Source organism: Myxocyprinus asiaticus, chromosome 3 (assembly GCF_019703515.2).
Source record: "Myxocyprinus asiaticus isolate MX2 ecotype Aquarium Trade chromosome 3, UBuf_Myxa_2, whole genome shotgun sequence".
Lineage (NCBI taxonomy): Eukaryota > Metazoa > Chordata > Actinopteri > Cypriniformes > Catostomidae > Myxocyprinus > Myxocyprinus asiaticus.
The window spans coordinates 61,596,658-61,740,836 of NC_059346.1; the positions used below are offsets into that span (position 1 = coordinate 61,596,658).

General features: G+C 40.9%; 1 pseudogene; it reads right to left on the reverse strand.

Annotated features, from left to right (window-relative positions):
- Window positions 1–35,197: 35,197 nt before the first annotated feature.
- LOC127426432 (regulator of G-protein signaling 3-like) lies at window positions 35,198–92,525 on the reverse strand (annotated as a pseudogene).
- Between the last annotated feature and the right edge of the window lie 51,654 nt (window positions 92,526–144,179).

The following is a 144,179-nucleotide window of genomic DNA, read 5'->3' on the forward strand; positions in this document are numbered from 1 at the left end:
GAATGGGTTGGGGCACCCCTTAAAAAGAAGGAAGGTTATTACTTTTCTTAAACGTAAGAAATATGATATAGTGTTTCTTCAAGAAACACATCTTTCCCCGCAGGAAGCTGAAAAATTTGGGAAGATATGGGTGGACGTTTTCTTTAGTGCTGGCACAAGTAAGAGCAAGGGAGTCATTATATTGGTAAATAAACATCTACAATTCAAATGTCTCAAACAGACTAAAGATAAATTTGGAAGAGTAATTATTGTTTTAGTTGAAATTCAAGGGCAAAGGTTGATTTTGGCTAATATTTACTCACCAAACACTGATGATCAGGGCTTTTTTATAGAGCTTGAAGGGATGTTGCAAACTGGTGGCACCCCTCATGATATAATATTAGGAGGAGACTTTAATCTTTTGATGGACTCAATCCTTGATCATAATGAAGCAAAAGTGTGTAAGCTCCCTAGAGCAACACCGACGCTTCACAGGATGTGTAAAAATCTTGGTCTTTCGGATATTTGGAGACTTTTGAACCTGTCCGGTAGGGACTATACATTTTTTTCATCAGTCCATAAGATTTATTCTAGAATAGATTTTTTTAATATCCAAATCCCTCATTTCGTCTGTTGTTGATTGCTCAACTGGAAACATTTTAGTCTCAGATCATGCCCTGGTGAGTTTAGAGGTGATGCCACATATAGAGAAAAATAAATCATATAGTGGGCGCCTTAATGTATCCCTTCTGCAAAATCCTGATTTCTAACAAATATTAAAGACTGAAATCAATATTTATATGGAAACCAACTGGTCCTCAGTATCCTCTGTGGGCATGGCTTGGGAGGCACTTAAAGCAGTTCTTAGGGGCCGGATCATACAGTATGCCTCATTCATCAAAAACTCCAAAGCACGAGAACTTGTGGAGTTGGAAGGAAATATTAAAAGTGCAGAGGCAGAGCTGAAGTGCCGTATGTCAGCTGATGGCCTCAGAGAATTGACCCGATTGAAATATAGATATAATACTATTTTGTCGCGGAAAGAGGAGTTTTGGTTATTCAGGGCAAGACAGTCATACTTTGAGTCAGGTGACAAAGCAGGGAAGCTTTTGGATAGATATATAAAGCAGAGAGAGTCTTTTTCTACCATTCCCTCAGTGAAATCTGCTGGTGGTGAAATATTTACCTCAGCCATTGATATTAATAATGCCTTTAAAGAGTTCTATATTGATCTTTATAGTTCCATGTCTTCGTCTACTGATGAAGACATTAGAAACTTTGTGGAACCATTAGATCTTCCTAAACTGACGATTGAGCTAAAAAACTCTCTTAACCTTGGAGGAGTTTGACGAGGTAATTAAGTCCCTACCTACTAGCAAGGCTCCTGGGCCAGATGGTTTTGCCGCAGAATGTTTTAGATCTTATGCTACAGAACTATCTCCACTTCTGTTAGAAGTTTATACTGAATCATTAAAGAACAGAAAACTTCCTCCAACCATGACACAAGCCCGGATCAGTCTGATTCTTAAAAAGGACAAATATCCAAACGAGTGTAAAAGTTACCGTCCAATTTCCCTGATCCAACTAGATGTAAAAATATTGTCAAAAATTTTGGCTAATCGATTAAGTAAAGTTATGACATCACTTATACATATAGATCAGGTGGGGTTTATTCGGAGTCGCAGCTCTTCTGATAACATCAGGCGTCTCATCAATATCATGTGGTCAGTAGCGAATGATCAATCTCCAATCGCTGCCATCTCACTTGATGCCGAAAAGGCGTTTGATATGGTAGAATGGGATTATCTTTTTAAGATTTTGGAAATATACAGGTTCGGGAGTACATTTATTGGTTGGATTAAGTTACTTTATAGACACCCTGTAGCAGCGGTACAAACAAAAGGATTAATCTCAGATAATTTAATTTGAATAGGGGCACTCGGCAGGGTTGCCCTCTTTCCCCATTATTGTTCTGTCTTGCCCTGGAACCATTAGCAGCTGCGATAAGAAAGGAGAATGATTTTCCAGAGGTGGTGGCGGGAGGTGTGCCGCATAAGCTTCTGCTTTACGCAGATGACATTTTATTATTTATCTCTGAACCTACTAGATCTTTGCCTTGCCTCCACAGAATTATTAATTCCTTTCCAAGTTCTCAGGATACAAAGTCAGTTGGGCTAAATCCGAAGCTTTGGCTCTGACAGCGTACTGTCCAGTAACGGCTTTTCAGCCGGGCGCCTTCCAGTGGCCCAAACAGGGCATTAAGTATTTGGGGATTTTATTCCCAGCAAATTTGTCTGATTTAGTTAGTGTTAATTTTGACCCTTTAATAAAAAACGTTTTCGAGCAATATCAGCAGGTGGGCTTCATTACATTTATCGATGATTGGGAAGGTTAATGTTATTAAAATTAATTGTATTCCAAAATTTAACTACTTGCTACAATCTCTCCATGTAGATATCCCCCTCTCTTATTTCAAGGAATTTGATAGCATAGCGAAGTCTTTCATTTGGAATGGTAAATGTCCCAGATTGCATTTTAATGAGTTACATAGGCCGATAGACAAAGGAGGGCTAGGCCTTCCCAAGATTTTGTTTTATTACTATGCGTTCAGTCTCAGACATTTGGCTCATTGGTCACATCCACCTGAGAGAGCCCCTCCCTGGTTTGTTATTGAACAGGCAGTTCTTGCCCCTATTTCACCATTACAAAGCATCTCTAGCAAACTAATCGGAAAAGTTAAGTTACACCCCGTTATTTCACATTTACACTCGGTATGGACTAAAGTGTCCAGATTGTTTAAATTGGACACATTTAAATGCTGCCTTGAGCATATGGCAGAACCCAAGACTGTATATTGGAAAGTCTCCTTTCTGTTGACCGGAATGGATTGTGAGGGGGGTTGCTACACTCGGTGAACTATATGAAAGTGGTGTGTTGAGATCGTTTGAAAACTTGGTCCAACATTTTGGGATCCCCAGACCTCAGTTTTATAGGTATTTACAACTGCGCCACCTGCTTTGCACTATTTTTGGGAGTAGCACACATCCCCCTAAGGAGGCAGATGCTTTGGGAGAGGTGATTGCGGCTTTTGGAAAAGGTCATGAGGCATCAGTGTACTACTCCCTGTTAATTCAGAGTATGGGGGACGTAGCCTTAACTTCTCTCAAGAGAGTATGGGAGAAAGATTTCAACTTGGCATTAGAGGAAGGAGTGTGGGCTAAGATTCTTAAAAACGTTAAGTCTGCTTCTAGTGATGCAAGGGTGCATCTTATACAATTCAAAATTTTGCATAGATTTTATTGGACCCCCTCTAGACTGTATAGGCTTGGTCTTAAAGACACACCCACCTGCTGGAGATGCCAATCGGAGGATGGAGACATGGCCCATGTTTTTTGGTGGTGTGTTGATATCCAGAAATTCTGGTCGAAGGTTCAGAATTTTATGTGCGATGTGGTGGGCACTCGAGTTTCGTTTTGCCCCAGATTTTGTGTTCTGGGCGATGGGGCGGTCATCAATGTGGGGAATGGCCATATAGGGAACTGGGTTCTGACATGTGTGATGATTGCCAGGCAGATTATTTTGAGGGGTTGGAGGTCAGCTGGTGTGCCCCCATATCCGGAGTGGTGCACAGAGGTGGGGAGGGTGGCAGTTTATGAGGAGGTGTCATCTAGAAGACGGGGTGGCTTGGATAAGTTTGTTCGGAAATGGGGCAGGTATTTGGAGTTTTTGGAGGGCTCTCGGGTGGGGTGTGGAGAGAGTAATGTATTATAGTTTGTATGATTATTATGTGTGTGTAAGTATGTATGTATGTATATGTATTTATGTTTGTATATGTATGTATGTATATGACCACATGGTTGTTGTTTTTTTTGGGGGGGCGGGGTCGGGTCGGGGGGGTTGTGGGGTTTAAATGTTGATTTTATATATATATATATATATATATGTATATATATATACATGTTTACATTTCTTTGTAAAAAAAAAAAAAAAAAAAATGATGATTGATATCAAAGACTGTTTAGCCAAACACCAAAAAAAAAAAAAAAATGAAGTGACTTGGCACCTCTCTGTAACATTTAGATGAAAGTGTTAGGAGTTAAATAACAACAACAGCAGGTTTTAAGCAGACTATCGTAAATTTACCAACCCCTAATTCACTCTTAAGAGCACTTTCACACCACACTGGCTTATGTTTGGCAAGTTTTGAGAAGTAAATTGTCAAACAGAACCAATCTTTGAAGTAATGATTCAAGTTATTACTTTGGATTCTTATGCATACACACTGTGACAGAAATGGCACATAGGATGCCTCACATGGGGCACCAATTATTATGTAGGGCTTTACTGGTTGTTTAGATCAGTGTTACTATCAGAAATAATTAATTATTTCTTTAGTTATTAATTAATATTTAAATTAATTAATTGAATCTAACTCATTAAAACCTCTCAAAGATAATTGTTAATTGTTAACATCGATGAAACATTAATTAAAATTAACACTAGCTTATTGATCATTCAAATTCAACAATCATCAAAGATAATTATCAATTATCAAAAATCAACAGAATATTAATAAGGATTAACATTGACGGGGCACCACCCTGGAATCAGAGACTAATAACCAGATAGTATAACAGTCTCAATATTAGATTGTTTTCTTAGGAAAATCGACATCCGAAGAATATTGATTTTCGGGAAAAAAACAATGAATGAAGGCTTGAATCTGAGCACTGACATCCTGTCAGCATGACACAGGCGTATGCAAAACAAACCAAAACACTTCTTTTTGTAATATAAACAAAGTTTATTTATGCAGTAATATCAATTAATAATTAATACAATGCAGTCAATAAACTTCCGACTTACAACTACAAACTAAACAGTGATATGATTAGATATTGAAATCAAAATAATCTTATAACACATGAGGGTGTGTGTGTTTGTGAGGGGTCACGTGTGTGTGTGTGTGTGTGTGTGTGTGTGTGTGTGGTTAGTACGAGAGAGAGAGAGAGAGAATAAAGTGATGGCCCTAAAGCCGATTTCGTGATTGTGGGAGAGAAAGCAGCTGTTAGTTTATCACTCAGAGACGCATGGACGGCTCGTAAACAGTCCCGCGTTCTTTGATTCTTTAATGGATAAACTCAGTTTGCCGGTCTCACCCACGATGGCGGAAATGCACAACAGCCCACTGTGGTTGGACCACAATACAACAAATCTCATTCGTGATAATTAATACCCTGGGTATTAATAATGAGCGGACATGGCAGTCCGTAAACTGTACAAGCAAAAACCTTGAAACACAAGAATAACACACTATAATATTCTATCTCTGCCCAGACGTAAACCTCTTACTTGAATCGTATGAGGACGTAAAATGTGTGTTCATCCGTCCTTTAACTCCGACCCGGTTCCTTGAGGCTCGGGTGATGACGGGAGGCCATTTCCTCGCTCTGTTGGCAGGCAAGACTGCTGATTCTCAGCGGGCTGGCGGAGAACTCAGAAATGTCGACTTGATTGAAGATGGAAGAGAAATCTTTAATCTCTTCACTTCTGCAGGCAAACGGATGAAGATGCGGATTGCTCGGCGGTCTCCTTCGGATCCATTAGATTGTTTGGTTGAACACAGAGTAATCTCACCTCATCCAGCGAGATGGAGATTGTATGGCCACAGTTTCAAGTCGGACGTTACTTCCTTGTGCCACGAAGCTGCACCTGAGAGCAGCGATGAGCTGCGTCTACACCCGGCAAGCAAAGTTGCTGGAAGCAAATCCCGGAAGCATTTCAGAGGTATTTCTACTCCTGATGATGTCATGGTTTGAGGGACGTTCTGTTGTGTGCCTCATCCAATAGGAGTTGAGAGTTCAATCCTTTAGTGAGCAAGGCTTCATGGGACTTGTAGTCTGTTTTGGACTCCCTTTGTTTGATTTTGGCGCGATTGTTTTCAGTAAGATTTACGACTTGGTATGTGGGGGCTTGAGTTAGGTTTTTACGACTGTGTTAGGCCTGCCTTTGTCTTCTATCTGAATACATGAGGCCCAACAAAGCTAACCATCAATTATCAAATTCAATATAATATGAATTCTTATCAAAGATAATCATTAATTATTAAAATCAGTAGAACATTGATTAGAATTAACACCAGCTTATTGATCCTTCAAATTCAACAATCATCAAAGATAATTATCAATGATCAAAATCAATAGAGTATTAATAAGGATTAATATCACCGGGGCACCACCCTGGAATCAGGGACTAATAACCAGACAGTATAACAGTCTCAATATTAGATCGTTCTCTTAGGAAAATCGACATACGGAGAACATCAACATTCACAAGGAAACAATGAAGGCTTGAATCTGAGCACTGACATCTCCTGCCAGCCTTTGACACAGGTGTATGCAAAACAAACCAAAACACTTCTCTTTGAAATATAACAAAGTTTGTTGATGCAGTAATATCAATTAATAATCAATACAATGCAGTCAATAAACTTCCGACTTACAACTACAAACTAAACAATGACATGATTAGATATGGTAACCAAAATAAGACTATAACACATGAGAGGACGGTATGTGTGTGTGTGAATGTGTGTGTGTGGGTGTGTGTGTGTAAGGAGTGACGTGCACAAAATGGTGGACATGACTCTCGTGGAGAGTACGTCACGCAAGATTTCCGGCCAGAGAATATGGGTGGAGAGAAGCCGATTAATGGTGTCTGCTCATTTACCGCGTGTCTCCACTTGTTTGATAACTTAGGGACAAAGCTGAGCTTTATCTACTAAGTTATCTACTAGCCAAATGTGTGTGCGGGAATGATTATGAGGGGTCGCGCGTGTGTGTGGTTAGTATGAGAGAGAGAGAGAGAATAAAGTGGCGGCACCGAAGCCAGTTTCGCGATCGTGGGAGAGAAAGCAGCTGTTAGTTTATCATTCAGAGATGCTGTGGACGGCTCGTAAACCGTCCTGTGGTCTTTGATTCTTTAATGGATAAACTCAGTGTGCCGGTCTCACCCGCGTTGGCGGAAATACACAGCAGTCCAATGTGGTTGGATTACAACACAGCAGATCTCATTCATGATAACAGTACATTACAGTAATACCTTGAGTATTATTAGCAGCAATGAGCATACTCGGCGGTCCATAAACTGTACAAACAATAACCTTGATACACAAGAATAACACACTATAATATTCTATCTCCGCCCAGACGTAAACCTCTTATTTGAATCGTATGAGGACGCAGACGAATGCGTGTTCATCCATCCTTTAACTCTGACTCGGTTCCTCGAGGCTTGGGTGATGATGGGAAGCCGTTTCCTCGCTCTGTCGGCAGGCGGTACAGCTGCTGATTCTCGGCGGGCTGGCGGAGAAACCAGCGACGTCGACTCGGTGGAAGAGGGAAGAGAAATCTTCTTTCTTCCCTTCTGCAGGCAAACGGATGAAGATGCGGATTGCTCGGCGGTCTCCTTCGGATCCGTTAGAGTGTTCGGTGGAACACGGAGAAATCTCAACTCATCCAGCGAGATCAAGTTTCAAGTTGTACATTACTTCCTTGTGCAATGAGGCTACACCTGAGAGCAGCGCTGAGCTGCATCCACGCACAGCATGCAAAGTTGCTGGAAGTGATGCCCAGAAGGATCTCAGTGGTATTTCTACTCCCGATGACGTCATGGTTGAGGGGCGTTCTGTCGTGCGCCTCATCCAATAGGAGTTGAGAGTTCGATCCTTTGGAATTTCACACATAGGTGCAAAGTGAGCAAGGCTTCATGGGATTTATAGTCTGTTTATAGTTCCCTTTGTTTGATTTTGGCATGGTTTTTATCAGTAAGATTTATGACTGTGTGTGTAGGCCTCAGTCAGGCTTTACAACTGTGTTAGGCCTGCCTTTGTCTTATATCTGAATACATGAGGCCCAACACATAGCAGTGTAACACAGAATTTTTGGTATGTTTTATCTGCTGCTTCAAAGATTAAAGGATTTTCTGTGGCTTCCCACTTTTTCTTTTCCGCTCTTTTCATCATTGGTCCTAGATCTTTTGCCTGACTTCCCTTACTCACATATAAGGTAACATGTGGAACTGAATTTGGTACTTGAAACCATTGTTCAATAAAGTTGCATTTCTCAATTTGTTGTGCTGCTCCTTCTGGCCCTACAATTATATATTGTGAACTCAATGGCACTTCTTGTCCTTTTGTGTCATTCAACCATTTCTTTTCAAGCTCTGGGTCCCTTCCTGAATCATATATTATGGTACAATGGAATTCAGTTTTTGGCATGCTTGGTTCACAGAGGTTGTTCTTTAATGTATTTTCCCCATTTGTTTACTGTATTTTCTACATCCTTTCCTACATCTCCTAGCCAATATATGTTTGCTTGTGGCTCTTGAGGTTCTGGAAACTTTGTGACAGTCATTTGTTTGATGCCTCTTATGGTATATGTCTGTGTATTTGCCTTCTGGAGAGCATCATATCTGCAAATTCATTTTACATATAGCATCCCTCCCTAACAGGTTGACAGGTGTTTGTTCTGATATTAGAATGGGAATTTTTATTTCTGCATCGTTTACTTTTATGCTGACTGGAGCTGTCATTGGAATTAGCTGCGTGAGTCCAGAAAACCCTACTGTCATTACATATTTTCCAGACTTGGGGAGGTGAGAAGCATAATTTTGACTTATACACGTAAATGTAGCTCCAGTATCTAGCATAACTGGTATTGTTTTGCCCTCTATTTTAACCTGCAGCACAGGTTCTTGATCAGTATCAGATGATATCATTGGAAGCTGACTCCTCCCCGTAGGATTCTCTGGGCAGCCCTAGTAGCCCTTTTATGGCCCATGCCATGGATTGAGTGGACCTGGTGCTTGAGCTTGGTATTCTTGCTGCCACGGGGCATTGTTTGGACATGGTGGTTGATTATTTGGCCATGGATTAGTAGAGCAATCTCTTTTGGTGTGTCCAGGCTGATTGCATCCCCAACATACTCCTGATGGGCCATAATTTTTAGGGCCACTGTTCCTATCAGCATTATCATCTTTTATGTCTATGTTCCCTTTTATTTATACTGTTCCTGATAAAGCAGGCATTTGTTTTGCAGGTTGGCCAAGAGGTGGTGCATAGGGAGGTGGTCTTTCTGTTTTTTCACTTTTATCATCTACTGGTCTTTTTGCCTGTCTCTCAGCTTTTATTAATTTGATCCCATGATTTTTAAACAACTGCAGTACTTCTTGTTCTTTTTCTCTCTTATCTTCCCTTTTTTGCTTTTGTTTTTGGCTTTGTGATTTTTGATCAATGCTTCCATTTCTCTACACATAGCCACATCAAATGTTCCCTCTGCTGGCCATTTTGTGTTTAAGCTCTTTTTTCTTATTGTGTCTTTACATATTGGATACATTGAGCACATCTGTTTTACTGGTTTTGATGTCATTGTTGCTTAACTTTTATTATCACAGTGTATATTATATTTCAGTGTATCTCTCTAACCCCAGCTCATATCTATTCTTAACTAGTCTTCACCAGGCTGGTCAGACGAGGATCACTAAAAGTATCCGATCCCTGACTCCCCCTGGGCTTTTGCTGGGTTGAGGACTTGTCACAGTTCCTAAAGTATTTTATTGGTCTTTCTCAGATATTTCAGAATAGCATTTATTTGTTTTCTGTTTAATGGTTTTACAGGCACTTCCTCTGCCCCTAACCAATGTGAATTGTTCTGCATCCAGATAATGTCTCCTCCTAGGCTAATTATGTCAAAACGCCAAAGCTTATCTTCAGCAAACCAGCGACCTGTGGCAACTATTCCTCCTGCCCAATGCATAAACGTGAGAGATGGGGTTAATTCTACATGACACCCTCCCCATGAAACTACAGAAACATTTAATTCACTTCTATCACAATATTCTAAATGAAAAGGTTCAAGGAAGTCAATCAGGGCTTCCCTTTCCTCTTGGTTAAAAATTCCCCTTCCTCTCCTTCCTCTCTTTCTCCCTTTCCCTCTTCTATTTCTATAAGAATCACTCATTATTTACAGTGGTTAAATGCTGTTATTTCTTTTCGATTTAACACCCATATACTTCCACCCACAGCCTCCGCTCTGGATCTCTGCTTAACACAATTGCTACTTCCAAATTTCCTACAGTTCTATTTGTTGTGTAACTTGGTGTTATTTCTCCACTACTGTCTTTATGGAATAGAGTCTTACTTTTCCACTGCACTGGTCGTATGTCTGATCTTATAATAAGGTAGCCATTTCTTGGAATTTTTGCCCCTCCTGCTCCCTTTGGCCATCGGCTTCTTGAATTCCTTCTGACATAAGGCACATACACTGGGTCAATGGGTATTTTTGCTGATGATGCTAATTGCCCCAATTGAGAAGGACTCAACATATAAAGATCATTCACTTGGACCAATGGTTCAAAGGTAAAATGTTTGTCCACTATAGATGTCCAGTCTACAGATGGCCATTCCTGTTCTATTTCCTTTAAATTTGTGATTGTAGTTAATTTGTTCAGAAACTCTTTTTTCTTTTGTTCTGTCAATTCCATTTTTTGGCCTTTCAGATTCTTTCCAGAAATTATTACTAATTAACTGTGTTTCCATTAATAGTCTTTCTAATTCTATTTCTTTTCTTATTTCTGTTAGTCTTCGTATTCTCTCAAATTCAGTAACGGCCTCTGTCCACATTAGTTTGCTATTTTAGGAGGAACACAGAGGAAAAAGCCTTCTCTGTGTCTCTGTGTTTCTGTCTGCTCAGTGCCCTGTATTTTCACTCTCTCTGTCTGCCTCACTCAACCCCCTCCCTTTTTCGCTCTCTGTCTGCTGAATTACTGGTCTCCCCAGCACGCAATGCAGCCTTGCAATGTTCTGTCTCACTGCATGAGAGAGGAAGAGAGAGAGAAAAAATGGATGCTTTTTCTTACTATAATTTTTTTAATTTTTTTATTTTATTAACAACTGCGTTAACTGCGTAAGATTCTTGTCTGAATCACCCTAACTAAAATTTGAATGGTGTCCAGATAAGCAACAAAGCCAATGTCTTAGAAGACACATACAGAATAGACTCATGAATAGTTAACATATTGTTACATGGTTGCTAGGGTAACCCCATCTGGTTGCTAGGCAGTTACCAAGGTGATACTCAAAAGGTTCCTTGCTACCCTGAGTCAAATGAAAAAAACCAGAAGTCTCTACAATGTTCTGATTCAGAGATATGTGATGTTACTTGGTTGCTAGGGTAACCCCATCTGGTTGCTAGGCATTTACTATAGTAGATTTAATTGAGGAAGTTATGATGTTCAATTTAATCTTAATGTTTCTCCATGGGTTTCACCCACCACCACCGACCAATTTTTCCTTAGCATTATCAATAATTTTTTACAATCAAATACATAAAAGATATTTCTTAATTCTTAAAATCAGAACTTCTAGCACAAATAACATTTTCCATTATATCACTTTCAAAAGAAGAAAACTTCTATTTTATTAGATTTAAGAACATCTGAGCAAGACTGTTTACAACGTTTGCTTAGTTCTTCCTCCTTATTGGAGGCTGGAACTTTATTTTCCATTTTATCTGGAATGATTGGTCACAGATCAAACCCAAGGAAAAAGTATCACAATGTTGGCAAGACTGCCACACATAAAAATCAGAAAACCAGGTATTAAGAGCACAACTTCAGCAGATTGGAACTGCAGAGAACATGAAATGGTCCAAATCATTTTAAAATTTCTTTTCCTTTAAATTTTAGTTTCAAAGGCAGCTTCTCGGTGTACCTATGATCAACCAATGCCTACACTGTGTATATAAAACAAAAAATAAAATAAAAATAAACATCTAAACTAAAAGAATCTGCTGTCTATCTTTTCTAAATTCGGGGCACCCCTGTCTGAGTGAAGTCACCAAGAAAGATGAGTTTTCCCATTCAAAGTCTGCAAACAATCATTTGCAGTATGGAGTATAACCCCTCCCACTCACTCTGCTTACAGAGCAACGTCTCACTCAGTCTCTCCATCAGACAGTCCCTAACAAAATAATAAACCCTACCTATCTTATTTTTGTTGGTTGATCAAGTTTACACCAATAAAGCTGCAACTCACAAGTAAATCTGCTCTCCAGACATACTCAAACACATAGAAAATAAAAAACAAAACATATAATCATGGGTTCTTACATTTAAATATCAAGACTTTTCAGTGTTTAATTTAATATTGTTCAAAATGTTATTCTCTCATATACTGGACCAGACAGAATGTAAAACAGACACATGAATGTGAAGTTTTCACATTTAAGGTTTACTTTTCATACTCAAGTTACAAAATAGAATCTGGTTTTGGGAAAAAAAATTCTTATTAGTCAGTTTCACCTTTTTTCCTCTTTCCCATTTCTTTAAGATTTTATTAATCCATTTTTTACACAGTGGATTTCTAGATGTTAGTATTTCCACTGGAGTGTTATAATTATACCTTATTGTAATGTGACTCCACTTATCTTCAATACAACTTTTGTTTAAAATCCAATTATTTAGTTTACTTTAGTTTAAAGTAATAAACTGGACTTAAACATTATTGTTTGTCCAGATAATGTGATACGAACTTTAACTTTAAGCACAGATATACCACTTGCTCTTTCTCAGTTTAGTTAATCTTATATTATGCTTCCTTCATGGCATGAACAGAACAGCCCAAGGCTGAATCTTATCCAGCTAGCTAAGAGTTAACTTTTGGCTTTCATCCACACTTTTACAAACAATCGCACAAACACAGAAACTTTCACACTTTTACAAACATAAGGCCTTTGTAAACACAGAGCTCTCAAAAAAAAAATAAAAATAAAAATAAAAATAAAAAATTACAATAAAATTCTAAAACAAAACTATGACTTCTGCCCCTCCCTTTGCTCTCCTTCTCTCAGTCACACACTCTCAATCCTGTACTCATTTACTCCCACTGTGGAAGAGAGAAACACGTGCTTTTTCTTAACTTTAATTTAGTTTCTTTATTAATAATTGTATTTCTTATTTGGATCACACCAACTACAATTTGGATGATGTCCAAATAGTCAGCAAAGCCTATATCTTGGAACGTTTTAGTTCTTGTGTTGGGCCTCATGTATTCAGATAGAAGACAAAGGCAGGCCTAACACAGTCGTAAAACCTAACTCAGGCCCCCACATACCAAGTCGTAAATCTTACTGATAAAAACCGCGCCAAAATCAAACAAAGGGAGTCCAAAACAGACTACAATCCCATGAAGCCTTGCTCACTAAAGGATTGAACTCTCAACTCCTATTGGATGAGGCACACAACAGAATGTCCCTCAAACCATGACATCATCAGGAGTAGAAATACCTCTGAAATGATTCCGGGATTTGCTTCCAGCAACTTTGCTTGCCGGGTGTAGACGCAGCTCATCGCTGCTCTCAGGTGCAGCTTCGTGGCACAAGGAAGTAACGTCCGACTTGAAACTGTGGCCATACAATCTCCATCTCGCTGGACGAGTTGAGATTACTCTGTGTTCAACCGAACACTCTAACGGATCCGAAGGAGACCGCCGAGCAATCCGCATCTTCATTCGTTTGCCTGCAGAAGTGAAGAGATTAAAGATTTCTCTTCCATCTTCAATCAAGTTGACATTTCTGAGTTCTCCGCCAGTCTACCGAGAATCAGCAGCCGTGCCCGCCAACAGAGCGAGGAAACGGCCTCCCGTCATCACCCGAGCCTCAAGGAACCGGATCGGAGTTAAAGGACGGATGAACACACATTCTACATCCTCATATGATTCAAGTAAGAAGTTTACGTTTGGGCAGAGATAGAATATAATAGTGTATTATTCTTGTGTTTCAAGGTTTTTGCTTGTACAGTTTACGGACCGCCATGTCCGCTCATTATTAATACTCAGGGTATTAATTATCATGAATGAGATTTGTTGTATTGTGGTCCAACCACAGTGGGCTGTTGTGCATTTCCGCCATCGCGGGTGAGACCGGCAAACTGAGTTTATCCATTAAAGAATCAAAGAACGCGGGACTGTTTACGAGCCGTCCACGCATCTCTGAGTGATAAACTAACAGCTGCTTTCTCTACCACGATCACGAAATAGGCTTTGCAAGAGATGGGGTTACCCTAGCAACCAAGGAGACTTGATAAGTATCACCCTAATAACTGCATAGCAACCAGATGGGGTTACCCTAGCAACCAAGTTACAAATCACATATCTCTGCAGCAGAACATCGTAGAGACTTCCGGGTAGACTTATTTCATTCAGGATGGCAAGGAGGCTTGATAAGTATCACCTTAGTAACTGCAAAGCAACCAGATAGGGTTACCCTAGCAACCAAGTAACAAATCAAATATCTCTGCACCAGAACATCGTAGAGATTTCAGGGTTGGCTTATTTCACTCAGGATGGCAAGGAGACTTGATAAGTATCACCCTAATAACTGCATAGCAACCAGATGGGGTTACCCTAGCAACCAAGTAACAAATCACATATCTCTGCACCAGAACATGGTAGAGATTTCAGGGTTAACTTATTTCACTCAGGATGGCAAGGAGCCTTGTTAAGTATCACCCTGGTAACTGCCTAGCAACCAGATGAGGTTAACCTAGCAACCAAGTAACAAATCACATACAGTATATCTGCACCAGAATATTGTAGAGACTTCTGGTTTTGTTCATTTGACTCAGGCTAGCAAGGAGCATTGTCATTGTCACCTTGGTAACTGCCTAGCAACCAGATATGGTTACTCTAGCAACCAAGTAACAAATCACATATCACTGCACCAGAACATTGTAGAGACTTCGGGTTTTGTTCATTTGACTCAGACTAGCAAGGAGCATTGTCATTGTCACCTTGGTAACTGCCTAGCAACCAGATATGGTTACTCTAGCAACCAAGTAACAAATCACATATCTCTGAACCAGAACATCGTAGAGACCTTGGGGTTCTTTCATCCTCACTGGTGTCACTGCATTCAGCGTTATATACACAGAATTCAAAACACCCCTCTTCTGGGTGACCTACCAGAGCTGCTCACTTCCGTGCTGCCTAGAAGTGCAGTATCCATAGGATTTGCATGCCCTTGCATGACCTACCAGAGCTGCTCATCCCTGCACTGCCTAGAGGTGCAGTATCCGTAGGATTTGTGCGCTTCAACTTATTTACAAGAAATATTTACATCTGCATGCATAGATTTTGAAACCTGGAACCCAATTCTCTATTTCATACAATTAGTCATTTAATTCAGTTTGAGACTGGAAAGGCCTTTTTAGAGTTACCACCTGGGCCAAACCTCACAACACACTTCACAAAAACACCAGTTAAGCAAAAATTGCTTACCTTAGTTTTTTGGCCCCAGTGAGTTTGTGTAGTCAGTGCAAGTAAGCCCACAGTGGCTCCCCTTGCCTCTGTGCCAGTCCCTTCATGGTCACCAATTTTATATTGTGGAGCATGGAAAACTTTTCTTCCCTCTCTGTAAGAAAACTCATGGAGTCAGGAGTTCCAGGTGTCAAAGGTTAGAGTTTATTGAGCAAACCAACAAACCCGAAATGTCAGCTGAGAACTGACTCTCTTGGTCGAAACCCTCCTTTTTTATACAGTTGTTATCTAGCATTACCTTATGTGTACTCCCTCTTAATATTTTTTGTATCCAATGGATTCTGTTTCTCACCATTTTTTCACAGAGCCTCTGACCTCTTATTTAATGGTGGGAACCTGGCTTTCAATCCAAGAAAAATAACATTTTAAATTCATTTATCATAAAAGTATACATTCTGAGTAAATAATACATCAAAATCTGAGAATAATATAGTTACTTTTGATTATTGGTTGCGTAAATTTTTAACTTTGCTGTGCTTCCCAGAGTTTTGTATCATTGTATCATTGTCTTTGCTACAGCTGAGTGCACAGTGTGTTTCTTGCAACATAAGCACTTTTAGTTACCTCATATGCCCTCTCATGGGTCACACAAAGTCCACACATCTAGTAACCTCATATGCCCTCTCCTGGATCACACAAAGTCCAGGCTATTCTATATTAGTGCTTTGCTACTTTTGATATATAAAAATCTACTATAGTAAATGCCTAGCAACCAGATGGGGTTACCCTAGCAACCAAGTAACATCACATATCTCTGAATCAGAACATTGTAGAGACTTCTGGTTTTTTTCATTTGACTCAGGGTAGCAAGGAACCTTTTGAGTATCACCTTGGTAACTGCCTAGCAACCAGATGGGGTTACCCTAGCAACCATGTAACAAATCATATATCTCTGCACCAGAACATCGTAGAGGCTTCTGGTTTCATTAATTTGACTCAGGGTAGCAAAGAACCTTTTGAGTATCACCTTGGTAACTGCCTAGCAACCAGATGAGGCTACCCTAGCAAACAAGTAACAAATCACATATCTCTGCACCAGAACATCGTAAAGACTTCTGGTTTCAATCACTGGACTCAGGGTAGCAAGGAGCTTTGTGAGTATCACCTTGTTAACTGCCTAGCAACCAGATGGGGTTATACTAGCAACAAAGTAACAAATCACATATCTCTGATCCAGAACATTGTGGACACTTTGGGTTTCTTTCATTTAACTCAGGGTAGCAAGGAGACTTTTCAGTATCACCTTGGTAACTGCCTAGCAACCAGATGGGGTTATCCAAGCAACCAAGTAACAAATCACATATCTCTGCACCAGAACATTGTAGAGACTTCTGGTTCCATTCACTGGACTCAGGATAGCAAGGAGCTTTGTGAGTATCACCTTGGTAACTGCCTAGCAACCAGATGAGGTTACCCTAGCATCCAAGTAACAAATCATATATCTCTGATCTAGAACATCGTAGACACTTTGGGTTTCTTTCATTTAACTCAGGGAAGCAAGGAGCCTTTTGAGTAACACCTTGGTAACTGCCTAGCAACCAGATAAGGTTACCCTAGCAACCAAGTAACAAATCACATATCTCTGCACCAGCACATCGTAGAGACTTATGGTTTCGTTAATTTGACTTAGGCTAGCAAGGAGCCTTTTGAGTATCACCTTGGAAACTGCCTAGCAACCAGATGAGGTTACCCTAGCAACCAAGTAACAAATCACATATCTCTGCACCAGCACATCGTAGAGACTTATGGTTTCGTTCATTTGATTTATGCTAGCAAGGAGCCATTTGAGTATCACCTTGGTAACTGCCTAGCAACCAGATGAGGTTACCCTAGCAACCAAGTAACAAATCATATATCTCTGCACCAGCACATCGTAGAGACTTCTGGTTTCGTTCATTTGACTTAGGCTAGCAAGGAGCTTTTTGATTATCACCTTGCTAACTGCCTATTAACCAGATAAGGTTACCCTAACAACCAAGTAACAAATCACATTTCACTGATCCACAACTTCGGAGAGACTTTGGGTTTCTTTCATTTAACGCAGGGTAGCAAGGAGCCTTTTGAGTATCACCATGGTAACTGCCTAGCAACCAAATGTGGTTACACTAGCAACCAAATAACAAATCAAATATCTCTGAACCAGAACATTGTAAAGACTTTGGGTTTCTTTCATTTGATTCAGGGTAGCAAGGAGATTTATGAGTATCACCTTGGTAACTGCTTAGCAACCAGATGGGTTTACCCTAGCAACCAAATAACAAATCATATATCTCTGCACCAGAAAATCGTATAGACTTCTGGCATCATTCATTTGACTCAGGGTAGCAAGGAGCCTTTTGAGTATCACCTTGATAACTGCCTAGCAACTAGATGTGGTTACACTAGCAACTAAGTATCAAATCACATATTTCTGCACCAGAAATTCGTAGATTCTTCAGGTTTTGTTCATTGGACTCATGATAGCCAGGAGCCTTTTAAGTGTCACATTGGTAATTTCCTAGCAACCAGATGGGATTACACTAGCAACCAAGCAACAAATCACATTATTTTTGCATCAGAAAATCATAGAGACTTTGGGTTTCTTTCATTTGACTCAGGGTAGCAAGGAGACTTTTGATTATCACCTTGGTAACTGCCTAGCAACCAGATGAGGCTACCCTTGCAACCAAGTAACAAATCACATATCTCTGATCCAGAACATCATAGAGACTTTGGGTTTCTTTCATTTAACTCAGGGTAGAAATGAGCCTTTTAGTATCACCTTGGTAACTGCCTAGGAAGCATATGGGGTTACCCTAGCAACCAAGTAACAAATCACATATCTCTGAACCAGAACATGGTAGAGACTTTGGGTTCCTTTCATTTAACTCAGGGTAGCAAGGAGATTTTTGAGCATCACATTGGTAACTGCCTAGCAACCAGATAAGATTATTCTAGTGACCAAGTAACAAATCACATATCTCTGATCCAGAACATCGTAGACACTTTGAGTTTCTTTCATTTAACTCATGGTAGCAAGGAGCCTTTTTAGTATCACCTTGGTAAGTGCCTATCAACCAGATTGGGTTACCCTTGTGTGGCAGCGGGGGCGTGGTCAAGCATCTCTCCGGAGAGAGAGAAAGCGGTAAGGGTGCTTACACCTGAGCTAAATTATGTCTAACACCTGTCTAACACCTGAGCACAGGGAGAGAGGCATAAATAGAGCCATACAGCACTTAGTCGGGGAGAGAGAGACTGGACACGACAGAGCCGAGCCAGAGCAAAGATTTTTTAGTAATGAAAGTTTAATTGTGAAGCAGTGTATGATAGTTGTTTAACTTAGTGCTTAAAGGAAAACTGTAAATTTGTGTTACATAGAGGGAAAAATAAATCCTCACCTTAACAAGGAAAGCTGCTTTTCACCTCCTCTTTTACATTGGTGCCGAAACCCGGGAATTGAAGTTTGGGATGAAGATGGATGGATGTCGTCCCGTAGAGTCCTCCCAGTTGGCGGAGATCCTCCAAGCCCTCGCCAGCCTACATCAGAGCCACCAACAAACGCTGCTTGAGCTCCGACAAGATCAAGACCGCCGGTTTGTCGAGCTCCTGCATGCTCAAGCCGAGGACCGGCAGGCGATCCAGAGCCTCCTCAGCCAGGAGGCGTCCTCAGCTGCGACCCCGGACACTCCCACGCCATTACCCCCGCCAGCATTACAGAAAATGGGGGCGGCGGACGACCCTGAGGCCTTCCTGGATTTGTTTGAGTGGACCGGCGAGATCTGGGGCTGGCCGCTCGGCCAATGGGCAGCCCGACTGATCCCACTATTGTCCGGGGAAGCCCAGCTCGCGGCTCAACAACTGCCAGCGTCGAGCCTCCTGGCCTACGGAGATTTAAAAAGAGCCATCTTGCAATGGGTTGGTCGCACTCCGGAGGAAAGTCGTCAACTCTTCCGGAGCTTGACGTTGGAGAGCTCCGACCGCCCGTTTGCCTTTGCCCAGCGGCTCCGTGACGCCTGCAGAAGATGGCTGCTAACAGGGGATCGCGACGTCCAGGGAATTATCAACCAGGTGGTACTGGAACTGTTCACAGATCGACTGCCAAAAGGGACGGCGGAGTGGGTCCAGTGCCACCGCCCGGCGTCATTGGAGGAAGCTATCCGACTTGCGGAGGACCACATGGTGGCGATCCCGAGGGCGGAAGAGCCCTCCTACATTTTCTCTCCTCCCTCTGTTTCTTCCCCCTCCCCTCTCTCCTCTCGTTCTGCTCTCTCTCCAGGTCCCGTTCCTGCCCCACGCAGACGAGGAGGACCTCAGCCCCTGAGACCAGTTCCCCGGGTGTGGGAGGCGAAACCTACTCCAATGCCCCGCCGCTCACAAGTGCGGGCGTAGTGCCTGGGCCGGCCTGCTGGAAGTGCGGAGACCCGAGCCACTTCCGAGATCAGTGCCCTCTGATGGAGCTGGGGACGGTGGTGCAGGTCTCTGACCTCCCACAGGCTGCCCCCGACCGGGCCGGAGCGTACCAGATACCGGTAAGTGTCAAGGGGGGTACTCACCAAGTGTTGGTGGACACTGGTTGTAATCAAACCACTATCCACCAACGCCTGGTTCAACCCGAGGCATTGGTCACAACTAAAACGGTGAAGGTGAAATGTGTACACGAGGATATTCACAAGTATCCGGTGGTGACCCTGACAATTAAATTTCGGGGGAAAAAGCATAGAGTGGAGGCCGCGGTTAGTTCCCGCCTCACCCATCCGCTGATTTTGGGGACTGATTGGCCTGATTTTAGAGTTTTATTAAAGGGAATTTGCGTGGATGGGTCCTGTACGAAAATAGGGAGATGTGTGATGTGCGAGGCTCTGGCAGGGGAGGCGGAGCCGGGGCCATCCTCGACAGCTCCACGTCATGATGACGAGAGAGGGGGAGAGGCTGCAGCCCCTCCCCTTCTCAGGGAATTCCCTGACGGGGATTTCCCTTTGGAGCAGTCGTGAGACGAAACCCTCAAACACGCCTTTGACCAAGTGAGAGTCATCGATGGTCAACGACTCCAACCTGACATCGCCCTTTCATACCCCTATTTTGCAATTATAAATGAGCGGTTGTATCGAGTGACACAGGACACTCGTACCAAAGAGGTTACAACCCAACTTTTGATTCCAAGGAGCCGTCGGGAAATGGTATTCCAGGCGGCTCATTACAATCCCATGGCGGGTCACCTAGGAGAAAGGAAAACACTGAACCATCTAATAGCCCATTTCTATTGGCCGGGCATTGGCGGCGATGTCCGCAGGTGGTGTGCGGCATGCCACGAATGCCAGCTGGTTAACCCACCGGCCACCCCAAAAGCACCATTGCGCCCTCTCCCTCTGATTGAGGTTCCCTTTGAGGGAATTGGAATGGACCTCGTCGGGCCATTAGAACGGTCAGCACGCGGACATCGCTTTGTATTGGTCCTAGTGGACTATGCAATGCGATATCCGGAAGCAGTGCCTCTTCGCAACATCTCAGCACGCAGTGTTGCGGAGGCACTCTTCAAAATAATCTCCCGGGTGGGGATTCCGAAAGAAATCCTCACCGATCAGGGCACAACATTTATGTCACGGACACTACATGAGCTGTACGAGTTGTTAAATATTAAATCGATTCGCACCAGTGTATACCATCCTCAAACGGATGGCCTGGTGCAACGATTTAATAAAACCCTCAAAAACATGATTCATAAGTTCGTGCACAATGATTCTAGAAATTGGGATAAATGGCTCGACCCCCTGTTATTTGCAGTATGAGAGGTCCCGCAAGCCTCCACTGGCTTCTCCCCATTCGAGCTGCTGTATGGGTGACGCCCACGCGGTGTGCTTGATGTATTGCGAGAGGCCTGGGAGGAAGGACCTTCAAACAGTAAAAATGAAATTCAGTACGTTCTTGATCTTCGGGCAAAACTCCACACTTTGGGGCAACTAACACAGGAGAATTTGCTCCAAGCTCAAGAACGACAGCACCGACTGTATGACAGGGGAACTCAGCTAAGGGAATTTGCACCGGGAGATAAAGTACTTGTATTGCTTCCCACATCGAGCTCTAAATTACTCGCCAAGTGGCAAGGACCCTTTGAGGTCACACGACGAGTGGGGGATCTCGATTATGAGGTTAAACGAACCGATAGAGGGGACGCATGTCAAATATACCACCTCAATCTCCTGAAATTGTGGAGGGAGGTGGTTCCCGTGACGTTGGCTACGGTAGTTCCCGAGAAGGCAGAGCTCGGACCGGAGGTGAGTTCAAAACATAAACAGTTCACCCCAGTAATTTGCGGAGACCACCTCTCACCGAGCCAACTCGCGGAGGTTGCTAGGTTGCAACAGGAGTTTGCAGATGTGTACTCCCCTCTACCGGGACATACAAACCTCATCCATCACAACATCAAGACTGAGCCGGGGGTGGTGGTACGTAGCCGCCCCTATCGACTACCCGAACACAAAAAGAAAATTGTTCGGGAAGAATTGGATGCGATGCTTGATATGGGGGTAATAGAAGAATCCCACAGCGATTGGTCCAGCCCAGTTGTTCTAGTGCCTAAGAGCGGCGGGTCTGTGCGATTCTGTGTGGATTATAGGAAAGTCAACGCGGTGTCTAAATTTGATGCATATCCAATGCCTCGTGTTGATGAGTTGCTCGATCAGTCGGGCACTGCTCGTTTTTATTCAACATTGGATTTGACGAAGGGTTATTGGCAGATCCCCTTGACACCAATTTCCCCTGAGAAAACCACCTTCTCCACACCGTTTGGATTACACCAATTTGTGACACTTCCGTTCGGTTTGTTTGGAGCCCCGGCTACGTTTCAGCGTCTCATGGACCGAATCCTCAGACTGCATTCAGCTTACGCCGCTGCCTATTTAGATGACATCATCATTTATAGCAATGATTGGCAGCGGCATATGCAACATCTGAGGGCGGTTCTGAGATCGCTGCGCCGAGCGGGACTCACACCGAATCCGAAGAAGTGCGCGATTGGATGGGTGGAGGTACGGTATCTGGGGTTCCACTTGGGCCACGGGCAGGTGCGTCCCCAAATTGACAAGACAGCGGCGATTGCGACCTGCCCGAGACCCAAGACCAAAAAGGGGGTGAGACAGTTCCTGGGGCTGGCTGGCTATTATAGAAGGTTTGTACCTAATTATTCGGACGTCACCAGCCCGCTGACTGATCTCACTAAAAAGGGAGCTCCAGATCCGGTCCAGTGGATGGAGCAGTGTCAACGGGCGTTCACGCAAGTTAAAGCTGCACTTTGCAGGGGGCCGCTTTTACATTCACCTGACTTCTCTCTCCCTTTTATTTTACAGACAGATGCTTCAGACAGGGGGCTGGGGGCCGTACTCTCGCAGGTGGTGGAGGGGGAGGAGCGCCCGGTGCTGTACATTAGCCGTAAGCTCTCGTTAAGGGAAACTAAGTACAGCACCATGGAAAAGGAGTGTCTCGCCATCAAGTGGGCGGTCCTCACTCTCCGATACTACCTGCTGGGGCGAGCCTTCACCCTCTGCTCAGATCACGCCCCACTCCAGTGGCTCCACCGCATGAAAGATACTAACGCCCGGATCACCCGTTGGTATCTGGCTCTTCAGCCGTTTAAGTTCAAGGTGGTCCACAGACCGGGGGCGCATATGGCTGTTGCCGACTTCCTTTCCAGGAATGGGGGGGGAGTGGTAGGCAGGCCGGATGCCGCCCCAGCCTGAGTCGGGCGGTGGGGATATGTGGCAGCAGGGGCATGGTCAAGCATCTCTCCGGAGAGAGAGAAAGTGGTAAGGGCACTTACACCTGAGCTAAATTATGTCTAAAACCTGTCTCTAATTTCAGTGAGCATGGGGAGAGCGGCATAAATAGAGCCATACAGCACTTAGTCGGGGAGAGAGAGACTGGACACGACAGAGCCGAGCCAGAGCAAAGATTTTTTAGTAATGAAAGTTTAATTGTGAAGCAGTGTATGATAGTTGTTTAACTTAGTGCTTAAAGGAAAACTGTAAATTTGTGTTACAAAGAGGGAAAAATAAATCCTCACCTTAACAAGGAAAGCTGCTTCTCGCCTCCTTTTTTACACCTTGCAACCAAGCAACAAATCACATATTTTTGTACCAGAAAATCATAGAGACTTTGGGTTTCTTTCATTTAACTCAGAGTAGCAAGGAGCCTTTTGAGTAGTACCTTGGAAACTGCCTAGCAACCAGATGAGGTTACCCTAGCAACCAAGTAACAAATCACATATCTCTTCACCAGTACAACGTAGAGACTTCTGTTTTCGTTCATTTGACTTAGGCTAGCAAGGAGCCTTTTGATTATCACCTTGCTAACTGCCTAGCAACCAGATAAGGTTACCCTAGCAACCAAGTAACAAATCACATATCACTGCACAAGAACATCGTAGAGACTTCTGGTTTCATTCATTTGACTCAGGGTAGCAAGGAGACTTCTGAGTATCACCTTGGTAACTGCCTAGCAACCAGATAAGGTTACCCTTGCAAACAAGTAACAAATTACATATCTCTGATCCACAACATCATAGAGATTTTGGGTTTCTTTCATTTGACTCAGGGTAGCAAGGAGAATTTTGAGTATCACCTCGGTAACTGCTTAGCAACCAGATGAGGTAACCCTCGCAACCAAGTAACAAATCACATATCTCTGCACCAGAACATTGTAGAGACTTCTGGTTCCATTCACTGGACTCAGGATAGCAAGGAGCTTTGTGAGTATCACCTTGGTAACTGCCTAGCAACCAGAAGACGTTACCATAGCAACAAAGTAACAAATTACATACCTCTGATCCAGAACATCGTAGACACTATGGGTTTCATTCATTTGACTCAGGGTAGCAAGGAGAATTTTCAGTATCACTTTGGTAACTGCCTAGCAACCAGATGGGGTTACCCTAGCAACCAATTTGACATTCAGAAAAACAAGCAAGGGGTAGGGTTGCATAGGACTTCTTGCAGCTGGCTGTCTATCTGTATGATGTTTCTTCTGTCTGTCTGACATTAAGACCTTCAAACTTCCAACTCTTCAAACTATTTTAAACTTTCAGACAAGGCTTTGTCAAGCCAACATAAAGTTTGTATCTAGTTATTATTATTCTTCCAAGACTAAATTTCTGACTCTAACTCCTCCTAGAGCTTTTAATCTACATACACCAAACTCGGCACAGACCTTCAGACTTATCCCGAATAGTGTGCTATATCTTTTCAAACTGAAGGGAATTACAGTATTCCAGTATCGGACTTCCGAAAAGTCCTCATGTCACTTTGACTTCCATTCAAGGTATGAACATTTTTTTCCTGTAATAACTCCTTTAGAGGATTCAAGCTACATCCTATAACTCCACCACTCATACTTTCTATCTATCAATCCATCACTTTCTTTGTCTATTTTTACATCACTCTTTTTATTCTTTCTTTCACTCTATCACTTTAACACCCTAGCAACTGCATACAACCTAGCAACCATTTAGTGCACCCTTGCAACCAAGTAGTAAAACACATCTATCTATCTATCTATCTATCTATCTAATCTATCAGACTAGGTTTTTTCAAGCCAACCTAAAGCTTGTCCACAAACTTTTCAATCTGGTTACATTTTGTGATAATGCAGTAATGTAACATGTTAAATTTTAATTTTGTGTGATCTGATTACAGTTACTTACTTAAATAAAATGAAATTACTTGGATTACACATTTATTGCTAAGAGAATATTAATTGAGCAGAAGCATTTCAAATGAAGTTCCTACGTAAGTACTTCTATTTGCGCTGCTGTGTCAGCTAAAGAGCATGCGCTCTAATGAACCACCGTAGAGACAAATATCCAAAATTATGTAAACACTTCTTGCAGAAAATAAATATTAAATAAATATAAACACTTCTTTAAAAAAAAGAAGAAGACCGAATTAATGCATTTACATTACATTTATTTATTTAGCAGAGGCTTTTATCTAAAACGACTTACAAAATTAGGAAACATTCTCAGCAGCCTGCGGAGCACATCTTTTGGCTTTATATTCTTTTGCGTGCTTCATTTGAGGAGTTAAAACACATTGCTTGTACTACGAATGATTATTGTCATGAGACACAATTTGCAGGTTACATTTTTCTGCTGTGTTGGCTTTTTTGAACCTACACCACAGATCATCTGTCATCTGTTTCAATAATAAGCTCTTCTTAATTTTCTTGACTTGTTTGGGAGTTGTGCCATTCTGTGGGGATGTTTTTTCAGGGTTTTTCCTGAGTCAAAAATAATTGAGTAGCGCGAGTGATCCCGCTCTGCGCTGTAGTATAAATATCGGAATGCCTGCTGGACTCATGCACACGTGCTCCAGAGATGAAACACAAATGCGTGTGTCAGATGGAAGCATATTAAGTGATTATGAAGCACCAAAACTTGATGAATGTCACAAAACTAGCTTTTGTGGCCGCCGCATTTTTTTTTTTAATGCCATAAAACTCTGTTCATGTATCTTAAATTCTCTCAGGCTCATGAGAAGCCCTGCCCACTGATAGATAAGCACACTCTGCACACATGGATATTTACATTATGCGATATACACGATATAGCAAAATCTCTGTTGATTGACACTTTATATCGTTGTCACAAAAACCCACCAATTCACTATCTCAAAAAATTAGAATATGGTGACATGCCAATCAGCTAATCAACTCAGAACACCTGCAAAGGTTTCTTGAGCCTTCAAAATGGTCTCTCAGTTTGGTTCACTAGGCTACACAATCATGGGGAAGACTGCTGATCTGACAGTTTGTCCAGAAGACAATCATTGACACCCTTCACAAGGAGGGTAAGCCACAAACATTCATTGCCAAAGAAGCTGGCTGTTCATAGAGTGTTGTATCCAAGCACGTTAACAAAGTTGAGTGGAAAGAAAAAGTGTGGAAGAAAAAGATGCACAACCAACCGAGAGAACCGCAGCCTTATGAGGATTGTCAAGCAAAATCGATTCAAGAATTTGGGTGAACTTCACAAGGAATGGACTGAGGCTGGGGTCAAGGCATCAAGAGCCACCACACACAGATGTGTCAAGGAATTTGGCTACAGTTGTCGTATTCCTCTTGTTAAGCCACTCCTGAACCACAGACAACGTCAGAGGCGTCTTACCTGGGCTAAGGAGAAGAAGAACTGGACTGTTGCCCAGTGTTCCAAAGTCCTCTTTTCAGATGAGAGCAAGTTTTGTATTTAATTTGGAAACCAAGGTCCTAGAGTCTGGAGGAAGGGTGAAGAAGCTCATAGCCCAAGTTGCTTGAAGTCCAGTGTTAAATTTCCACAGTCTGTGATGATTTGGGGTGCAATGTCATCTGCTGGTGTTGGTCCATTGTGTTTTTTGAAAGCCAAAGTCACTGCACCCGTTTACCAAGACATTTTGGAGCACTTCATGCTTCCTTCTGCTGACCAGCTTTTTAAAGATGCTGATTTCATTTTCCAGCAGGATTTGGCACCTGCCCACACTGCCAAAAGCACCAAAAGTTGGTTAAATGACCATGGTGTTGGTGTGCTTGACTGGCCAGCAAACTCACCAGACCTGAGTATTGTCAAGAGGAAAATGAGAAACAAGACCAAAAAATGCAGATGAGCTGAAGGCCACTGTCAAAGAAACCTGGGCTTCCATACCACCTCGGCAGTGCCACAAACTGATCACCAAGTATTGAGTACATATACAGTAAATGAACATACTTTCCAGAAGGCCAACAATTCACTAAAAATGTTTTTTTTATTGGTCTTATAATGTATTCTAATTTTTTGAGTAGTGAATTTGTGGGTTTTTGTTAAATGTGAGCCAAAATCATCACAATTAAAAGAACCAAAGACTTAAACTACTTCAGTCTGTGTGCATTGAATTTATTTAATACACGAGTTTCACAATTTGAGTTGAATTACTGAAATAAATGAACTTTTCCACGACATTCTAATTTATTGAGATGCACCTGTATATCGTCATATTGCCCAGCCCCAGCGTCACCTGTAGTTCAAAATAAAATCGTCTGTTTAGCATGGTTATCATGTTACATGCTATGATAGCTAAGCATGTTAACTGGTTAGCATGCTAACTGTAGGGTAGTCTATCTTTTAAGTCTATTGGATCACAATGCTATCCATAGGAAAAATTATCTTAGCCTGCTGATTGGTAAGCATGCTAATCGGTTAGCATGCCTTAAAACACTTTTGTTTGCTCACTCTAAACTTGTCATGTCTTTTTGGCAATGTTGAGATGTGTTAACAGAGTGGCTCAGTAGTTAAAATATTGGATTATGGTTCAAATGTTTGCAAGTTCAAATCCAGTAAAGGATGGTTTTAAAATATGTACTTCTGTTGACCTCTGAGTCTTCATGTTGTGCATGCTACTACTATGTAGGCTGTACTAAATTGCACAATTCCTGTTAGAATTCAAAACCACAGCTCAAACAATGAGATTTTCTCAGCGATTGTTTTTGCTCTCAGCCTGGAATGTCTCTTTGGCACTGTTGAAATGAGCCAACTGAGTGGCCTAGTGGTTAATGCATTGGGATATGGTTGTAGGGCTTTACTGGTTGTTTAGATCAGTGTTACTATCAGAAATAATTAATGATTATTTCTGTAGTTATTAATTAATATTTTAATTAATTAATTGGATCTAACTCGTTAAAACCTCATATGGGGCTCCAGTAAATGTAGTGTGCTACGTTTAGGAGCAAGTTTGTTTATTAGCAATAATTAATAATTATCAAAGATAATTACTAATTATTAAAATCAATAGAACATTGATGAGAATCAATGTTAGCTTTTTTTAATCCTTTAAAATCAACAATTATCAAAGATAATCGTTAATTGTTAACATCGATGAAACATTAATTAAAATTAACACTAGCTTATTGATCATTCAAATTCAACAATCATCAAAGATAATAGTCAATTATCAAAAATCAATAGAATATTAATAAGGATTAACATTGACGGGGCACCACCCTGGAATTAAGGACTAATAACCAAATAGTAAAACAGTCTCAATATTAGATTGTTTTCTTAGGAAAATCGGCATCCGAAGAATATCGATTTTCGGGAAAAAACAATGAATGAAGGTTTGAATCCGAGCACTGACATCCCGTCAGCATGACACAGGCATATGCAAAACAAACCAAAACACTTCTCTTTGTAATATAAACAAAGTTTATTTATGCAGTAATATCAATTAATAATTAATACAATGCAGTCAATAAACTTCCGACTTACAACTACAAACTAAACAGTGATATGATTAGCTATGGAATCAAAATAATCTTATAACACATAAGGTGTGTGTGTGTGACAGTGTGTGTGTGATTAGTAAGAGAGAGAGAGAGAGAGAGAGAGAGAGATGATTAAGTGACAGCCCTAAAGCTGATTTCGAGATAGCGGGAGAGAAAGCAGCTGTGTTCATCACTCAGAGACGCAGTTTTACGAGCGGGGCTCATAAAAGTCCTGCGTTATTTGACTCTTTAATGGATGAACTCAGTTTCTGTCTCACCCGCGATGGCGAAATAGCACAATCCAATTTGGTTGGACCACAATACAGCAAAACAAATTTGTGATAATTAATACCCTGAGTATTAATAATGAGCGGACATGGCGGTCCATAAACTGTACAAGCAAAAACCTTGAAACACAAGAATAACACGCTATAATATTCTATCTCTGCCCAGACGTAAACCTTTTACTTGTATTGCATGATGACACAGGTAGAATGTGTTTAACTCCGTCCTTTAACTTTGAACCGGTTCCTTGAGGCTCGTGTGATGACGGGAGGCCGTTTCCTCGCTCTGTCGGCGGGCGGTACGGCTGTTGATTGTCGGCGGGCGGTACGGCTGTTGATTCTCGGCGGGCTGGCGGAGAACTCAGAAATGTCGACTTGATTGAAGATGGAAGAGAAATCTTTAATCTCTTCACTTCTGTAGGCAAACGGATGAAGATGCGAATTGCTCGGCGGTCTCCTTTGGATCCGTTAGAGTGTTTGGTTGAACACAGAGTAATCTCAACTCGTCCAGCGAGATGGAGATTGTATGGCTACAGTTTCAAGTCGGACATTACTTCCTTGTGCCACGAGGTTGCACCGGAGAGCAGCAAAAAAAGCTACGTCTATATTCGATGAACAAAGTCGCTGGAAGCAAATTCTGGACGCATTTCAGAATTATTTCAACTCCTGATGATGTCATGTTTGAGGGACGTTCTGTTGTGTGCCTCATCCAATAGGAGTTGAGAGCTCGATCCTTTAGTGAACAAGGCTTCATGGATCTGTAGTCTGTTTTGGACTCCCTTTGTTTGATTTTGGCGTGATTTTTATCAGTAAAATGTATGACTTAGAAGGTGGGGCCTTGAGTTATGTTTTTAAGACTGTGTTAGGCCTGCCTTTGTCTTCTATCTGAATACATGAGGCCCAACATGGTTCAAGAGGTTGTAAGCTCAGGTCCAGCCAAGAACAGTTGAGCAGTTGTTTTCTAAAAAATCTGTGACTATTTGTATAGGGCTCACTGAACAGTTGATGGGTTTTTCCCAATCAAATTTAGATTTTGATCTTTGTTGAAAATTCACATGAATATGAAGTTGAAAATGATGACTGTAATGCTTGGCTGTGATTCCACTAAGATTGGTATGCCCTTTGTTGACTGTCATTGTTGTGGATGTGTAGCGCAGTGGGTTGTGCACTGACCTGTGGACAGGAAAGGTGTAGGTTTAAATCCAATACAGTTGACTTGTATTGCTGTGTGTGTTTTTTCGGTGTGTCATATGTGTTCTTTGGGTTGTGCTTAGTGTTGTGCAGTCCTTGCTATTTCTTTGCTTGGCCTCATAATTGCTGCTTGCAGCTATATTTTTTTATTGTTTTCAGTCAATATTAAAGTACTGAAAGAACATTGTGTCATGTTTGTATTTTTTGCAGTATTGACAGGTTTTTAAGAAAATAACTTGAAAGTTAACTTTCTGATTACTTTCCCCATTAAGTAATCAGTAAAGTAATATTATTGCAATTTTAGAGAAGTAATTAGTAATCTATAGTGAATTATTTTTTGAGAAATATGCCCAACACTGGTTGGCAGAGGGAACTATGACTCCAAGCTTTCAGTAGTGACTGGCAGGGAAGGCAATGTTTCCTTAGCAACTCGCTGAAGAGTGCACTTAATTGCTGCTATTTGCAGTGTTAATATTTTAAAAGAAGCAAAGCCTGAAATTAAAGCTCATACACAACACAAGCTCATTATGGGATTTGTGTGATCCTCAGTTCTTATTGAGAAATCCTGGGAAAATTTTACATATTACAAAGAGAAATTACAAAGAGTTTCATGGGGCCAAACTCACAAGTATTGTATTTATACTGTATATACAGTATAATATATATAGCACATCAGTGCCAAAACAGCGCTGACCCATCGAGGCATGGACTCTACAAAACCCCTGAAGGTGTCTCCTGTAGTATCTGGCACCAAGATATTAGCAGCAGATCCTTCATGTCCTGTAAGTTGTGAGGTTGAGCCGCCATGGATTGGACTTGTTGGTCCAGCACATCCCACAGATGCTCAATCAGATTGAGATCTGGGGAATTTGGAGGGCAGGGCGACACCTTGAACTCTTCATCATGTTCCTCAAACCATTCCTGAGCAAACAATGTGGGCAGGGCACATTGTCCTGCTGAAAAAGACCACTGCCATCAGGGAATACCATTGCCATGAAGGGGTGTACCTGGTCTGCAGTGATGTTGAGGTAGGTGGTATGTGTAAAATTGACGTCCATATGAATGGCCGGACCCAGGGTTTCCCAGCAAATCATTGCCCAGAGCATCACACTCCCTCCGCCTGCTTGTCATCTTCCCACAGTGTATCCTGGTGCCATAAATTCCCCAGGTAAACGGCGCACACTGTCCACGTGATGTAAAAGAAAATGGGACTCATCGGACCAGGCGACCTTCTTTCACTGCTCTATGGTCCAGTTCCGGCACTCACGTGCCCATTTTAGGTGCTTTTGAAGGTGGACAGGGGTCATCACAGGCACTCTGACCAGTATGTGGCTATACAGCCCCATATGCAGCAGGGTGTGATGCACTGTGTGTTGTGACACATTCCTCCTGTAACCATCATTAAAATCTTCTGTGACTTTTGCCACAGTAGACCTTCTGTCAGTTCAGATCAGACGGTATAGCCTTCGTTGCCCTCTCGCATCGATGAGCCTTTGCCGCCTAACACCCTGTCGCCGGTTTGTGGTTTGTCCCTCCTCGGACCACTGTATGACAAGCCTAGCCGTTTCAGTGATGCTCTCACCCAGTTGTCTGGCCCAATTTAGCCCTTGTCAAAGTCGCTTAGGTCTTTACTCCTGCCCATTTCTCCTGCATTCAACACGTTGACCACGAGAACTGACTGTTTGCTTACCATCTAATCTATCCAGACCTTGACATGTGGCCTTGTTAGGAGATGATCAACATTATTTGCTTCACCTGTGAAAGGTCATAATGTTTTGGATCATCAGTGTATATATAAGGGTTGGAGTTAGACACATGCTTTCAGGTCTCACGCTCTTGTTTAATTAGCTATTTTTTAATTAATTTATTATTTATTGATTTTCATAATGTGCAAAAACCACCACTGGGAAAAATCACACACCTCCTGATGGCCAATTCGACCATTATTTGGAGAGTAAATTATGATTGGATTATCTAAAATGTCCTGAAAATAGAAATTTAATTTAAGCAAAATATAATTTCTCGCTTTCTCGCATGCTGGTTTATTCTGGTGTCCAGAGCCCCTCCCCCAGATTTACATCCCTCTAAACATCATGTTTGCAGGCAAACTGTGATTGGTTGTTTTCTCATGTCAACCACATGGCTTCTTTTTGAGGAAAACACTTTATTATTTAAATCTGATCATACAACGATTGAAAAATGAAAACTAAAGTAATTTTCTCCATGATTCTATTTAGTTTTAGTTCATTTTGTAGTGCATATTTATTGTTTCAGTTTAGTTTTTAGTTTCTTTGAAAACTCCCATTTTTATTTTTATTTTTATTTTAGTTAACTAAATATTTATTTAAATTTTTTTCACTGCTAGTTTTCATCTTAGTAATCATTTTTGTTAATGATAATAACCTACAGACATAGGATAAACAGAAATGGAAGCTCTATAGCACCCCTCTCTCTAGCACCACACCACTAAGCACTGTTTAATCCTCATTGTGTGGCAGCAGCGAACAGGATCTGGGACAGCACGCTCACAGCTGCAGTGTTCTCAGTGGTGATTTTAATGATATTCTCATTGCTGTAATGCAGTAATTTTTACAGTAAATTTTTTTATTTAAAGGGGTCATGACATGAGGAATAAAATTTCTACTTTTAACCCATCGCACCCTTGGCCCGCCCACTGGCGCTCAATCAGAAAGGTGGCCTACCATTCCTCTACACCAAAGGGGACTTCCACAGGACACCTTCTTGTGCCCATCTGGACAATTTTAAAATGATTTTCTACATAAACATGCAATAGATGAACTGCTTTGAATGTTACGATGCATCTCATGGTGCTTTTAAAAGACTCAATGTCAAGTTATAACTCTTAAAAGGAGACCCCCATTTTACAACTTGCTGTAAACATGCTAAACATGATGGTCATCTTTAACCATTCTGATGTGTTTTGGGCGATGTGCTCCGTATTTTAAGAGTGGTACAAACTCAACTTCCAAGAATGTGTCTGTTCTGCTCCATTGCATTGCTCGCATTGGCTGAGAGAACCGCGTCCTGTACATAGTGAACAAATGGTGGAAGATGACATGTCGTGCCTGTGAAGACCAGTGTCTCTGCTTTGGTCTCTGATGAAGCATCCCAACATCAGGAAATAGTGACTGAATTTAACAAAGTTCCTAGGGCTGCACGATAATGATGAAAATGATCATCACGGTTATTTTGCTCTAAATTTTAATCACAATTATTAATCACAATTATTCTGTCATTTGAAAAAAAAATACTTTTATTACAGGGCTGCACAATTTGAAAAAAGAAAAAGAAAAAAAAGAAAATCACTGTTTCCACTGCTTCTATATCTATTGTGAAAAAACAAACAAACATAATTGTAAATTAAATTAAACAGCAGCTCATGTTGAACAAGGTGTTAAAAATAAAAATAAATAAACAAAATATAAATTATTACTTTTGACCAAAATTAAGTCATGTTTTTCCTATGCTTTACTGCCAATAGAAAGATTGTAGGCTGTAGGATGTTTGCACGAGTTCTCTTTAAGAGATTTTATTTATTTATTATTATTATCATCATCATTATTATTATATTGCAATATACAATATTAACAAACAACAGTAAAATATTTCTGTAATAATTTAGCATGCAGCATTGATACACGGTCTCAAGCCTTTACTTTTGGCGTAAAACTAAAGGAATAAAGTATGTTGTTCCTGTTGACAACAGCTTTGTGCTCCTTGTTTAATACTGTACATGGTGAAATCTCCTCCCCGCTCCATAAAACCATGGTGCCTTTGGGTTAATTTAGATTTGTTTAGAAACATATAATGGCCAAACAAATTTGGAATTACGCAAATGTGCAACTGAACTGCGGGCAGCGCACATAAGCGAAACGAACTTAAAGCAGTTGTTCTGTTCAAAACACACATAGAAAGAGTATGAGATGGAATTAATTTTATGTGTATCAAGCACTGCTCTGGGATCGCTGAAACACAGGTTAATGACTTTGTGTGTGTTCCGAGTATCTGTAACACACTACAGATCAGAGTGGCGGACATATGATACTCGTAAAAATCGATGTATTTCAGATTGTGCTTGAAAGTAAAACAGTGATTGGTCAGTGGCGAACTTCTCAAGAGAGTGTTAAAAATAGGCTTCAAAATGATAACAGAAGTGATTTGGTCTATCATCCGTAGACATGGACTATAATGAAAATGAACAACAATTTGCAACTTTACCTGGCTTATAATTTCTGTTTGCCAGCTCACAAACCATGATTGTGGTTAAAATACGATTAATTGTACATTTCTGATTGCATCAGCGCAGGATATGTCTGAACGTCATTTTTTTCACTGTGCACTGGATTATGTCTGAGTGTGGATGGTATTATGTGTGTTCCGCACATTATAGTGTGGATTGTCTGTATGTTCGGTTCATTTCAGCGTGTATTATATGTGTTTTCGGTTCATATTTGAATGGATTGCTTGTGAACAAATCACAATATAATTCAAGCTTGGCAAAGGAAGTTCAGCAACTGTTGTTAAAAATGGGGCAGTTTAAAACATTATTGGGCCCGATCGCAAAATCGTAAGTAACCAATTCCATTCATGAATGTTTCATATGTCATGACTGTTTTATATGAATAGTTTATGGTGCTGTTGTGCTTGAGTGAACAGTTTGATACATTCGGAGGCAATATGTTGGATGTGTAAACCTTTAAATTTAATTTTGTATTGTTGTGAAGCTGGTTCATTCTCTTCCAATTGAGATTCAAACATACGTAGCTGTATTCAAGGGGCTGCACGATGTTAGCCAATCATAACAGTGAACATTTTACATTGAATTTTAAAGACGTGATGACATATATAATTAAAAAAAAAAAAAAAAAATTTATGATTTAATTTTTTTTCCTGAGGTCCACTTATAATGTTAGTAAAGTTTTTTTGTGCACCAATACAGTCATCATTTTGTAATAAATGAAAATTTCTCACCCTGTTTTGGTGAAGAGACAATAAATAAATAAATAAATAAATAAATAAATAAAACTTTACTAACATTATAAGTGGACCTCAGGGGGAAAACAGTATGTCATGACCCCTTTAAAATTAAAATAAATTAAAGACAGTACAACAAGAATGATGTATGAATAATGCAACCATGATTTATAAATACTGCACTTTTCCATTTTACATATATTAATTAATCACATTACAGTAATCAGAACAATACAAATTTGAGAATTTGCTTGTCATGAAAATGTCACAATGCAAAAAATTGTAACAGTACTAAAAATAAGCTTTATCCTCATGTAAAAGATAATTTTTTTTTTTCTTTTGATTTTTGGGGTGAAATGTGACAAAGACATGTTCTTGACAGGTTTTGTGAAATTCACCTTGCAATCATGAAAAATTAGGTTTTTAGAAAAAACAAATGGGCAATAATGTATAATTTTACCAGTTGGATGTTTTTATGTCTTTTGCAATGACACTGGCTTTTTTAAATCTCTATTTTTTTAGTGCTTGTTTTTCATTTGTTTACACTGAAAATAATAAAACACATTTAATAAAACTCCTTACAAGCAGTGTATGTCCGAGGCAGAGGTGAACCTTACCCGCTCTGCCTCGATTTATAACAATACATGCCATTTTAGAGCTCTGAGGGTCACATATTTACACAGGTACAGCCACGTTTCATGGTACACCCACAAAACCTTGTTTTGTTTGTTTGTTTTGTTTTTTGTTTAGTTTTTTTTTTCTTTTTTTTTTCTCATCATGTTTTCTTAAGAATCATATATACATCCATTAACCCGGCTGCCTGCTGCCAGGGAAACACAATTAGAATAATGTGTGTACGTCAGCTACCAACATTCTTACATTAATTGTAACTTAAGCAATTTCCACAACTTTTACAATAAAATAAATCAATTCATTCAATTCATTTTCTTTCTCATTAAAAATTAAACATCCATAAGATTAAAAAAAAATAATAATAAAACATATTGCACTTACATCAGGACGGCAGAGGACCTGGATTGAAAGGAAAAGGTGGAATTTGTTCAATGAACAATGCAACCAGTGGGACTCCTAAATAAATAGGTACATTTTTGTAAAGATAAGAAGGTTGTTTTTCTTATTAACAAATATAGAGACAGATCCTAACTGACCTTGTGCCCTATTAATGGAGTGCATGATTTAACCTAAAGTCCAGATAAACAACATTGCAGAAAACAAGCAAAAAAAATAAAGGTTAATCAAGGCTTAAAGCTATATAGCTGAGTGCCATTATGTCCTGAGAATACTGTCTCATCCATTCCTAATGTGGAGCTAAGATGAATTGCTTATTGGTTATACAGAACGCAGTAAAGCATGCTTAGTATAGTCTTTAGAGACCCACTGATGGTCCATTTTTAGCTCAGAGCTTGACATCCCAGCTTTCTACCGCAGGTTTGGTCGATTCCTCTAGAGCATTTCTACATTTATTCATGAATTATTCGTTTTTTATGATGCTTTATATGGGTAGACAGACATGGAGGAAAGGTTCACTGGAAAAAGTGCATGATCGTAGAGAGATGGGATGAGATTTACATTTCTCGTGGTCCAGACATCCAGCTCTGCAGGATTTCCTGCTGCTAGAAATGTTTGAAATGGACAAAAACAGAACATAGGGAAGCCGGTGGTACTGACAGTGCTTGATTGGGTATCAGAGGAAAAGGCAAACCAGTAGCCCACAGTTTTTGTGTTAAATGAGACAACAACCTCATCTATCTTTTCCTGTACACTAGGAAAACAAATGTAATAAACTGAATGCAAATGAGAATAACCAGTATTGTTCAGCGTGGTGGTACCCCACTCGTCCAGTACCATAAGGCTGGGTTGCACCATCTTTTCTTCTCTACTTAATTTGTAAACACTGCCTTGTAAAATCCTTCAGTCCAAGTCTTTCTCACCACATCGATGGACAGAATGGCTGATGAGAATGTAACACTAAGTGAAAGAAGCCTCCCCAATCTAATTTGTAGTCTCTCTTTCTGTATCGTCTTATGAGGAGGAAGATGTCGAAGTGGTGCTGGGCTTCTTTTGGTTCAAAAAGTCCATGTAGAGTTCTGAGCACAAGAATCGAGGGTATGAGTCCTTCTCCATCAGGCCATATATCCTCCTCTGGGCTAGGTCAAAACAAGAGCGATTGATGTTCTGCAAGTTCTCTTTAGTGTGTTCCCTGGTGTAGGAATCCAAGTTCACCTGGAGGACAAACAGAACAGAATAATTCATTACTTCCAAACCCATCATAATTTTTTTTCTGTTTTTAGGCCAGCATAGTTTTCTTGCCTCATGTTAGGTCTAGGTTACAGACAGCTTAGTCTAAGCCTCAGATCCACAGTCCATTCACCAAATGTCTGATGCCTACTACACACGGTCCAAAATGGCCTTTTTACTGTTTTACTGATTCCAGCAGTAACTGTGCACTTACTGCTCTGAACCGCTAAGTGGCTCAGTTATCACACTATTTCAGTAGGCAAAAGCTAAAGGCGTCAAAGCTAATTTTTGCAAGAAGCAGTTTGCAACCAAAGCGGCCAGAGTTCAAATCTGCCTTTTTCCGATACCTTTTTCCGATCTCCGATTAAATTAAAGATTTTCCAACAAAGTCCATCAAACCCTGAAAATCACACAATATTTTTTGTCTTTAATATTTCAAGTAACTTTTACAATAATATATATATATATTTATCAAGTCTAAATCAATATCAAATATATTTATGTTATCAAATGTATATTCTATGCGGTATAGACATCACTTATCTGCTGGGTACATTTAACATTTAACTAAAAGTTATGTGAAGACTAGGCCCTCTATTATCTTGGACCATAATCTCTATGGAAGTAAACTCTACTGCACGACCAACAACCATATATTACAGCAAATGAATATTATCTCATATTGTCCCTTCATAGCACCGGCCCTGACCCCCATTCCTAAATTTAAATGCATGTCACACACAATAATGACAAAATAAATACATTTACATTTAATTATGCTCATGACCGGTGCTTCAATTGTTAGACAACAACTACTGACTTTTTGGTTCAATTGTAACACTGACTAACGCCACCATCTCCATTGTTGTTGTTTTTTTTTTCAGAAGGGTTAAAAAAAATCAAATGATTATGATTTTCAAGAAGATAAGATTAACAAATATGAAGTAAATGGTTTCAATTTATTAAGAGGCAGATATTCGAGCAAACAGGTCTGTGGATGATGCAGTCAACATGGGATTGCATCATATCCTGCAACATCTGGACAGACCAGGTACATATGCAAGGATCCTTTTTGTGGACATCAGTTCAGCTTTCAACACCATCATCCCAGCTATACTCCAGAATAAATTACACCAACTCTCTGTTCCCATGTCTATCTGTCAGTGGATTACCAGCTTTCTGACGGACAGGCAGCAGCTTGTGAGACATGGGAAACTCACTTCCAGCACCTGTACAATCAGCACTGGTGCCCCCCAGGGATGTGTGCTCTCCCCACTACTCTTCTCCCTCTACACTAATGACTGCATCGCCAAGGACCCCTCTGTCAAGCTCCTGAAGTTTGCAGACGCCACCCCTGTCATCGGCCTCATCCGAGATGATGAAGAGTCTGCATACAGAAGGGAGGTTGAACAGCTTGCTGTCTGAAGCAGTCAAAACAACCTTGAGCTGAACACGCTCAAAACGGTGGAGATGATTGTGGACTTTAGGAGGAACACCCAAACACTGACCCCCCTCACCATTCTAAACAGCACTGTGGCAGCAGTGGAGTCATTCAGGTTCCTGGGCACTACCATCTCACAGGACCTGAAGTGGGAGACACACATTGACTCCACTGGGAAAAAGGCCCAGCAGAGATTGTACTTCCTTCGCCAGCTGAGGAAGTTCAACCTGCCATAGGCGCTGCTGATACAGTTCTACTCAGCAGTCATTGAGTCTGTCCTCTGCATTTCAATAACTGTCTGGTTTGGTTCAGTTACGAAATCAGACATCAGAAGACTACAAAGGATAGTTTGGACTGCTGAGAGGATTATTGGTTGCCCCCTGCAACCCCCCTTCAAGAACTATACAATTCCAGAGTGAGGAAAAAGACTGGAATCACTCTGGACCCCACTCACCCTGCCCATTACCTTTTTGAACTGTTGCCTTCTGGCCGACGCTTCAGAGCTCTGAGTACCAGAACCGTCAGGCACAGGAACAGTTTTTTCCCTCAGGCTATCCATCTCCTGAACAGTTAAATTGCCCCATTGAGCAATAACTATGTGCAATACACAGTTTCGTCTTTTTTTATATTTATCCAACCTCTTCTGCCTTTTCATTACTCTTAAAAAAAACAAAAACAAAAACAAAAAACATTTGCATATGTACATAACAGATTTGTATTTTGCACTGTACATAACAGATAACAGATTTGTATTAGATTTGCACTACGTATGTGTATGCGTGTATGTATGTGTGTGTGTGTGTGTGTATGTACGTATGTGTATAATTATTTTTTATTATTATCTATGTCTTGCTGCTGTTTTTGTATTGTTTTTGTATTGTTGTACACTGGAAGCTCCTGTCACCAAGTCAAATTCCTTGTTATTGTAAGCATACTTGGCAAAAAGCTGATTCTGATTCTGATTCTAGCATTTCTTCGCAAGTATATAGCTTTCAATTAATTAATTGCATTGTTTGTCTTCCATTCACAACTAAAAATGTACAAATAATAATAATAATTATAATACTGACAATGTTAATAATATTAACATTTCTCCCTTCACACTTAAAGGTGCAAAAAAATAAATAAAAAAATAAAAAAATTGGGCCACCTAGCAATGATTTTGCGAACAGTTTTACAGTGGTAGTTTAAATCAGTCCTTCTTTTGGATGGACAGAAATTCTGATTACAAAGTTTGCACATGTTTTCCGCTATTTTTCTGTACAACTGTTCAATAGGCTTGCCACGGTATACTGCGTTACCGGTTATACTCGGTACATAAAACGACACCGGTGTGAAATTTTATACCGGTAAAATAGGTAAACATTATGAAAGAAACTTACTTAATGACAACTGTTCCTATATCAATAGCCAAACGAATAGAATAAACTCGTTTGAGTTTGTGACTTGATAAATAAACCTAAATGAACACATTGAAAGCCAGATGTTATTCTTCTTACAGAAGACGTTATTTTTAATTGACAGCAATAACTGTACGAGGTGGGACGCGGTTTGCCCCATATTTTAGCGACTCGCATCCAAACTGCACTCGAACGTGTTGCCAGTTTAGAGGAATTGATATGAAACACAGGCTGTGTATCGTTTCGAAGGCTGCGTGCTAGGTAGGACGCGTCCTTTGAAGGCTGCGGTATACCAAGCATCCTCATTTAAACAAGTCTCGTTTAAACAAGCCTTCGTAGGACAAACGGAAACGGAACGTAACATGGTTGCTATGACAGCACGCCACTCTTTAACAAGCGCGAGCGCTTTGTGTGAGAAGGTAACAAAGTCCCTCTGGAAGGGAATGTATGAGGTAAAATTTAGTGGAGTTATAATGATGTAAAGACAAAAGAAAATAGATTTTACAGGTATAGTTTTAGTCTAATACTTTATTTTAATTATATATTAATATAATTATACATATTATATACTCTGCACCCATCTACTGAGGTACTTAAACTTGGGAATTAACATTACTTGCGTTTGAACATCATATTTACGGGCAAATTGGCGTAATATTGTTTTTTAGACATTTCCGTTGAAACAAAGAATTGTGGGTTGTGAGTGCCCACGAAGGATACACTTTATGCATCCTCCGAATTCCCATGAAAGAAGGTCGTATTCGAAGGCTTCATTCGAAGTGTCCTACTCGCTTTTCTGAAACGAGACAGCCTCGATGACGTATGCGGCCGACCAATGCGACCTCCGGAGGACGCATACTTCCAAACGAGACACAGCCACAGACACCTTCCGCGTGAGTTGGAGATGCAGCCAGCTGCAGACTCGCACAAGGTTCTATACAACTATCCAACTATTGGTGATTTGTTTGAGATAACACGGACGTTACATGACCGAAGCGGCTGCGGGGAAAGATCACGTAAGATCAAATCCATTCTGAGCACGTCTTCTGTCATGTTTCCATCAAAAGTAGGAGAATTTCGTCAAATATTTAGTCAAAATATAGCATTCGAGTGCATTATAATTGTTTCCCATCAATGTGATTTCAAAACACCAGTAAATCCATATTCAAGACGGAAGATACACTCAAATAACTGAGGAAAAACTGCAGCACTTTTAAAAAACTGTAATATGAGAAATCAATACCTTCAGGTAAAGCGTTTTCTATATATATATATATATATATATATATATATATATATATATATATATGTCAATAAATAAACATTATTAACACGTACAAAGACAGTGGCCCTAAAAGCCCAAATTTATTTTTAGTGATAGGCTACTATTTTAGCACGTTAGTCAAATAAACGGTCAAATAAACAAAAATACTGGCTCCATTGATTCGTTCTTTTGAGAAAGTTAGTGTTTATTAGGAGGAAACGTGGATATATTTTTTTTTCTTTCTCTCTGGTCGCAGCCTTTTTCATTATAAGTGTTGGGGCTGTTCACAACGAACGTGTGTTTGCGTCAGTCAGTGCTGTTTTTCAATTGTTTTCAAAATGTAATTATGCACTAGTTGGACCTCTTTGACACCTGACAGCTTGTCCTGCATTCTGCTTGTTGCATCTTGCGTTGTTATAGCTCAAGGGTACGTTCGTCGCGAAGACCATTATCGGAATGAATGAATGCATGATTCTCATAACAGAGTGACATCTCCCGTGGAAAGCCAGCGTTACCCGCTGCTGGCAAACATGGCAAAAAATATATGTGCATTTGCGCAACAAGCACCGCGTCAGAAACGGCGGGGATTAAGTGATCCACAGTTGAATCTGACTGCACTTTATTTTTTCAGTTTCATTTTCATTTAGTTAAAATAAATAAATACAGTTCAAAGATTGATATCAAGCTGCCTTGTATTATTGTGTAGGCTACTTAGCAACGAAAATTACACCATAGCACCTGAGTGTCTAACCAACGGTATTACCGGTATATCCGGTTTTGAACGCGGAGACCACACCGGTATGAAAATTATGACATCGTGGCAAATCTACTGTTCACAAAGACGGTCATTATTGGAATACATTTTTCACTATTTTTGTGGTATAATTTATTTGAGATAAAAAACCCTGAATGGGATGTAAAAACAAAACAAACTGTGATTGGTCGCTTAACACATCAATCAGGCAGTCTCTACTTTTCTAGGTAGACAGTTCTTGGTCAGAATAAGATGCAGTCTGGACCAGACTATATGTTGCAAATCAAACGTCTGGCTACGTGAGACAGATCAGGCTGAAAGAGAACTTGATTTTGACTTCTGGAAAGTGTTGCTAGTTCCTGCTGCTCATTTCATTTTAAATTTCCAAGATGCTTTCCAAGTTTGGCATTGCACCTCATATCATCCACAGCTTTCTCAATCTCTTTCTGGGAGTCTTTGACAAGCTTTTCACATTCATCACACAATGCTTCTTTTAAACGTTAAAGAATGCAATGCTAGCCTTCTGGCTGTGTTTACAGAGTATTTTTAGAATGTTTTTTTAAGTGTTGACAGCTTTATTTTTTCCTTTTTTTTTTCTTTTTTTTTTTTTTTTACAGTGTCTCCATCCACAAGAAGTGAAGGGAGACTTTTCTTTCTCCATTATATTCAGCAAGTGGTAATCAACAACCTTAATTTTGAGAGAATGTAGGATGACGATTTCAGTAGTTATTTATGCAATATGCAAGGTTGTAGTAAATAACAGAGTTCATGCTCACCTCCTTAAAGGACTGGATGGTGATGTATTCTGAAAAAATTTTCTTAGCTTTTGATGCCATCTTGGACTGTGATTTAATCTTCTTGTAATCCTCGCAGGCCAACTAGAATTCCAGATTTTCTTCACTGAACTCTGTGCGTAAGAAAACTCTGAACACCGCCAGCCCATCTGATGAAGCGTAGAGAAAGTAAAGAGGCAGGAAAAGGGGAGATGTTATTAATAAACAAAGAGAACCATGGCAACGGCTGCCTCCACGGAAGAGGCAGCGGTGAGCACCGAATGTCACCACTACCACATTAACATGAGAACACAACTCTGACCAGTGATTTTGTTACATTTCCTCTCTTGTGAGAATTCCATGCCCCGGGCTTGATAAAACTACATTTTCATTATTTAATCAGCATTTCTTATTTTATGTGCATACTCATACCATGACTCTACCTAAAATACTAACCCTCACATACTTTGTGTCAGGTCCCCAAGCTTTTGCAAGTTGCTTTAATAAAACATTTGCCAAGCACATAAATGTAAGCACTGCAGCCAAATGATAACATCTGTATTGATTTTAAGTAATTACATCTTCTTGTTTTCTAGTAAAAATATAATAAAAAAAAGGAAAAAAAAGAAAAATGCAGTAACAAAACAAGATAAATTCACCTGAAAAGAAACATTGCATAAGATGTGTTCAGAGAATATACCTTGTATAATAATAAAAAAAAGGCTTAAACAAATCTGCCAGTGCCACAAGACACATATTCAAGATACATTCATTTTTTTATTTGTAATTTTCTTTTTTTACAGTGACTGCTTAACAGTAGCTTCCTTACTATAGTAGCACTGCAAACTGACATTTTGTTTTATTTAGTTTGTTATGTCTCAAAGAAAAGGTGCCCAGAATTAAAATAGAAGGAAGTGCAGCCCCCTCCCTCCACAGGCAAGCACCTTTCCGTTTCCATAAGACTCTGCTAATAACAGACTGTAGGGAAACAATTCCTGCAGAAGAAGATTCACCAAGTCTCAGCACTGTACAGGCCCTTATTGTGTCACAAGCACTCAGCATTGCCCATCAACATCACAAACGAGTGAATGAGATTAAAAATTGCACAGGCAAGTCACTAGACGCCATAATGGTGGCCAACTATAGAATATTCACAATGGCTTTTGTCGGCACACTTTAATCTCGAGTCTCTACTCCATATGGACACAGTACTCAGTTCGTCAGGGATTACTGTGAAAGCCATTGACTGCCTTCAACAGACCATTCATTCACTCATTCAGAGCAGCACTGACTAACGGCAGGAAGTCAAGAGAAAGCATGCATGCCTAACACAATGCAACACTGCAGCCACAAACCAAAGGACTCCTACCAATAAAACTGTCATGTTCTTTAAATTCTTCAGATACAGGCACGTGCACACATAGACATCAATGGGGGCTTGAGCACCTGCCCTTTTTCTTCCTTGAAAGTGCCCTTTTTTCTGGGGTGCTTTTTTAAATGTATTTATTTATTTTTTAATAAATGAATATATATATTCCTGTTTGCGCACAGCTTTCCTGTCAAACAAATATATTTATTGAATAAAAAATCAAAATATCAGGTCAGGAGATGAGACTTTGTTGAGTTCTGATGCCCGCCCTCCCTCCGTGCAGCAGTGCAGCAGTGCAGCACACATCGGCACATCAGACGCACAGACATGCAGGCAGCAGCCCCTCCCAGCTCCTATCCCAGTTGTGTTTTTCTTGGCTTGTGTGGAGGTGAGTGGTGATGAACAAAAGACTAAGCTACCAGTGCCTCGACTTTACAGCTAATTAGCCAAAAGCCAAATATAGTTAACTTGTGTCTTGCTAACATGCATGACTCATGAGCTACTGACTAATGTAATAAGTAAGCTAAAGTTTAGCTAAGGCAATATATCATGGCCATACAGGCTAATGTACTGTACTTAATGGAGACACTACAGGTGAATACAGTCAAATTTGTGTCTAATAACGTCATCACAATCGCCACATTGATATGCAAATTAGGCGCTAACTAATTAAAATGCGCTAATTTGCATACATTTGACAAGGCACTGCAGGTGAATAGGATAAACAAAATAAATAAAGCATATCACCAGGGAATGGAAGGAATGGAAGTAACAGATTTTATTTCAAAGTTCAAGACCTTTTTTTGTAATAATTCCAGTTAAGTTTCTGGATTTTTGTATTTTGTCATTATTTTGCAGTGTTTTTTTCCTGTAAAATTAACAAAATAGCAGCAACAGCCTTTTTCAGTTTAGTGTGAAGATTTTTGTTGATTTTGAAGTGTTATGTATTCCAATAACACCAAAAGAATTAAAACGATTTATTGCCTTGTGCAAAATAAACAAATTATTAATGAAACTATATCCCTCTCCTTGGTGCAGTCATTTATTCTAAATATATACTTGAAACTAGTAGCATAGAAAACATGCACATTGTGGTATAGTTTCCTTTGCTGTTGCCTGCTCTTGTGATAAACCTAGTGAATACTTCTCTGTGTGAACTGATTATTTTTTAGAAATCTGTTGAGTATGAAACAATTGCGTGAGTGTGAGGGAATTAAAATAAACTGGTAAGGAAGTCAGAGTTGTGTTAATATATTTAAATAATTATGAGAAGTGCCCTTTTTTCCACTTGAGCCCCTGCCCCCCAAAATGTCTGTGCACCTCCCTGTTCAAATATAAAAAAGTTTAACATCAAATCAAATCCATTACAAGTTTATTATGTGCATAAATACATTTGAGATATAGAAGAATAATTGTATGACAGAATAGAATATTTCTTACATTTGTGGGTGAGCAGCTTGTCTAAAGATTCAGTCCACTTCATGGCTTCTTCTGGCATGGGCCTGCAAATAAAAGCGGAGCGGTTTTTCAGCAAGCCCATCTCTGTCAGGTTTCTCATTGTGTGACCCATCATGCGGAACGTGTGCTCATCAGTCTGTGTGTGTGTGTGTGTGTGTGTGTGTGTGTGTGTCTGACTATGTCTCTCTTGGATGGCTTCTTTTATACTCCCCATAGGAGGGGTGGGGGTGGGGGGACTCCACCAATAGGTGTCACAGTAAGGATCCGCCCACAGCTTCTCTGAAAAACTCATTCTTGCCTTTATAGTCAATCTAAACTCAACATGTACAGTCTGCTGATTTAACACTTTAACGCTGCCTAAAAAGAAAACTTCAGAATAAGCATTATCTGTCATTTCAACATCGAGTCAACTATTCAGTGTCAATTAGAGCATTGCATGTGTTTATAAGTCAGAACATATAATGCAACTTTAATGTACTCAAATGAACATAAACATTTATGATCTTTATTATGAGCGCTTTCATGGTTTTAAAAAATTACACCTGATTATTACAGCCTACTTAAAACTTTTATATGCATTATCTACCATAACTCATGAAAATTAACAACCTCATATTTTTTAGCAGTGGACAGTGTAATTCTCTCAGAACACAGATCAGGAAATATAATATTATATATTTTTGTGACTCAAATTCATGCATGAAAGAGTTAAAAATGCATTAATGTTTTTGGTCATCACACATCACTTCATATTGGCTATTACAGGACTACCATGAGTTATAAACTTCGCTCAGGGTTTATGAACTGAAGCTCACACATTGAAAGAAAAAAAAATCATATAAAGATATTCAGTCCTCTCCTCTCCCATTCTGTCTATATATATTTTCTGTCCTTTCTCAGTCCGCTCTGTTTCTTTCATCCCACACACTTGAGCAGGGAGCCACCAGCTTGATCACGATCTAGGAAGCATGCAGACACCACACACACACACACACACACACACACACACACACACACACACACACACACACACACTTACTTGACAGACTTCATGAATTTGTCAAGTTTGCCGGCTGGGGTGCTTCCGGGAGACTCATTCCTCCTCCTCAAAAAAGCGAGCCGGTTCTTCATGTCTTTGGCCCTACAAAAGCAGGCACAAACAAGCACACAAGGAGAAGAAAAGAGGAAGAAAGCTTTAGTCCTGCAGATCACAACAAAACAAATCAACTACAGTCATGAGCAACACATCCCCATTAATTCAAATAATGAATGGTCAAACCAGAAACCCAAATTCTGTTTACATTTTCTCCTTAATCAGCAGTTATCAAATATGTGCTTTATAAAGTTCCCGGCTGAGCTGTTTTGAACAAACTCTGTGTATCTCTCTTCCACTCTCCTCTTCCTCACCAGTCCTGTGTCTGAGTGAGTGAGTGTTTGAGTAAAGGGAGTGATGTGTCTCTCTCTGCCAGCACTCCACTCTTTAGATAATACCAGAGGTAATAACCCAGAGCCGAGGGGCCCCGGGGACCGCTGTCGAGCATAGCTGCATCTCAAAATTTCCAACCTCCAAAAATCTGACCGTTTGCCCCTGGATCCATGATCTGCACTGAGCTCTATTAAAGAGTGAAATTTCCTGATGCCCGTCCTTACTCTGCCTGACCTCACGTGCCTCTTCCATAGGAGCAGACCTTGCACGACACCCATTTCCACCCGCTGATTTCCACTGTGGTTCTGCAGCTCCTCTGTCCTCATCAGCTCCATCTGGCCTCTCATACAGCATGCACATACTCATGACAGCACCATAAAAAGAGGCTGGATCCCATTTTTGGCACTCCCAGGCCACCATTCCTAAATAAATATATCCATTGCCCCACCCCCTCTCATAAAGGCCATGTGCGGGTCAGATGCTATAGATTTGCATGGAGTGCTTAATAAAGCAATGAGCCAGAAGCAGTGCTTTACAGTGATTTTACCACAGTGTTGTTAGCAGTGCTGGGTAGTAATGGATTACATGTAATCTGTATTATGTAATCAACATTTAGCACTTGTTATTGGATTACATTACATTTTATAATGTATGCAGTCAGATTATAGTTACAGTTTTATGGATTACATGATTACATTCATCTTGATTACATCACCAATCAGCCAATGGCAATAACTAGTGCGTAATTTACTAATTATGCTACTACATTTTAAGAGTGGTCTGTATTTTATATATTTTATGTAACATCTAACAAACATCTAACAATAAGCTTTTGTAGTAACCACTGGTAAATAATCAGACCACATTATTTAGCCCTATGTAAAGATTTACAGAAAGCACAGTCAAGCCCCAACAGGAAATCTGTGACTATTTATGACGTATTATGTTGTCCTGATGCAACTAGGAATTCCTCCACACAGCTGTAACAGCTTTGTCACATCTGACAAAACGGTGCCTAAATTGGCCAAAAAAACAACACCAGGCTCTTCTCTTTCTTGGTAAAATGACATCAAAAGCTGCCATTGAACCATCAGGTCAGAGAATTCAAGATTAATTTGTGAAATTATTTTATTTAAAACATTGGTAATCCCTCATGTTCCAAAGCCAAAGCTGTTAGTGTCAAGAGCCTCTATCAGCTCAGCAGGAAGGGCAATGGTATGATGAAATATTAGTCAGACATGATATGTAATCCACAAGACAGGGCACGACCACGTTAGAAACTTGAAAATGGTTTTTCAGACTATTAGCCTAATGTTCCAAATAGAAGTCGACTGATATATCAGTTTTACTGACATATCAGCACCGCCTGTTGCTTTTTGGATCTATCGGTTGTCGATAGTTCAATAGTTGCCGATAGTTTTCCGTTGCTTGAGGGTTCGACAGTTAAAACGCCTTGGTCCTTCAGTAGAACAGTGGCCTCCAGAGGTTGAAATAAAAATTTTAAAAAAATCACTGACTCCACATTGAATTTTTTTCTGCCATGTGACTGCTATTATGACAAGGAGGGCGTGGCCAGGCTGTAAGGATGGACGCCTGGCGCTGAATTACCCCAATCAGCTGTTCCTTTCGGCTGCCAGCTGGTGCACTGCTCCAGCGCATCGAATCAAGCACTCCCTCGGCGTTACAATCCTCCGTCAGTGGCGAGAGCTCACTGATAGCACATCTTCCTCCAGCTCCCGGGTTTTGGCACCAGTGTGGCAGATTTCTGCCTTCCCTACGAAGGAGGAAGCGGGAACCAGGTGAACAGTTCACAGAAGACTTTAATTAGACACGGTTTCACTTGGACAAAACATAAAACTGCTTTTCAGCACACTATGCTGCATGCATCTTTCTCTCTAACTGGCATCTCTAGCTCCTCTTTATCCCTCTCCCGGCTGATTGGGGTAATTCAGCGCCAAACATCCATCCTTACGGCCCAGTCACGCTCTCCTCATCACAGCTATGCACCGAGCTGAACACTTTAAGCTGAATTGAAAAAAAAAAATCATACCACTGGTCAAGTCAGTGTTGTTGTGTCTCATGCAGGGGGTCAGGAATTAGCTGATTAGCCGGTCCCTGTTAGCCCCTGCTGGTAGATGCAGGACCTACACCCTCCGGTTTTTATTAATTTATTTATTATTTTTTTGCAGGCTGCTAAAAGCAAGAAATTCAATTGTTTTTCCCCATCTCATACTGTTGATGTCACAGCTCATGCACAAGCCTGAAAGCACCAGCCAAGCTGGAAGGCCGGGCTAATGGCGGGCTAGGTGCACGCTTTTCCTCAACGATGCTCGTATATCTCCGATTTTTTATTTGATCTTCGTTAAGTCTCCGGTACAATCGCTCGTAAATCTTTTGTTAAGTCTTTGGTAATTAATTTAATAACTCACCAAATGCGGAAGGCAATTCAGCTTTTGAAACCTCCAAAAATTATCATTCCTCCGGCTGGGGGCATGGACAAGATGGCAGCGGAGGCAGCTTCTGAGATTATAGACATGGATTTGGAGAGTGGGAAATCTGAGAGACAGCGTGATTCTTCTCATATTACTCTGATGAAATCCAAGATAGTGAAGAAAATGAAAGTTGATGAGGAGATCTCCAATGTGGTTTTGTTACAAGCCATTACTTCTCTTACAGCACGTTTTGATACTCTTACAACACGTATTGATTCTCAAGACAGAAGGTTGGAAGATCTGATGGATCAGATGTGAAAGAACAGTATTATGGTGGCGGAAATCTCCAAGGCGGTTGAATTTAATGCAGATGAGATAAAAGATTGCAAAAGAGAAAATGCAGAGTTGAACAAGGTAATTGAACATCTTAATAAAACCGATTTGGAGAGCAGAATGACGGAAGTGAAGCGTTTCAAGAGGAGATGGAACCTGCACATCAATGGGCTGAAGAAGAGTTTGAACAAGGATCGTAGGGAGGTTGCTGGGCTTGTCGGTGAAGTAGCTCCACATCTGGTTTACAAGCTGGAGGACATTATTGACTCTGTGCATCGCATCGGAAAAAAGAATCCAGAAAGCAGAGACAAATGACTGTACAGTTTACAATGAGGAAATACCGGGATGAGATCTGGAAAACGACAAAGAACTCTCCAGTGTGCACAGAACGTGGAGTAAAATTTGTGGAAGACTTGACAAAGGAGGATCGAATTGCGCGAGTTGCCTTGTGGCCTCTAATTGAAAAAGCTCGAAAGGAAGGAAAGAAAGCTTACTATAGAGGTACACACGGTTACATTGAAGGGAAACATATTAATATCACATAAACGATTGTTCCAGTTTGCTCATGCAAGTGTATCTGTACGAGATATGTTAAGTTAGAGATACATCGGGCATTGAGGTATGTGGTTGGTTCTTTTTATAAGCATTGAAACACGAAAAGGCTGTGTACTTAGTGATTGTTTTTTCTGTTTTTTGTTCTTTCTATAACAAGTTCTTTTTGTGTGTGTTGATGTTATGTTTTCTGTTAAAATAAATGTCAGGGGTATACAAAACATGGTTAAGAGACAAGCTATGTTTTTATTTTGTAAAAATCAGGGTTCTAATTTAATTTTTTTTACAAGAGACGCTCTCCACCGGGAACGATGTTACTTTTTGGTCTAACCAATGAGGGGAGAAAATTTTATTCAGTCATGGCAGCACTCATTCGGCAGGTGTCGCAATTTTGTTTAACAAAGCTCTTGGGAAAATAATTATTTCTCGAGTTTATCTGAACGGCCATTGGGTGGCACTGGTGTTAAATATTGAAGATGTCTTTTTTATTTTAGTTAACATATATGGTTATAATAGTTTGAAGCTTAACCAACACATGTTTTCAGAACTTTCTTCGTTGATTTTAGAAATGAAGACGTTATATCCGACCGAAAACGTTATTGTGTGAGGGGATTTGAATGTTGTTCCAGACGAGGCTAATTATCGATATCCATGTAAGTTTACCTCTCAACGACCTAATGCACTGATCTCACAATTTTGTGCTAAATTTTATTTATCAGATGTATGTAGACATTTCAACACCTCTTGTAAACAGTATTCATGGAGGAAATCTAATGGATCCAGCAAATCTAGAATCGACTATTGGCTGGTTTCAGACCACCTGACTGCGTCTGTTAGGGACTGTAGTTATTTCGGCCTCTCCACTCATGGATCACTGTAGTGTAGCAGTTTCTTTTAAACCGCTAGTGGAGATGTTAAGAAATAAAGATTATTGGAAATGTAATGCTGATTTATTGACTAATGATGTTTTTTGTAACAAAATAAAGGAATTAATTCAGAAAATGACAAATGATACAACGTTTGTCTCTCATATAAATAGATGGGAATATCTTGAATTTAAAATTAGGGAACTTTCTATCAAGTATAGTAAATTACTAGCAAAGATAAGGAAACAGAAAGAATGTTCTCTTATTCAACAGATAAACAGGTATTGTAGCAAAGAGGTATTAAGTGAAGATGAGAAAAATCACATTATTATATTACAAACAATGTTAGATAACATTTATATTAAGAAGGCGGAAGGAGCATATATTAGGTCAAGAGCAAAATGGATTGAAGAGGGAGAAAAAAGTACCTCTTTTTTCTATAGACTTGAAAAAACAAGGCAAGCTAAAAATGCTATATTGTCCGTGATGATTGATGATGTAGAAATTATGGACCCAAAATCCATAGGTAGAGAAATCGTTTTTATACATATTTGTACATATCTAATTTTTCACAAGTAGACTGTAATTTTTTGAAAGAATACAACCGCTTATTCCTCACACTGATGTGGACTTTAGAGATCTTTGTGATGAGGTCTTGCGAATAGAAGAACTGGATATGGTTATGAAAAATCTTAAATTAAATAAATCGCCGGGTCCTGATGGACTAACCTAAAATTTTTACAGATTCTTTTGGAACGAATTAAAAGACCTATTGTTTAAGGCTTTCGTAGAGTCTATTGAAGCAGACTCTTTGATGCATGTTAAAACCATATAGTGAATTAATTTGAAATGCATAATTAATGTTGTGGAATTATTATGTATCTATTTTTGCTGTGCTGCTCACGCTGAATTAAAGCTGCACTACGTAACTTTGTGCTCTCTAGCGACATCTGTGGTTGAAACTTAAAATTGCAAGCAATTTGCGGAAGAATACATTATGGCAGTCATGTTCTGGCACTGCTTATGGTGGATGAATTTCCCAATTTGAGCTTACCTTGTAATATAACAATTACAAGAAGTCAGTTTCAGAACTCATACCTGTACATATTAAACATGTCACAGTAACTTCACCGGACAACGTAGATACATCGTGATCGGTTAACACACGAGTAATGTTCGATTCATAAAAGCATGACAAGCAATATAAGCTTCAACAACCCTACCAGAAAACATATCCAAGCATTATAGCAGGTAAACAACTTCACCAAACAGTTAAGAGATAAACATCCATCTAGACTGCAACGATGCTGTCCTGAACTGTGTGAGTGTTACTGAACTGATTTGAACAGTGTAGTTAGTTTCTCCAGCCGGTACTTCTTTCCTGTGTGTGCGGACATGATGCAAGGATGAACGTCACAAGCCAGAATTTCGTGCCAAATCGAACAAGACAGCTAAGTTAATTGGGGTAAAGTAAGGACATTGTTTTAAACACTGATTGTTGATGTATCAAAAAATCTTACATAGCTTACATTGCAGCTTTAAAGTGAAAGTGCAATGTTGATGGACATCATGAAGATGAGTTGACACAAAAAAAGTAGATATTGTACTGATTAAGCATATAATTGTAGTCTAGTGTGTTTTTATTTTAATTAAAAAAATGTAATGACAAAAACAAAATGTAATTATTTAAATTATTTAGCTTAAGCAGGCATACAGTTTTATCATTTAAAACTACAGTTTACTATAAGTCATATCCTTAAACAAATAAAACTGCCATTTTATATACTATTACATTGAGAGCAGGTCTAAAGGGTTAACAGCAATACCCATATACAGCTGAATATGCTGCCAAATGTAAACAAATGCACAGGACAGCACATGTGGTCAGTAAATTCAAAACTTATCTCAGTCTTATATTGAAAGACACTTGTATTAAAGTGCTCTATTGCCCTCAACTTTTTTTATAAGAATTAATTAACAAAGAAAAAAACGTGGGATGCTGTACCTGGCTGTTAGTGAAGATGGTGAGTTAAAGTACATCATGATAGCGCCGCGGATGGCCTCGGTGTGGAGCGCTCCTATAGTTTTGTAGTTTTTGTTTGTTTGTCCTGTGTTTAGTAATCTTTCACTGGTCAGTTTTACCAGAGACGAACTGCTGAATATTAAACAGCTTATACCAGACAGTCTTTTCCCGGTTTTTGAATATTCAGACGTTTTGCTGGACATTTTAGTCGGAGGCACAGCTGTGTTGTTTAAACACGCTAGGAGACACAGGCGAGGGAGACGAGCCGGTGTGCTGGTCAAACTCCGTTGGCGCGGCTTTCAAACAGCCCTGCCGAGCATTCATCTTGCGAATCTCTGCTCTCTTCCTAACAAAACGGACAAACTACATCTCCTCACCCACACAAACAAGGACTTTTCAACCTCTGCTGCCTTGTGCTTCACAGAAACCTGGTTGAGTGAAGCCATTCCGGACAGCTCGTTACATCTGCCGGGCTTTCAGCTGTTCAGAGCGGATCGCATCGCGGAGTTAACGGGGAACATGAGAGGCGGTGGAACATGCTTTTACATCAATGAAAGTTGGCGTACAGATGTAACAACGTTAAAGAGGATGTGCTGTCCAACTTTGGAAGCGCTCTTTATTAACTGTAAGCCTTCCTACTCGCCGCGGGAGTTTTCCTCATTTATTCTGATGAGTGTGTATAGCGCCTTGTGTCATGTCCGGAGCATGGTGTCTGGACCCTGACTTGCTGTATGGTTCAGTTTCGATCTGTGTCGGGATCCGCACACTCATGCTCTATGTTCTGTTTGTTTTGGTCAAATCATGTTTAGGTTTCTCCCTCATGAGTTTCAGGTGCTGCTGGCACGCGGAATCAGTGTTTCCATGGGAACCCTGATTGTTTCATTGGGAACGCTGATCATGCCAACTTCAGCTGGCGAGCAGCACCTGTCCCTTGTCTGTTCCTGCCTATTTTAATCCCCTCGTGTGTCATGTTCATGGCTGGATTGTTGAATGTGGTTTAGTGAATGTAATAGTGTTTAGTGTTGATGTTTGTTAGTGTGTGTAAGCAACTAACCTTGCTCTTCTCTGCCTAGTTGGTCCCGTCTCGTGTATCTGTTTGGTTGCCCGTCTCTGCCCACATGTCGGGTGTGTGGTTACCTTCCAGCTTGCTGTACGCTTGTTCTCTGTGCTCACAAATCTTCAGTGGAGGATTCCTTGTAACTGTAGCCGGTGCCGGGATCTCCAGTCTTCGCCAGCACAGTTAACATCATCATTTATTGTATATAAATCCTTTTGAACTGTTCCTCTGCTCTTGGGTCTCTGTCTCGCTCGTGACAGTGCGTCCTTTTTGTGAGGAAAGTACTTAACGCTTCAATGTTTTGGCTGGTGTTTGAACAAAGAGATATCGCTTTTCAATGGTTGTGCATAATTACTTTTTTCTGACTATATTATTAAGCTATATTATTAAGTGTGTTCGAGCCAAATCGAGTGATCAAACCATCCTCTGTTGTACAAAATAACATTCAGGCTCATCGTCCTCTCCTTTCCACTAAATAATGATGTTTAAAAATGAGGAGTTTATTGTGTTGGCTGTCACTACATGAAATAATTCTATAAGACTGCATTAGATAACACCAGCATCATGGAAATAAGATTTCATGACAATCAAGCTTGTAACACTTATCAATAGCTTACTTCTGGTATTTTTGCTGTGAAATTGTGACGGACAGCTTTGTTTCAGCTCAAGCACTGCTTCGGCTTGCGGTATAAAACAGGCATTATCCTTGCGTCTTTACGTCATGTCCGTTAACACAGAAAAGAAGAAACGGCTGTTGCGTGTTCCTGCTGGGGAAACTAAGCTGTTCACTCAGTCACACAGTTCAGGACAGCATTGCAGTAGTCTGGATTTAACTGTTTGGTGAAGGTCTTTATTTTCTATAATGCTTGGATATGTATTCTGGTAGGGTTGTTGAAGCTTATATTGCTTGTCATGCTTTTATGAATCAAACATTACTCGAGTGTATCATGATGTATCTATGTTTTCCAGTGAAGTTACTGTATTACATGTTTACTAATATTCATAACTTCTGAGTATTTTATAACATTGCTGTAGTTTCCAGATTCCATAAGTGTGTGTTAGCCACTGATTTCTCATTTATTTTACCCCAGTTGCAGAAATGCACAAGTTATCACTTTCCATTGTCCTTTTAGCAAACCACTGTAGGTAGAAATTACGTAGGTTACTCCATGGTAGTTCCCCCTTGAAATGTATAATCATCTGAAGTTGTTTATAATGTTCCGATTTCATGGCAAAGTAATGAACATATTTATTTGTTTAGTGTGTAACATCTTTACTGCTAAAAAAATGATTAATGAAATGTATTATTGTAATTGTTTAATTTTCGTGTTTAATAAAGTATATTTCATCCCCATCATTATTGAATTCTAGTTTTATTGTGTGCAGTGCATAGACGTACTATTGTAGTATTGTGGTTTACTTGCATTATCAGCTGAGGCTGTACAATATAATATAAAAATAATAAAGTCTTCCATTAAACTCATATTAGCCATATCATATTTAAGAGTTTCACCTCTTAAATTGGTAAGAGTTGTGTAATCTCTTACTTGAATAATCATATTGAAATATACTGGTAACTGGTGGTGGTCCACTCTCCTCTATTTAAAAGCACTTTGAGTATAGTCTCAGAAAGTGTAAAATTAATTTATTAAAAATAGTAAATGTGAGTGTTATTTATCTCTATCAAAGCAAATAATATTTCGGTTTTAAATGTTTAATCGAATAACATAATACCAACATGAAAATTGTGTTCCGTGGACGAAAGAAAGTCATATGAGTTTGAGATGACATAAGAGAGAGTAAACGATAAGAGAATTATAATTTTTGGGTCAACTATTATTTTACTAGTTATCGCATCGGCAAAATTCACTATCGGTCGACCCCTAATTCAAAATGCTACACACACACACACACACACACACATACAAACTTGTTTTTATATCATTGTGGGGACTCTCCATAAACTTCCATGCATTTTATGGATTTTGTATAGATTTATTGATAATTTCTATCTCCTAACCCTACCCCCCACAGAAATCTTTTTGCATTTTTACATTTTCAAAAAAACATAGATTAGTATGTTTACTAAGCCATTTCCCTCATGGGGACCGCTGGCTGGGCCCCACAATGTAGGTGATCTCAGGTTTTACTATCCTTGTGGGGACATTTGGTCCCCACAATGTAGCATAAACATGTACACGTACACACACACACACACACACACATGCGCAAACACATACACAATTACTTAGCTATGCTAATGATGATATACCATAGACTTGTATTGTTTTTTTGTTTTTCTTTTTTATAAAAAAGTTATTATTACTACAGAGTAATCTTACCCATAAAAGTAAATCTTTTTTATTTTAAGAAAAAAAGAAAATCATTATATTTATTAATTATTTTTCCCCCCTAAAGTCAGATTTAGCCCCTTAATCTTTTTTTGTCAGATTAAGCCCCCCCACCCCACCCCAAGTGTAGCTTAGTTACACACACACGTTGGTGCGGCTATCCTTATGAGGACTCTCCATAGACATAATGATTTTTATACTGCACGAACTGTAGATTCTATCCTCTAACACTACCCCTAAACCTAACCCTCATAAAAAAAAATTAAAAAATCTGCAGTTTTACATTTTCAAAAAAACACTGTTTAGTATGTTTTTTAAGCGATTTGAATTATGGGGACACTAAAAATGTCCTCATGAACCACATTTATAGCATAATACCCTTGTAATTACCAGTTTGTAACCTAAAAAAAATGCTCAAATCTGGTTTATATTTAGCTCTCTGTTATATGCCAAAGGCTTTTACACATAAACACGCTTTTATTTTATTTATTTTTTTATTTTTTTATTCTCTCACAAGCCAAGAGAAGATAAAAGACCTCAGAATTCAAACTCCGAAGAGAGGCCTGCTCAGATAAGAGCAACTTAAATTGTCTGTTTGTTTAACAGATAAATTAATTTATCAAGAGATACATTACTCAGATTTCAAAAGGTGCTGAAATTGTGGTAATATGAATTCCGTATTTTGCATGGATTTCCTATTGAAAGCCCCCTTGCGAAAGCAAGAGAGAGGAAACAAATACATCACAAAAATGAACACTAAAGTTCTCTGGGCACAAAATAAAGCACTTTTTCAAGGAATAAATTACAGCCAATAGGAATGTATCACACTGCTTTTATTTTTTACTTCCAGTGGGAGATTTGGCCCAAGCAAGCTGCTGGATCGTACGCACAGGAGGAAAGATTCTCGTCAGTTTATTGGCCCTGGAAAATATATGTGAATGCAATGGAAGTTTATGGTACTGGTCTGGTTTCACTGTGATCTCACTGCATTGCTTAGGTGGAAATTAGTGATGGCTTAATATAGAAAATTGAAAATACTGGATGAAATGCACATAAATAAATAAATAAATAAAAACATACATACATACATACATACATACATATACATAAATAAATATCTCAAAGTTTTACAAGTCTATAAGTGATGCAGATAATAAAACAAGGCTGAGTGTTTCCTTCTGTATCCACCTACTGGATATATTAGGGCTATATGTTTGTATCCACCAATATATACTCTGTGTAATATATATACACTATATTGCCAAAAGTATTCGCTCACCCATCCAAATAATTGAATTCAGGTGTTCCAATCACTTCCATGGCCACAGGTGTATAAAATGAAGCACCTAGGCATGCAGACTGCTTCTACAAACATTTGTGAAAGAATGGGCCGCTCTCAGGAGCTCAGTGAATTCCAGCGTGGTAACGTGATAGGATGCCACCCGTGCAACAAGTACAGTCATGAAATTTCCTCGCTACTAAATATTCCACAGTCAACTGTCAGTGGTATAACAAAGTGGAAGCGATTGGGAATGACAGCAACTCAGCCACGAAGTGGTAGGCCACGTAAAATGACAGAGCGGGGTCAGCGGATGCTGAGGCGCATAGTGCGCAGAGGTCGCCAACTTTCTGCAGAGTCAATCGCTACAGACCTCCAAAGTTCATGTGGCCTTCAGATTAGCTCAAGAACAGTGCGTAGAGAGCTTCATGGAATGGGTTTCCATGGCCGAGCAGCTGCATCCAAGCCATACATCACCAAGTGCAATGCAAAGCGTCAGATGCAGTGGTGTAAAGCACGCCGCCACTGGACTCTAGAACAGTGGAGACGCATTCTCTGGAGTGATGAATCACGCTTCTCCATCTGGCAATCTGATGGACGAGTCTGGGTTTGGCGGTTGCCAGGAGAACGGTACTTGTCTGACTGCATTGTGCCAACTGTGAAGTTTGGTGGAGGGGGGATTATGGTGTGGGGTTGTTTTTCAGGAGCTGGGCTTGGCCCCTTAGTTCCAGTGAAAGGAACTCTGAATGCTTCAGCATACCAAGAAATTTTGGACATGTCCATGCTCCCAACTTTGTGGGAACAGTTTGGGGATGGCCCCTTCCTGTTCCAACATGACTGCGCACCAGTGCACAAAGCAAGGTCCATAAAGACATGGATGAGCGAGTTTGGTGTGGAAGAACTTGACTGGCCTGCACAGAGTCCTGACCTCAACCCGATAGAGCACCTTTGGGATGAATTAGAGTGAAGACTGTGAGCCAGGCCTTCTTGTCCAACATCAGTGTCTGACCTCACAAATGTGCTTCTGGAAGAATGGTCAAAAATTCCCATAAACACACTCCTAAACCTTGTGGAAAGCCTTCCCAGAAGAGTTGAAGCTGTTATAGCTGCAAAGGGTGGGCCGACGTCATATTAAACCCTATGGATTAAGAATGGGATGTCACTTAAGTTCATATGCGTCTAAAGGCAGATGAGCGAATACTTTTGGCAATATAGTGTATATACATATATATCCTGTTGGAATTCCGACGGCCTGCAGGCGGGCCCACAGATGTTAAGTATAAAACTATGCGATGTATGCAACTGCTGTGTGTACGTTGGTACACAAGCCACATATCTTTGGAAAGCTAAGATTCTTGTGATTCTGTTGATGTAAACCATTTCAAGATACAATCACAACAGCAGTTACAATCAACGTCTTTGTCAGACCACCAACATATAAACAAACAATAACAAAATTGAGGCAACTCACTTATGAAGCCTCATAATAGTCCACTGATCCATAACATCCCGACAAAATGGTCTTGTTACATTGGCAAAGGTCCAAACGATCCAATCAAGTAAAATGTTTAGTCCAAAACACATTATTACATCAATAAATACCCACGGACTCTTGTTGCATCATTTCAAAGTATCCAGCAGATGTGACTAATCTTTCATGTATTCTCCATCATAACTTCAGTTCAGATGTAAACATTTCCTATATCCGGTATCAAAACGGTTGCTGCACTCTGACCTTTCGATTGACACCTCATTTGACCCAATAAGAGCTTCCATGTCCTTTCCATAGCCTTCAATAGCCAACGAGAGTCCGCATCAAAAAGAAGCGCCTGCCTTTTCCTTGGTGTAAAGATCGAGCCAATTGTAATCGACTGGCACATCATATAGCTAATGAAATTCTGAAAACAATGATATGCAGCTTTAGTAGGAAGTTTCAAAGCTACAACAAAGAAGTCCGTGCGTAAAGATGGATAACCGTTGCCAAGTGTTTTGTGCATTCGTGCGTAAAAGGTGAAAAGTGTAGTTTTGTGACTGTTGACGCTTCTGGAATGTGAATTATGGCAAAACGGACGAGGAAAGCAAAATATTCGCTCCAAGATGTGCTGGAAGAATGTACTCGGTGTGAAAGCGACGATCTGGGGATGAAGTTTCAGAAGTAAACAATGATGAATCATATATTGACTCCGAGGCAGATGCGATGTTTCTGGAGGGAGGAGACATTACTCTCGACAAGTAAGTGTTTTCTTATATTATATAACATATATTACAGTATATTCTGCATAAATAAGCTTTAGTTTGAATTATGAATACACATTTTGTAGATTACCTTTTGTTGTGTTTCCCCAGTGAGTCTGTTGAACTGTACAGTAGGTTGTATTGTACTGTATTGACATTCAGACTGACTATCAACCGACAGCCTGAATGTCAATACAGTACAATACAACCTACTGTACATTTTATATATACTATATATAAAAAATTTTATAGTTTAATGTGTATTCTATATTGTGTGTATTGTATACTGTACATTGTATGTTATTATTTGTATATTGTGTTGTGTGTAATTATGTTTGTATTAGATTTTAAATTGTGTTGTGTAAATCTGAAGTTTATTGTAAATTGGTATCTCATCACTGTCACGACTTCTATGTTGCTCGGAACTGCACCCAAGAATTTCACACACTATTGCACTTGTGTATATGGTTGTGTGACAATAAAAGTGATTTGAACTGTTTGCGGGAGGTGTTTGTATTTGTTTTTGCGTGTGCGTTTGTGTGTGAAGTTTTATTACCCCTTTGTTTCACTGTTTGTGTTCATATAGCTATATTGGCATGGTATAAAGATTTTTTACATTGCCAAAGCATACAGTATTTACAGTAAATATACATACATGCATACATGTTTACACGAAAAGAAAAACTATATATATAAGATGAATATAAGAATATATGTTGTGTTTGTTTGTGTGTGTCCTGAGGTGTTACTGCTGACCTCTGGGGGAGGTGTGTGTGACTCTTTGTTTCATTGTGTGAACTGCTGAGATGTGAGGTGCAGATCAGCATTGAGCATTGAAGGACATCCCAGTTCCACCAGCGGTAAAGGAGTACAACCAGTATGTACTATATATTCAACTATGTTTTATGCTCTTTGAAATGTAATAATATGTGTGGTTGATATATTTATGTTTTGGTATATTTTTCTCAATGTTGTTTTCTTTCTGTCCATCCAGGTGCATGGGTGGAGTGGACCTTTCTGATGCCCTGATAGGGTACTATAAAGTCATCCACAAGACCCAGAAGTGATACAAGACGTTCTTTTATCATTTCATGGACATGGCAATTGTGAACGCCATCCTCCTCCACAAAGACATTGCAAAAGGTAAAAGAGAGTTACCTATGCACCAGAAGGCATTCAGAGAGACCCTTGCCGAGGAGCTGGTAGAGTTATGGTCTCACTCTACAGCCAGACCCGTATCTCCTGCTCCACGCAGAGCACATAACAGGTCAGTGCATATCAGTGGACTCAGCACCGCTGGTCGACTGAAGTGCAGGCAGTGCCATGCAAAGACACCCAGTGAAGTGCTCCTCCTGTGATGTGCCTTTGTGCTTTGTCCCCAAACGTGACTGCTACAATGACTGGCATGTTGCCAAAAACCTGTAAAAGGTATAATTGTATGTAAATATTTTGTGTAAAAAAAGTATGTAAATAGTTTCGTGTGTATTTTTTATATAAACTGCTTTTCCACCATAGCACTTGTTTTGACTTTTATATGCACAAAGTTTAGTTTCAATAAGGGAAAAAAAACACTCTAATGTGTTTATGCTTCAGTTACTCTGTGTCAGAAATACTAATAGTGGATCTGGATATGGGATGTGACAGCTCTAAGTGTCACCTTTCATTAGATCCCAAAATTATGACTGTACATTAAAAAATTCCAAAGTAGTAGCCTTTTTATCCTAGGTATGGTTACCAAGGGACCCATGGTTACCAAGGGTCCTTTGGAGTATCCAGAAGGCACTTTTGGAAAACGCCTGGACATACCCTTAGAAAAACATGTGTAAAATTTTCATTTTCTGTAGTATTGTTATAAAATTTGAACTTGGACTAGGTAAGGCTTGCAGCTAATAGCTCCCAGTTATTGTCATCTGCAGGCACCTGTATGCAAAAACAATTCAGGCAGGGAAAAAACCTTCTATTTCAGTGTGTTCAAACTTCTATTACTCAAAACCAGTAGCACTTACAGTGATTCTGACTGCTGGGGAAAAAACTTCAGAGTGTCACCTTTCAAAAGAGATCAAAACCATGCATGTACTCTAAATTGTTCAAGAACAGCTTTAAATTAACTTTGGGTATGCCTTGAATAGGCGTTTTAGGCTAATTTTACAGGATTGGGAAAAGGATATACAGGTGCATCTCAATAAATTAGAATGTCGTGGAAAAGTTCATTTATTTCAGTAATTCAACTCAAATTGTGAAACTCGTGTATTAAATAAATTCAATGCACACAGACTGAAGTAGTTTAAGTCTTTGGTTCTTTTAATTGTGACGATTTTGGCTCACATTTAACAAAAACCCACCAATTCACTATCTCAAAAAATTAGAATACATCATAAGACCAATAAAAAAAAACATTTTTAGTGAATTGTTGGCCTTCTGGAAAGTGTTAATTTACTGTATATGTACTCAATACTTGGTAGGGGCTCCTTTTGCTTTAATTACTGCCTCAATTTGGCGTGGCATGGAGGTGATCAGTTTGTGGCACTGCTGAGGTGGTATGGAAGCCCAGGTTTCTTTGACAGTGGCCTTCAGCTCATCTGCATTTTTTGGTCTCTTGTTTCTCATTTTCCTCTTGACAATACCCCATAGATTCTCTATGGGGTTCAGGTCTGGTGAGTTTGCTGGCCAGTCAAGCACACCAACACCATGGTCATTTAACCAACTTTTGGTGCTTTTGGCAGTGTGGGCAGGTGCCAAATCCTGCTGGAAAATGAAATCAGCATCTTTAAAAAGCTGGTCAGCAGAAGGAAGCATGAAGTGCTCCAAAATGTCTTGGTAAACGGGTGCAGTGACTTTGGTTTTCAAAAAACACAATGGACCAACACCAGCAGATGACATTGCACCCCAAATCATCACAGACTGTGGAAACTTAACACTGGACTTCAAGCAACTTGGGCTATGAGCTTCTCCACCCTTCCTCCAGACTGTAGGACCTTGGGTTCCAAATGAAATACAAAACTTGCTCTCATCTGAAAAGAGGACTTTGGAACACTGGGCAACAGTCCAGTTCTTCTTCTCCTTAGCCCAGGTAAGAAGCCTCTGACGTTGTCTGTGGTTCAGGAGTGGCTTAACAAGAGGAATATGACAACTGTAGCCAAATTCCTTGACATGTCTGTGTGTGGTGGCTCTTGATGCCTTGACCCCAGCCTCAGTCCATTCCTTGTGAAATTCACCCAAATTCTTGAATCGATTTTGCTTGACAATCATAAGGCTGCGGGTTTCTCGGTTGGTTGTGCATCTTTTTCTTCCACACTTTTTCCTTCCACTCAACTTTCTGTTAACATGCTTGGATACAGCACTCTGTGAACAGCCAGCTTCTTTGGCAATGAATGTTTGTGGCTTACCCTCCTTGTGCAGGGTGTCAATGATTGTCTTCTGGACAACTGTCAGATCAGCAGTCTTCCCCATGATTGTGTAGCCTAGTGAACCAAACTGAGAGACCATTTTGAAGGCTCAGGAAACCTTTGCAGGTGTTTTGAGTTGATTAGCTGATTGGCATGTCACCATATTCTAATTTTTTGAGATAGTGAATTGGTGGGTTTTTGTTAAATGTGAGCCAAAATCGTCACAATTAAAAGAATCAAAGACTTAAACTACTTCAGTCTGTGTGCATTGAATTTATTTAATACACGAGTTTCACAATTTGAGTTGAATTACTGAAATAAATGAACTTTTCCATGACATTCTAATTTATTGAGATGCACCTGTATATACCAGGGATGTCCTAATACCATTTTTTGAGAACGAGTATGAGTACAGATACTTTCTTTCTGATACTTGCCAATAACGAGTCAAATACCTGTTTTATTTTTTTCTGAACTCCATATCAACAGATAATTTCAACTTTATCATCCAAATGGTGTTTAAATAAATGAATTCATTTAAAACGTTAGTCAATTTAAAATATAACAATTAATTTTCAACAATGTATTATTTTTTTATCAAATTAAGTGCTTATATATAGAACCTCAGCACAATACAAAATACAACATCGGAGTTATGTTTTTTCAAATAAATTGCTGCATAACAGAGCATCACAGATGTGAGATATTGCTTAAATATAATACAATTACCATTTATTTATTATTATTATTAGTAGTAGTAGTAATTGTCACAGTGAGAAAACTCAGAGGCAGAGGGTTGGACTCAGTCGCGGGTTTTATTGATGAAGGGAATGGGTGAGAGGTGAAACAAACAGGTGAGGTTATCCAAACACTGGTATGGCACAAACAGCAGGTGAGTAAACTTCAAACAGGGTATTGTGACAATGAACAGATGATCAGAACACTCACAACAGTCTTTTAGTCTTTGTAGGACATGTTGCAACACACAGGAACAGAATATGTCGCTGGAGGAATACACAGAGGAAGAAACATGCAGTAATCTTGGGAACAGGAAACAAACGACAAGTATTTCAACAGGCAAGTATAGAAGGGCTAGGGAGTCTGTAGTCTTTGTGAGAACATTGATGAGAACAGACAATGAATGAGAATTAAACACTGCTCACAATGCAGTCCATGATTGGCGTTCTGATGACGTGCAGGTGAGGGTAATTAAAACTCAGGGGAGAGTGAGCACAGTGCCAGCAGTGAGGGAGAGGGAGAGAGGATGCCCGGTGGATCCGTGACAGTACCCCCCCTTCAGGGACCGCTCCTGAGGGCCGGAGCCTCCGATGTCGGGGCCGACCTCGTCCACGCAGAGCTGGGTGAGTGGGATTCTCCGCGTGAAAGGTGGTGAGCAAGGTCGGATCCAGGATGTCATCTCAGGTAACCCAGGACCTCTCCTCAGGAACATACCTTTCCCAGTCCACCAGGTACTCAAGATGTCCTCTCCGACGTCAGGAGTCTAGGATGGCTCGAACCTCGTAAACCGAACCATCCTCCAGGAGAAGAGACTGAGGGGGTTCTTCAGTCGCACCGGGCTCTGGGGAAGGAGACAGAGAAGGATAATGAGGTTTGAGGAGGGAGACATGGAAGGTGGGGTTAATTCTGTAGTGAGGGGGCAGTTGTAATTTGACTGCATTTACTTGGAGTATAGTGAAAGGACCAATGTATCTGGGACTTAGTTTTCGACAGGGCAGCCGGAGCCTGATGTCCCAGGTGGAGAGCCAGACCTTCTGCCCAGGATGGTATGCAGACATCTCAGATCTCCTTGCCTCGGCCTGGCTCTTCTGGCGCCGGACTGCCCGTTGGAGATGAACATGAGCTGAGTCCCAGACCCTCTTGCTCTCCTCGAACCAGTGGCTCACAGCTGGAAAGTCAGAAGGGTCTCCTGACCATGGAAACGGGAGGTTGGAAGCCGAGTACGCACGGGGTGAGTCCGGTGGCTGGTTGACGAAGGGAGTTCTGGGCATACTCGGCCCAGGGTAGGAACCAGTTCCAGCTGTCCTTGTGGTTGTGGCAGTAGGTCCGCAGGAAGCGGCCAATTTCTTGGATCTTCCGCTCCGTCTGCCCGTTAGACTGTGGATGATATCCAGAGGTTAAACTTACTGACACACCCAGGAGGGAGAAGAAGGACCTCTATACCTGCGAGATGAATTGGGGACTGCGGTCAGACACTATGTCTTCTGGGAGGCCGTAGTTCCGTAAGACATTGTGGAATAAAGCTTCCACAGTTTCCAGCGCCATGGGGAGGCCCTTCATGGGAACTAGATGACATACCTTGGAGAATCTATCAACAACGACTAGGACACAGGTGAAAGAATCTGATGCTGGTAAGTCAGTTATAAAATCCACCCCCAGGTGTGACCAGGGGCGCTGAGGAACGGGCAGAGGAAGGAGCTTACCAGATGGAAGATGGTGTGGAGATTTTGAGATGGCACATTCTGGGCAGCCTTGGATGTATCGCTGTACTTCCTGGGACATATGGGCCACCAGTATCGATTTTGGAGAAGTGAGAGGGTTTGATGGTAGCCAGAATGACCAGAGCCCAGTAAGGAATGGACGGAAGTGATGAGGGAGGTCCAAAGGCATGAGGGGATGTATTTGCGTCCCTTGAGGGATCCCGAGTTCTTCACGGGTGGCCTCTTCAATTTGGTCGTCCAGGACCCACTGGATAGGACTGATGATTAATCCGGGAGGTAGAATGGACTCAGGTGTTCCCGTGGGAGGTTCCACAGCGTGTAGTCGGGATAAAGCATCCGCCTTGGTGTTTTTGGACCCTGCACGATAAGAGACAGAGAAGTTAAACCGTGTGAAGAACAGGGCCCACCGGGCCTGGCGGGGGTTCGATCGTTTCACTTCTCTCAGGTACTCGAGGTTACAATGATCAATGATGACTAGAAAAGGATGATGAGATCTCTCCAGCCAGTGGCGCCACTCCTCCAGTGCCAGCTTGATGGCGAGCAGCTCCCGGTTGCCAATGTCATAGTTCTGCTCTGTCGGGGTTAGCTTTCGTGAGAACAAGGCACATGGGTGAAGTTTGGGAGGATCCCCCTGCCGTTGGGATAGTACAGCTCCAACGCCTGAGGTGGAGGCGTCAACTTCCACGAGGAATGGTCTCTCTGGGTCGGGATGAACTAAGATGGGAGCTATTGTGAAAGCTTCCTTAAGGTGATGAAAATCCTCTGAGGCAGGTTGGTTCCAGGACAGGGACTTAGGCTTGGATTTGAGAAGAGATGTTAAGGGTGCAGACATGAAACTATAATTACGAATGAAGCATTGATAAAAGTTTGCAAAACCTAGGAATCTCTGTAGCTCCTTTATTGTGGTGGGTTTGGGCCAGGAGTGAACTGCACTAACCTTCCCCTGGTCCATTTCCACTCCTCTAGGACTAATGATGTATCCAAGGAACTGAATTGATCGTCAATGAAATTCGCACTTTTCCCAATTCAGATACAGTTGGTGTTCTCTAAGCTTTTCCAGTACGGACACTACATATTGATGATGGTCGGTCTCATTCCGGGAGTAGATGAGGATGTCGTCAATGTAGACAATGACGAATCAGTGGAGATACTCCCAGAACACCTCGTTCATAAAGCTCTGGAATACTGAGGGGGCGTTGGCCAGGCCATATGGCATGACCCGGTATTCATTGTGGCCAGTTGGGGTTACGAAGGCCGTCTTCCACTCGTCCCCCCTCTGGATACGAACGAAGTTGTAGGTCGAGCTTAGAGAACACGGTGGCTCCTCTCAGGAGTTCTAGTGGTGCCGGGACCAGGGGAAGGGGTTACCGGAACTTCACGGTGACTGCGTTGAGGGCACGGTAGTCGATGCATGGCCGTAAGCTTCCGTCCTTTTTGGCCACAAAGAAGAAGCTGGAAGCGGCAAGGGAGGTGGAAGGGCAGATGTAACCTTGTTTGAGTGCCTCATCGATGTACTCCACCATGGCCTTCTGTTCCGGAAGTGAGAGTGGATAGATCCGTCCCCTGGGCAATGGTGCTCCTGGCATCAGGTCAATGGCACAGTCCCATGGTCGATGAGGTGTTAAGGTGGCTGCTCGTTGTGTACTGAAGACATCTTGGTATGCACAATATTCCTGGGGCACGTCTATCTGAAGCTCACACGCAGGACTCTCTATAGAGGTGGCACACACAGGCACTGGAGGAAACACTCTCCACCCCACGTCAAAACCTCTCCAGTAGTCCAAGAGAGCGGAGTGTTGTTGTAACCATGGATGCCCCAGGATGACATTGGTGGTGGAGCCCTCCAGAATGAGAAAGGAGATGTCCTCAAAGTGGGTACAACTCACTCGAAGCGTCACAAGCAGGGTTCGATGAGTGATGAGTCCCTTTGCCAGAGGTTTTCCGATTATTGAATGGACGAGGATCGGGCAGATATTTGGTAATAGTCTGACTCACCGTAAGTCGTAAGGGGCGAACAGGACATTCAGCGATCACATGCCCACTGGCTCCACAATACAAACATGTTCACGTAATCTTCTTGACGCTTGAGTGGGGACAGTCTGAATGAATCGAGGTTCTTCAACTGATTCTGGTGGGCATGGATAACGGTGTGCAGGCGGGGATTACAGGGCAGTCTGTTCATGATGCAGGTCTTCATCTGCTGGGAGACACATATGGAGAGTTGGATAAAGCTTTCGAGGCTGATGGAATAGGCGTGTGACGCAAGCTGCAGCCGCAAGAAAGCTTCCAGTCCCTGTCTGTAGGTTGTCAGAAGAGCCGGTTCATTCCAGCCACTCGTGGCCACTAGTGTAGTGTACGGAACTGCAGGGCATAATCAGTTATCGATCTCTTTCCTTGTTTAAGGCAATACAGTTGTTCACTCACCGATGAATTGGTAATCCAAAGACTTCCTTGAAGTGCTTGAAAAAGGCATCCAGTGACTGAGTGACTGGACCATCCTGATGCCACAAGGTGTTTGCCCACTGCAGGGCACGTCCTGAGAGTTGAGAGATGACTAAGCGATATTGGCTCTATCCGTCGCAAAGGAAGGAGTAGAGGAACTGGTGTTCAAGGCTCCCAGTGGTGTGATGAATCGATGAAGCTCGTTGACCAGCTCCTCTAAGATGGTGCTCGTTAGTGGTGGTGATCGGTGGGAAGCCCCCGCTGAGTCCATATTGGTGGTCTGTTCTTCTGTCATGGTGAGAAAACTCAGAGGCAGAGGGTTGGACTCAATCGCGGGTTTTATTGATGAAGGGAATGGGTGAGAGGTGAAACAAACTGGTGAGGTTACCCAAACACTGGTATGGCACAAACAGCAGGTGAGTAAACTTCAAACAGGGTATTGTGACAATGAACAGATGATCAGAACACTCACAACAGTCTTTTGGTCTTTGTAGGAAATGTTGCAACACAGAGGAACAGCATACGTCGCTGGAGGAATACACAGAGGAAGAAACACGCAGTAATCTCAGGAAAAGGAAACAAACGACAAGGTAATTATTTCAACAGGTAAGTATAGAAGGGCTAGGGAGTCCGTAGTCTTTGTGAGAACATTGATGAGAACAGACAGTGAATGAGAATGCGAGCGGGGTTTAAATGCAGTCCATGATTGACGTTCTGATGATGTGCAGGTGTGGGTAATTAAAACTCAGGGGAGAGTGAGAGCAGTGCCGGCAGTGAGGGAGAGGGAGAGAGAGAGCCCGGTGGATCCGTGACAGTAATACAGTGAATATTACATAACTGTGCAAAGTGATTATATATACTGTATATATATATATATATATATATATATATATATATAAATATATATATATTTGTCATTAAAGTTTTCATTTAAATATACACAAACAGACAGTATTATCATATTTAGTTAAAAGAAATCCAAAGGCCCATGGTAAATGTACATATTTAGAAAAAACAAAATGAACATTTAGCAATTATAGTAATACAAACAAATCATCACAGTGTCCCAGCAGTGCTATGAGTGGAAAAAGTGGTCCCATGACCTCTTGAAGTTAACACCTTCATCACTGACTCTAGCTAACATTTGTTCATATGATATTATTTCTAGCATTGATTCTATCAATTTTTTGAGATCTGGAGAGGATGTACTTTTCCATAATCTGAGGATCATTCGGGCAGCCGTGATAACCCCTACTTTTATCACTGCGAAGTCATATTTTGATATATTGGGCAATTCTGTTTGGTCTCCCAATAGGCATAATCTTGGCGATACAGGTACCGTCGAACCCAGCCACCTCCCTATGTATTCTAGTACTTTTTCCCAAAATGGGTAAACATGTTTACACTCCCAGATTGCATGTACAAATGTTCCTGTTTCTGTCTGACATTTCCAACATAAATTATTTGTCAGCAAGCCCATCCTGTGGAGCTTAGGAGTCAAATAAAACCTATGTATTAACTTATACTGAGTAAATTTCCCCCTAGCCTCCCTTATATATTTCCCGATATTTGATAGTATTTTAACCACTCCTCATCACTCAGATCACACCCTAGGTCCTTCTGCCAAATGGTCCTCAGATTTTTACAAATATATTTTTGTAACCTGCTGAAGGTTTTGTAAAACACAGCTGCCCTGTGTGTAGTGATATATTACTTTAGTTTTTTTTTTCATTTAAATTGAGCTTTTATTTTGAAGGAGCTTTTATTTTGAAGTGTTTCTGTGTGATGACGGTAGCTTTTTAATCCGAAAAAGGGCGCCAAGTGACTCAAAGTGATTTTTAAACTACAAAAGCCTGCTATTTAATTAAATAAGTATGTACTCTGTATGTGCCTCATGCTACAATGTATTTGCGCTCTGTCATCTGCAACAAACAGAATGCTCGATGCTCATGACGGTGTTTTCCCAGTATGAGCCAAGTAGGAGCTTTAAAAGGTCTCCATACATTCACTAGAGCTCTGCTCACATTTGAAGCACACTGCACATGCAAATTAAACTATATATTTATTTCATTAAATTGCAGCTTTTGTGGTTAAATAATCTCACTAGGACATAACGTGATTGGAATATGTGTGCTGATGGTTTACATAATGACATTCGTACTTAAGATGTTATCGGTTTTTGGTATCAGAGCATTTTTACGAGTACATGAGTGTGGTATTGGACCCGATTCCGATACCAGTATCGGTATCGGGACATCCCTAATATATACACACATATACATTATATATATATATATATTGTGCAAATAATGATGGGGTAAAAAAGAAAAAAGACTTTAACCATGTAGGGGCATTTTTTTATATATAAAAATATATATTTTATAATTTCTTTTCAGAATAAATGAAGTGTACGCATCTATCTTGTTCCACGCTCTAGAAATCAGTCAGTTCCTAGATATCAGAACACTGTTATGAACAATCTGCCTTAAAGGAATAGTTCACAAAAAAATTTATGAAAATCTGGCATGTACGGAAGCAGAGAAAGAACAATGCCATGACTTTCTCATTAAAAATTTCTCGGCGGCCACACAAGTTAAATATGTTAATCTCGCGTTCAGCACTTCATACGCATTAAAGGCTTCTCATCTGCAAAGCATTATTTTCACCGGGCGATTAAAGCTTTGTTTTTGCACAGTTGTTACGGAACCACTCGTGCCAATGATCTGCTCTGCTTTAATTTACTGTATCTCTGGTGTGCACGCTATTGAGAAAGTCAAACTGTAGTCCTTACATTGGCCCTGTCCCAAATTACACACTTGATCACTTTTTATTGAATATTTTTTCTTGAAGAAGTTTTACATTCTTAAAAGTAATCTAACACTAAATCTTTGTTATTGGTGTTTCAAAGAGGATTTTAATGTTATTGTGAGTCTCTAAAATATTAATGCATGATAGAGTATTGTCCTGTACATAGCTGAAGCTTGTAAGATTACTTATATTTATTGATATTGCAACGGTCGGTCTAACGGCGATATATATACCTGCAGAAATGTGGCTGTGTGTATAAATATTGTGATTTTTGCGATCTATGGCGGTGTGTGAGACGTGTTCTCCTTTCAGTACATTTGACTGTGTTCTAAGAACCTGCTTGCAACCATCCAGTGGTCTGAGTAATGTTTATTTGTTCTCTAAATATTTAAAAAGATGGGGTTTTGTTGTTTTTCAGAGGTTATTGATTAAATCATCTAATGCTTTATTGTCAGTGTGTTGCTTAGAATTATTCAATAAAAACAAATATTCAAGAGTTAGGGTAAAGGAACACACTTTAATCTATCTATCAATATCATGACTTTTCAAATAATAATTTGTAAAACTGTTTATGAAGAACATAATGTATAAAAAAACGTCATCTGATTGAAGTCTTGAAGTCTGTCCCATATACACACTTTTATAACTCATGCCTCCTCGTGGACTTGCTGACTAGCGCCCCATTGGTCTTTACTCACTTACATCACCATAGTCTGGACTCAGAGGAGGACCGCAAGGGCTTAGAGTGCCATATGGGACAGGGCCATTATAAGCAGCACTAAGGTGGAACAGAGCAACAATGTGCTATGTGCCAAAATAAAGTTTTTGTTTTATTTAATTCCACATCATCACCCTTACAATACTGTTTCACGATTTTTCAGTAGTAACATTAACTTTGATATTTAACAAAAATATAGTTATAAATTCATATTAAATAATCTATAAGGTAGAATCTATTAGACCTCATTTTTATTACTACAGTGGCAGTTGTGGTTAAAATTTCTAAATATGTTTAATCTATTTTTTTCATAAATACTATAATTTACTATTATTATTATTATTATTATTATTATTATTATTGTTAGAAAGACTAGCAACATTGACCTAACCATGGTAATGAAGAATCATCATGGTCGGACCTGTGCTTATATGTCATTGCTCCATAAATATAAGGGCAAGTTAATACATCATGATGGCACCGTGGATGGCCGCCTCGGTGTGGAGTGCTTCTATTGTTTTGTTATTTTTGTTTGTTTGTCCTGTGTTTAGTAATCTTTTTTTTTCAGTCATTTTTACCAGAGACGAACTGCTGAACATTCAACAGCATACACCAGACAATCTTTTCCCAGATTTTGAATATTTGGACGTTTTGTTTGACATTTTAGTCGGAGGCTAAATGTCATTTAGCTTTTAGCTAAACGTGTTCTTTAAACGCGCTATGAGACGCAGGCGAGGGAGACGAGCAGGCGCGCTGGTCAAACTCCGTCGGCGGGGCTTTCGAACAACACTGCCGAGCATTCATCTAGCGAATCTCCACTCTCTCCCTAACAAAACGGACAAACTACATCTCCTCACCCGCACAAACAAGGACATTTCAAACTCTGCTGCCTTGTGCTTCACAGAAACCTGGCTGAGTGAAGCCATTCCGGACAGTGCGTTACATCTGCCGGGCTTTCAGCTGTTCAGAGCGGATCGCACCACGGAGTTAACGGGGAAAACAAGAGACGGTGGAACATGCTTTTACGTCAATGAAAGTTGGTGTACAGATGTAACAAAGTTAAAGAAGATGTGCTGTCCTAATTTGGAAGTGCTCTTTATTAACTGTAAGCCTTTCTACTCACCGCGGGAGTTTTCCTCATTTATTTTGGTGAGTGTGTATATCGCGCCAAACGCGTGTTTGAATGCCGCGCTGCAACAGCTGGCTGATCAAATCACAGACACGGAACAACAATACCGGACTCAGTTATTATTATTCTTGGGGATTTTAACAAAGCAAACCTCACACGTGAACTGCCCAAATACAAACGGCACATTACATGCCCAACCAGAGACAGGAACATACTGGATCACTGTTACACAACAATAAAGGATGCATATCGCTCTGTTCCTAGAGCAGCTTTGGGACTATCTGATCACTGTCTGGTTCATCTTCTTCCAACCTACAGACAGAAATTAAAATCTGATAAGCCTGTATTAAGGACTGTAAAGAGATGGACCAGCGAAGCAGAGCTGGAACTACAAGCCTGCTTTGACTGCACTATTGGAGTGTTTTTGAGGCTGCAGACACCAATCTGGACAAACTCACAGATACTGTTACATCATGTATCAGTTTTTGTGAGGATATGTGCATTCCTACTAGGACTTATTTAACATTTAACAACGACAAACCATGGTTTACAGCGGAACTCAGGCAGCTTCGTCAGGCCAAAGAGGATGCTTACAGAGTTGGGGATAAAGTCTTGTACAATCAGGCCAGGAACACACTGAATAAGGGAATCAGAGTGGCTAAAAGAAGATACTCTGAGAAGCTGAAAAACAAGTTTTCAGCTAACGACCCTGCATCATTGTGGAGTGGCATGAAACAACGTGCGAATTACAGGACTCCTGCCCCCAACCCTGTGGTGGACCAACAACTGGCTGACGACCTGAATGTGTTCTACTGTAGATTTGAAAGGCCCAATCTCACACCCCACACCCACTCTGACCTTCACTTCACACAAACACCAACACCTCCTGCAACCCCCCTCCTCCCCCCTCCTGCTACTCAACCTGCACTTAAAATCTGTGAAGATGATGTGAGCCACGTCTTTCGACAACAAAGGATAAGGAAAGCACAGGGCCCAGATGGCGTTTTACCTACATGTCTTAGATCCTGTGCTAACCAGCTGGTCCCCATCTTCACACAGATCTTCAATAGATCACTGGAGCAGTGTGAAGTCCCATGCTGCTTCAAACATTCCACTATCATCCCCATCCCAAAGAAACCAAAAATCACAGGACTTAATGACTACAGACCTGTCGTCCTGACGTCTGTGGTCATGAAATAATTTGAGAGACTGGTGTTGGCCCACCTGAAGAACATTACTGGACCCTTTCTAGATCCCCTTCAATTTGCTTATCGAGCAAACAGGTCTGTGGATGATGCAGTCAACATGGGATTGCATCATATCCTGCAACATCTGGACAGACCAGGGACATATGCAAGGATCCTTTTTGTGGACTTCAGTTCAGCTTTCAACACCATCATCCCAGCTATACTCCAGAATAAATTACACCAACTCTCTGTTCCCATGTCTATCTGTCAGTGGATTACCAGCTTTCTGACGGACAGGCAGCAGCTTGTGAGACAGGGGAAACTCACTTCCAGCACCTGTACAATCAGCACTAGTGCCCCCCAGAGATGTGTGCTCTCCCCACTACTCTTCTCCCTCTACACCAGTGACTGCATCACCAAGGACCCCTCTGTCAAGCTCCTGAAGTTTGCAGATGACACCACTGTCATCGGCCTCATCCGAGATGACGATGAGTCTGCATACAGAAGGGAGGTTAAACAGCTGGCTGTCTGGTGCAGTCAAAACAACCTTGAGCTGAACACGCTCAAAACGGTGGAGATGATTGTGCACCCCAACACTGACCCCCCTCACCATTCTAAACAGCACTGTGGCAGCAGTGGAGTCATTCAGGTTCCTGGGCACTACCATCTCACAGGACATGAAGTGGGAGACCCACATTGACTCCATTGTGAAAAAGGCCCAGCAGAGGTTGTACTTCCTTCGCCAGCTGAGGAAATTCAACCTGCCACAGGCGCTGCTGATACAGTTCTACTCAGCAGTCATTGAGTCTGTCCTCTGCACTTCAGTAACTGTCTGATTTGGTTCAGCTACGAAATCAGACATCAGAAGACTACAAAGGACAGTTCGGAAAACATTTGCACTGTACATAACAGATTTGTATTTACACTGTACATAACAGATTGTATTAGATTTGCACTACCCATGTGTATGTATGTATGTGTGTGTCTGTACGTATGTGTATAATTATATTTTATTTTTTATTATTATCTATGTCTTGCTGCTATTTTTGTATTGTTTTTGTATTGTTGTACACTGGAAGCTCCTGTCACCAAGACAAATTCCTTGTATGTGTAAGCATACTTGGCAATAAAGCTGATTCTGATTCTAAAGGGCTTTAAACTCTGGACCTCAATGACTTGTGGACAAATTATGAACAAAATGTATCTCTTTTGTAATATGTTCTGTTTGAATGATTTTTGAAATTAGGAAACAAATTGGATAATAAATATAATGGGCTCATGTAAATAAGCTCATCAAGGGCATTCACTGTTTCCTCAAGCAGCTCTGCATCTTCCTTTAACCCTAAAACAGGCAATGTGCACCACAAGATACATAATCTTTAGTGTCTTATGGGTTGTATGAGAAAGAGATTCTCACCCAAATTGTTATCATTTACCATAGTTGGGTCTGTTTTGAGTATGTGGGTCACATGATTTGGTTCAAATTTTCTGTGATCATTAAGTTAGACTGACCTAAAACCAACATGGCCGCCCATGGTGCAGGACAACTCATTTTTTTGTATTTTTTTTTCTGCATCAAATAAAACAGAAATATTGATGACTTTGACTTTTTTGTACCTTAATAGGACAATGTATCCTGGAAGATACAACTCATAAAATCCAAAATATATAAAATATATCTAAAATTCCTTTGGATATCTGTGACTTAAGTCCAAGTGACATGAAATTATTTTTTGCTAATCATTTTCCACTCTTGCCTGTTTTAGGGTTCACTCAACACAGTGCCGTGGTACAGCTGAAACTGATGCATCACTCCATAGAGTTAATTGATTTAGGCAATGCTATGAGTCATCACTTTAAACATAACACTGAAAACACAGCAAGAGGCGTCGCAACGGTCAAAGGTGTCTATCTAGCACATGTTTGCATAGGCCAACAAATTAAAAAAGCACATTATCAATAGTAGCATCGATATTCCCTGTGGTAAATAACTTCCTTTGCCACACTTGACAACGAATGCCATATGAAACACTTGTAACCTGAGGAATTTTCATTTAATTGTGGGATTTCATATATTAGTAGACTCTCAAACATTATCTATATGTTTCTTTAACTGAATAAATTTGCAAAAAAATTCATGTTAAAGAGTATTATTCAACTGTAAATCAACAGATCGAGTACCACAGATGTCATGTTACCTTTAAGCATAAAATGTCATGCTTACTGTTCCGCACGCTTTTGTTATTAACATTTTTATTGATTCCATACACAAAAACCAATAAACACAACATAAAATATGGAATCAATTATATAAATTAAAACCCCTCCCCCTGAACATCCCACCCCACCCCACCCGACACAAACACGCATTACAATTTTACAAAAAATTAGAAACAAACTAAAAAAACACTTTAAAAAAACAAGCGTGCACATACACATCAAACTAAAAATCAAAAATCAAAAATCCCTCTCCACTGCCCCTCCCCGAGAACCCTCCAAGAATCCAAATACCCACCCCCACTTCCTATTAAACAAATCCCACTTTCTCAACCTTCTGTAAATCGCCGCCTCAAATGCCGCAACCTCACTCATCTCCCCGATCCACTCCCGAAATGAGGGTGCCCCAGCCGTCTTCCACCCCCTGAGGATTATTATACTGGCCACCATAACTCCGGCCAGGACCCAACCTCTCAAGTGACTATCCCCAAAATTAATGACCTCCCCATCACCCAGAATGCATAGTCTGGGGCAAAATGAAAACCGTGTGTCAAAAAAAAAATCACACATAAATCCCTGAATCTTCAACCAGAATTCCTGTATTTTAACACATCCCCAAAAAACATGGGTTATGTCCCCGTCTTCTGATTGGCATCGCCAACAGGTGGGTTTGTCTTTAAGACCAAGTCTATACAATCTAGTGGGGGTCCAATTTAATTGATTCAGAATCTTAAATTGCTTCAGACGCACCCTTGAAACTCTAGATGCAGACTTGACCTTTTTTAGAATCTTAGCCCACACTCCCTCCTCCAATACAAATTTAAATCTCTCTCCCATAATCTCTTGAGAGAAGTTGAAGCTCCATCCCCCACTCTGAATTAACAGGGAGTAATACACTGATGCCTCATGACCTTTTCCAAAAGCAGTTATCACCACTTCTAGAGTATCTGCCCTTTTAGGGGGGTGTATGCTACTCCCAAAAATAATAAAGAACAGGTGGCGCAGCTGTAAGTACCTGAAGAACTGAGATCTAGGAATCCTGAAATGTTGGACCAAATTTTCAAACGATCTCAACCCACCACTCTCATATAGGTCACTGAGTGTATTAACACCCCTCACAATCCACTCCGACCAGCAGAAAGGGGACTCACCAATACGCAACTTTGGGTTTAGCCATATGCTCGAGGCAACATTTAAATAAATGTCTGAATTGAACACTCTGGACACTTTTGACCATAGCACGTGCAGATGCGAGATAACGGGGTGTGACTTAACTTCTCCAATTAGTTTAATAGAAAGGCTTTGTAATAGTAAAATAAGGGCAATAACTTTCTGTTCAATTCCAAACCAAGGAGGGGCTCTCTCAGGTGGAAGTGACCAATGAGCTAAATGTCTGAGACCGAATGCATAATAATAAAACAAAATCTTGGGTAGGCCTAGCCCACCTTTGTCAATCGGTCTATGTAACTTGCTGAAATGTAACCTGGGACGCTTTCCATTCCAAATGAAGGACTTCACTATACTATCAAATTGCTTGAAATAAGAGAGGGGGACATCTACAGGGAGAGATTATAGTAGGTAGTTGAATTTTGGAATACAACTTATTTTAATAACATTAACCTTTACAATCATCGATAAATGTAATGAAGCCCACCTACTCACATCACTCGAAAACCTTTTTATTAAAGGGTCAAAATTAACTAATTAAATCACATAATTTTGCTGGGAATAAAATACCCAAATACTTAATGCCCTGTTTGGGCCATTGAAAGGCGCCCGGTTGAAAAGCCGTCACTGGGCAGTACGCTGTCAGAGCCAAAGCTTCGGATTTAGACCAATTAACTCTAAAATTTAGAAAAGGAATAAATAATTCTGTGGAGGCAAGGCATAGATCTAGTGGGGTCGGAGACAAATAATAAAATATCATCTGCGTGAAGTAAACACTTATGCACCACACCTCCCGCCACCACCCCTAGAAAATCATCCTCCTTTCTTATCGCGGCTGCTAATGGTTCCAGGGCAAGACAGAACAATAATGGGGAAAGAGGGCAACCCTGCCGGGTGCCCCTATTCAGAGTAAAATAATCTGAAATTAATCCATTTGTTTGTACCGCCACTACAGGGTGTCTATAAAGTAATTTAATCCATCCAATAAAAGTATTTCCAAACCCGTATGTTTCCAGCATCTTAAAAAGATAATCCCATTCTACCATATCAAATGCCTTTTCAGCATCAAGTGAGATGGCAGCGACCGGAGTCTGATCATTCGCCACTGACCACATGATATTAATAAGACACCTAATGTTGTCAGAAGAGCTGCGGCCTGAATAAACCCCACCTGATCTATATATATATATATGAGATGTCATAAGTTTACTTAATCGGTTAGCCAGAATTTTTACCAAAATTTTTACATCTAGCTGGATCAGGGAAATTGGACGGTAACTTTTACACTCGCTTGGATCTTTGTCCTTTTTAAGAATCCGACTGATCCGGGCTTGTGTCATAGTTTGTGGAAGCTTTCCATTCTTTAATGATTCTGTATAAACTTCTAACAAAAGTGGAGCCAGTTCTGTAGTATAAGATCTAAAAAATTTTGCCGCAAAGCCATCTTGCCCCAGAGCCTTGCCTGTAGGCAGGGCCTTAATTACCTCATCAAGCTCCTCCAAGGTTATCTCAGATTCATGTAATTATTTTGCTCAGTTGTCAATTTAGGGAGTTCTAATGGTTCCACAAAGTTTCTAATATCTTCATCAGTAGACGAAGACGTGAAACTATAAAGAAAAAAATAGAACTCTTTAAAGGCATTATTAATATCAATGGCCGAGGTAAAAATTTCACCACCAGCAGATTTCACTGAGGGAATGGTAGAATGATGGCGCCGAGTATGGCTGCTGTGTTGCGAGCTCCGACACAACATTGTAGTGTTTTGTTTGTTTTGTTTACAATTCTTATGTTTTTTGTCTTGGATGTTGTCAGCCTTATTGTCTACGACAGACAAACACTTTTGGACATTGGTTCTGCAATTACACACCATAAACCGGACTTCAAATTCCTCAATGCTGACCCACTGTTTACAAACACACCAGCGGAGCCCTTTGTCTGGGCTGCCCGACCGTGGAAAAGCAAAAGGAAAAGGGGAAACAGTTCCGGCGTTCTCATCAGAGTAAGATGTCGCGCAAATCGTCCGCCGCTACCCAGAATTCTACTGGCAAATGTTCAGTCTCTGGACAACAAGCTCTGCGAGCTGAGAGCACGGATCTCTTTCCAATGAGATGAGGGACTGCTGTATTATCTGCCTTACAGAAACTTGGATGTCTGCTGAGATTCCAGACTCAGCCATTGAACCCATGGGGTTCTCCGTGCACCGAGCGGACAGAGCGAAAGACCACTCAGGTAAAAGCAGAGGTGGTGGTGTATGTTTTATGATCAACGAATCCTGGTGTGATCAGAGGAACGTACATTCTATCAAGTCTTTCTGCTCTCCTGATCTGGAATTTCTCATGCTTCTGTGTCAAACATTCTGGCTACCGAGGGAATTCACAGCAGTCATTATCACAGCTGTGTAAATCCCGCCACAAGCCAACACAGACCGCGCACTCAAGGAACTGTATGGGATTAGAAGCAAGCAGGAAACCGCGCACCCTTAGGCCACGTTCATTGTGACCGGGGACTTTAACAAAGCCAATCTCAAATCAGTCGCACCAAAATACCACCAACACATTAGTTTTAACACAAGAGGGGACCGGGTTTTGAACAATTACTACTCTCCCTTCCGGGACGGCAACAAATTCCTCCCCCGCCCACCATTTGGCAAATCGGACCATTCTTCCATTCTGCTTCTGCCCGCTTATTGGCAGAAACTGATACAGGAAGCACCCACCCTCAGAACGATCCAGTGTTGGCCGGACCAATCAGACTCTATGCTACAAGACTGTTTAGATCACATGGACTGGGAGATGTTCCGGTCCGCCTCTGATGACGACATCGAGCTTTACGCTGATAGCATAACGTGTTTCATCAGAAAGTCCATAGAGGACATTGTTCCGATCAAAACAATATGGATCTACCCGAACCAGAAACCTTGGATTAATAGCGATGTTCACGCAGCACTTGATGCGCAGACTTCCGCTTTTAATTCCGGGAATGTGGAGGAGCATAAACAAGCCAGTTATGCCCTCCGAAAAACTATCCGAACAGCAAAACGTCAGTACAGGAACAAGATTGAAGGACAGTTTAACATCACCAACTCTAGAAGCATGTGGCAGGGAATTAACATCATCACGGATTTTAAAGAGAATAAAAACTCCACCGTGAACACAGCTGCCTCTCTCCCGGATGAGCTAAATACTTTTTATGCTTGTTTCGAGGGAAGAAACACTGCCCTCGCGGAGAGAGCTCTCGTAGCTGAAGCTACAGAGGTTAGTTCACTCTCCGTCTCTGTAGCGGATGTAACCCAATCCTTCCGGTCCAGACGGCATTCCGGGCCGTGTCATCAGAGCATGCGCGAACCAACTGGCTGGTGTTTTTACGGATATTTTCAACCGTTCCCTCTCTTTGTCTGTAGTCCCCACGTGCTTTAAAACGTCCACCATTGTGCTTGTTCCAAAGCAATCCAAAATCACTTGCTTAAATGACTGGTGTCCTGTTGCTCTGACCCCCATCATCAGCAAATGCTTTGAGAGACTAATCAGAGATTACATCTGCTCTATGCTGCCTCCATCACTGGGCTGATTGCAGTTTGCTTACCGCAACAACCGCTCCACTGATGATGCCATTGCATCTACAATAAACACTGCTCTCTCCCACCTGGAAAAAAAGAACACTTATGTGAGAATGTTGTTTGTAGACTACAGCTCAGCATTCAACACCATAGTGCCCTCCAAGCTTGATGAGAAACTCCGGGCTCTTGGCTTAAACAGCTTACTGTGCAGCTGGATCCTGGACTTCCTGTCAAGCAGACGCCAGGTGGTTAGAATGGGCAGCAACATCTCCTCATCACTGACCCTCAACACTGGAGCCCCACAGGGCTGTGTTCTCAGCCCACTCCTGTATTTTCTGTACACACGAGACTGTGTGGCAACACACAGCTCCAATGCCATCATTAAGTTTGCTGATGATACGATGGTGGTAGGTCTGATCACTGACAATGATGAAACAGAGAGGAGGTGCGCACTCTGACGCACTGGTGTCAGGAGCACAACCTCTCCCTCAACGTCAGTAAGACAAAGGAGCTTGTGGTGGACTTCAGGAGAAGAGATAGAGAACACAGTCCCATCACCATCAATGGAGCCCCAGTGGAGAGAGTCGGCAGCTTCAAGTTCCTGGGTGTCCACATCACTGAGGAACTCACATGGTCTGTCCACACTGAGGCCATTGTGAAGAAGGCTCATCAGCGCCTCTTCTTCCTAAGATGGCTGAGGAAGTTTGGAATGAACCGCCACATCCTCACACGGTTCTACACCAGCACTGTAGAGAGCATCCTGATTGGCTGCATCTCTGCCTGGTATGGCAATAGTACTGCCCACAACAGCAAAGCCCTGAAAAGGGTAATGCGAACTGCCAGACACATCATCGGAGATGAGCTTCCCTCCCTCCAGGACATATATACCAGGCGGTGTGTGAAAAAAGCTCGGAGGATCATCAGAGACTCCAGCCACCCGGGCCATGGGCTGTTCTCACTGCTACCATCAGGCAGGTGTTATCGCAGCATCAGGACCCGCACCAGCTGACTACATGACAGCTTCTTCCCCCAAGCAATCAGACTTTTGAACTCTTGATCTCCCACGATCAAAATACATCAGCACTGCACTTTATTACTCTTATATCTCACACCGGACTGTCATAAATTATATTCTCTCTTAACAACACACTGGCAACTTACTATCAACCGACAGCCTGAATGTCAATACAGTACAATACAACCTACTGTACATTTTATATATACTATATATATACTATTTTTACTGTATAATGTGTATTCTATATTGTGTGTATTGTATACTGTACATTGTATGTTATTATTTGTATATTGTGTTATGTGTAATTATGTGTATATTAGATTTTAAATTGTGTTGTGTAAATCTGATGTTTATTGTAAATTGGTATATGTCTCATCACTGTCACGACTACTATGTTGCTCAGAACTGCACCCAAGAATTTCACACACTATTGCACTTGTGTATATGGTTGTGTGACAATAAAAGTGATTTGATTTGAGAAAAAGACTCTCTCTGCTTTATATATCTAGCCAAAAGCTTCCTTGCTTTGTCTCCTGACTCAAAGTATGACTGTCTTGCCCTGAATAACCAAAACTCCACTTTCCGTGACAAAATTAATAATTAATAATAATTAAAAATAGTATTATATCTGTATTTCAAACGGGTCAGTTCTCTGAGGCCATTAGATGACATTCAGCGCTTCAACTCTGCCTCTGCACTTTTAATATTCTCTTCCAACTCCACGAGTTCTCGTGCTTTGGATTTTTTGGTGAATGAGGCATACTGTATGATCCGACCCCTAAGAACCGCCTTAAGTGCCTCCCAAGCCACACCCACATAGGATACTGAGGACCAGTTGGTCTCCATATAAACATTGATTTCAGCCTTTAACATTTGTTGGAAATCAGGATTTTGCAAAAGGGATACATTAAAGCGCCAGCTGTATGATTTCTTTTTCTCCGTATGTGGCAACATCTCTAAACTCACCAGGGCGTAATCTGAGACTAAGATGTTTCTAATTGAGCAATCGACAACAGATGAAATGAGGGACTTAGATATATAAAAAAAAATGTATTCTAGAATAAATCTTATGGACTGATGAAAAAAATGTATAGTCCGTACTAGATGGGTTCAAAAGTCTACAGATATCTGCAAGTCCAAGATTTTTTACACATCCTGTGAAGTGTCAATGTTGCTCTAGTGGGCTTACACACTTTTGCTTCACTATGATCAAGGACTGAGTCCATCAAAAAATTAAAGTCTCCTTCCAATATTATATCATGAGGGGTGCCAGCGGCTTGCAACATCCCTTCGAGATCGATAAAAAAAGCCCTGATCATCAACATTAGGTGCGTAAATATTAGCCAAAATCAACCTTTGCCCCTGAATTTCTGCTAAAACAATAATGACTCTTCCTGTTTTATCTTTAATCTGTTTGAGAAATTTTAATTGTAGATGTTTATTTATCAGTATAATGACCCCTCTGCTCTTACTTGAGCCAGCGCTAAAGAAAACATGTCCACCCCATATCTTCTCAATTTTTTCAGCTTCCTGCGGGGAAAGATGTGTTTCTTGAAGAAACACTATATCATATTTTTTACGCTTAAGAAATAACTTTCCTTCTATTTATGGGGTGCCCCAACCCATTCACATTCCACGTGGAGAAAGATAACCCATTCATATTAACATTTGGCATTTGATATAATAGAAAAAATAAATCGTGTGTCAAAAACAAGATTATACAGACCACATTCAAACATTATGGCAACAATCAAACCCCAAACAAAACAAACAGAAAAAAGGAAAACGTGCGCATTAACCCCACGCACGACAGCGCCAACCAGCGTCAATCCCTCTAAACTCAAAGAGTCCATGTATGCATGCGAGAACCCCCGCAACAACTTTGCCGTCGGAATGCTCAAGTCCGGTGATTCTGCACAATTTTTGTGAGGCAAAATTACATAACAGAAAATACTTTGTAAAAACAGACCCCAGCCAATAGGCAGAATAAACAGAAATAACGTGTAGATTAATTCACAGAACTGTCTTGAAGGTGTGTTCCTCCACAAAACAAACTCCAGCTGATATAAAGCCATTCAGTTTCCTCGGACAGACAAACAATTGTTCAGTGAGCCGGCTGTTATGAGTGCAGCAGATGACATAATCATTCCAATGTCCCGCGAAAATACTCTACAAAAACAAACTCCAGCCAACAGGAGGCATAAGCACAAAAATAAAAAATAAAAAAATAACTGTACCGAAGCAGTGTTATTCCACAAAACAAACTCCAGCCACTAGGCGGAACAGCACAAAAAAAAAAAAAAAAAAAAACAGGCATCTCGGTTCCTCGAATGACCAAATGTGTATTATTCACTTGGAGGCTGCATAAAAAAATACACCATGACTTAGTCCGTCAACTTTATAAAAGACATCCTTTGTGTAGGCATGAAGATATTTTGCAGTCATTCTTAGTATCCATTCTCAATCTGGCCGGGAACTTCAGTGTAAAAGCAATCATCCGTCCATGCAAAAGTTTCTTGAAAGAGTCATGCCACAAAACAAACTAGAGCCGCTAGGCGGAGCCAACACAATAAGAAACAAAAATGGCACCCAGCTTCCTCGGACAGCCAGAGTTAATCCACTCTGGAGCTACATGAAAAACCCCAAATGGCTTACTCACCCATTGTTTTTATAAAAGACATTGCTTGCTTTGGACATGTAAATACCCTGCAACCACCCTTCGTTTCTATTCTCAGTTTGGCCGGAAACATCAGTGCAAAAGCGATCTTCCGTTGATGTAAGTGTTTCTTACATTCCTTGAACCGATCGCATTTCTTTCCCGGACTTTCAGCTTCATCATACCACGTTGGTGGAACGACCTTCCCAACTCCATCCGTGAAGCTGACTCACTCTCTGTCTTCAAAATACGACTAAAAACACATCTTTTCCATGAGCACTTAACCAGTCATTAAAAAAAAAAAAAAAAAATTCTGTTGCACTTTATTCTATTTTGAATACTATTATGATGCTAGTGATACTTTGTAATACAGCACTTTTTATATCACTGTCTCCTAAGATGATTCGCTTATGTTTTCCTCTCTTGTAAGTTGCTTTGGATAAAAGCGTCTGCCAAATGAATAAATGTAAATGTAAATTTCTCTTGTCACATTCGCAAAGTCCGGGAACAAGAAAATATTGTGATTCTTCCAAGAAAGCTTTCCTTTGCTCCTCGCCTGGCACAACACGAGATCTTTATCGGATGATCTCAGAAAATTGTTCCTTCGGCTCCTATTTTCCAAATCTTCCAGTTTTTCCAAGACTTTTTCCACGACTATTTTGGTCGCGGGCGGATTAACAGATAATTCCCTTTTGGATGATTCCAGATAATCGATTCATTTCTCAACTTCTGTCACTCTTGTAACCAACTCAGAGAACTTTGTTTCCATCGCCGTAATCGATCGACGTATTACAGCGAGATCCTCCAAGTCAGCAACAACCTTCGTCAGCATCACCGAGATGTTGGACAGTTGACGCTGAATTTCATCTCCCGAAGTGCCGTCCAAATCGAGTCCCTGGCTCGCAGGGATGCCAGAGGTTTCATCTTGAGCACGTAAGTGTCTTTTAATGTTTCCAGAGCCAGAGGATTTGACTTCTTTGCCATGTTTACCTCAAAGAACAAATATGTAACTGGGGTTATCGAATCTCACCAGTTATAACATGAAAATAATAAAAAAAATCAGCAAAGTGCGCAGAGCTAGTGTTTCACACGTCTGCTTCTAGCATGGTGTCACGTCGTCTCTGGTACCGCATGCTTATAATTTGAGAGAAAAACATTTTTTTGAGAGAAAAAAATTTAAAGAGAAAATCATTTTTACAAGAAAAAATAAAATTAGAGAGAAGAAATATTTTAGAAAAAAATATATATTTGTAAGCTCAGGAAGGCACTAAGACACCTAAAAAAAATGTCCACCTAGTAAATTTGTTTTTTCATAGTGCTGTTCGGTGCTTCTGTAGGCATGATTTACTCACCTGTATTTTCACTTTCTTTCGTGAGACAAAAAATGAGATCTTGAGCAGAATGTTATATGTTAATGGTTTTTTTTTTTTTTTTTTTAAATGACATTTATCATGATTTTGTTGCATCGGCCTTATAACATGCAATAACCAATTCTGTTTGGGCGCTCCAGTGGATGGGAGGATTATCAGTTAAAAAAAGATTTACATTTTAGCCTGTTCCTCACACAAAGCTAGTCCTCATGCAAAATCATAAGGACTACTTTTATGATAATTTAAATGGTACTTTTTTGTCCTTTTAGGAGTTTGGCAGTATAAATCACCATCCACTTTTGTTGTATAGAAATCAGCAGCTTGGACATTCTGCCTAAAATCTTTTTGTTTCATAAAAAAATAAAAAAATAAAAATTGGTAATAACACAAGGGTGAGAAAATGCTGACTACATTTTTATGGATGAAATATTCTTTTAATAATCAAAATTTATCCCACATCAGGACTTCAGTGGGCATTTATGTGTATCTGCGTGTGTACACAGGAAACACATTCCCTCTGGCCTTCAGTGCCACAGTGTTGAGATTCTACACTGCTCCGCTACACTGCTAGATTTATGGCCATGTGGCGTCAGTCAGCTTCCCCTTGATCAGACGAAAAAGCCATGCCAGTGAAAATACGTTACCTGTATGAGTTATGAGCTTAAATATCTGCTACATACAAATTACCAATATGGGGAAAGTTCATGTCGTTTTGTCTTGGAACTTCCGTTCTAGTGGTTCTGTTTAGATATCTATGGTGTTGATGTCAAAGTGTAATTAGCTAGCGAAGTGGATTTACAGGTTATAGAGTTGTCAAAAGCTATCATGAGCATTTTAAAGTGTTTAGGGGATGTCATAAGAACTGGAAACAGAGCAGGGAGATTTTAAAACAAGAGTACTTCATTCATAAATACACAAGATTCTTCCTTTGTGCTGTGGATGAACTGATGTGCCTCTGTGCTCATGAAACTCCAAGAGACAACACAAAGTCATTTAAAATATCTCGTACAACACCTCTGACCATCTTCTCATACCATTCACCCATCGTGTTATAGTTGAGCAGATTTTTTGAGCATTTAACCAGGAGTGGGGGAGGGGAGCAACTATATTTACAGTGCATCCGGAAGTATTCACAGCGCTTCACTTTTTCCACATTTTGTTATGTTACAGCCTTATTCCATAATGGATTACATTCATTATTTTCCTCAAAATTCTACAAACAATACCCCATAGTGACAACGTGAAAGAAGTTTGTTTGAAATCTTTGCAAATTTATAAAAGAAAAAAAAAAAAGAAAAAAAAAAAGAAAAACAAAAAACATGTACATAAGTATTCACAGCCTTTGCTCAATACTTTGTTGAAGCACCTTTGACACCAATTACAGCCTTAAGTCTTTTTGAGTATGATGCTACAAGCTTGCCACACCTATTTTTGGGCAGTTTCTCCCATTCTTCTTTGCAGGACCTCTCAAGCTCCATCAGGTTGGATGGGGAGCGTTGGTGCACAGCCATTTTCAGATCTCTCCAGAGATGTTCAATCGGGTTCAAGTCTGGGCTCTGGCTGGGCCACTCAAGGACATTCACAGAATTGTCCCGTAGCCACTCCTTTGATATCTTGGCTGTGTGCTTAGGGTCATTGTCCTGTTGGAAGATGAACCTTCACCCCAGTCAGAGGTCCAGAGCGCTCTGGAGCAGGTTTTCATCAAGGATGTCTCTGTACATTGCTGCATTCATCTTTCCCTTGATCCTGACTAGTCTCCCAGTTCCTGCCGCTGAAAAACATCCCCACAGCATGATGCTGCCACCACCATGCTTCACTGTAGGGATGGTATTGGCCAGGTGATGAGCGGTGCCTGGTTTCCTCCAGACATGATGCTTGCCATTCAGGCCAAAGAGTTCAATCTTTGTTTCACATGGTCTGAGAGTCCTTCAGGTGCCTTTTGGCAAACTCCAGGCGGGCTGTCATGTGCCTTTTACTGAGGAGTGGCGTCCGTCTGGCCACTCTACCATACAGGCCTGATTGGTGGAGTGCTGCAGAGATGGCTGTTCTTCTGGAAGGTTCTCCTCTCTCCACAGAGAAACACTGGAGCTCTGTTAGAGTGACCATTGGGTTCTTGGTCACCTCCCTGACTAAGGCCCTTCTCCCCCGATCGCTCAGTTTGGCTGGGCGGCCAGCTCTAGGAAGAGTCCTGGTGGTTCCAAACTTCTTCCATTTATGGATGATGGAGGCCACTGTGCTCATTGGGACCTTCAATGCTGCAGAAATTTTTCTGTACCCTTCCCCAGATCTGTGCCTCGATACAATCCTGTCTTGGAGGTCTACAGACAATTCCTTGGACTTCATGGCTTGGTTTGTGCTCTGACATGCACTGTTAACTGTGGGACCTTATATAGACAGGTGTGTGCCTTTCCAAATCATGTCCAATCAACTGAATTTACCACAGGTGGACTCCAATCAAGTTGTAGAAACATCTCAAGGATGATCAGTGGAAACAGGATGCACCTGAGCTCAATTTTGAGTGTCATGGCACTTTATGTACATAAGTACATAATACTTATGTACATGTGATTTTTTTTCGTTTTTTATTTTTAATAAATTTGCAAAGATTGCAACTTCTTTCACGTTGTCATTATGGGGTATTGTTTGTAGAATTTTGAGGAAAATAATGAATTTAATCCATTTTGGAATAAGGCTATAACATAACAAAATGTGGAAAAAGTGAAGCGCTGTGAATACTTTCTGGATGTACTGTATACACACACACACACACATATACACACCCACCCATGTACACATGTGAAAATGTATGTTTTATTTTATATTCTATTTACAACTATTTTAATCACATTTAAGTCTCTAAAAAATGTAGGGTGACAAATTACTTTCATGTTGATGTTCATGTTGAACTTGCATGTGTAATACTAGCTGTCACTGTTGGAAATTTCATATCAACTACACATTTTAACACAAATTATTAACAAGTTGAAACCTAAAAATTAAGCAGAATTACATGTATAACAATGAAATGCTTGCATTATGAAAAAGTGCAGTATGTCATAGCTGTCAGAATGTGATCTGCCAGGTCCAATTTACCTCTGTGAGTGTTGAAAAACACCTCACTAGCATTTTCACGTAAAGTGGTGCTGTAGACTCACACCATCAACACTTGGTGAAAAATACTTTCTGTGCTCCCACACATAATTCATTTTGATTGACTCTTCTCAGTAGCTTCAATACAAACAGGAAGTTAGATGACAAAATTTGGAAGAGCGGAGCATGGAAAATAGGCGGGGCTGAATAAAGTGAATAGAGACCACTAATGGGAATGTTGTGAATCACAATGACTTAAAGATATATGCAAAAGGCAAATCATAAAACCCTACAAATATAGATGGGAGTAAACAATTAAAGTTGTGAAGAAACAATGAAATGCATTGTATTGCAGCTTAAATAACTACAGCTTCAACAATGCATCCATATGAGGCTCTGGTTGCTATGTCCATAACCACTTTTGGGAACTCCAGTGGCTCTGTTATGGAAATCTTTTGTTGCAGCAAATCTCCTTTGAGTGGGCAACAGTCAAACATCCATTGCACCCTCATGACCCCTCATTTAGAGAAAAACATTCTGCTACTTATCGAGCAGAAACAGCTGTTCTGCGCCTTTTATCACCAGGCTTTGCCAATCTTCTCTGCCCGGCTCATATTAAGGCCCATTATAGAGTTCAGTGCTATTCTTTGTTGAGAAACCAGGATGCTTGCAGTGGGAAAGACATTTTGAAACGTGATGGCTAATGTGATGACATGCATGAGACTTAACAATGGGACTCATTGTTTTTGTTTAGTTTATGTGTCTTTCAGTGTGTTTGTAGTAGTCTGTTAATTTACTCCTGTTAAGGAACGTCATCCTCTTGTGTAAATGCATTAAGTGAGGCCATTGCAATCTCAGTTTCATGAATTTTACAACTAAAATTTAAGAATCAAAGAATTCATAGCATGTAAACGTCTAACTAAATCTCAACACATGTTGTGTGAAAATGAACTTTCTGGAACTTCAACAATAGAGCTGAAACGAATAAAACAATTTAGACAAAAATTTTCGGTGTCGAATAGTCCTTTGGTCTCATTTAACATAACATGAGATCACATTAAACTCTAATGATGATGCGCGAGAGCAGCACTGCAGTTCACGCCTGACTGAGGAGAGGAAGAATTACACAGCTCACAGTCCAGATGCACTCTTAACTTTCCAAACAGCTGCAGGTGATATAGATCGCAAAGTATGAGGGAATTATACAAAAATACCAAATAAGTAAATACAGAAGCACCCTCGTTGTGGAATAAGCGGAGCCAGAGCTCTTTAAAGGAGGTTACATCTTAAATGCAGTTATATTTAATGCGTTATAGCTTTCTTAAAGTTCAAATAATACGGAAGCAGGTCATGTAAATAACTACAAACTCCGAAACTGGCATTTCTCTGTGTGGTCAGCACCTCTTCTATGAGTTGCACGAAGTGTCCGATCTAAGGGGGGGAGATTGAAACTGCACCCGGCTGAGGCACACTCTGTCACGGGGACGCTCATCCTTCAAGCGAGCACTTGCTGCAGCTAGATTATAACGTGACTTATTGAATCATAATTTATGTGTCACTGTGCATTTCTTATCGTGAAGAAAATTGGCAATACGCAGCTTTATTAATAAGAGAGAGCTTGTTTTTTTGTGAGTTAAAGATGGATTAAAGTGAACAGAAAGGTGAGAGAGGGTAGTCCTTCGCCCCATTATACACTGCAACAAAACACATGTTTTGGCTTGTTTTCCAATATAAATATCTAAAACTCTTTTAAAACAATGTACATTTTCTTTAGCAGTTATACTGCAGAAGAAAAAATTGTTATCTGAGAATGTTGAATATAATATTAAAAATACAAATATATAAAAATATCTAAAAATACTTTAAAAAAAAAAAAAGATGCATTCACCTGAGAAGCAGTATATACGATATTTAGACTTGCTTTTAGAGAATAGATCTTGAACAGAAGTATATTTTCTCTTTACTGCACTCGCAGAAGTATAACCAAGTGAAAAAATACACTTATATACAAAATACACTTATATTTAAGATACATTCTCTTAAAGCAAGTCTAAATATCTTCTATGTTGCTTCTCAAGTAAATGTATCTTGTTTTAAGGATTTTTAGACTATTTAAAAAAAAGTATTTTTTTCCCCTTTATTTCAGTGAATGTAATTTAGAGGTATTTTTAAAAGATAATTTGGTCCTCTTTATTGTTAGTAAGCACGTTTAATAAAACCTTTTAAGTGGGGGCACAAGCTGAATAATCAGTTAAGGGCTAATGATTAATCATTGCAATAATCGCAGAATAGTCGAATAATCAGTCTAATAATCGTTAGATTAATCGATTATCAAAATAATCGTTAGTTGCAGGGTTTATTTTCATTAGATTCTCGTTTCTTTCTTTTTTTCTTTATCTAAATCAACATGAATTAAAGTCAGTATAACAAATACTACCATCATGTATAGATACTTTTCCATTTAAATAACATGTTTTCATAAGAATCACCCTGGTTCTGTTTAAGTTTCAGAAGTTTTACATTTCACACAACCTAAACACTAGAAGCACTTTGCTGAATCCATCAAGAGAACATTAAACAACTAAAATCTCTTTAGGGAAGAACATCATGGAAGGAAACATTACATATTCAAGAATTCTGCCAGATTTAAACCATCACTACTTGGACAAAACAACAGCTTCAACAACAACAGCACAAAGCAACGCCAAAACTTCAAAGCATCAATGTCTCACGTGCAGCTTTCTCAAACACGTACAAACAACAGGAGATCTGAACTCCAGGAACCCTCAACTTTTTCCCTCTAATTCTAAACTTGTGCTGTCTATTTTTATGTCTCTCTTTTCCATTTCTCACATGAAAACTCTCAGAGCAGCAAAGGAGAACACTCGTAGGAGTGTTTGGTGCCTACCTTTCCAGATACTTCTCAGAGAAATCCACCATTGTGTGTAACGTGTGTGTGTTGAGGGTTTTTTAGAGCAGTGCACTTAACACATCATTGTCAAGCAAGCACATTCCTCCAACTACAGGGAGAGCCTCCATGTCTTTATATAGCACAAAGATGCAAGAAGGTGGAACTAATGTTAGCCAATCACAGGGGAGGTCTGCACTACTGTAGCCTGTTGTATTGTGTGTCAGTGTGTCAGCACACTTACTGTTCCACATCCAGTCGTATTACATCTTGTATAAAAAAATTATTGATTGTAAAAAGAAAATGTTCCCATTATATACTCAATGTGGTTAATTCCTTGGATATTACTGTTGCATGCTCCATTCTGGAATATCAATATTATTTATTTACATAGCAAATGCCTCTTTAAGCAAATCAATCAACCTGCCTGCCTGTGACAGACAGTGATGTTATATTGAGTTACTTAGCCCTCTCTTGAATACTTTTCTCATTATTTTGCATATTCTGTGCTGAAATATATTCTGTTCATATTTCTAGATTTATGTCATGTAGAAAGTGTAAATCTGGTGGGCTACAGCAAGTCTACAGCATTTGAGCAATGGAAATTTTAACTTAAAACCACTCATTAAAGGCTTTGTTCTAAAACATTCTCCTCCACATCACGTACAGATAGATTATGTGGTATAAAATCACCCTATATGAGCTAATTTAATCATAATATAAATGGATCATAACACCATGAGGGGGGCCCCGAATAGTGACATTGGCGGGGTGTCTGTCTGTCTGGCTATCTACTGCAAGTTTGAGTTGAGTTTATTTCCATCTTTGCATCACAGCTTACATAAAACTGAATTAAAGATGAAGATAATACATAAAAACAAATAATAACAAGAAAAAATTGTTGGGCCTCATGTATTCAGATAGAAGACAAAGGCAGGCCTAACAGTAGTAAAAGCCTGACTGAGGCCCACAGTCATAAATCTTACTGATAAAAACCGCACCAAAATCAAACAAAGGGAGTCCAAAACAGACTACAAATCCCATGAAGCCTTGCTCACTAAAGGATCGAACTCTCAACTCCTGAGATTACTCTGTGTTCCACCGAACACTCTAACGGATCTGATGGAGACCGCCGAGCAATATGCATCTTCATCTGTTTGCCTGCAGAAGTAAAGAGAAAAGATTTCTCTTCCATCTTCAATCAAGTCGACATTGCTGATTTCTCCACCAGCCCGCTGAGAATCAGCAGCCGTACCGCCCGCCGACAGAGCGAGGAAACGGCCTCCTGTCATCACCTGAGCCTCGAGGAACCGAGTCGGAGTTAAAGGACGGATGAACACACATTCGTCTGCGTCCTCATACGATTCAAGTCAGAGGTTTACGTCTGGGCAGAGATAGAATATTATAGTGTGTTATTCTTGTGTATCAAGGTTATTGCTTGTACAGTTTATGGACCGCCGAGCCTGCTCATTGCTGCTAATAATACTCAAGGTATTACTGTAATGTACTGTTATCACGAATGAGTGTTGTAGTCCAACCACATTGGACTGTTGTGTATTTCCACCATCGCGGGTGAGACCGGCACACTGAGTTTATCCATTAAAGAATCAAAGACCGCGGGACGGTTTACGATCCGTCCACAGCCTCTCTGAGTGATAAATGAACAGCTGCTTTCTCTTCCACGATCGCGAAACCGGCTTTGGTGCCACCACTTTATTCTCTCTCTCTCGTACTAACCACGCACGCACGCACGCGCGCGCAACCCCGCGACCCCTCACAAACATTCTCGCACACACTTTTGACTAGTAGATAACTTCGTGATAAAGCTCAGCTTTGTCCCTAAGTTATCGTACAAGCGGAGACACGTGGTAAACGGGCAGACACCATTAGCTGGCTTCTCTCCGCCCACATTCACGGCCATATTCTCTGGCCGGAAATCTCACGTGACGTACTCTCCATGTGAGGCACGTACACCATTTTGTGCGCGTTACACCTTACACACACACACACACACACGTTCACACACACATACACACACACACCTACCTTCCTCTCATGTGTCATAGGCTTATTTTGGTTACCATATCTAATCATGTCACTGTTTAGTTTGTAGTTGTAAGTCGGAAGTTTATTGACTGCATTGTATTGATTATTAATTGATATTACTGCATAAATAAACTTTATTATATTTAAAAGAGAAGTGTTTTGGTTTGTTTTGCATACACCTGTGTCAAATGCTGACATGGGATGTCAGTGCTCTGATTCAAGCCTTCATTGTTTTTTTTTTTCAAGGTCGATATTCTTCGGATGTCGATTTTCCTAAGAGAACAATCTAATAATGAGAGTTATACTGTCTGGTTATTAGTCCCTGATTCCAGGGTGGTGCCCCCGGCGATATTAATCCATTAATATTCTATTGATTTTTGATAATTGATAATTATCTTTGATGATTGTTGAATTTGAAGGATCAATAAGCTAGTGTTAATTTTAATCAATGTTCCATCGATGTTAATAATTAATTATTATCTTTGATAATTGTTGATTTAACGGATTAAAAAAAACTAACATTGATTCTCATCAATGTTCTATTGATTTTAATATTTAATAATTATCTTTGATAATTATTAATTATTGCTAATAACCAAACCCGCTCCTGAACGTGGCGCACTACATTTAATGGTGCGCTGTGTGAGGTTTTTATGAGTTAGATTCTATTATTTAATTTAAATATTAATTAATAACTAAAGAAATAATTATTAATTAATTCTGATAGTAACACTGATCTAAACAACCAATAGAACCTACATAATAATTGGTGCCCCGTGTGAGGAATCCTATGTGTCAGTTTGTCAGTGTGTATGCATAAGAATCCAAAGTAATAACTTGAATCATTACTTCAAAGTTCGGTTCTGTTTGACAATTGACTTCTCACAACTTGCCAAGCATAAACCAGTGTGGTGTGAAAGTGCTCTTAAGAGTGAATTAGGGTTTGGTAAGTTTATGATAGTCTGCTCAAAGCCTGCTGTTGTTGTTATTTAACTCATAATGCTTTCACCTAGATGTTACAGAGAGGTGCCAAGTCACCTCATTGACGTCCACCAAAGAGAGAACGCAGTGAAATTTGCACATTACACAACAGTAGCCCGTAAGCCACAGTTCGAAGCCTCTCACCTGTGCGTTCGTGTCAGCATTATAGCAACTGTAACACAACAAGCTATCAGAACCACTGTGTCACAAGAATTTTTACTGCCCCAGTAGAATGAGTCACCAATCGCCCCGCGTGACTGGAGCTGAAGCTTCACAGAGGTCCGATGACCCAGCACTGCAAGATGTGGTCGCTGCTGTCCTCTGTCTCTCCGTAGAGGAGAGAGATAACCTTAACGGCTACAATATTAGTCATTGTGATGAAGCATTGCAGGAACTAGTTGATTATGTCAACAACCCGGTCAGGAAGCCAAAGAGCACAATCCCGGACCTAGTGGGCAAAATGTTCCTTCTTCATCACCGCAGAACCCAACTGCAAACCGCAGAGCACCAGGCCCAGCTCGCCCAGCTGCAGAGCAGCTACCAAGCGGTGCAGAGGGAAAATCTCAGCCTGCACCAAGAAGTTAGGTGCACCCAAGCTGAGAAAGTCCAGGCACAGGAAGATAGGCCCCCTCTTTAGCGCTACGCATAGAAATGTGCCCCTGAGAAACCCAGGGACACACGCTAGGAGCTGAGCTTCCCCTAGTGGTACAGTCTCTGACTTCGTCCTCCAAGACACCTTTCAAGCTCCTCCAGCGGCCCGCTGGTTGGATGCAGGTGCCCCTCCTTACAGTTGCCCCCCTCAGTCAGTTTTCAGTCACACCACCTTGCATTTCAAACTGACTGATTCCACACCATGGAGGGGGGACAATTATTTTCAAGCCCAGAGTGGTGTAATTGGCTCGAAGATCCCATTAGCCAGGGAGCTGTACGCAACCCGGGGTCCACCCCCACGCGTCCACAAAGGGGAGGAAGTCGTCCTCATCGCTATAGTGGTCCGAGAGACTATGGTGTTTCGGATGTCTCGGATGACCCGTGGTCATACCGACACCAAGGCTTGCGCATCCAACAACTCGAGTCCCTCGCAGGGGACATAGAGCGCTTTGACCCAAGTAATTGAGATTCAAACATCGACAGTTATCTCAGAGAAATTGAGCACTGCCTGGTTGACTTGCCTTATGCTTCGTTGCGTGAAAAACTCAAGCTCATATGGAAGACCATGGTAAGGAATGTCCACGTGTTCATGGAAACGCTACCGACTGGTACCCGAAACCGCTACTCAGCTCTGTGTAAAGCCCTACACGAGGAGTATTCGCTGTATATCGACAAAGCTGCCATAGGAGCTTTCGCCATCACCCAGAAGAGGCACGAGCCTCTGCGTGAGTATTACAGACACCTGAGAACCACGTACTTCCAAGGAAGTAACGCACCAGGTCTGGAAGAGGAACGAGCTTTCAAGTCTCTCTTCCTTCACAACCTCCACGAGTGCATGCGATATGATGTCACGATGCACTGCAGAAAGTGCAACCCCACCATGCAGGAAATCAGAAGGTACGTGCAACTGGCATGGGAGACATGCATGCGCCTTGCCCAAGGGCATGAAGGCGATGCCAGAGTCCTGGGGATCCAAGCCTCAGAATGTGCAGACCTAGCACTTGAAGGCAACGAAATGCCTCGCGTTAAGGTGAATGCTAGAACAGGACCCCAGAGGCACCGATCACCCCGCCAGCAGGGTACGCAACAGAACCAGGGGGGTGGTGACCAGACACACCCCCAGGGTCATGGCAGGCCTAAACGACAAAACGTTCGCCGGCCGAAAGGAAAGGCGCAGTTCCAACGAAAACCCAAACAAGAAGGTGGGTGGGTAGAAAAGGTTTCAAACCCCCTCAGAGAACAAGATTTCAGAAAGGAATTGGAGGATATAAGGAGATGCTTGACTGAGTTAGTAACTAAGCTTGACGTGCTCCGTATTTCACCAGGTCTGATGAACTCCTCAAAGGAAAACGGCACTGAAACCCTGTCAGTATGACTAGACAGTGTACCCCCTCCCTTTAATGCCAAAGTTTACTTTGTAGGTTGGGGAAAGGAGAACAGGGTCCAAGTTGCTCCCCAAAAAAGTCACTCCTAACACGCCACACCCTGCTTTTCTGACCTTCTTGGGCGATCTGTACCGTAAGAGCAACTCCTGACACATGGGTGCATCAGCTCCCACGCACTACTCGACACTGGTTCCGAAATAAGTCTAATGGGTTCCAACACTTTCGCAGAGGTGGCTAGAGCAAAGCTCTCCCTTGGAAAACCGTTACAGACGAACTGCAGCATAAGCATCACAAGCTACACGCAAGATAAGTAGTCTATCACAAAATGGGTGTGGATCGACATTACCTTTCAAAGGATGACGCTAGTACACCCTGTTTACATATGCCCCATTAATACGGAACCACTGTTAATTGGCCAGGACCTACTGAACTGATTGGCTCCACTCATTGACTGCTGTCGTGGACACATGTGGGCTCAGGTTGACATACCGAGACCACTTGGTCCAGAAAACAGTTCGCCAGCTTCAGATGGACATGTCGCCATCATCCAAAAATCCAGCAGAGACGATGACTCCAACAAGAACAATTACAGGGCCTGAGTAAAACCCTTCAGGGTACTATAGTCACTGTAAATTTGCACTCCGCTCTTATCAATAACACTTTGCACCCTTTAGGGACTTTGTCAGAGAAGACAACTTATGTGCGTATCGTTAGAGATCTAATGCAGGACCTCATCAGGGAAATTAGCTCCACAGTCAACAGTCTGAGTGGTGGAAGGATTCCAGCTTACCTGGTCTCCCTAGACCTTGTCGAACAAATCCTTAGATCTGCTACTATCTCCATGATGAGGACCCCTCGCTCTACCTTATCCCTAACCTAAAATGTGTACCAAGACAAAGGACATTCAATGGGTTTGTCCAAACGCAACCCCTTTGTTAGAGAGGTGACTAACTACCTCTGTGGTGTAGGTGCTACTGGTTGTTTAAATCAGTTTTACTATCAGAAATAATCAATAATTAATTGTTATTAATTATGAAATAATTAAATAACAATTAAATAATTAAATAATAATTAAATAGAATTTAACTCATTAAATTCTATTCTCGGGGCACCACTCTTTGAAAAGAGAAAAATGATAGCAAGTTACTGATTGAGTCTCACAAAACAAAATCTACCCTGTAGGTTGAGTATCTTAATTGTTAATCAAAATAATCAAAAAGGGGAAAAACTAGTTAAATTATTGCTATATAAACCTAATAGTAATCTAGTTAGTTTCTAACACCAATAAAATAACAGTACTCTGAGGTAACTTGAGAGTTCTTCACGTGGCAGAGGTTGGCTTCAACACAATATTCAAACAAAAACAAACAGAAGTACTTATTATAATATAATCAAGCAGCAGTGAACACAGCCAATACTATCCAAATATAATCCAAAAATAAATCAAGGAAATCCTAAACTAACAGTGGAGCTATATGCTAGTGTGTGTGTGTGTGTGTGTGTGTGTGTGTGTGTGTGTGTGTGTGTGTGTGTGTCCAGATGTGGTAACAAAGGAATCAAAATGGAGGATCAGGTTCAAAATGGAGTGTTAAATCCAAAATGGAGCTGATTCCACGTGAGGGTGGAAATGAGCAGACACACAAAGGAACTGACGAAACAGGCGGGAGAATTTGGTTCACCAGCCAGTGAACACAGCCAATATTATCCGAATATAATCCAAAAATAAATCAAAGAAATCCTAAACTAACAGTGGAGCTATATGCTAGTGCGTGTGTGTATATGAGTGTGTGTGTGTGTGTGTGTGTGTGTGTGTGTCCAGATGTGGTAACAAGAAATCAAAATGGAGGGTTATATCCAAATTGGAGCTGATACCACGTGAGGGTGGAAATGAGCGGACACACAAAGGAACTGACGAAACAGACAGGATAATTTGGTTCACCAGCCTGAGTCGAACACAAACCGTGGCGCCGCTCACTCAATGAATATCAGTGAGAGAGAGAGAGAATGAGAGCGAGAGAGAGAGGAAAAGTGCATGCATTTTAATTAAGGGTAACCGCTCGTAGCAGCGGGACTGAATTACTAGTTCAGATCACTCAACAAAACAAACGTAACCCCAAAAGAACTAAAAACAAATCTCCCAACTCGAAACAGCAAGCAGAGTTTAACATACAAATATACTCAAAACATCAGCATTTAGAATCAAAAATACGATTTAGTTTCACAAGAAAAATCACAGTTTCTAAACTAAATCTGCCCAGATATCAAGCCTTACTTGGGAAATCCTGTGTGATTTCAGTAGGGTTGTCCGTTGGAATTCCTGTTGCACTGAGCGGTCAGGAGAAATGGTCTGGATGGTCCCTTGTCTTACGCTCGTCAGCGAAAAGACGCGTCTCTGCTTTATTCTTCGATCCAGCGATGGAGAAGAATGCAGAAAGTAGTCAACGTTGAATGAAAAAGAGGGAGAAGGGAAACTGGTCGCCTTTCCGTTTTTTCAAAATAAATTCACTGTTGCTTTACAGTGAAACTGAACCGGTTGTTATAAGTATACTATAAGACTTGAACAAAGCTAAGTTAATCTTACTCTACCGTGGCCAAATGGTGAGGTTAGAAAAACGTGGTCTCTTTGTTCTCAGTCCAAAACGGAGGGAAAACTCCTTCAGTACGTGCACAGTACAGATGTCCCTTAACAGCCAGGCAGAGCTTAGCACAGAGAGTGCGAACTTCATCTGTTCGCTGGTTTTATTGACAAGATGACGTCATTGGTCGTAGGCCGCTTTCGACCAATGGCATTTGAGACTGGGTCCATGGGCGGGACTTCGCATCCAGTTGTAAATTTGTGAAAGATCCTGGGAAACTGAGTTCAATGTCTCTCCTTTGATTATAGAACAAAGGGCCATGCGGTCTCTGCTGCCATTTTGAGTGGGCCAAGGCCCTACAGTGGCCTAAGTGCCGAATCCCCTAAACAAAAGTGTCAAGGTAGCATGTCTGTCAAAGATGAAGGAACAGAGACAAGGGTAGAGTGAGCAGGCAATCGCTGACTCGTTAACACACTCGTTAACAGGAGTCCCTCCTTCTCGTACAACCGCGTTACACACCAGTCTGAGCCCATCCCACAGGTTAATCCTAATCACTTCCAAGGGTAAGCCTTTTAACCTTTAACCCTCCTATCCTTTCCTCTAACATTTTGGTCCTAGTAACCATTGTCAGGTCCTACTTTGATTTTGTGTTATGACCAAAGAACAACAAAGGATTGTGTTACGGTTAATGCTGTGCCTACCAATAACTTGAAATGTTTATGTGTGATGAATGTAGTTTTAGATTTAGCTAGAAGTTCTATGCCCGGATGTGCCTCAATCTCTGTCCAGACGATAAAGCCTCTGTGAACTGTAATTAACTGTATGGACTGTGCAACCGTTTTCTTTCCTATCATGAATACATGGATGGCGTAACCCACAGGTTACTGTGAACCGGCAAGAACTGTTCGGCCCTTCAGTTGCTCTAAAGATGCTGGACAACAACCAACTCTTCAGACCAAAGGGGGGAATGTTGGGCCTCATGTATTCAGATAGAAAACAAAGGCAGGCCTAACAGTCGTAAAAGCCTGTTTGAGGCCCACAGTCATAAATATTACAGAATTACACATAAACAATTTTCCATTTTTGGAAACAAATGTGCCTTGTCTGGGTAGCTGAGCTTCAGGGGCCCCTTGTGGTTGTAAGGATTCAGAAGGGCCATCCTCTGGAGCATTGCTCTCATCAGAGGAGGATTCAACATAATCTGGGTCCTCCACAACATCATCGATTTCAGAAGCATTATCTGACTCTGACACATCCTCCTCAAATTCACTGTCGGTGAGGCACATATCCCGTCAATCATACCAAAAAATAGCCACGAGAGAAACCTAGCAGTGTAGAAGTTTTAGAATGATTCCGAATGTCCTGTCCTTCCCTTTTTATTTGCTTGCTCCACCCTTATGCCAGACAAGGTAGAAATTCAAAATTTTTCCTGGGGATTTACAGGTGTATACCACAGATTCTCGCAGACGCACCTTACCCCCTCTGTGGAAACATTGCAAAATGTAATTTTGTGTGTGTGTTTGTGTATGATAGAGAAAGAGAGAGAAAGTGTGTGTGTGTGTGTGTGTGTGTGTGTGAGTGAGAGAGAGAGAGCATGAATATGTGTGTCTGTGTGCACACATGCGAGAGTGAGAGGTATACGCGTCCTCCCCCTCAAAGTTCGTGGGAGGACGTGTATGTCTAGAGCATGGTCATAGAGTAACAACCCCCCCCCCCCCCCCCATTTAATAGTGCCCATAAAATTAAAAAGAAAATAAAAACAGAAAAGATCAGATACCATTAGAAATGTATTTTTATTCTACTACACTTCACACTTTTCAGTCCTCCTGCTGTGTCCAGGTGTAGCCTACTTCCCTAAAATTAAGATACATTTTTTTATGACAAACTCTCCTTGAGCTGACGTGTTGTCCTATTCACATTATATTTAGTATGGATAATAGGTGAATAGAGACTTCAACTTTCACTTGTGTTCTTCATTGTATTTTCTGACTTTTCTGCCACAGGTAACACACTGAGGTTGCACTACAAATATGTAACTGTTGTACAATTTCCATGGTCTATTTCATCCATCATATTAGTTTAAATACCTCTAATAAGTAGCATATTTGATTTTGTCTCAATATAGTCAACATTTTCAGTTAGAAATGGTTTTGCGTAGTAACGTGAGTCTGATAAAACATTTGTTCTATTTAATAATTTGCAGAGTTGGGGAACGTACTCTTATTTATGTTTCTGGATAAGAGCGGCAAAGTACGTGTGGCGATCTCTTTCCCGCGCACACATACAGCCCACGCGTGCAGGCGAGAGAGAGAGAAAGTACTTTGAAAGAGTGCGTGCTGCTGCTCTCAGCCAGAATAATCACACGTAAGGACATAAACGTGTGAAAACTGATGTGCAGTATCAAATACACAGAATGTATGATAGTACTAACTGTAGAGAGCACATCATTATGAAGACAAAGACAAATCCCGGACATTTAGAGGCAGTTTTGAAATCCCGGCTGGTTGCTTTTTTCAGGTCTGAAATAAGAGGACATGTCCGGTAAAAAGAGGATGTATGGTCACCCTATGTTACGTTATTTTTTTTGTCGCTGCATCACAAATGCCATGGACTCAGCTGGACTCTGAAAAAAACCCAGAGTCCTAAAGGCTCGAGTCCAAACTCGAGTACCCCAACTCTATTTTCTTGTTTCTGGTATCTTTACCTATTTCAACGAAAGACTGATAATCTTGTACAGATGTTCTTACTGAGGGACAGTGGGCCCCAACCTCTGGAGGAGTCTGAGTTAATCTTGTCTGAGCAAACATAGTTGAACTCTCTCTGTGAGGTGTTTTTTTTTCCATATGTAAGTGTAACAGGGTTCAAATGGGAAAGGAGGAGGCGGGAACCAGCTGAACAAAGTAATATTTAAAAAAGAACTTAAACAAAAAGACACAAATACACACACGGCAGCTGCGTGTGGCTCTCTCTCTCTCTCTCCCTCTCTCTCTCTCTCTCTCTCTCTCTCGAACTGCCGCAACCTGCTGCACTTATCCCTCTCCTCGGCTGATTGCACGCCCGGCCCCCAATCGGGTTATAGTCACGGCCCGGCCCCGCCCTCCTCCTCGTCACACTAAGTCATGTAATCATGGGGTCTAAAACTTCAAGCTCCAAAATAAAGTCAAAATAAAAGCAATCCTCCAGTGGTGTAATCCATGTCTTTTGAAGTGATACAATAGCTTCTTCCATGACCTTTAATTATTACATTGTGATTACTTGCTGGTTTCAACACGGGATCCGAACCTGGCTGACACAACGCGCTTCTAAAATGTCTGGGAAGAGATGCCGCTTGTCAGTGAGTTAGCATAATGTGGCTGATCATAGGGTACTGGAACTCTCTGAAAAAAACATGCCGACTTCCTGTGTACAGGGGCGCTGTACCCATGGGGGAGTTTAGGATGATTCTAAGGGTCCTGGACAGACATGGGGCCCGGCAGAACCACTTAATCTTTTCCTGCAAGATTTTGTGATGAATGGCCTCTTCACACAGGTAAGCTAGAATGAAGAATGCTCTTGCTTGGTGATAAAATATTATCTAGTGTGTGGGCTCCTCCTACGTTCAGTGGTTTATCCCAAAGCATTTACAGTGTGTCTCGACTCACGCTCATCCTTTGGCTTGTGTGGACGCGTCATACATCAAGCTTGACTGGATCGTGCGGAGCAGATTACGATAAACAGTGCGGCGCAGACCACAAAACCTTTGAGAATCATTAGAATTAAACTGAGAGTTTTCTACTTAAAAGCACTATGGAGAATGTCAAACAAAAGGCCAAACAGCCCCGACATTCTAACCAGCGCTGACGAGAAAAAGATGACAAAATATAATGGGCCCTATTTTAAGAGCATTACCGCTAAGCGCAGTTCTATGCAATAAGTCATCCATGCAAAGTTAATGGGCATGGTCATGAAGTCTTGGTATTTTCATGCAAGCATGCGCTAAAGCCTAGAGTACACTACATGACTCAAGCTCGTCTCCTTTGATGTTTTGTATCAACAACGGGTCTGCGACAAGAAGTCTCAGATCTCACATAGAAAGATCTTGTTGTATGTGCACTCCTGCAACAGGCAAAGAGTCCCAGATGCTGCAAAAGTTCTCAAACCTGCTTGATATCTAGACGTCTTGTCGTCAGGTGTGCGCACTCTCCCGTCAAGCGAGAGATGACAATAAGCCAAAGCCAATGAAATATGAAAGAGGAGGGCAAGGTATTAGGAAGCAGAAGACAACAAATTATTTAAAATAAAATAAAACTTCACCAACATCTCCCTACCCACTATCTTTATTATTTTCAACTGTTTATCTTAAATGTTTCCTTTTGCAAACAGCAAAATGGGCACAAGCCATTATTTCATGTTTGTTGAAAGACGAGATCAAGATTTGGGTAGCAGGAGACAAAAAAATTATTAGAAAATAAAATAAAACCTCACTCACATCTCCCTACCCACTGTCTTTATTATTTTCAGCTGTTTTTATTATTTCTTTTTCTTTGCAAATTTGCGTAAAAATGGCAGCGAGCCATTCTTTCATGTTTGTTGAAAGAGGAGAGCAAGGTATTGGGTAGCAATAGACAAAAATAATAAGAAAAATATAGGCGCAAGCGGCGATTGTCAGGGGCCAAGCACATATGGCGAGATGACCAAAATAATCAGATTTGACAGAAAAGATCCTGTGGATGCTGTGGACACAGCTATTTGGGTGTGATATTATAGAGATAGAACAGTATCAAAACATCTCACAAATGCACACGACAATCCACAAATGCAGGCAACAGACCACAAATGCAGACGACAATGCACAAATGTACAAAACAATCTACAAATGCACGCAGCAGATCCACACACGCACAAGGCAACCCACCAATACACTTAACAGATCCATATGCACTCAATCCACAAATGCATGCAACAGATCCACTCATCTGCTCAATTAACAAATGTATGCAACAGATCCACACACACACAGCAATCCACAAATGCACAAAACAGAGCCACACATTTAGTCAATTCACAAATGCTCACATCAGAATGCAAAATTATAAGCTATCCAGTGATTTCATTGCTCACTGTACAGTCCACAAATGCACACATAAATGCTGAGACTTTTTCTATTGGTATTCTGCCTTAAAGATGCCCATGAATGTGCTTTTGCATTTGTGTATAGTTTTGAGACTCTTGTTCCACAGCCTTGAACCACAAATATGAGCAAGCTGATCTCCAATGTATGTGGATCGGCCTTCTTCTTCTTCCTTTTTAACAGTGGATCACAAAATAAAATGGCTCATTACTGCCACCTGCTGTTAGCTTAGACCAGAGACATCAGTATGGATCGTCACAGAGGGATAAAGTGTGGGTGAGTTTAGTAATTCTTTGTTTTATTTTAATTTCAAAACATATTCAATTTTACATATCTACTGCTTTGATTTAATTATTTGAATTTGCACTTGCATAGCATCCTTGCATTCTTTTCTCAAGTATTATTACGAGGGAGGAGTTAAGAAAAAGACAATGAAAAAATAAGGATACACAGTTATTAAATAACAAATTAAATATTAATTAATAATACATTTAATAATGATCGCCAATATTCATCATAAGTATAAAAATTTATGCTGTCTGGGTAATTATTAATATTTTCTTTGGACAAAATACAGCTGCAGGTTAGACTATTTTACCGACACTGCTGTTGCATATCCAGCAAACTTAAAAAGAAACGTTGGTTGTTTGTTCCTATTCTAATTATTATTCACTAGTTAATTATTTTGACTGATGCTGAAGCTGTACATAAATGGAGTTGTAACATGGGATCTGTTAATTTTCTCAGTGCTAGTCAGGTGGTACCAATAATCACAGTCGTTTGTGATTACTGGATATTTATATTATTATTTTATAGAGGTTACAGGGGAATATTTATATTTGTATCTACAGTAAAACTCATTTTAATTCATAAATTTCATCATAAATATTGTCAAGAATACAACTGTCTTCAGTCAGTTAAAAAAAACGTCCTTAGAATTAAATGCAGCCAATGGAGGATTCTGCTTTTAAATCAAGTTAACATACCCTGGAACGCACATTTATTTAGCATCAAAGGAATGTTGAAGACAATCGAGATTAGCTTGCTCATATTTGTGAATCAAGGCTGTGGATCAAGATTGTCAAAACTATCTAAAAATGCAAAAGCACATTCATGAGCATCCTCGAGGCAGAATACCAATGGAAAAACTCCCAGCATTTTTGTGTGCATTTGTGGACTGTACCGTGAGCAAAGAAATCATTGTATAGCTATGTGCATTTGTGAATTGAGCAGAGGCATGGATCTGTTGTGTGCATTTGTGAATTGCTGTGTGCATGTGTGGATCTGTTACATGCATTTTTGTATTGTGCGTGCATGTGGATCTGTTAAGGGCATTTGTGAATTTCTGAGTGTGTAGATCCGTTGAGTGCATTTGTGGATTGAGCATACATGTGGATCTGTTGCATGTATTTCTGAACTGCCTTGTGTGTGTGTGTGTGGATCTGTTGCATGCGTTTGTGGATTGCTGTGTGCATGTGTGTGGATCTGTTATGTGCATTTATAGACTGCCTTGTGCGTGTTTGGATCTGTTGCATGCATTTGTGGATCTGTTGCGTGCATTTGAGGATTGTGGTGTGCATTTGTGAGATGTTTTGATACTGTTTTATCTCCATATGACATTGGATTTTTTTTAAGTTATAGCACCCCCTAGTACCGAAAATGAACGAAGCTTGGCACGTTACTTCAGAGTGTTCTCTTGTCCATGTGTCCAAAGTTTTGTTAAGCTTGAAAAATGCGCTCACAAGATAAAGGCTAATTAGTCATTAAAGGCCAGGCCACAAAACACATTTGTTTATATCTTCGGAACGACTTGACATATCAAAATTCTTTGAACAACTTTTTGTCAAGAGGGTCTGTAGATGATGTATACCAACGTTCGTGCGAATCGGACAAACAGCCTAGGACGAGTTTGAAAAAGTAGGTTTTCAAAATAAATCGAAGTCGTAGAAAACATTTGATGCGGAAATGGAAATTCATGTGACCGTATGATTTGGGGGGCACTGATGGATTCAGTAAAGCTTTAGAATTTTATTCTAACCTATACGGTTTCAGAGATATTAGCAAAAACACGAATTAGCTAATTTTAGCACCATCGCGTGGCCAATTGTCATGAAATGTTATATACTGCTTCATGTAAACACCCTGCTTGTGTATAGTAAGTTTCATAACCATCATCCATTCCCAATATGAGGTATTAGGTGCTGAAATTTGATTGGCCATAGGCAGCCATATTTGTTGATTTGTCGAATAGAGAAGTCTATGTTAGCACTTGAACCAAAGAAGATGCATATTTAATTTGAACTTTGTCACTCAGATGGCTGCAAATTATGTTGTAGCACCCCCTAGTGGCAGAACTGTACGAAACTTTGCATACATCTTCAAAATGTCCTGCTGACTAAGTATACCATGTTTGGTTACGTTTGGAGTTTGTGTTGAGTAGATATTGATCAATTACTCAAATTCGAAGAAATTGTATCGTTAATATCTTCGGAACGATGTATCGAAATTATTTTAAACAAATTTTGTCAGGAGGGTCTGTAGATGATGTATACAAAATTTCGTACCAATTCGATAATCGGCCTAGGAGGAATTCGAAAAAGTTGTTTTTTCTAAAAGTTCAAAATGGCAGAAATGTTTTATAGTTGGAAATAAAATAGATGGAGATATAAGTTTTGTAGGGCTTGACTCTATGGAAGCCCAGGAGTGCCATTTACAAAAGAATGAAGGAATAAATGATCAGTCTATTAATTTGAAAATAAAAATGTGAATAAATAAACCAATTTATAAATGGACAAATAAATAAACACATTTAAACGTTTTTATTTAATTCATGTTTTAAAATGTACTTATATTTAGCAATAAAATAGCACATTAATAAGCCATTTTAAATGCACCTTTTAAATGGTGTTTTAAAAAGCATTTGGCAATTGCTTTTCTTCCATTTGCCAGTTGCTTTTCTTCATCCATTTGCCAATTACTTTTCTTTATTGTTTGACTTTTCCTTTTCTTTTACCATTTGTCAATCCATACCAGGTGTGCCAATAAAAATGAATGAAGGACTAAATTATCAATCTATTAATTTGAAAATAAAAACTTGAATAAAGAAGTCCATTTATAAATGGACAAATAAAAAGACACATTTAAATGTGTTTATTTATTTCATGTTTACACAACACAATTTACACATCTAATATACATGTAATTACACACAACACAATATACAAATAATAATATACAATGTACAGTATACAATACACACAATATAGAATGCAAATACACCCAATATAGAATACACATTATACAATAAAAATAGTATTTATAGTATATATAAAATATACAGTAGGTTGTATTATACTGTATTGACATTCAGGTTGTAGGTTGATAGTCAGATGCCAGTGTGTTGTTAAGAGAGAATATAATTTATGACAGTCCAGTGTGAGATAATAAAATTAATAAAGTGCAGTGCTGATGTATGTTGATCGTGAGAGATCAAGAGTTCAAAAGTCTGATTGCTTGGGGGAAAAAGCTGTCATGAAGTCGGCTGGTGCGGATCCTGATGCTGCGATACCGCCTGCCTGACGGTAGCAGTGAGAGCAGCCCATGGCTCGGGTGGCTGGAGTCTTTGATGATCCTCCGAGCTTTTTTCACACGCCGCCTGGTATATATATCCTGGAGGGAGGAAAGGTCACTTCTGATGATGTGTCTGGCAGTTCGCACCACCCTTTGCAGGGCATTGCGGTTGAGGGCGGTGCTGTTGCCGTACCAGGCAGTGATGCAGCCAGTCAGGATGCTCTCTACAGTGCTGGTGTATAACTGTGTGAGGATGTGGCGGTTCCTTCCAAACTTCCTCAGCCATCTCAGGAAGAAGAGGCACTGATGAGCCTTCTTCACAACGGCCTCAGTGTGGACGGACCATGTGAGTTCCTCAGTGATGTGGACACCGAGAAATTTGAAGCTGCTGACTCTCTCCACCGGTGCTCAATTGATGGTGATAGAGCTGTGTTCTCTTATAAAGTCCACCACAAGCGGTGTTCACGGCGGAGTTTTTATTCGTTTTAAAGTCCGTGATGAAATTAATTCCCTGCCACATGCTTCTACAGTTGGTGATGTTAAACTGTCCTTCAATCTTGTCCCTGTACTGGTGTTTGGCTGCTCTGATAGTTTTGTGGAGTGCATAACTGGCTTGTTTATGCTCCTCCACGTTCCCGGAATTAAAAGCGGAGGTCCGTGCATCAAGTGCCACACGAACATCGCTATTTATCCATGGATTCTGGTTGGGGTAAATCCGTATTGTTTTGGTCAGAACAACATCCTTTACGCACTTTCTGATGAAACACTTTACGCTATCAGCATAAACCTCGATGTCGTCATCAGAGATGGACCGGAACATCTCCCAGTCCGCGTGATCAAAACAGTCTTGTAGCGTAGAATCTGACTGGTCTGACCAGCACTGGGTCGTTCTGAGGGCGGGTGCTTCCTGTTTCAGTTTCTGCCTGTAAGCGGGCAGAAGCAAAATGGAAGAGTGCTCCGATTTGCCAAATGGTGAGCGGGGGAGGGATTTGTAGCCATCCCGGAAGGGAGAGTAGCAATGGTCCAAAACCCAGTCCCCTTGTGTGTTGAAACTGATGTGTTGGTGGTATTTTGGTGCGATTGATTTGAAATTGGCTTTGTTAAAGTCCCCGGTCACAATGAACGCAGCCTCATATAGGCCTGTATACTCCCATACAGTTCCTTGAGTGCCCGGTCTGTGTCGGCTTGTGGGAGGATGTATACAGCAGTGATAATGACCGCTGTGAATTCCCTCAGTAGCCAGAATGGTCGACACAGAAGCATGAGAAATTCCAGATCAGGAAAGCAGAAAGACTTGATAGAATGTACGTTCCTCTGATCACACCAAGATTTGTTGATCATAAAACATACACCACCACCTCTGCTTTTACCTGAGAGGTCTTTCGCTCTGTCTGCTCGGTGCACGGAGAACCCAGCGGGTTCAATGTCTGAATCTGGAATCTCAGCAGACATCCAAGTTTCTGTAAGGCAGATAAAGCAGCAGTTCCTCGTCTCTCATTGGAAAGAGAGCCACGCTCTCAGCTCGCAGAGCTTGTTGTCCAGAGACTGAACATTTGCCAGTAGAATACTGGGTAGCGGGGGTCGATTTGTGAGACGTCTTACTCTGATGAGAATGTCGGCTCTCCTTCCCCTTTTCCTTCCACGTTTCCGCAGCCGGGCTGCCCAGACAAAGGGCTCCACTGCCGTGTTTGTAAACAGCGGGTCGGCATTGAGGAATTTGAAGTCTGGTTTACGGTGTGCAATTGCAGAACCAATGTTCAGAAGTTTTTGTCTGTCGTAGACAATAAGGCAGACAACATCCAAGACAAAAAACATAAGAATTGTAAACAAAACAAACAAAAAACTGCAATGTTGTGTCGGAGCTCGCAACGCAGCAGCCATACTCGGCACCATCTTGAGTCCAATGCTCTTTAAAAGCACCGTTTACATTGCATTTCAAAAAGGCATTTGGCTATTGCTTTTCTTATTCATTTACCAATTACTTTTCCACATCCATTTTCCAATGGCTTTTCCTTTTTGTTTTGCTTTTCCTTTTCTTTTTCCTTTATCTTTTCCTTTTTTTAACCAATTGAGAACCGAGTTAAAAAAATGCCATTGGACTGTTGACTCATGGGAGCAACCAATGAACTTGACTCAGTTATAAGACAAACTCGAAGAGGATATAAGACGGCCTGTCATTGGACGATGGTACGAGAAGTTTATGTGATATTATTGGATCTGCGCACAAGAAACAGATGCGAAACATATCAGAAAGGCTCGTTCACTGTTGTTGTGAAATGCTGAACACGGCCCTACCTGAGCATGCACAGTGATGCGTGTCCAGAATGGGAGCTGGTAGTCGTGATGCTGTGAACAGATCCAGCCTCCCGACCTGCGCCTGAACTGAAACGTGCAGCAACCACTATTTGTCATTCGTTTGTGCTGTTAAAAGAAACATCATAATATTTTCCTTTCTTTGTATTTAACAAGATAGCTTTTGGGAGCCATGAAATCATGCAGGCTAAACCCCACATCAATCACTCTCGCCTGTCTCCATCCTTTGTGCCATGTTTGGTATCGTTGAAGCATTCATTTTTTGGCAAAGATTTAATCTTTTACCGCATTAAACCACAAATCCAACAGCAAAAACTGTCAGTGTCCGTGTGCTGCAAATTATGATTTGTTTATAGGCTATATGTGAGACTGCTGAACAAAGCTGTCCATCATGCTTATATAGGTTAACTATTCCGAATGTTTTTCGCAAGTAAACAGCCACAGTATTCAGTTCTGAATTTGCTTTTATTCATTTTAATTTAGCTAGAAGCTTGCACGACTTGCGTTGACTGTGTTTGTGTAATTGCAAAGGCCAATATGAAATTTCAGCACAAATGTTTGAAAACATGTTAGGTGCCGTTCACATGCTGGAATGCGTTATTGTTGCACTAAAATTACACGCAGCGCCACAAAAGAGCAAAATGTAGGTGTCTCGATTCGAGACGTTTAACAGTTTAGGTTCTTTTTAACTTGAACTCTTTTTAACAAGAACAAGCTGTCAAAGACAGCACACGTTTACATTGAAATCAATTATAAAACAGAATGGAGACACAAAAACATGCTCAATGTGAACGGCCCCTCAGTGTAAGACTAGAACTCTTGCCTTTTTTTATTTGTATTTTTTATTCAGAATGCCCAATTCCCAATGCCCTCTAAGTCCTTGTGGTGGCGTAGTGACTCGCCTCAATCCGGGTGGCGGAGGACAAATCTCAGTTGCCTCCGTGTCTGAGACCATCAATCCACGCATCTTATCACGTGGCTTGTTGAGTGTGTTACCGCGATTACCTAGTGCGTGTGGAGGCTTCACACTATTCTCCGCGGCATCCATGCACAACTCACCACATGCCCCAATGAGAGCGAAACCACATTATAGCGACTATAAATATACAACCCAACGTGACTCTACCCACCCTAGCAACCGTGCCAATTGAATGCTTAGGAATCTTGACTGAAGTCACTCAGCACGCCCTGGATTACACTTGCCTATTCTTTATTATTTGTTACTGCACATTTTAGATTTTAGAGTATAACATCATCAAAACTAAGAAATAACACAAAAGTATGGAAATTATGCAGTGACCAAAACACATTAAATCAGAAACATCTTCTATTTTAACTTCTTCAGTGTAGCCTTTTGTCCATTCCAGCTCTGCACACTGTTCATTTTCTCAATCAACTTCAGGTGCATCCTGGGATGCTTTTTAAACAGTATTGAATGATTTCATATGCTGGATACTTATTGGCTACTTTTCTTTAAAAAAAACAAAATATATATATATTATTAAATAAAGGTTTGTATAGACATCTATAATTAGGCACAATTTATTTTTGAGTACAGAATTAATGTGTTGGTTAAACTGGTTGTGTAGGCTATACTTATTTAATATATTTATAAGTTCTTGATATTAATTTTTTTACTAAATTGTAATATTTTTTTTTATTAATTGATTTAGATTGTATCTTGCTATGTTTTGCTAGAATAACTGAGTTTCAATTTTTTAAAGTTTTTAAGCTTAAAGTAACCATTTAAAATTATTTTAATAAGGACAATTTAGAACGTTTTACCAACAATTAGGTCAAATTAGCTTCAGAAAAATTGACTTTAGCTGAAAGATGAGTAGTTTGCATCCCTGGTTTAAATATCAGACCAAATCTGATATTTCCTGACAGAGAGATGTGTTTGAGTTTGATGGGGTGAAAGATTAAATCTTTGTATGCTTCAAAAAATGTATGCTTCAATGATACCAAACACAGCACAAACCAGAAGCGAGCACAAATGATGGAGACAGGTGGGAGTGATTGACACGCAGTTCAGCCTGTGCGATTTGACGGTTTCCAAAAGCTATCTTGTTAAATACAAAGAAAGGAATATGCTATGATATTTCTTTTAACGGCACAAATCATGCACAAACGAATGACACTGGTTCGTAGTGATTTGGACTTGGAGAGTGATGTCAATGCTCCCGAATACAAGCTGTTATTTCTAAGGAAGGGAAATCGATACAAGATTAATTTTAAATGCATAAATCGAGCACAGACGAACAATACCGGTTCGGGGTGATTTGGATGATATGGGGTGGAGAGTGACGTCACACAGTCAAAACAATTATGTCTAATATCTCAAACACCGAACCAGCACAAACGTTCATTTTTTGTGGAACAAATCAGCAAAAATGAATGGTATAGATTTGGTAATGATTTAATTATATGGGGTGCCAACTTCACAGAGGTTACTAAAGCAATTGCCTCTCTGCGCAGCCTGACCTTACAGCTATTCACCTGTTTCATTACTGTTTGACCGCTCTCTCTCTCTGCCATATTTGTGAACAAAGCCCATATACTGTACCTTCTGTGCATTGTGAGATCATCGATCATAAGCACTGGGACACGATGAAACTTTGCTAAATTGTTTCTGTTTATAAAGCTTAATAAAGTGTTATCTTTCATTTACACAACCAGAAGGTCTTTTTTTCTTCCAGTAAAACTTATGTTAAAGTTTATGTTAAAACTTACTTATAAAACACTTGTTGGTTATTGCTTTTTTCTCTCGGAAAATGTCTGGCCTAAATCTTGGACATTTTACCTCAAACATCTTTGACATGTTAATTGCCATTATCTGTGCCAATTAAATTTTGCCTATAACATAATTGATTTAGGTAAAATTAAAATGTAAATTCATTCAAAATTCAAAATGTTAGACCCATAAGACCCAGACTACAATTGTAAAAGAGGAATGTGATAAAAGAATGTGCACATTGTGTATTTACTATGTTATAGATACTGTCAGTCAATAAACATCTTTATGAAGATGAGCTTGTGCAAAAGATTAAGCACAAACTTTATTTGCGACATTATAAACAGATGTACACAACAGGTTGGTGTGGATATATATATATATATATATATATATATATATATATATATATATATATAAACTTTCATTTGGAAGATGCACTTTCATAATACACATAAGTAATACACAACATTAGTTTAAACACTACCATTTGTTCCACAAAATGTGCTCGCTTGCCTTCTCTGTATCATCAGCTGACCATCATTCCGAGAGTCCGCCTTTTCTATAAAATTTTAATAAAAATGTAATATTTAAAGATGATCATACAGTGTTTTTAAAATAAATGTGATATAACTGAAAGGGGATGTGCATTTTCTTCAGTATAAGTTCTGGAAAGTCCGTCGGCTTTCTCCAGCGAATTGAGCCATTGCCCTTGCTCACCTCTGTCACGTGTTTCAGTTCAGGGCGTGGGTTGGGAGGCTGGTTCTGTTGACAGCATCACGATTACCAGCTCCCATCCTGGACACATATCAATGTGCACGCTCAGGTAGGGCCATGCTCGGCATTTCATAGCAACAGTGAAGAGCCACTATTAACTTCTGATATGTTTCGCATCCATTTCTTGTGCGCAGATCCAATAATATCACGAAAACTTCTCGTACCGTCGTCCAATGACAGGCCAGCTTACATCCTCTTCGAGTGGCACGTGGGAGAGGGGGTGTGTCTTATAATTGAGTCAAAAGTTCATTGGTTGCTCCCACGAGTCAACAGTCCAATGAGAATTTTTTTACTCGATTCTCAATTGGTTAAAGAAAAGGAAAAGAAAAAAGGAAAAGCAAAACGAAAAGGAAAAGCCATTGTAAAATGGATGAGGGAAAGCAACTGGCACATGAATAAGAAAAGCAATAGCCATATACCTTTTTAAAATGCAATGTAAACAGTAAAAGAGCATTAAAAAGTGCATTTAAAAGACTCATTAATGTACACATTTATTGCTACATTTAATGACATTTTAATTATGAAATAAATATGATTTATTAATGCACAATGGTATTGTTAAATATAATGACATTTTTAATCATGAATTAAATAAACACATTAAATATGTCTTTTTATTTGTCCATTTATGAATTGACTTCTTTATTCAAGTTTTTATTTTCAAATTAATAGATTGATAATTTATTCCTTCATTCTTTCTTAATTGGCACTCTTGGGCTTCAGCTGGTATGGATTGACAAAAGGTAAAAGAAAAGGAAAAGTCAAACAATAAAGAAAAGCAATTGGCAAAAGGATGAAGCAAAGCAACCGGCAAATGGATGAAGAAAAGCAATTGCCAAATGCTTTTTAAAATGCCATTTAAAAGGTGCATTTAAAAATAACTTATTAATGTGCTATTTTATTGCTAAATATAAGTACATTTTAAAACATGAATTAAATAAACACATTTAAATGTGTCTATTTATTTGTCAATTTATAAATTGGTTTGTTTATTCACATTTTATTTTCAAATTAATAGATTGATAATTTGTTCCTTCATTCTTTTGTAAATGGCACTCCTGGGCTTCTATATGACTGAAGGAATCAGAGGAAAAATAATTTTGATTCTAGCCCCCATGGTTGCAGAGATATGAGCCAAAATGTAAATGGGCTTATTATAGCGCCACCTAGAGTCGGATGGGTGTGCGTAAATGCACCTGATTAGCTGTCGGGATTTGGGACCATCCTGCCAAGTTTGGTGTCTCTAGGTCTTATGGTCTTATGGTCTTTGCTGCCCATTCGCTTTTAGGGCAGAAAAAGAATAATAATAATAAATATAGCCACAAGTGGCAATTATCGGGGTTCAAGCACATGTGAAGAAATGACCAAAATAATCAGAATTGACAGAAATGATCCAGTGGATGCAAAATAATACGAATTGACAGAATAGAATCCTGCCTAAACTAAATTAGTTGAAAACTGAATTGGGTACCAACATTTTGAAGCTGCAAAAAGCACATAAAGGCAGTATAAAATTAATCCATACGACTCCAGTGGTTAAATCTATATCTTTTGAAACAAAATTATGTGGGTGAGAAACAGATCAATGTTTAATTATTTTTTTACTATAATTCTCCGGCAATGTGCACATTGAATATGAATCAAGGAAAGGGTCTCTGATTTTATTACTGTGTACAAAGGTGTGGTAGGTAGGGCAGAGCCCCACCTAAAAATCCATCTGTCCATTTGAAAACATAGATCCACACTATAAATTCCCAATAATGTAATTTGTTAACCCATAATGTATTCAAAATGCTGAAATAGGCATTTAAAAGCAGGACTAGAATATTTTTTAAGTCGTATTGATAAATGTGTGTAACAATGTGTCATTTCTATTGGAAATTCAGACAAATTAGCCATCAAACTTGGTCCTGACAAGCCAGATATAAAAAATGGTTTGAAAATCAAAAGTTTTGACATTTGAGATAAGACATTGTTTTGTTTTATTCTATAAACACCTTGGTTACTGTTGTAACCTCCGTTCTCTGATGGAGAGAATGAGACATTGTGTCGATATAGTGACACTAGGGGTCACGATTGGGAGCCCCAAACACCTCTGATATTTGAGAAAAGGCTAATGAGAATTGAAAGGCTAGTGGAATTTGCATGCCACTCCCCAGACATACGGGTATAAAAGGAGCCAGCTTGCAACCACTCATTCAGGTTTGTGTTGAGGAGCCGAGACAGAGTCCCGACCATTTCAGTGGGTAGTTCAGTGTTGTGGCAGGAGGGACACAACGTCTCGTTCCCTCCATCAGGGAACGGAAGTTACAACAGTAACCAAGACATTCCCTATCTGTCACTCACTCGACGTTGTGTTGATGTAGTGACTCTAGGGGTCCCAATACAAATGCCACAACCAGCTGAATTGTGTTACGTGGATTGGTTGGTGCAGGTGCAGGCAGGCCACCACGTGCCTAGTAACAAGTGCATCTGGCCCCATCGTAACCTTCCCAATGCCCCACATAAGTCATATAGTCCCACATACCCCAAGGGGGGCAAGACGTACTAACAATGGGAAGAGGCCGCACCAGCTGCTTCGGACTTTTCTCTTCTTTTTCTCCCAAAAAATGAAAATTCACTTAGCTGGGGCCAGATGTATTCACGCTGGGGAAGGTGTTCTTTTTCCCATGGGGAAAAGACACTGCGGAGACCACATCCTGCCCGAAGGGGAGGCTAACATGTGGAGAATACATCACATGGACTTACCAACCGGGAACTGCCACACATGGAAAGAAGTCCCCGCAGTAGGTCCTACCCTGAAGGGAGGAACCCTACGAGTGCAGCGACTGGTGGCAGAGCAGAACTCTGCCCAAGGGAAGACATGGATTTACCATCAGGGAAATCGTACTGTGGAAAAATACATCATATGGGGTTACCGACAGGGAACCACCACATATGGAGCACCTATCCCAGTACAGGGGCTGACCTGACAGGGCATACTAACACGAGTACTGGGCCTGGCATCGAATTCCTCCACCGAATTCGCCTGCCGCAGGGTGCTGAGGGAGGAAAGACATCCACGGTTCACCGGTCTCGGGAACTCACGTGGACAAAAAGAGCGCACATTATCCCCTCAGGGAGGGGAATGGCGCTGTGTGCGAGTGGTACACCCGGCCAGCTGCCCGCATACTTACCTGTACATACCTGCTAACACACGGGACAAACTGGCTCAGATTATAAAATCTCACGAAGGTATTGGGTGTCACCCAGCCCGCTGCTCTACAGATGTCTGTTAGAGAGGCGCTGTTCGCCAGGCCCCAGGAGGATGCCACACTCCTAGTGGAGTGTGCTCGTACTCCCAGGGGAGACGGTGCACGCTGGGCCTGGTACGTCAAAGCGATGGCATCCACGATCCAGAGGGCAATCCTCTGTCTGGAGACAGCCTTCCCCTTCAGCTGTCCCCCAAAACAGACAAGAGCTGCTCAGAGCATCTAAAGTTCTCCGTGTGGTCCAAGTAAACACGCAAAGTGCATACTGGACACAGCAATGACAAGGCTGGGCCTGTTTGTACCTGCTAAAACACGGGACAAACTGGCTCAGATTAAAAAATCTCGCGAAGGTGGGACAGCCGCCCCTCCAAACTGACTGCGCATCTCTGTGGGTTTTCACCTCAGGAAGAGCACCAATTCGCGAACAGATGCCACTTCAAGGCATATAGCTGCCTCGTAGAGGGAGCCCTGGCCTGAGTGATAGTGTCTACCACTGCCGGTGGTAGCCCACTTAGGTCTTTCACATCCCATCCAAGGGCCAGATGTGGAGGTTCCAGAGGTGCCGAATCATGCCCCAAATTTGCCAGGAAGGGGCTGTTGTGAGGAGCGTGAGCTCCGAGAACCAAGTCTGGGTGGGCCAGTACGGCGCTACCAACACAACCTGTTCTTCGTCCTCCCTGACCTTGCACAAATTCTGTGCAAGCAGGCTCACTGAGGGAAGTGCATACTTGCGCAGACCCCGGGGCCAGCTGTGTGCCAGCGTGTCCGTGCCAAGGGGTGCCTCGGCCAGGGAGTACCACAGCAGGCAATGGGAGGATTCCTGGGAAGCAAACAGGTCTATCTGCGCTTCGCAGAATCGACTCCAAATCAGCTGAACCACCTGGGGGTGGAGTCATCACTCTCCCCTGAGCGTCACTTGCTGCAACAGTGCATCCGCTGCGTGGTTGAGTTCGCCCAGGATGTGAGTTGCGACAAGCGACGTGAGCGTAAACCACCTTGGCAATTTATATACGCTACCATCGCTGTGTTGTCCATCTGGACTAACACATGCTTGCCTGGATCAACGGCCGAAGCCTCCACAGAGCCAGCAATACTGTCAGCAACTTGAGGCAGTTGATATGCCAACACAATCGAGGTCCTGTCCAGGAGCCCAAGGCTGCATGCCCGAGGCTGCATGCCTATTGCAAACGGCGCCCCAGCCTGACTTGGATATGTCTGTCATGATGACGACACGCCTGGACACTTGTTCTAGGGGAACCCCTGCATGTAGAAATGCAAGGTCCATCCAATGCTCCTGCATCAACCCCGGGTCAGGACTACCCTCGTGCAACTCTTTCAGTGCCTTGGCCTGGTGGACTTGCAGGAGGGCCATGGCATGCAGGGCAGAGGCAGCCTGCCCAGCAGCACTGACAGGCCTTGAACATGAGCCTAGGGTGATTCCGCCAGGTGGCGGTGTTTTGCGGGCACAGGTGCACCGCGATCACCTGCTCCACCTGAGGAACCTCCGTGTACCCCTTGGCCGCCCCACCATTGAGGGTAGTGAGAGCAGAAGAACTCGAGAGTCGGGTCCGGGCAGTAAAAGGTGCCCGCCACGACTTTGTGAGCTCCTCATGCACCTCCGGGGAGAAAGGAACTGGGGCAGAGTGGGGCTGTGTGTGGCACCCTGAACCCAGGGACCAATCATCCAGCCTCGAATGCTCAGGGCAGGGTGGAAGGTTCCACTCCAGCCTGATGCTCATGGCGGCCCGGGCAAGCATGGCTGTCAGCCACGTCAGCCACTGACTGGTGCTCTCCGATGCTGTGATCGATTCCTCATCCTCATCGCGAGCCCCGGATGAGACATTAAGCCCGCCCTAGGGCGAGCCGCCTGACCCATCCATGAACTCGATCAGTGGAAACGAGCATGCTGGGGAATGGGAGGTTCGTGGGGATTCACCCGGCGGAAATGCTCCCATTAAAGATCCGAAATCGCCCCCAGGGCTAACCTCCATGGCCTTGTGCATATAAGCAGAAGGACCAGGATGGGGAGCGGCTGGAGTGGCTTTCTTTCTATGAAAGAAAGAAAGCCGTGATCGCAACGTTGCCATGGTCACGCTCTCGCAGTGAGAACATGATCCACCCACGAACGCGGTCTCAGCGTGACTACGGGGGTGGCGCGCATCGGTGGCTGGGCGCACGGAGGAGAGACAACGCGGCGTGGCTGTGGTTGCAACGGAGGTCGCTCCCCTCGCCTGCACCGGCCGCCCACAGCGCGCCGAGGGTACACTCAGTGAGGACAAACCGGGGTTCGCCTCAGGCGGGGGGACATGAGATGGCGATCGTGGCCATCAGAGGGAGAGAGATAAAACGACCGCACCCAGGAACTGCACATAAACGGAAAGGCATATTTAAAAAGACGCTCTCCGTCAGTGCTTTTAGAGAATATATACTCTTTTATTTATTTTCAAGTGTGGCTGCTGAAGCGCCCAGGGGTGTTCTCTGCACTTATCTGTGCGAGAAAGGGAGAACCCGCTGTAATGCGCCATATATCCAACAGCCGATTTTACACTTTTGCTTTCTGAGGTGAATGGAACGCTGGTATATTTCTTCAACACCGCTCGGCTCCGAAGAACAAATTTGAATGAGTGGTTGCAAGCCGGCTCCTTTTATATCCGTATGTCTGGGGGAATGGCATGCAAATTCCACTCGTCAATTCTCATTGGCCTTTTTTCAAATATCAGAGGTGTTTGGGGCTCCAAAGCACAACCCCTAGTGTCACTACATTGACACAACATCGAGTGATTGACAGATAGGGAACTACTGACAACATTTCTCCTACATTCCAAATAAAAATATTGTCATTTAGAGCATTTATTTGCAGAAAATAACAGCTGGTCAAAATAACAAATAAGATGCTGTGTTTTCAGACCTCGAATAATGCAAAGAAAACAAGTTCATATTCATTTATAAACACAATACTAATGTTTTAACATAGAAAGAGTTCAGAAATCAGTATTTGGTGGAATAACCCTGATTTTCAATCACAGTTTTCATGCGTCTTTGCATGTGAAACCAGGACGATCTGCGCATGTTCAGTACTGACACAGTAATGGCGTTATGATATTTCACGCACACGTCACACTTTCATCACAGTGGCCATAGTTGTGACCATCAGCGTAAAGAAGCAACAGCGGTGAATGGAGAAACCTCCATGAAACGATGTTAACAAAAGCATCCAAATGTTGCTGTTGATACATGACAAGTGTGTACAAGTCTGAAGTAAGCAGAAATGTAGCCAGATTTGACATTCGCGGACATTTAAATATATTTTATTCACGATTCATCTCCGGACGCAGCGAGTCTGACGTGTTACCAGCGAGCACACACACCCAGATATCACTGTAAAGTAATCTGCTTTTAGCTCAACAAGAGGACACAGAAAGCAACCAAGGCAAACAAACTTGTGCAAATATACATGGAGTTTAATTACTATTGTGTTTTATTTATGTTGTCACGCATATGTTGTCTCTTTTGTAGCGTGGTTAATTAAAAAAATATCCAGCATTTTCCATATCAACTTGCAGTGTAAATATTTTTACATTGAAGTCTGGTGGCGTGAATAGATTCTGTGCTTCAAAATCTGTTGTTTAATGACCAACGTTTGTATACTTTATAGCCTACACATACTGTATAGTGACGGTGTAGTGCTTTTTATACAATGTGTTACAATCATCACACATCTTACACGGTCGTGTTATTACAAATTTAAGTGTTTAATAGCTGCTCTCCCCCTTCATCACTGGTTGACTTGATGATTTTGGCTCTGGTAAGTAAACAGCAGTATCACTTCATTAAGCTTTATAAATAGAAATAAAAGTTTTGCCGACTTTTGTTGCATCCCACAGTGTTGGTCATACTCTATATGGCAGCGTGGTCATTTAATGATGTCACATGAAACAGGTAAATAGAACTGACCTCTTGGCTCAATTCAAAGGCGGTATATTTGAAAGCTGAATGTTTTTATTGTTGCTGGAAAATTAGTAGATAGTATATTTGAACATTTTTAATGTATTTTTTGTTATGTGTTATGTACTGATTATTAAAACCACAAGCCATCGAGCGTAACATCATATCCTCATTAGTAGAGAAGTCTGAAATAATTTTGTGCAGTGGCAGACTGGCCATTGGGAGAACTGGGACTTTTCCCGGTGGGCCGGTATTCAGTCGAAACATCCTACCCGTCAAGTTGTCCTACTTAATGCTAATGCGCATACGTACATGGTCTTTGCGTCATTTTTGTTAGGATTTTGGAGAACGCCTATAAATCCGTGCTACTTGGACTGCACTGGTTTGACGTGAGGTGGGTATTACATGCATTTGTTTTTGTTAAACAGTTACTATATTTAAACTTAATTTTTAAAGCATATATTTATAACTGCAAAAGCATGATATTGAACATATGTCATTGTTATTTAGTTGTTTTGGTTCGGGTTGTCCAAGTAGCCAAACTTTGGTCATACCAGTACACGTTTAGGTCTTAGTTATACCGTTATTGCTAGGTGCTAGCGATAGGTCTATATAAACACTGATAACTTGCTGCAGTAATGTCTATAATTGAATTGATTCATCCTAATTTTTGACGTTGTTAAACGAGGCAGATTTACAAACTTTTCACTGATGGGTGACGTTTCTATCATTCCTAGTCTAAATGTGTAACATTGTCTTCATTAGTCTATACACATGTTGCGCCCATTGGTAAACTAGTTACTAAGACCTTACTGATGGCTGCACCACACATTGTCCTTACTTTTTATCATTTGTACCATTTTTTAAATTTAACACTATAAGACACTCAATTGCAGGTTTTCACTACATTTACACTTGTGTGTATTACATTTCAAAGAAAATATTGCATCTATTTCTGTGTATTAGTCCACCCTCAGGAAATGTGTGCAATGTCAAATTGCCCATTTGTTTCAGGTAGTCTACACTGATCTTGCTTGTATACCTTAATAAAAATTGTATTATTTGATGTAAAATATAATTGTTTTTGGCAGGTTTGATTTTTATGCATTTTATTCTTTTTTTAATAATTGCAATAGTTATGGAAAAGAAGTGGGACGAGGTTTATGCTTTGCTGTCTGTGGAATCATACCCTGATGGATATGATAAAGCCCAGAGGCAGAACCTCAGAAGATACGCCACCAAATTCAAAATCAAGGGTTAGTATTTTAAGGACTAGAAGATTTGATCTTCAATAATACAAGTTTTTAGCAAGTCCTATTAATGCACTTCTGACCTAAGTGATTTCACTTTACATTTAGATGGAGAACTCCTGTTTGGAACCAGGAGGGCTATCAAGAGTATAGAGGAGGCCAGGGAACTATCTAATGAGTTTCATTCAACTCTGATTGGTGGGCACACAGGTATAATCAAAACCAGATCCGCCATTTCTTCCAGATTTTACTGGCATGGCATGTCAGTTGACATTGACAATTGGGTATGTGTGTTCATAGTTAGCTTATTTTTTTCTAAATATCTGTTTTACAGTATAGCTATTAACAGATTATTTTCAAAAAGGTGTTGGAATGTGACAAGTGCCAAAAGGTTGGAAAACCATTGACTGCTGTGGATGCATTACAGTGCATTAAGGTAAAAGAGTGCAGTAGCATTTAAATATTGAGCAGTGTAATTACAAGTACACATGAGATTAAATTTAACAAGTGGATTCTTTTTTGCAGGTGTCTGCTGTCTGGGAGCTGATTGGGATTGACTTAACTGGACCACTCCCCAAAACTGCAGATGGCTTTCAGTACATTCTCACAGCAAGAGATTATTTTTCAAAGTGGGTTGAGGCCATTCCTTTGAAAACCAAATCTGCTGCTGAAGTTGGAAGGCACCTGTGCTCTGTTATATACAGACATGGCTGTCCAAAATGAATCCTCTCAGACCAGGGAAGAGAATTTGTCAACGAGGTAAGTATATTTTCTAAACATGCCAGAAACTAATTAGTTCCATTTTGTGAAAGTGAAGTTGGTTATAGATGCTACAAAACATTTAGAATTATGCAAATACATTAATGAAGATGTATGTGGCAAATGTGTGACCCTAAGAAACTCAGATGGAGCAACTTTGAAAAACAAATACAATATTAGTCACTTAAAACTCTACAGAAGAGGCCAAACTGAAAGCAAGCCTGTTGACAGTTTGAGAAGCACTGTTCCCTGTCAGCTAGCCGAAAGCAAGACTTCTTTGGATTTGGCTCCTCACACCGTTATGCCTGACCTTAGCCCTCTGCACTCTCTCCATGAAGAAAGCATCCCTGGAACTTTTCAACAAGAAGCAACTTTGCAAAAGGCCTCAGTCATTCATTTTGCCCCCGCAACAGCTGACTCAAGATGTGACAGCCTAAAAGAGGTAAAAGCCACTACAACACTTGGAAAGACTGCAATGGAGATCCCATCAAATGTGAAGCAAACCACACAAGAAGAAGGTGTCATACAGTAGATAAAGAGTGCCGAGTTCACTGGTTTTGACCCGTTGGTCATATGTTGCTAGTTTGGCCTACCCCAAGAGTTTATTTTTTGCATGAGCGTGGCTTAGCTATAAGGCACTGTGTAAAAGAGGACGCGAGAAGCAGTTTTCCTTTTCCAGGTGACGCTTTTATTTCCCCTTTTCCTCGACACCACTTTATAGTTATGTTCGTACACTCTATCCACACTAACACACACACACTGCTTCTACAAACAACTTCCACTATCCAGGAATGGTCACTCTGGCTCAGCTCTGTCATATCCAGTCTCTCCCACTCTGAGCGTTGTGTCGCTCTCTTTATGCCGCTCTCCCCGTGCTCACTGAAATTAGAGACAGGTGTTAGACATAATTTAGCTCAGGAGTAAGCGCCCTTACCGCTTTCTCTCTCCGGAGAGATGCTTGACCACGCCCCCGCTGCCACATATCCCCACCGCCCGACTCAGGCCGGGGCGACATCCGTCCTGCCTACCACTCCCCCCCCATTCCTGGAAAGGAAGTCGGCGACAGCCATCTGCGCCCCCGGTCTGTGGACCACCTTGAACTTAAACGGCTGAAGAGCCAGATACCAACGGGTGATCCGGGCGTTAGTATCTTTCATGCGGTGGAGCCACTGGAGTGGGGCGTGATCCGAGCAGAGGGTGAAGGCCTGCCCCAACAGGTAGTATCGGAGAGTGAGGACCGCCCACTTGATGGTGAGACACTCCTTTTCCACGGTGCTGTACTTAGTTTCCCTTAACGAGAGCTTACGGCTAATGTACAGCACCGGGCGCTCCTCCCCCCCCCACCACCTGCGAGAGCATGGCCCCCAGCCCCCTGTCTGAAGCATCTGTCTGTAAAACAAAAGGGAGAGAGAAGTCAGGTGAATGTAACAGCAGCCCCCCGCAAAGTGCGGCTTTAACTTGCGTGAACGCCTGTTGACACTGCTCCGTCCACTGGACCGGATCTGGAGCTCCCTTTTTAGTGAGATCAGTCAGCGGGCTGGTGACATCCGAATAGTTAGGCACAAACCTCCTATAATAGCCAGCCAGCCCCAGGAACTGCCTCACCCCCTTTTTGGTCTTGGGTCTCGGGCAGGTCGCAATCGCCGCTGTCTTGTCAATTTGGGGACGCACCTGCCCGTGGCCCAAGTGGAACCCCAGATACCGTACCTCCACCCGCCCAATCGCACACTTCTTCGGGTTCGCTGTGAGCCCCGCTCGGCGCAGCGATCTCAGAACCGCCCTCAGGTGTTGCATATGCCGCTGCCAATCATTGCTATAAATGATGATGTCATCTAAATAGGCAGCGGCGTAAGCTGAATGCGGCCTGAGGATTCGGTCCATGAGACGCTGAAACGTAGCCAGGGCCCCAAACAAACCGAACGGAAGTGTCACAAATTGGTGTAATCCAAACGGTGTGGAGAAGGCGGTTTTCTCACGGGAAATTGGTGTCAAGGGGATCTGCCAATAACCCTTCGTCAAATCCAGTGTTGAATAAAACCGAGCAGTGCCTAACCGATCGAGCAACTCATCAACGCGAGGCATTGGATATGCATCAAATTTAGACACCGCGTTGACCTTTCTATAATCCACACAGAATCGCACAGACCCGTCGCTCTTAGGCACTAGAACAACTGGGCTGGACCAATCGCTGTGGTGGTCTCCGCAAGTGACCGGGGTGAACTGTTTATGTTTTGAGCTCACCTCCGGTCCGAGCTCCGCCTTCTCGGGAACCACCGTAGCCAACGTCACGGGGACCGCCTCCCTCCACAATTTTAGGAGATTGAGGTGGTATATTTGAGGTGCGTCCCCTCTATCGGATCGTTTAACCTCATAATCGAGATCTCCCACTCGTCGTGTGACCTCAAAGGGTCCTTGCCACTTGGCGAGTAATTTAGAGCTCGATGTGGGAAGCAATACAAGCACTTTATCTCCCGGTGCAAATTCCCTTAGCTGAGCTCCCCTGTCATACAGTCGGCGCTGTCGTTCTTGAGCTTGGAGCAAATTCTCCTGTGTTAGTTGCCCCAAGGTGTGGAGTTTTGCTCTAAGATCAAGAACGTACTGAATTTCATTTTTACTGTTTGAAGGTCCTTCCTCCCAGGCTTCACGCAATACATCAAGCACGCCACGTGGGCGTCGCCCATACAGCAGCTCGAATGGGGAGAAGCCAGTGGAGGCTTGCGGGACCTCTCGTACTGCAAATAACAGGGGGTCGAGCCATTTATCCCAATTTCTAGAATCATCGTGCACGAACTTACGAATCATGTTTTTGAGGGTTTTATTAAATCGTTCCACCAGGCCATCCGTTTGAGGATGGTATACACTGGTGCGAATCGATTTAATATTTAATAACTCGTACAGTTCGCGTAGTGTCCGTGACATAAACGTTGTGCCTTGATCGGTGAGGATTTCTTTCGGAATCCCCACCCGGGAGATTATTTTGAAGAGTGCCTCCGCAACACTGCGTGCTGAGATGTTGCGAAGAGGCACTGCTTCCGGATATCGCGTTGCATAGTCCACTAGGACCAATACAAAGCGATGTCCGCGTGCTGACCGTTCTAATGGCCCGACGAGGTCCATCCCAATTCTCTCAAAGGGGACCTCGATCAAAGGGAGAGGGCGCAATGGCGCTTTTGGGGTGGCCGGTGGGTTAACCAGCTGGCATTCGCGGCATGCCGCACACCACCTGCGGACATCGCCGCCAATGCCCGGCCAATAGAAATGGGCTATTAGACGGTTCAGTGTTTTCCTTTCTCCTAGGTGACCTGCCATAGGATTATAATGAGCCGTCTGGAATACCATTTCCCGACGGCTCCTTGGAATCAAAAGTTGGGTTGTATCCTCTTTGGTTCGAGTGTCCTGTGTCACTCGATACAACCGCTCATTTATAATTGCAAAATAGGGATATGAAAGTGCGATGTCAGGCTGGAGTCGTTGACCATCGATAACTCTCAATTGGTCAAAGGCGTGTTTGAGGGTTTCGTCTCACGACTGCTCCAAAGGGAAATCCCCCTCAGGGAATTCCCTGATAAGGGGAGGGGCTGCAGCCTCTCCCTCTCTCTCGTCATCATGACGTGGAGCTGTCGAGGATGGCCGCGGCTCCGCCTCCCCTGCCAGAGCATCGCACATCACACTCCTTCCTATTCTCACACAGGACCCATCCGCACAAATTCCCTTTAATAAAGCTTTAAAATCAGGCCAATCAGTCCCCAAAATCAGCGGATGGGTGAGGCGGGAACTAACCGCAGCCTCCACTCTATGCTTTTTCCCCCGAAATTTAATTGTCAGGGTCACCACTGGATACTTGTGAATATCCCCGTGTACACACTTCACCTTCACCGTTTTGGATGTGACCAATGCCTCGGGTTGAACCAGGCATTGGTGGATAGTGGTTTGATTACACCCGGTATCCACCAACGCTTGGTGAGTACCCCCCTTGACACTTACCGGTATCCGGTACGCTCTGGCCCGGTCGGGGGCAGCCTGTGGGAGGTCAGAGACCCGCACCACCGTCCCCAGCTCCATCAGAGGGCACTGATCTCGGAAGTGGCTCGGGTCTCCGCACCTCCAGCAGGCCGGCCCAGGCGCCACGCCCGCACTTGCGTCGGCGGGCGCCCCCCCCCCTGAGGGGGAGAGCGGCGGGGCACTGGAGTAGGGGAAGGTGTCGCCTCCCACACCCGAGGAACTGGTCTCAGGGGCTGGGTTCCTCCTCGTCTGCGTGGGGCAGGAATGGGACCTGGAGAGAGAGCAGACGTGAGAGAGAGAGGGGAGGGGGAAGAAACAGAGGGAGGAGAGAGAAGGTAGGAGGGATCTTCTGTCCTCGGGATCGCCGCCATGTGGTCCTCCGCAAGTCGGATAGCTTCCTCCAACGACGCCGGGCGGTGGCACTGGACCCACTCCGCCGTTCCTTTTGGCAGTCGAACTATGAACTGTTCCAGTACCACCTGGTCGATAATTCCCTGGACGTCGCGATCCCCCGCTAACAGCCATCTTCGGCAGGCGTCACGGAGCCGCTGGGCAAAGGCAAACGGGCGGTCAGAGCTTTCCAACTTCAAGCTCCGGAAGAGTTGACGACTTTCCTCCGGAGTGCGACCAACCCGTTGCAAGATGGCTTTTTTTAGATCTCCGTAGGCCAGGAGGCTCGATGCTGGCAGTTGTTGAGCCGCGAGCTGGGCTTCCCCGGACAGTAGTGGGATCAGTCGGGCTGCCCATTGGCCAAGTGGCCAGCCCCAGATCTCGGCGGTCCGCTCAAACAAATCCAGGAAAGCCTCAGGGTCGTCCGCCGCCCCCATTTTCTGTAATGCTGGCGGGGGTAACGGCGTGGGTGTGTCCGGGGTCGCGGCTGAGGATGCCCCCTGGCTGAGGAGGCTCCGGATCGCCTGCCGGTCCTCGGCTTGAGCATGCATGAGCTCGACAAACCGGCGGTCTTGATCTTGTCGGAGCTCAAGCAGCGTTTGTTGGTGGTTCCGATGTAGGCTGGCGAGGGCTTGGAGGATCTCCGCCAACTGGGAGGACTCTACGGGACGACCTCCATCCATCTTCGACCCAAAACTTCAATTCCCGGGTTTCGGCACCAGTGTAAAAGAGGACGCGAGAAGCAGTTTTCCTTTTCCAGGTGACGCTTTTATTTCCCCTTTTCCTCGACACCACTTTATAGTTACGTTCGTACACTCTATCCACACTAACACACACACACTGCTTCTACAAACAACTTCCACTATCCAGGAATGGTCACTCTGGCTCAGCTCTGTCATATCCAGTCTCTCCCACTCTGAGCGCTGTGTCGCTCTCTTTATGCCGCTCTCCCCGTGCTCACTGAAATTAGAGACAGGTGTTAGACATAATTTAACTCAGGATTAAGCGCCCTTACCGCTTTCTCTCTCCGGAGAGATGCTTGACCACGCCCCTGCTGCCACACACTGTTCCTTTCATGCTGGCCTGTTGGCCATTTTGACCAGTTGGTCACTATTTGAATGGTTGAGCTACAGGGAGTGGACAAAAATCACCCAAAACACAAAGTAGTTGTTTCCTTAGCCCTTTATTCATATACTTTTTTGTGAAAGCCAAAGTATGTCTTTAACCACAGGGTACAGTGCTAGTGCATAAGCGTGATGGATACCTTATGCTCTGGATGGTTGTCTTGTGGGAATCAAAAGATTTGGTTACTGGTTTTAAATTATTATAAATAGAAAAATATAGGACTATTTCTAGCTCAGATGCAACTTGTGGAGGAGCACAATTTTACAAATCTTTGTAACTATTTCTTTAGTTTGCTGAACATTACCTCATGAGGGGAAGGATCACCGATGTGAAGATGACTCCAGCAGCTGTGAGCACTGCCCGGATGGACATAGCTTGCAAACTTCTAGAGCATCGAGGTATTATAACGCTAGATATGTTTGTTAGCATTTGTTGAGTTCAAACAAAGAGTGTTTACATTTATCGACTCAATGAGCATATTACAATAAGTGAAAGTTTTTCTTTTATAGAATGACTGTAATAGGAACCAATGTGTTTTTTGAATAGTGTGTTCAATGGTAGAAGTTGATCCCGAGAAAACCATGACTCAAATGGTAAGAAATGGTGACAATTGTTCCACTTGCACAGTATTTGTGTTCATGACATTATATAAACTTTATTTTATTTTTTTATATATGTGCACAATTTTTATTTTGATGCCTGCAACACATAGCTGAAGAAGTTGGGAGGGGACAATGTAAATCTGAGAATCTTGAGATTGGTCTCAGGTGATGCTTACATGTTTGATTATAAATGGCATTAAAAACCGAACCCCATGGTTCTTTAAGAGCAAAAATGATTTGAGGTTCACCTTTGCATAATACTGCATGAGCAAACATGACAAGTTTTCTAAATGCGTGATTTCAAGGAATTTAGGGATTTCACTATCTACAGCACACATTCTTAGAGATTTTTCTGGATTATCTCAATCCTGTGTCTAAGGTAATGCCAAAAAGCTATATTGAATCTCTATTCTTAAAGCACTGAGATGACACTACTGCCTTAAAAACAGACATGCTTCTGTACAAAGTATAACCTCAAATACTTCAGGAACTTCTAAAAAAAACTCTATTGCTACAAATATGAGTAAGTTTGACTGCATCTGAGATTTCTGACAAACCACAGCACACTTTGCATCAGTCTATCTCAGATAAACAAGGATTTCTGTTCAGTATACCTTTCAATGTTGGGGATTTGGGGTTGTATGCACTTGACAAGGATAACAGACACAGTAATAGTTGATATTTCATTTATTTGATGTATTTTCATTTTTATTCAAGTATAGCCAAATCATTCCAATTTACGTGAAATATTTCGGTAATCTACAATCCTGATATCAAGATCTTTCTGAAAACATACAGTACTGGCTCAGGTTACTAAAAATGGTTAACTTTATTTTTTCAGGTACAATGTGACATTTGCAGCAGATGGGCACAATTTGAATGTGTCAATTATGACAACCAGGCAACATACACTTGTTCAAAATGTATTTAAATTACACACTGTTGTGTAAAGTTCTTTATGTGTTTGAATAGAGTTTTTCATGTTACTATGCTGTTCTGTTATTTGATCAAACATGCATCTAAGAAAGAATAGGCCTATAACAAGAACAAACCTGGAGAACATTGAGAAAGGTGGGTAACAAAGTAAATCACTTGTGTAACAAAGTTCGAACACTTTCTAATAGGAAACAAGACCATCGGAACAGGCTAAATATTATTTTAAGATTGTTTATTACATAAAAAATATGCTAAATAATAAATGCATGCATAGACTATGGTTGGTCTGCTTATCAAATTGTGCTACCCAAACCTACACTGCAGGTAGGATGTTTTGACAAGGTGTTTTGGCCTATCAAATTGTGCTACCCAAACCTACACTGCAGGTAGGATGTTTTGACAAGGTGTTTTGGCCTATCAAATTGTGCTACCCAAGCCTACATTGCAGGTAAGATGTTTTGACAAGGTATTTTGGCCTATCAAATTGTGCTACCCAAGCCTATACTGCAGGTAGAATGTTTTGACAAGGTATTTTGGCCTGCCACATTGTGCTATCCAATAGTATCCTGCAGGTAGGATGTTTTGACAAGGTTTAATTTAACCATTAAATGATAATACAATGCGTTATTATACCATTAACTGCCAAATTTAAATTACGCCATAATGACTACTGATTTCTCTCAGTAAAAAAATGGCGAAGGCTCCGTGCGGTAGTATTTTTCGACAAGGTAGCACGGATCGATAGAGAGAACTGTCGGTTTATGCTATGGTAGTATTTTTCGACAAGGTAGCACGGATCGATAGAGAGAACTGTCGGTTTACGCTATGGTAGGATAATCTGACAAAGTAGGACAGCTCGACAGAACTAGATTTTGTGATCAACCTGATGTTGACCAATCAGGAGAAGGTGTTACAGCTCACACGATCAATTCAAACTGAGTGTTCTTGAAGCTTTTACACATTTGGAGAAAATGGTTGTGTTAAAACTGTCTTTTTCCCATATTATTCGCGACCACATCACTGGGAAGGATTCTACAGAAATGCCATGCTGTTCTCTGCTCTTCAAACAAATCTTTTGCCATACGGGTTGCACTAGAAAACAATCTTTATCACTCTGACGGACAGAGTTTTAAAATTTTCGCCATGGTCTATTTTTATTCATCATACTTGCATTTGTTTAAGTTCTAGGGCTTCATTTAGGGGGATATAGCATCTGTTATAATTATATATGCACACGATAGTGGATATGTGATTTGTAACTCCCCAAGCACATGTCTGGTGAAACAAAGGACTTCTAGGTTGAAAGTTCTACCTGTCAATCAACCGCTGTGCTAAAACAAGATTATTTAACTTTGCTGTGTGCGGCTTCAAAGCGCATTTACATGGACAAGACCTCACGGATCTTCTTCATATAGAATGTCTGCTATCAACATGCAAGCAGTGACAGATGAACGTAGCCTACATCTAACTCTGAATTCTGCACTAAACGTCACGTTTGCGCTTAAATTAAATCCAAGTATAAACGATAGAAATGGTGCATGAATTTTCTGCACTTTCTTATTAATCTTGTACATTTTGTGCACTTTATTATCATGCAGTAAGTGGCAGCAGCAACACACTGACGTTATGATTGATGTATGCAGTCATATAATCACACAGCTTCCCTTCAAAATCTGAATCTGTCAAATGTTGGACAGCATTTGGGGGCCTGGGTCATAGCCAGTTCGCTAGTTCAAATCCCAGGGCGTGCTGAATGACTCCAGCTAGGTCTCCTAAGCATCCAAATTGGCCCGGTTGCCAGGGAGGGTAGAGTCACATGGGGTAACCTCCTTGTGGTCGCTATAATGTGGTAAGTTCTCGGTGGGGCATGTGGTGAGTTGAGCATGGATGCAGTGATGGATGGCGTGAAGCCTCCACACGCATTGTCTCCGTGGCAACGTGCTCAACAAGCCATGTGATAAGATGCGTGGGTTGACGGTCTCAGACGTAGAGACAGCTGGGATTCGTCCTCCGCCACCCGGATTGAGGCAAATCATTACACAACCACAATGACTTAAAAAGCACATTGGGAATTGGGCATTCCAAATTGGGTGAAAAAAAAAAAAAAAAAAAAAGTTGGACAGCATTTGGAATAATTATCCATATTTATTATTTATTTATTTATAATTTAAATCTGCAGATGAGTTTTCAGCTAATGCAGCCCCTGGCCATGCCAGTCTTCTTTTTTTATTTCTAAATCGCAAGCTACAGTTTGTAGTAAGTACAGTAAGTCAGAAGTTTAAATACACTTAGGATGAAGTCATTAAACTAATTTTTTAACCACTCCACAGATTTCATATTAGCAAACTATAGTTTTGGCAAGTTGTTTAGGACATCTACTTTGTGCAAGACATGAGTAATTTTTCCAACAATTGTTTAAAGGCAGATTGTTTCACTTCTAATTGACTATATCCCAATTCCAGTGGGTCAGAAGTTTACATACACTAAGTTAACTGTGCCTTGAAGCAGCTTGGAAAATTCCAGAAAATGATGTCAAGCCTTTAGACAGTTAGCCAGTTAGCTTCTGATAGGAGTTGTACTGAATTGGAGGTGTACCTGTGGATGTATTTTAAGGCCTACCTTCTAACTCAGTGGCTCCTTGCTTGACATCATGGGAAAATCAAAAGAAATCAGCCAAGACCTCAGAAAAAAAATTATGGACCTCCACAAGTCTGGTTCATCCTTCAGAGCAATTTCCAAATGTCTGAAGGTGCCATGTGCATCTGTACAAACAATAGTACACAAGTATAAACACCATGGGACCACGCAGCCATCATACTGCTCAGGAAGGAGACCCATTCTGTTTCTGTTAGAGATGAATGCAGTTTGGTGCGAAAAGTGCAAATCAGTCCCAGAACAATGGCAAAGGACTTTGTAAAGATGCTGGAGGAAACAGGTAGACAAGTATCTATATCCACAGTAAAACAAGTCCTATATTGACATAACCTGAAAGGCTGCTCAGCAAGGAAGAAGTCACTGCTCCGAAACCACCATAAAAAGCCAGACTACAGTTGGGGACAAAGATCTTACTTTTTGGAGAAATGTCCTCTGGTCTGATGAAACAAAAATATAACAAAAATATAACTGTTTGGCCATAATGACCATCATTAGGTTTGGAGGAAAAAGGGTGAGGCTTGCAAGCCGAAGAACACCATCCCAACTGTGAAGCACGGGGGTGGCAGCATTATGTTGTGGGGGTGCTTTGCTGCAGGAGGAACTGGTGCACTTCACAAAATAGATGGCATCATGAGGAAGGAAAATTATGTGGATATATTGAAACAACATCTCAAGAAATCCTCCAGGAAGTTAAAGCTCGGTTGCAAATGGGTCTTCCAAATAGACAATGACCCCAAGCATACCTTCAAAGTTGTGGCAAAATGGCTTAAGGACAACCAAGTCAAGTCATTTTTATTTGTATAGCGCCTTTCACAACACACATCATTTCAAAGCAGCTTTACAGAAGATCAGGCATTAACAGAAGATAAAACTACAATATCTATAATGTCTTAGATTCATCATTGTGTAGTTTGATAAAATATGATTGTGTATTGTTTAAAAATAAGTAATTAAATAATAATTGTATTTATAACCCCAGTGAGCAAGACGAAGGTGACTGTGGCAAGGAACACAAAACTCAATAAGATGTTAGTTAATGGAGAAAAATAACCTTGGGAGAAACCAGACTCACTGTGGGTGCCAGTTCCCCTCTGGCTAACATCATGAATATAATGCCAGTATTACTTATGTATAGTGCAAGTCATTGTTTAAAATTATTAAACTAAGTAAGTGTTAAGGGTCAGTGTTTAAAATAAAGATTTTGTAAGAACTGTAAGATTAATGACTAATGTCTTTGAAGTTCATCCTGGATTAACTGCATAGATGCAATTGTCCTTGTTAGTTGGCTGATGAAGGGTTTTGTTGGCAATTAAATGATAGTCTATGTATTCAATTTCAAGAGTGTAGTCCATCATTAGACTGAGGTGATGTAGACAGAGATCAGTTAGGTGCATTGCAGTTCAACCTGGCCGGTAATTTCGGTGAGGTCTAACCTAAGTCCAAGGTTCAGGCAATGGCATAAGGAGTATCCCATGTCTTATGTTTGGAGTTGGCATCAGTTCATCCTCTGAAGTCCATCATAATAGACTGAAGTGATGTTTGGCTGGCACCGGCTGCTATTAGTCATCACACAGCGACACGTAGCAGTGGAGTCCAACACCAAGCAGGAACGGAACTGGATCTAACTGGTTCTGGTGACCTCAGGATAGGAGTCCCGAGGTTGAGACAGGGAAACAAATTAAATAATATTAGCATGCCATTCAATTTATTGCAGAGTTATAGATCATGATCATTGTTTCTGGTTCCAGCAGACCTAACTAAAGCAGCCTAATTGTGAGTTGAAGGATAAATTAGGTGTATGCCTGGCTAAATATATGAGTCCAGCAAAATTCCAGCAACTTATTGTGAGAATCTTGTGGAAGGCTACCCAAAATGTTTGACCCAAGTTAAACAATTTAAAGGCAATGCTACCAAATACTAATAAAGTGTATGTAAACTTCTGACCCACTTGGAATGTGATGAAAGAAATAAAAGCTGAAATAAATCATTCTCTACTATTATTCTGACATTTCACATTCTTAAAATAGTGATCCTAACTGACCTAAGACAGGGAATGTTTTCTTTGAATAAATGTCAGGAATTGTGAAAAACTGAGTTTTAATGTATTTGGCTAAGGTGTATGTAAATGTCTGACTTCATCTATATAGATAATAGGATGATGTTTTAAAGATGTATGTACTGTATATTATTAATATATTATTTGTATTACGTAAATCAGTACATAGGCCTACTTATACAGGTATTTTTTTTCCTTCCTTTTGAATAATATATGTCAGATGGAGCTCTACAGAGACGGAGATGAGAGATGTTACGGGTGTTTAAGGATAAAGTTGTCTGTTTTAAGCGTTTCCCTTCACCCAGCCGCTGAGTAGTTCACAAAGCAATTTTTTTTTTCTGCCTCTAGTGAAAGGTCCTGTAATATGAGCCACACCATGTGATGAGGCAAAATCAGATCACTCCAATATCACGCGTAACACTCTAGTGTGCTTTGTTGTTCAAAAACAGGAGCGAAAGCTTAATCGTGTTGCTTTTTTGCAGAGATTGCTCTTTTTATATAGGTGTATCAACATTATTACAAATTAACAGGTTAAAGTTCAGCAAAAATGCGGCAGCGTGCTGCTCACTGCACGCTAATTTTAAACTCCACGTGTCCACTGAGCTGCGGACTGCTGAGAGAGAAGCTGTAGTAGCACTAATGATCTAAGGCTACGTTCTCACCGCAGCTGAATGTAGCCCAGATCTAATTTTTTTGCTCAAATCTGATTTTTTTTTTGTAAGGTTGTTCACTTGACATTTTAAATGTAGCCCATATCAGACACTGGTCTGAACAGCTGACACTCTTAATCTGACCCACATACGTGTAGCACTTCTTGAGCATGCGTATAACAAACTCCGGCATGTTCATCATTATAGTATGAATAATTAATTCAATTCTAATTAAAAAAAAAATATCATTAGTTTTTAACGCAGATAGGACACATACCAATCTAATAGTATGTCCGTGATGGAGAAAAACCGCTGATGGATAAATTATTTTTATTTAGTCATTTGCTTTCACATGGTGGAATTTATAATAATCAGTAGCGGATTTAGGCATGGGCGATGTGCCGTTGCCCAGGGCGGCATCTTGCGGGGGGGCAGCGGCATCTTGCACTGGGGCGGCACGAGGTACCCACACATATATATTAATTATATATAAAAATTGTTTTGATAACATTTTGACTGGAGGATCTGTATATGATGTATAACCATTTTTGTGCGAATCAAAAAAATGGCCTAGGATGAGAAAAAGTAGGTTTTTCAAAGAAATATGACCATATCATTAAGAGGCACTGGTGGATTCAGAGAAGCTACAAATTTTATTGTAGCCTATATGGTTCCGGAGTTATGAGCAAAAACGCAAATTAGCTAAGTATACCGCCTCCGTGTGACTGATTGCCACAAAATTTGATATGCAGCTTCGAGTTGACACCCTGCTTGTGTATAGTAATTTCCATAATCCTCGGCCATTCCCAATACGAGTTATAAGGTGCAGAAATTTGATTGGCCATTGGCAGACATTTTTGTTAATTTGTCGAATCGATTTTTTAAGAAAATGTTACCATTTGAACCAAAGAAGATGCATATTTAATTTGAACTGTCGCTCAAAAGGCTGCGAAGTTATGACAGTTTTTTAGTTGTAGTGCCTCCTAGTGGTGGAATTGTACGTAACTTTGCTGACATCTAAACCAGTGTTTCCCGACCTTTTTTCTGCCACAGCACACTTTTTACGACTAAAAAATTCTACGGCACACCACTATCCCACATAGGCTAACCATCGTCAGTATTTTTCCTTTTCAAGAACTTATCCATGTTATCTGCACGTCTTAGTAGCGTGTTTACTTGTAATGTTTGAAATTCGGCTATGCAAAAAAAAAAAGTCACATAGGTAGACTATGCTGAGGCCACAGGTGGCAAGAGCGCTAAATGGGTAATGAAAAAACAACAAATTTGCTTCTTTTCTAATTTGTAGATTTGTTCTTGCAATGCCACAACAAATTACAGGGATGCAAACTCATGAGGGGCGAAAAAGTTAAAACAATCACTGGTCCACGAACATTTTTTCTGGGGATATTTCTTTTTTAAGAAAAAGCTAAAAGCACCAATTCCAGCTATTTTAGTGATTCAAGTTTATTCAAGTTTACAAATGTGCAGAATTAGCTGCAAAATAAAGAGTATTTTGGTGAGGCTTGCTTCTGTTTCACAAATTTGTTCAATTTTATTAACTGATTAGTTCAGTGACCCCTTCTGGAAATGTCAGTAGGTGGCGACAAATGAGCATCTTATGTGCTATGAGTGAGTCAGTGAATTATTTTGAGTCGTTCATGACCGAAATCTACCAAGAGACTTTATAGTGTTTAAGTATTAAAAGAACAAAGCAGATCTATAGTCTTCCTTCAGTCTGAGCAATATTTTTCATCCAAAAAGACAACAATAATAGTCTAATAATAGTGAGTTTCAATAACATCCTTACCTTCTCCTTTATTAAAACTTGCATGGCTACAAATCAACTGACTTCAGTATAAGAATTATAAACACAAAGCAGATCTACGGTATCATTTTCCTACAGTAGCCTATTTAAACTGCTGAGCATGGCTTTTATCAGAAAAGACCACAATAATAGACAAATAATAATAATTTTGTGTTTCAATAATGTTCTTTCATCATTGTAAAGCGCATTTCACATGAGTTGAGTCGAGGCGTCAACGCTCCATTCAACGCTAGCGTCAAGCGCCGCATTGCCCTCCACATGACAAGAGTTGCAGAAAGCGTCACAGAGGGCCGATTTTACGAGTTCGCCACGTAAAAAAGCGGGAGGTGTGCACAATAAACATTGAAAACATGTATTTTGAAGAGAGAAAAAAAGCTTGCAGTTACTTTGATAGCAGAAAGTAATAAAAGGACTCGTTTATGTTTAGGTCTAAGCGTTTTCTTGGTGAATTTAAATTAGTTCAATAACTGGGGTTTCTGATATTCCTAAACGATAAGGTAATATTTAATTAAAAGAAATTATGAGACATTCAATGTATCTTCACAAATTTGGACAGTTTTTCTTGTTGCTTAGTATTCTCAAAAGATATTATTGGTGAAGCAAAAACGTGTGTGTGAAAAACACTTTGGTGTAAAGTGGCTTCACTTCATAGATTTCAATGTATCCTGCAGCGCTGACACGAGTCATGTGAAAGACTCTTCACAATCACAAAAGTGACTGATTATGGTTTCAAAACGGCGAATTTCTCCGAAAGGTGAGGAGTTTGGATCCCTGGAATTATTTTTTTTCTCCCATGTATTTATTTATTTTGTGGAATTTGATAATTTTCCACGGCACACCTGACAATCTTTCACGGCACACTACTGTGCCGCGGGGCACAGTGGTTGGGAAACACTGATCTAAACGTACTGTTGAATATGTGTACCGAGTTTGGTTACGTTTGGAGTTTGTGTTGAGTAGATATTGATCAATTACTCAAACCATGTTAAACACATTCGGTGCTTGGACCCCTAATAATTATAGCCGCAAGTGGCGATTGTCGGGGGCCAAGTACATATGGTGAGATTACCAAAATAATCAAATTTGACAGAACAGATCCTGTGGATGCTGTGGACAGCTATTTTGGTGTGACATTTCACCTGCTTTGAGCATAGTTGCAAAAATAGGATTGTCATAAGTTATAGCGCCCCAGCATAAAAAATTAACAAAACTCGCCATGTTACCTCAGAGTGTTCTCTTGTCCATTTGTACACATTTTGTTACGTTTGAAAATTGCGCTCACAAGATACAGGCTAATTAGTCATTATACAGCAAGCCCAAAACATATTTACTTATATCTTTGGAAAGATTCAATGCATCAAAAATATTTTGATAATTTTTGTCAAGAGTGTCTGTAGATGGTATATACCAAGTTTTGTGAGAATTGGGCAAATGGCCTAGGCCACGATCGAAAAAGTAGGTTTTTTGAATAAATCGAAATTGTAAAAAAAAGTTTCTTTCGGAAATGGAAATTCAAGTGACCATATCATTGTTGGCACTGGTGGATTCAGAGACGCTACAAATTTGTATTGTAGCCTAAATGGTTCCGGAGTTATGAGCATAAACACGAATTAGCTAATTATACCGCCACCGTGTGGCCGACTGTCACAAACTTTGATATGCGGCTTCAAATTGACACCCTGCTTGTGTATATTAATTTCCATAACCCTCGGCCATTCCCAGTATGAGTTATAAGGTGATGAAATTAGATTTTTTAAGAATATGTTAGCATTTGAACCAAAGAAGATGCATATTTAATTTGAACTTTGTCACTCAAATGGCTGTAAAGTTATGACAGTTTTTTAGCTGTAGTGCCCCCTAGGGGTGGAATTGTACGAAACTTTGCTAACATCTTCTAAAGGTCCTGTTGACTATGTGTACTGAGTTTGGTTACATTTGGAGTTTGCATTGAGTAGATATTGATAAATTACTCAAATCGCATTAAACTGAAGGAATTGTATCGTTAATATCTCCGGAACGATTTGACGTATCGAAATTCTTTTGACGTATACCAAATTGCATGCTGATCAGACTAACAGTCTAGGATGAGTTTGAAAAGGTAGGTTTTTCAAAAAATTCAAAAATCGTGAAAAAGTATTATAGCCGGCAATGAAATCGAAGATATACATTCTGTAGGACTTGACTCAAGGGACAAGTGCATTATGTCTCTTACGGTTGCAGAGATACGAGTCAAAACGTAACAGTGTTTATTATAGTGCCACCTAGGGTCAGATGGGTGTGCGTTTGTGCCCCTGAGTAGTGGGGGGGATTTGGGATCATCCTGCCAAGTTTGGTGTCTCCACGATTTACGGTCTCTGACGCCCAGACACTTTTAGGGCAGAAAAAAAGAAGAATATAGCCGCAAGCGGCAATCATCTGGGTCCAAACACGTGTGAAGAAATGACAAAAATAATCAGAATTGACAGAAATTATCCAGTGGATGCCAAATAATACGAATTGACAGAATAGATCCTGCCTAAACTAAATTAGTAGAAAAGTGAATTGGGTACCAAAATTTTGAAGCTGCAAAAAGCACATAAAGGCAGTAATAAAATTAATCCATGTGACTCCAGTGGTTAAATCCATATCTTTTGAAGTAAAATGGGATATGGGTTATAAGTATTTTTTTTTTTTTACTATAAATTCCCTAGCGATGTGCACATTGAATGTGAATCGAGGAGAGGTTCTCTGGTTTTATTACTGTATACACACGTGCGGCAGGTAGGGCAGAGCCCCACCTAAAAATCCATCCATTTGAAAACATACATCCACACTATAAATTTCCAATAATGTAATTTGTTAACCTGTAATGTGTTCAAAATGCTGAAACAGGTATTTAAAAGCAGGCCTAGATTCAGTTAATTTAAATAATTTATCTGAAAACTCTTACACTTTGTATGATGAGATACGTGCATGTGGGACAGAGAAACTGCTCCCCTCCCAAACACCACAGCGCCAATCATTTTTCCAATGTAAATCTGTGGTCAAACATGGTACTGCAACGAGCCCTCATTGAGATGCAATGGGGAAGAAATGATTCTGCCCATAATGAAGTATCAAACCAAAGGTAACTTTAGCATTATTCTATTGCAAATTCAGACAAATTGGCCATCAAACAACTTGGTCCTGACAAGCCAGACAAAAATTGGTTTGAAAACCAAAAGACAAGGGCAGGTGAGACATTGTTTTATTTTATAAACTACTGACAACATTTCTCCCAAATAAAAGTATTGTCATTTAGAGCATTTATTGGCAGAAAATGACAACTGGTCAAAATAACTAAAAAAGATGCTTTTTCAGACCTCGAATAATGCAAAGAAAACAAGTTCATATTCATTTATAAACAACACAATACTGATGTTGAACTTGGGAAGAGTTCAGAAATTAGTATTTGGTGGAATAACCCTGATTTTCAATCACAGATTTCATGCGTTTTTGCACATGAAACCGGGAGGATCTGCGCAGGTTCAGTGCTGTCACAGTAATGGCGTGATGACGTTTCACGCAAACATCACACTTCCATTACAGTGGCCATAGTTGTGACCATCAGTGTAAAGAAGCAACAGCAGTGAATGGAGAAACCTGGAGACAGGTCTGAAGTCAGCAGAAATGTTGCCAGATTTGACTTTCGTGGACATTTAAATATATTTTATTCACGATTCATCTCCGGACGCCGGCAAGTCTGATGTGTGACCAGCGAGCACACACACCCAGCGGAATCTCACCGTAAACATCTCTCATTCAGGAGTTACAAATGATTGTGTTGTTTTCTGATCTGACTGGGTCACAATATTACAAAACGTCTGTGATGATCCCGCCAGTATGAATGTAAGATCTCCTTTTAGCTCAACAAGAGAGCACAGAAAGCAACCGAGGCAAAAAAACTTATACAAATATACATGGAGTTTAATTACTATTTTGTTTTATTTATGTTGTCATGTAAATGTTGTCTCTTTTGTAGCGTGGTTCTTTTTAAAAAATATCCAACATTTTTCATATCAACTTGCTGTGTAAATATTTTACATTGTAGTCTGGTGAATTCTGTGCTTCAAAATCTTATGTGTTGTTTAATGACCAATGTTTGTATACTGTATAGTCTACACATTAAATATATACTGTATAGTGACGTTATAGTGCTTTTTATACAATGTGTTACAATCATCACACATCTTACACGGTCGTGGTATTACAAATTTAAGTGTTTAATCGCTGCTCTCCCCCTTCATCACTGGCTGACTTATGATTTTGGGTCTGGTAAGTAAACAGCAGTATCACTTTATTAAGTTTTATAAATAGAAATAAAAGTTTTGCCGACTTTTGTCACATCCCAAAGCACAGCACACAGAAGGTATGTGGAGTTTAGGTCATATACTGTACTGTATATGGCAGCGAGGTCATTTAATGATGAATGTGAAAGCTGAATGTTTTTGTTGCTGGAAAATTAGTAGATAGTATATTTGAACATTTTGAATGTATTTTTTGTTATTTGTGATGTACTGATTATTAAAACCACAAGCCGTCATGTGTAAAATCATATACTCATTAGTACATAAGTCCAAAATAATTTTGTGTGCTCAAAGTCAAGTGTGAACACCCCTTCAAATGGCGAGTGAATGCTGTATAATCGTACAGTGCACACACATCACAATAGTAATTCCGATCTGATGCTTGATACATATGCTCACATCAATCCGATCACTTTGGCTATGTTCACAAAGGCGCTGTCACTCAAATCTGTTTAGGTTTTTGTAGTGTGAACAGGACAAAAACACATTAAATCCAATTTTTACAAGCATCATCCAAACCACATTCATAGGTGGTTTGGAATCCGATTAAAATATGATTTTTCTGTCTGAACAGTCAGATCGGATTTCATGTAGTTTTTTTTTTTTTTTTTTCATCATTTGCTGTGCGTGATAGCTGTTATATGTCAGGTTTTGCGATGAGAAAACATACTGTGCTCCGAACAGCATAATTAATACCTTCACAGGGCACATCGAATTTAATACAATAATGATGACCATGCAGTAGGTTCGTTACAAATAGAATTTTCAATCAAAATTACTTCAAAAGTGAGTTCAGCCTGTTTTATTACACATTTCAGCCCTACAAAACTCTCACAGTGGAAGGTAAACAGGGCATAGAGATCATCACTTCTGAGTGAAACACACCCATATGTCATTTATATGTTACAGGGCACGCAAAGCACTGCAAACGTCTTATATGCAAACGTCTTATAATAATACAGACACTGTCTTAACTTACCCAAAGAGATGTGCTAAGGTGCAGTAACCCATACCAGTTGCGAGAAAACCACAACGCGGTAAAGTATTGAATGTCACGCGAATACGGGATGCTTGAGAAGCATTTCATCACAGGACGCGGGTCCTCGTCTCACCATCTGACCTTTTTATGATTTAATACGGGACACAAAACCTTCAATACGGGATGTTTCGCTCTCTGTTAAAATACAGGCCCCAAGATAAAAGGCGTCCCGTATTAGACATCGTAATTTCGGCCAAAATACAGGACGTCCCCGCTAAAACGGGCAGCAACAACACTAGCAGCAAAAAACATTGCATATGCCACCCCATTTTTAAGCCATTCTCTGTGAAGAACGTTCATATTTGTGTAAGGCTGGAGTCGGAATGTCTGGACTAAGGGACGACTACTCCCAGGGAGAAAAAATTACTTTCTTGAGAATTAACATTTGAACACTCTCTTGCATAAGTAGCAACACCATCCGAGATGCACCACACCGAGCAGTTTACACCTCACCCTTGCACTCTCCCCATCACTCCCTGTTTCCCCTCTTCTCTCCCTCACCTAAAACTCACTCAAGATCTATGCAATGTTAAGTGTGTGCAATAAGTCACTATACATATTTAGTATCATTTCAAAAGTCTCAGTGCGTCTGGTAAAATGGTCTCACTCTCCCAGCCATAGTAAAAACCTCCAAGAAGTTCTAAAAGATGAGAAATATTGTGTGCCACTTAAGGTGTGCCCTCCCCCAGACCCTTCATTCAAACTACCTCCTGAATGTAAATAAGTGCTCTCTTCTACAAGTATGGAGAACCCATTCAATCACAAATTCTGATTGCCCATTTGTGACC